The sequence below is a fragment of the Patiria miniata genome, unplaced genomic scaffold (assembly GCF_015706575.1).
Source record: "Patiria miniata isolate m_02_andy unplaced genomic scaffold, ASM1570657v1 HiC_scaffold_3, whole genome shotgun sequence".
Classification (NCBI taxonomy): Eukaryota; Metazoa; Echinodermata; class Asteroidea; order Valvatida; family Asterinidae; genus Patiria; species Patiria miniata.
Window position 1 is genome coordinate 3,054,128 of NW_024037069.1, and position 134,308 is coordinate 3,188,435.

The following is a 134,308-nucleotide window of genomic DNA, read 5'->3' on the forward strand; positions in this document are numbered from 1 at the left end:
AGACGGATTTCAAGACATTTCTTATTTTTTTGAGAGATATATCTAAATGAATTTAACAACATCGTTGGTGTGGATAAGTGTCACATAGGCGCGCCGTCAATCGGTAATAACCAGACCACGATATTGAACTTGGCAACAGATCAAACATCTGGCAGTGACATTGCTGTGCAGATCAATGCACCAAGGGCGGAGCCGAAAACAAGTTCTGGGTTAAACATTCATTTCCTTTTAGCGGATGTGTTTTGGCGCTGGCTTATAGTTACCCTTACGTATGACGAGCTTGCAACTGACATGTTCAAGATGAGAATCCCAAACAGACTTTAACTTGAAATGCTCCTGGCAATACATCAAACATCTGGCAGTGATATTGGGCCTCGTCGGGTCCGCAACCCCCCCCCCCCTTCCTTCGAGTTGTCTCGATCTGCCACTGCAATGCAGTAATATGTATTGTGTAGACCCAATAAATAGACACCTGAACCCAAAATGCGTCTTATTTCACCAATTACATCAAAATAATAATAAATACATATGCCAAATTATGTAATAAATTGTCATTATGATTCGTATTCATGTGCCATGAGATTAAAATTGACAGTCCAACAAGCATCCGTTATTGGGCTGTGCGGACTGTGTAGTGGCGTAACTAAGGAAGGGGGGGGGGGAAGACATGGGGGCAGCTTCCCCTGTTCGAGGCCTGTGCCAGCCCCTTGTGCTCCTCAACTCAGAATTATCCACACTTATGTGACTTTTCGTTCTCCGACCTTTAGTTGCCGGATTTCATTTGAATGCGTTTATATCAGTGGATTCATTATACTGCGAGTTGCTGTCTTTGAAAAATATCCAAATGGATGGGAGCTCAATAATATAACTGATTATCGATTCCATTCCTGTTTTCCGTGTTTTTTAAATATTTTTTTTATCATTTTGTATAATTTTTTAAACAAATAAAGCCACTGTATGTATAGAGTATTCCTCATTTGCAGTATACGTGTTCAAAAACTTTGCACATGCAAATGATCCAATACCAGAATGAGAGACCAGGTGGCGGTGGGCTCGTACTGGTCGACACCCTGGGGACGAAGTTGCCGAAGACTCGATATAGAAAGCGCCCGCTTCGCAAGACTCTACTACCGAGAACTGGGTGGGACCAACTATGGCAAGGCCAACATGGGTGAACATTGGAAGTGACGCGTGTGGTTTGACACTGGATCATAGTAACCCTCATGTATGACGATCCTGTAACGAACATGCATGTTCAAGACGTTCATCCAAAACAGACTTAACCTCTGGGATTGTCTGGGCAATATATCAAAATCTGGTAGTGACATAGTTGTGTGGAGTACCAATGTACCAAATTGCTCACGTAAAGGGAGGCGGAGCCGAAAACAAGTCCTGGTTAAAACATCGGGGCCGTATCATAATTCCGACGCCTCATAGGTCCGACGTCGGAAAAACGAAGCGTACGAGGCGTCGGAGCTATGAGGCGTCGGACTTATGAGGCGTCGGACTTAAGGACCTTTATTTGGTTGGGGGATGCGATTTTGTCGGAGATATGGGGCGTCGGACCTATGAGGCGTCGGACTTATGAGCGGACCCCAAAACATCATTTCCTTCAGTTGTGACGGACATGTTTTCTCACTGGCTTTCTGGCTCTGTTTACCCTCATGTATGACGAGCCTGTAACTAACATTCATGTTGAAGACGTTCATCCAAAAGACTTATCTTTGAAATTGTCGGGACAATATATCAAACATTAATTTGGCAGTGACACTGCATTAATGTTTGGAAGGCAGGTTTAAGGCAACCCTCCTAATAGACGGAAAACTCTTATTCCAAACCCGTGCAGGTGGGGCTCGTCAGCCTTGGTTGGCTTCCCACCTAGGAGAAGGCTACCTCGGAAGTATAAAACCATACCACTATTACTCCATCCACTCCTGGTCGGCCTACCGGGTTGCGCTTTGGGCCAGCGGGCCAGCGACCCACCGTGTAAAAAAAAAAGGCTTGCTACGTATTGCTTAGCTGATTCTAATATGGTATGACCTCGAAACGTCTTGACCTACGATGACGGAAATCCTCTCAACCACTCAAAATTGCGACCTGGAATGTCTTTCTGATTGTCCTCCTGCCCCCCCCGCCTCCCCCTCCCCTTCTCCCAGTTTGACAAGAAATCGCCGCTCCTGCGCTGACAAACATGTTGATGGATATGGCAGTGACGCTAAGTAGAGTTTTTGATGAAATCCGAAAAAGTCTGAGAAGTTCTTTCAAATGCGCCGTTAGGCAACCCTCTGCCCGATTTTGTGCAAAGTTTATCCTGCTGATTTATTTGGACGAATCCTGGCGCACCTGATCACCGTATACACTCTCGAGGCCCCCTTCAATGGAGAAACCATTACGCATGATATTGCACAAAACAACGGCGTGCCTCGTGTCGGATTATCTGAACAATAGCTATAGCACAATGCCTCGCCATTGAAAGGGGCCGTCGTGATAGTTGTTAGCGTGCTCGGATTTTTGTCTGTACCAGGGGGTTGCTTTAATGCAATCCTTGAAAATGCTCATTTGTGTCCCATTTAACCTTATTTTCAATTATCGTAAACATCCCGCGAACGTCGATCGATTTCGACTTGAGATATGTCAAGGCTGCTTTCAAGACATCTCTTATTTGTTGAGAGATATATTTAAATGAATCTAACAACATCGTTGGTGTGGATAAGTGTAACATATGCGCGCTGTCGATCTGTAAATAACCAGACCACGATATTGAACTTGGCAACAAATCAAACATCTGGCAGTGACATTGCTGTGCAGATCAAGGCACCAGGGGCGGAGCCAAAACAAGTTCCGGGTTAAACATTCATTTCCTTGTGACGCATGTGTTTTGGCGCTGGTTCATAGTTACCCTCATGTATGACGAGCCTGCAAATGACATGTTCAAGACGTTCATCCAAAACAGACTTTAACTTGAAATGTTCTTGGCAATACATAAAACATCTGGCAGTGACATTGTGCCTCGTCGGGTCCGCACCCCCCCCCCCCTTCCTGTGAGTTGTCTCAATCTGCCACTGCAATGCAGTAATATGTATCGTGTAGACCCAATAAATAGACACCTGAACCCAAACTGCGTCTTATTACACCAATTACATCAAAATAATAATAAATAAATAAATAAATATGCCAAAACATTTCATAAATTGTTATTATGATTCGTATTCATGTGCCATGAGATTAAAATTGACAGTCCAACAAGCATCCGTTATTGGGCTGTGCGGACTGTGTAGTGGCGTAACTAAGGAAGGGGGGGGGGTATAGGCAACTTCCCCTGTTCGAGGCCTGTGCCAGCCCCTTGTGCTCGTTAACTCAGAATTAGCCACACGTATGTGACTTTTCGTTCTCCGACTTTTCGTTTCCGGATTTCATTTGAATGCGTTTATATCAGTGGATTCATTATACTGCGAGTAGCTGACTTTGAAAAATATCCAAATGGATGGGAGTTCAATAATATAATAATTGGTTATCGATTCCACTCCTGTTTTCTGTTTTTTTTATCATTTTGTATAATTTTTTCAACAAACACTGTATGTATAGAGTATTCCTCATTTGCAGTATACGTACGTGTTCCAAAACTTGCAAATGATCCAATACCAGGGTGAGAGAGCAGGTAGTGGTGGGCTCGTACTGGTCGACACCTTGGGTCAAAGTTGCTGAAGAGTCGATATAGAAAGCGCTCGGTTCGCAAGACTCTACTACCGAGAACTGGGTGGGACCAACTATGGCAAGGCCAACATGGGTGAACATTGGAAGTGACGCGTGTGGTTTGACACTGGATCATAGTTACCCTCATGTAAGACGATCCTGTAACGAACATGCATGTTCAAGACGTTCATCCAAAACAGACTTAACCTTTGACATTTTCTGGGCAATATATTAAACATCTGGTAGTGATCGACATAGCTTTGTGGAGTACCAATGCACCAAATTGCCCACGTAAAGGCGGAGCCGAAAACAAGTCCCGGTTAAACATTGGAATCGTATCATAAGTCTGACGCCTCTTAAGTCCGACGTCGGAAAAACAAGGGGTACGAGGCGTCGGAGCATGGAGGCGTCGGACTCATGGGCCTTTATTTGGTTGGGAGATGCGATTTTGTCGGAGCTATGAGGCGTCAGACCTATGAGGCGTCTGACTTATGAGCAGACCCCAAAACATTATTTCTTGCAGTTGTGACGGAAAGGTTTTCTCACTGGCTTTCGGCTCATATTTACCCTCATGTATGACGAGCATATAACTAACATTCATGTTAGTTAAAAAACCGCTTGCTACGAATTGCTAAGCTGATTCTAATGGTATGACCTCGGAACGTCTTGACCTACGATGACGGAATCCTCGCAACCACTCAAAATTGCAACCTGGAATGTCTTTTAGATTGTCCCCCTCCCCCCCCCCCCCGCCTCCCCCTCCCCTACTCCTAGTTTGACAAGAAATCGCCGCTCCTGTGCTGACAAACATGTTGATGGATATGGCAGTGAGGCTAAGTATGGTTTATGATGAAATCCGAGAAAGACTGAGAAGTTCTTTCAAATGCGCCGTTAGGCAACCCTCTGCCCGATTTTGTGCAAAGTTTATCCTGCTGATTTATTTGGACGAATCCTGGCGCACCTGATCACCGTATACACTCTCGAGGCCCCCTTCAATGGAGAAACCATTACGCAAGCTATTGCACAAAACAACTGCATGCCTCGTGCCGGATTATCTGAACAATAGCTAGCACAATGCCTCGCCATTGAAAGGGGCCGTCGTGATAGTTGTTAGCGTGCTCGTATTTTGTCTGTACCAGGGGGTTGCTTTAATGCAATCCTTGAAAATGCACATTTGAGTCCCATTTAACCTTATTTTCAATTATCGATTTTTAAGGCTATTTTGGTACCATTTTGTTTTTTATGCTCATGCGAATTTCCATATTCATGAGCAAAAGTGTGATGTTAATTCAAGCAAAAACCTCCAGTTAGTCCAGTTACAGCTATGTCAGCATCAACAGTTGTCAGAATTTATCACGATTTGCTTCGAAATTGTTCTTTTCTTTGTCGAAACGTTTTTGTGTCAGTACAACTACATGGCATTAAAGCAAGTAAACGTTTCTCAAACATATTTTTATTGAGCACATTTTTTAGTTCACGATTTGAGCAGGAAACGCCTTAACTGAACAGTGTCTTCCTAAATTAGCATCAAAGTGAAACAACACCCTCGGTTGTCCGGAAAAGCATGGACAATCATAAATGTTTAACGTGCACTTTTCAATAAAAATTCACAAAAAATGGATCGTACAAGTAGTTTCAATACATTGAAGAGGAGTAGAAAGTTACACAAAATATGTGCCTAAGAAAACAAAATATCTCATGAACCCTTTATTACGAGGACCACATTTTGAGTTTCAAGATAAAATTGTTTTTCTTGTCCTTTTTATTTTTGCAGCATGATAATCATGTAGTTCTACAAATTACTACATTAAGTGCTTTCTTGTGTGCTGATTTAAATATATGAGAAATCTAATAAGTATTATCCCAGATAAAATTCAGGGTTTATTCTAATGGCTAACATTATACGCGGCTCAAATGCAAAATTATTATGTTTGATAATGATATAGGTCTCAAATGCTTTCTTGTGTGTAGCTATATGTACATTTATAGGAACAATTTAAGTGTTATCCCAAGCGAAACACGCACGTTTATTTTTAAATAATATTACTGCCGAATATTATGCGTGAAACAAATCAAACAAAATTATTTATTGTTTTAATTCAACGTATTTGACAAAGTTTGTTCACCTTCAAGTAGGCCTATTCTACGCATTATAAGCAACATTGTTAACTTTCCTGAAATAACATAACTACAGTTTATCGGTGTATCAGAGTAAAAGAGAGTCCAACATTTTTACCCTCACTGCTTATCAACTGAACTTTATCTTTTCGTTCTCCAAATTTTTTTGAATGTATTTATATGAATCGACTATCCAAATTGATGGAGTCCAATAATATAATGATTATCGATTCAAATCCTGTTCGCATATTTGGGTTTTTTTTTTTTTTTTGGGGGGGGGGGGTGGTCTTGTGGTGTTTTCTTATTATCATTGTGTATGTTAAACAAATAAAGCCCCCTTGATTGTTGCATGCCATCTTATGTGTATTGCATAATGCTGCACAAAAAAACATACATTGACAAGAAGAACTCTCATTCAAAACTACATCTAACCGAAATGCACTGTTAACATAGACTGGTGCCGTAGATTACCCAGTCAGTAATATACTACAATGCCAAGAGAAGCGAGGTACCACTCTCCATATATTGGCTTTACAGAATGCACGGGTTATAGGCCCAGACCAGTCGCGTGACTTTAGAAGAAGTCGACCAGCAGTTCACGAGGGGCGCTTTGATGGTCCGAAATACCATGGAACAAATATTGTCCATTTACAAGGAGATGAGTGTGTATGATGATGTGTGGTCTCCTATCCTTCCTGGTTGCTGGAGCGGTTTAGCTTTCGTCACTTGTTGGTTGTTACGGTGTTTCCTGCAGTAATACAACAGCGAAGAACAAACAGTTTGCATCTTAGGTTGTTGAAGAAAACTAGAAAAGCAAAACAATGTTCAATGAAAAAAATTCTAGATAAAATCTAAACGGGAACCTTGATCTATAAACATAAGGCGGTCTAAGCACAGAAGTCATTTAAAATTATCTTGCAACGATTTCCAGATGCGCAGGCGTAAATTAAACTGAGAATCGGAACTTTCTCATGAAACCCATACAAAGATTGATTTGGCATCACCCGATTATTGCTAGGCCACCAATAACTTAAACACACATTTGTGCTACTTCATATTTTGATCATTTGAATGAATGCACAATCATAAATTTTACTATCAAATTGGATGGAGTGTTAGTTCTTGCATCACGCTAGAACAGAATCCATCTTTCTAATAATAAGAACACGCGGAGTTCTATGATGATTATATTGAATCCTTGACAAGGTGGTATAGGTTGTGTTACACTGCCCTCATTGTTCGCTTACCGTCACTACAGATCACTCCAGCATCGTGAGAGTGGCTACAATTTGTTTCCTCCCAGCAATAGGAAGGGCAGTCGGTAATTTTCTCTTCGGATCCTTCGCACGCCACGCCGTCCATATGGACGGGTCCGCTACCCTGCCCGAAGTGGGCAGCGGACTTGGCCTCCAGTGCGCCTGAAAAACCAAGCTGGCGGCAGACGATCCCCGCATCCGTCTCGTTCCAATTGGAATCACAGATGGTGCCCCAGCTGCCGCCACGGTATATCTCCACTCGGCCGCTAGTGCGAGATCCGCCGACCAACCGAAGCTCATCTGATCATTTCACAATAAAGACATCATCTCAATTTAGAAAACAAGACGAGTTACAGTCTGACGCCTACACTGTGGAGTGGTATAATAGAAAAGGGACGGATAGGTAGCCCGCCCTCATGGTTAGTAGACCTCCCAATCCCCTCATCAGCTGGAAATACAGGCTGATAACAATATGTCACGTAGCGATCAGAATCAAATTACCTGTCTGTCAGTGACAGTGCCCCAAAGAACCCATAGGCCTACCCAGGACATCAAAAGGGCCTATATTAAAGATTCGTTCCTCGTGCTATTTATGAGTTTTATCTAGAAAAACAGATTCATGTTCTAAGTTATTGCTATGTTTCTATAGCAATACGAAGGTTATTCACTTTTGAATGAAACATTGAGCGAAATATTAGCCCGTTTAGTTGTTGAATAATTATTACTTTACAGTTTCGAACTATTTGCTTCCAGACAATAATTCTATCCTCGCGGGTAGGCTGGTCCCCGTCCCATAATAAGCATCTGTACTAATGACGTCACACTTTGTTTATATGTGTGCTTTCCTATGGTTCTTTAATAGTGGACCGTGGGTCCCCACTGGCTCCATAGGAAAATGCAGAGGCATTAGTACAGAGGCTTATTAGTATCGATAATGTACGGACCGGGAGCCAGTCTGCTCGCAAAGTGGATCCGTTTGCGCCAAAAGTAAAACTTTTTTTTTCATAGGATTTCAGACTTCCGAAAAGTTAAAAGGGAAAGTTTTGGTTGGAATAAAACATACCAGTTGAAAATGTATTAATAGAACAAAATATATAATATGTTAAAGAGCAAGGGGAACTCAACCTTATAAGAATCTATGGTCCAAATAATCATTATAGGAAGGCACAAGTAAGGTTTTGAATTCCTATTTTTGAATGCCTATTTAGTGGGTGTAAGAGATAACAATAATCATTTCAGATTTTTATCATTTAGTCCATCGGTATATTTTTCCTGTACTTAACTTAAGGGATTTTGTTTGAAGTGTTTTGGGGTTGAGTACCTCCTTAAGTGACTGTTATCATCAGAGAACGCTGAATTATCATAAATACATGGAGATGATTTGATAACACAAAATTCACTTGTGTAATAAGCTAAGGTTTAAGACACAAAGTCGGATGTGAATGACATGTCACGGAAACTAAAGAGGGCGGAGTATTTCTTACCAGGTCTTGGTTTACAAACGACTCCTGCTACAGTTGAGCTGCTGCATTGCTGAGAGCCGGTACAGACAAACGGACAGTCAGCCAGCCGTCGTTCAGTTCCAGTACAGGCGACTCGATTCATCACGATCGGCCGGTCACTCTCTCGGCTGGACAACCCTGTTTTAGCCTCCAGAGCCTCGATGAAGCCGAGCTGATGACAAACGGTGGTGGCGTCCTTCATATCCCAACCGCTATCACAGACTGCACCCCAATCATCATGGCGGTAGATTTCCACTTGACCGCTCCATTTGTCCTCACCGCCCACCAATCGAATCATGCCGCTAGTGACTGTTGAGATCGAGAAGTAGTTTTCTTTCAGAATTAGTTATTGAATGACTTGTGTGTTCCGATTTTGAACAACAATTAAACGTAGGTCTAACTCTCGATAACAATAAGTCTTGTAAGTTTCACACTCTTTCATGAGGCTCACTTCTTGACAGAATGTTTGTGAGTGATACGACCAGCTTCTATAAGCTAATCTATGATTTGAACGCAAAAACAAGCACAAGATGCTTGTGCAATTATATATCAGTCCTGTAACTAATTCTTTCACTATTTGAGGTGCCATTTTATGGCTCAAATCACCAATCAACACGTATTCCTCCTTCCATTGATAATTGTTGTTTGACAATTTAATTTCAATTCAATTAAATATATTTATTCTCATCATGTAAAAACATTGTAATGATAATTCCTTTGTCTACATCCAGGCAACTCAACTTAGATCCCCCACTCAATTTGCCATATGAAGGTCATTATCCAATTTGTGATCCAAACCCATCGTTTCATATATGATTTGTACTGGGCATTGTCAGAATGCAACAGAGCTGGACCAACACGAGTTATCAATCAGAAAAGAAACGAATAAACACACCCAGCAAGTGATATCAGCCGACAACACCATCATCCCAACTCCCAACCCTCCAACTTCTATGACCTGAATAGTATCATACTGACACAGGTTTATGAGGATCAAAGCAACCGACACTATGCAAAAGCAACGGTGTTAGATTTAACACCGATGGTATCTTTGTAGGACCACTGGTGTTAAATATTCACACCGTACCTTTTTACAGTGTAGACAACCTGAAATAACTTAAAGAAAACAGTCAAATACCAGCATGATCGTTCGGCCTGCATCTGCATCAATGTTACACTGAATGAGTTCAACATAACTATAGATATGAATTGTATTAATACAACTTCATCCGGGTTCTTTAACTGCTCATCAAAACATGAATCGCAAGTCAGTGCTCGCAATTGGTTATTACTGTGTTAGAATTTCCCAAGACCTTTAAATCTAACCCATTTATTTGCAACATTTGCACCAAATGACAAGTGGTATCATCGCCTTTCTACATGTGACGTCATTTAGCCTTTTTAAATTGGCCCACATTACCTCGACATCCGAGCACTTCAAATCTCAGATAATAATGATCTGTGCTAGTCCATGTGAGTGGAAGTATGCGGAGGAATCTTGCCATCAGTACCACGGGGAACGTCACATTCACAGGTTGGTTATTACCATTGTGCCCATTCAACTGAAAAAAAAAAACAACGAAATGCACATATTTTGTATCGGTAATTCAGAGATTTCGTTACATCTGGCTTCTTTACTATATAAAAACCTGGCCCAATACAATATAGATGCCAAACAATTTTTGGCGGCACTATATCCATATAACATGAATGTCAACAACAAACAATGTATATGGATCTGATACCTTGGATGTACATGGATCTGAGACCTTGGTAGAACGAGGATCTATTTCAGAATGACATTTGATGTTGGAACAAAGTCACTTGATACAATTTTTAAGGAATTGGTCTAATGTCACTTCCTCTTCCAAGTTTGAGTTGTAGGCGTGAAGAAACAGTATTAAACGAGCTTAATAAAGCTGATCCTAGATCAAATTTGGTTTAAGGTGTCTACGTAGTCATCGTATAGTCACAGTCTGTTGCGGGCGTGAGTGAGACTTATGCAAGTGTAATTCACAAGTGACAGTCAGTCAGTCAGTGAGGTAAAAATAGGACTATCGGCTGTTCATTCTGGGACCAGCAAAATAATGAACAATGCAAGGACTTGACAATGAGGGCATGGGTGGGAATCACGAGGCGAGGGACATGTACACTGCAGAAACACTGTTTAGCAATTGAGCACTTTTCTAAACACTTTCTTGCTCTCAGTTTGTAAACGTGTCTAACATGTCTACATACTAAGCATGTTTAAAGCATTCGTCGTCGTTCGTATGATGCTTCCATAGCTAAATCGCACGGGAATTACCAATTCTTCGCGGCAGCCACTTGGCTGTATCTTCCTCTAGCTCAATCAGGCCGGTGGGACCGTGAGGGGCCTTGAAGATTGGGCAGGCTTGCATGATGTGTTCTATGGTCTGTGGTAACCCACAAGGGCAGGTGTCATCGTCACAAGCACCGATCCGGTTTAGGAAGGAGCGGGTCTTTCCCCACCCTGTGCGGAGGCTGTTCAGCCTTACCCAAGGCTCGCGCTTGAGGTGGATCCCTACAGAGCATTGATGGATAGCGTTTATCGCGGATTGAACATAGGTGTCTAAGAATAAGACACGTAATGTTTAGCTTCTAAACATGTTTCGAAAAAGTTTTTAGAGTCTAGTATCCCATTGCTACGGATTTTTACCTGTTATCTATAAGTTCCAATTGTGTGACGTCAAAGATCATCCAATTTTCCCCTGATCGGCTACCGTGACCATTGTAGTAATGGTTGCATTGCAGGCGACAAGCGTTAGACAGCTTGAAAAGCCATACTTTCAGAATCTGCCACTATGGACTTGGCGGCCTCCATGTCGTTACAGTGCTGCAGACGGTGGCGGAAGGTGCGTGCTGCAACCGAAAGCTTCTGAAGGATTGAGGAGGTGTGCAATGACATCAGGGGTGATCCTGCATTCCTTCAGAAGCTTTCGGCCGCAGCACGCGCCTCCTGCCACCGTCTCCAGCGCTGTATCAACATTCTGAAAGTAAATATTTTTGTTCGTATGGTATTTAAATTTTACAAAGCTGATAAAACTCGCTCCATAAAATTGTCACGCCTTGCTTATATGATAACCAGTAGAGTTGAATAAGATCAGAAGTAGGACTTTTTTTGAAATCGTGAAGACATAGCACTAGATATTCGCTCAACGTTTTCTAACGTTGTTTGTTAGGCCAAAAAAAAAAGTCTCCGTTTTCTGGTATGCGCGCGCGTCGCCGTGCGCGTCGGCAACATAAAACAGGTTTTTTTTTCATTAAAAGATAATGTCTCAAAACCGCCAAACTCACTGGTTTTACTGGAATCCTGCTGCTGCACAATTTTAACGTGTTTTAGATGGGGTTATGATTGAGAATAAGCTTATGTGGCCTCTCTGGACTCCCATATATTTGCACTAAGTTTAGTCGGGCACCATTTGCAGTCATCAGCCGACATTAATTTTGAAGCCAAAAAACAAGTAAAAACAAAAAAAAACGCGTCGCCGCACCACTTTTTGGGCAAGCTCCATACCAGAAACCGGAGACTTTTTGGGGCCTCATCAATCGTTTTTTTTTTAAACGGTGACGCAAACGTCTTGGTTCAACTTCCAATCGTCGTGGCATCTTTCAAATGCCTATTTAACTTTTCACAAACCAGCAAAATGCATGCGTTAATTGACGAAACTGTTGCGTCATTTTATAATTTAAACATGCATTTGTTAATCTTGGCACGATGATTGGGCTTCCACATACGATTTGCCTTCTGATTATAGAGAATGCTATTATAACAAGATCCACACGGGATCATAGATTCACCTGTACGGTCTCTCCTCTGTCAGTTAGTTTCTGCCAATCATTGGACTCGCCCGTATTACTGTAGTTTACAGCAAAGGTTCGGATGTAATGGCTTCCCGGATGTCCCTGTACGATGACCCCCGTGATGGCCGTGTACTGACCGAGGTCTACCTGGATCCATTGACCCTCGAGCTTTCCACGCGGGCATACCCACCAACCAGTACCTGTGGGGAATACAACAAAAGACCATGGCATTCAAAATAATATAGAACCAAATCCTACAGGGTTTCCGTAATAAAACTACAACAGTTAGGAAAACTGTGATTATGATAATAATAAACATTTGTATTGTAACTTGCGCCAGTACACGGGCTTTGATTTGATGTCATTCCTGTTCTTAATAACTGAGTAACTCTTTGTTTATCCTGAGGGATCCCAATTGTTAATTGTTACACGTTAAATGAGGAGAATGAGGTTTTGCCGGTGACTGCTCGCAAGACCAACACGATTCTTGAACGCTTCATAGCGACGAGGCAGGATTTTCCATGAATGACGAGGTTAATACCCAGAACGTAAGACAATCTTCTCCACAACCGACGAAATACACAACTGTTTAATTGGAAAGGAACGACAGTCGCACTAAACTTAATGTTTGTATAAGTATGTGTGGTAATGGTCTCATGATTGACCCCTTTTTCACAGAGGAAAACATCAAGTAAATAATCAGGTAGTACCTTGCAGCAAATTTCCATAGTCTGATTAGAGGAACTTTCAGTATCTGCGGTGGGCACAAGATAGTGCTCCAACGCATCGGCGCTTAATCAAGACATCGAGTGGCCCCCATGCATGCTTCCCTTACCTAACACCCTGTGATTTCTTTTTAGGACCGGGTGTTGAAGATGCTGTCTGTTCAGTTTTCGTCAAAATGCGAATGCGCATCGAAGCAGAAACACGCCAAAATTAACAACTTGTAAGTCGCACAGTGGCACATTATCCATAGACGGGCCTGGGAATGCATCATCAGGGATGGAGGACTATGTGGAATGAGTTGATCAATACACACAGTCAAATTATTGTGTGGGCATGAACAATGTGGCTACAAAAAAAGATGCAAAGTAGGTGTTGACATAATGTGAAATATAACTTTATTGTAAATAAGGCCTAAATGTGTGAAATCAAGGGGTTTTTTTTGTTACTACTTTTCATTTCCTTAACATGTAACAATTGACACTTCGGGTCCCTCACTATAAACAAAGATTACTCAGTCATGTGAAACAGAAATGGCTTGCAACAGGCATCAAATTAAGGCCCGTGTACTGGCGCAACTACCAATACCATTTTGTATTCTTGTCATTTAAAGATAATTTACAATCATGGTTTTTATAACTATTCCGTTTTTTGCGAACCCTGGAGAATCAAAGTGTCGGAAATTCGCAGCCGACACTGAGTTAGTGATGTTGATTTTGTTTAAACGACAGTAAACCAGCATCGATTGTTTCTTCCAAGCTAGGGCATGAGGACACTATGTTACAAAACAAGTAAATGCGATGACATAATGGTAACACGGACAGAGTGATTCATTGAATCGATTTATTTATTTAGTTATTTTTTTTATATTTTTTTGGGTGGGGGTCAAGTTTATGGTGAATGCATCCACTATTTTCGGGATAACCCTATCGCCCATCCCAGCCCCCCCCCCCAAAAAAAAAGAGTGAGATAAATCGCCCTAAATCGCTGGGATTTACATAAGCACGTGAATACAGGATACGCGGTCTGACTGTAGCATGATTTCTGCTGCATTAATGTAACGGGAAATTGTCATATACATGCGGCGTGGCGTGCTCACACAGAATCACTTCCATGCATCTTTTTGTTTCAATTTCAAGAACAGTTTCAGATTATTCAAGCTCTCCAGGAGTACATGGTTCAATCAATAGGCCTAGTTCAAATAAATATTGTAAAAAGTGAGCTGTCTTGCGGAGATTATCAGGAATCCATGGAGTTTTTTTTGGCAGACTTCTATATATCTAGAAACTTAGACAAAAGGACATTTTTGGGTTAAAGACATGTAGGATCATTTGCATGTATCTCAGAAGTAACCTACCGAATTATTATCACTTATTTTTGGATTGAAGAGCGTAGGGTACTAACCACCCCGTGATGTTATTTCGTCTGGCTTGCTGTCATTGCGAAGAAATCAAGAAATATAGGTGATTTCCAACGATCAGTCAATTGACTGCATGATTTTTGGAAATACAGAGTACTACGGTCGAAATCGTGTTTCGTGATCAAAAGCTTGCATATGGTTTTTCAATGTTTTCGCGAAAAATTAGCTTAAGCTTCAACAGGCTAGGTTAAACTTTGAACATTCATCTTTAGAATTTGAGAGGTGTTATTATTGGAAACGAACAATGCATGAAAAGCAAATGATCCTAAAGCCTTGAGAAAGAAAAGGGGCTGGTCATATTGACCAAGAATGGAATCCATAATTAAAACATTCGAAAGGCATCGTTAATTAGTATTTATTTTTTTACAAGTTTCTAGTTGTTTTTAGAGTCGGGCTTATACAATTCCAATGTCTTAAATCACAAAAAAGAGGGAAAAACACAAATTAAGCAACAGTTGCAGACTATTGCAATGAGAGACTGAGTAGCAATCAATGAGACTTACTATTCAGTCGGGCCTTGCTTGGGAGATAAGTTGAGCTGTATGAGCCTGACGCCGTCAGGCTGGAATCAGGGATGGCCCCACTGGCCATCCCCAGTGGAGAACTCGTATACGAAAGACCTGAAATGACACAAAATATATCGGATACAAGATATTGTATCTTTCATTCCATGTTTGCTTGACAATGAAAAATGTTTGGGCGATTTTTCAAGGGACCATTGCATGTAATTATAACATTCATTTTGAGCAACTTTTTCTGAACTGCAAGAAAACCACGAAACAAATGTTTTAGTTTAAAATGTGTGTAAAGTGCAGTTAGGGGTTTTTCGTTCAATTTACAAACCCACACATTTGCTGATTGAATTAATGTTTAAAATATTTACGACAACCCCCAAAAATCTGGCAACTTTTCTTTTCTGCAGCAGTTTTAACATCGAAGTTTCTACTTAGAATGGAATCACAGTTTTGCTCATTATGGAAATGCACATAGCATAAAAAACCTTGCAAATAGCAATATACTATGAAACTTGACAAACAAGTTATACAGGACACAAAGGTGCATTCTCAACGATTGCGTTCAACCGTTCCATTAAATTGGCTCTTAGGGTGAAAAGGGATGTAAAAGAATGTCAAACGAGCAGTGGTGACGATCACCGTCGGCGATGAAGGAATGAAGGATTATTCTAAAATAGTTTCAGTCGTTAAATACCTCAATCAAGATTTTTCACCTAAATAAGCCCAGTTTTAACAACTGAAAAAAGTCACCGGAAAAAAACACCCCCATCAAGTCCTGCCGACGAAAAAAATTGGTGTTAGAAGTGTCTAAGTTTGTGCTGGTCCCTCAGGGGCCAGCCTATAGTCCTCTTTGTACCTGACTGACTGACTGACTGACTGACTGCCTCCCCCCCTGACTCCCCGACTGACTGACTGACTGACCGTCTCTCGTGAATTAGACTTGCTTAAGTCTCACCTTAGCCAAAAATGTTGAAGTATGATTACACCGTGTAACGCCAATGAATGGTCTAAATCCGGCCCATTGTGCTCATCACATGAATGAATCAAATTAGGTTTTGCCCTTCACCGACGTTTAAACGCTGTATACTCAGTGTGTTACCTCCCGAGTGTAAGTTGGAAAAAATCACTCGGGTGGGACTCAACCCACGACCTCCTGCTTTCTAGTGCAGATGTCTTACCACTCGACCACCGAGCTAACGGGATCGATTGGCTGGTTCGAATCTGATGTATATAGCAGCGGGTATCGCATAAACTATTATAAGATGGCATTTTTTGCGTCGGGGTTTATAAATCAAATTAGGTTTTGCCCCCTCACCGAGGGTTTAAACACTGTATACTCAGTGTGTTACCTCCCGAGTGAAAGTTGGAAAAATCACTCGGGTGGGACTCGAACCCACGACCTCCTGCTTTCTAGTGCAGATGTCTTACCACTCGACCAACGAGCTAACGGGATCGATTGGCTGAATGAAGGGAATTCCAGTGCATAGCCATTCTGAATCGAATAACGAGAATGTCATGCGTTCTTGGCTCATCTTTACTAGGTTCGCCTTATCTTGTTGGAAATAAGATTTGATGTTTTTTTTAATAAATGCCAGATGGCCTTTATCCTTTGTTCAATTCCTTTTGTCCCCATCCAATTCAGACAGAAAATCAAGACTACATAAAGACATGGAATAGCTTCATATTTTGTAAAGATCGTATGAGTTTGATACAATGTGCCATTTATCATACAGTGTTAATAAATGTTACCGCAGGTGTCCCTTCGTTTAAAGAATTATGACACCCCCCCCCAAACACACCATCGGATCGCCGCACGGCAAACATAGGGGTGCAAACAATACATTACATTTTACAATTAAACATCAGCAGTTTCAAGTGCTTATTTACCTGATATGCTTGAGCTCCTTGCCTGGTCTTGTGACGTCACATCTTGCACTACAGGATGGGCTGAGCATAATTCTAAAATACAAATCCAAAATTGAAATATTCCAATTTTCATTCTTTTTAAATGGAATAAACATTGACAGACAAATGATAGGCGCAACATGCGTCTCGTGATTTCAGGCAACGGTTTGGGCATTCTGATAGCGCTGAATCCAGTAGATTCGTTTATGATGTACGAAAACTATACGGATACAGTAGTAAAAATGATGAGGCATCAACTGACAAAACTATATTCAATACAAATAAACTATGAAATGAAAACTAACATGACGACAATGTTTTTAAAATGTACCGTCCCAGTTATTTTCAATGTTCAACTCAAAAAATAGATGTATTGTTACGTGTGCACACGTTTTGTGCTTGGATGGTGACGCTTGTAACTGTAAACCACAGAAATACAAAGTTTCAGCTATGGAAATCAGTTGCCTGCTTACAGGTTTCCATGTGCTGTGTTTTATTTTTGGTCTACAATAGAAAATAATCTGTAAAATTACAGTTGACAACGAAACATTCAATTCAGTTTCAAACTTACGTGAGGGCGCAGTGATGGTGATTAGCGTGGCCGCCAACACCAGCAGATTTGATGCAGAGTAAGACATTGTTTTCGAATACGGTGAAAGAAAGTTATACAAACGTCTTATTGGGAGAGATCAGCTGGAGCCGAGTATGAACCGACGGAGGTTGGTAATCGGTTTATATATCATGGTGCTGGGCATGATGTGTCGGGGTTAACAGGTGCCGCTAGCTGAGCAGATATATAATCCGTCTGGCTTTCATGGAACAAATCCCCCGAGACGTTGTCTACGTGGGTCTATTTGTGTTGCTGAGAAGCTATATCGGGGACTTCCGACTTGGGTTAAGCGAGGGCGTAGAATCCTGCGGGGGGGGGGGGGGTTACGGTGGCACTTACCATCCCCTTCCCCGATATTTCGCAACAAGTACCTTTTTTTAACATTCTACGAACGTCGAACGATTTCTCAATATTAAAATCTACGATCCTGCATTCTAAGGCTGTTCAGTAACTTTAGCATTCCATTCATTATTTTGACTCCATTTTACTAGTATCAACATTAGTCAGCGGCTAGCGGTTGGGGTGGGGTGGAGGGTGGGGTATTGCAAGCCCCAACCCCCTCTAGATCCGCTAATGGATTACGAATCCAAATGTTTCATCAATTATCACTCAGTTGCACAGAATCGCCATGACAAGTATAAGTCAGTCCTATAGAAACCTGACTATAGGGACGATTTAACTTTAAAAAAAATCTGGTCACACAGTGAAATCTATTCGTTTTGTTATAATCATAATGGTTTTTCAAAGTTGGACACAGAAACTAACTTGAGCAGGGTTGAACCTGCGACCTAATTTCATTAAAACTGAATAAATATACTACAGAACAACCTGATAAGGAAAGTTATCAATGTGTTATACAACATTATGATCCATTGATGTGCGGCAGGACTGGGCGGGACCAATATGGCATGGTCAAATGGGTGAACATTGGAAGTCATTTCTTCATTTTCTTGTGTTCTGGCACTAGATCAAACGCGCACATTAAGACGAGCCAGCAACTAAAAAGTTCAAGGATCTTACGCAAAAGGTACATTCATTTCCTTGTGACGCATGTGTTTTGACACTGGCTCACAGTTACCCTATGTATGACGATCCTGTAACGAACATGCATGTTCAAGACGTTCATCCAAAATAGACTTAACCTCTGACATTGTCTGGGCAATATATCAAACATCTGGTAGTGACATTGCCGTGTAGAGTACCAATGCACCAAATTGCTCACGTAGGGAGCTAGGGCAAAAATCAAATCCCGGCTTCAAACATTCATTTCCTTGTGACGGATATGTTTTGACACTGGCTTTCTGGTTCATAGTTACCCTCATGTATGACGAGCCTGTAACTAACATGCATGTTCAAGACGTTCGATCATCCAAAACAAACTTAACCTCTGACATTGTCTGGGCAATATATCAAACATCGGGTAGTGACATTGCTGCGTAGAGTACCAATGCACCAAATTGCTCACGTAGGGAGCTAGGGCGGAGCCGAAAACAAGTCCCGGCCTTGACATTCATTTCCTTATGACGGATATGTTTTGACACTGGCTTTCAGGTTCATAGTTTCCCTCATTTATGACGAGCCTGTAACTAACATCCATGTTCAAGACGTTCATCCAAAACAGACTTAACCTTGAAATGTTCTGGGCAATATATCAAACATATCTGGCAGTGAATGCAGCAACATGTGGTTGAGTAAGATTTGAGGCTTTGCATGGTGAAGATACTAAATAATGAAAGGTTTGCGGAAACACCATGTGCGAATAATTTCTCAACTAAGAGAATGGTTCTGAAAAGAACCAGAGGTATAAACTCCATGTGGTTGCAGAGCAGTAAGTAGGCCCCAGATCAGTTGCCCCCTTTATTCAATTCAATTCAAACACATTTATGTTCTGTTCATGACAGAAATGGAAAATAATATAAGTATTGAACAGGATATAAAGGCCACTAGAGGTGGCAAAACATTGAAAGCATAGCTTGTATCAGGCACATACGAAAGCCCTGTAGTGCCATCAAGTATATATTTTGTCCAAGTTCGTTTTTACGAGATATATTTTTCCCAAAGTTCGTTTTTACGAGATACATTTTGTCGAAATTCGTTTTTATGAGATACATTTTTCCCAAAGTTCGTTTTTACGAGATACATTTTGTCGAAGTTCGTTTTTATGAGATACATTTTGTCGAAGTTCGTTTTTATGAGATACATTTTTCCCAAAGTTCGTTTTTACGAGATACATTTTGTCGAAGTTCGTTTTTATGAGATACATTTTTCCCAAAGTTCGTTTTTACGAGATACATTTTGTCGAAGTTCGTTTTTATGAGATATATTTTTTCGAAGTTCGTTTTTACGAGATACATTTTGTCGAAGTTCGTTTTTATGAGATTCATTTTTCCCAAAGTTCGTTTTTACGAGATACATTTTGTCGGACATGAAATTGGGTGACTTTTCATGTAACGTTTATCTGGGGTCAATGAATATGGTATCAAAAGCAATTCTGTGCGATGGTCATGGTTGGGATGGCAACCGATTTAAAAACATTGGTAATCAATGAATTTTGGTCCTTTTTGTAGTCCCCGAGGGGCCAACCTACAATCTTCTGTGTGCTTGACTCACTGTCTCTCACATGTGAAAAAGACTTGCATAAGTCTCACCTTGGTCCCACAACTTACTCTGCTGGTCCCAGAGGGCCTGACTACGGTCTTCTTTGTACCTAACCCACTGACTGACCCACTGACTGACCCAAATAGTTCAATAGTTCATAGAGACCCCAAAGTCAAAATTTGTATACTGTATTCACGTACGTTTATTGCATTAAAAGGAAGTAAATAATCAATATTATAAAACAAGACAAGCATTTCAACTAATGAATCGTAAAAAAAAACATTATAAGAATCCACCTGGGGGCCCGACTATGACAAGGCAAGGAGGCCTCTTAATTGTGTCCAGTTAATTATTTTTCTTTTTATTTTTGGTAATATGATAATCAAGTACTAGGTCTATAACAAGTGCAGTTATAAAGTAAATGAAAATCTAATAAATATTACTTCTAGATAAAAAGACAGGTTTATTCTAATATAAGATTATGGCAAATATTATACATGGCACAATAACACAACAATTATTAAGTTTATCAACCATAGTATTTGACAAAGTTTCTTCACCATCACGTATTCTACCTCGTACGCAACATCGTAGCTTTTTCCTGAAATAACACTTAAAGTTTATCGGTGTATCAGAGTATAAGAAAGTCCACAATTTTCACCCTCACTGCTTATCCTCTGTGCTTTAACTTTTCGTTCCCCAATTTCATTTGAACGTATTTATATCAATGGACTCATTCTTCTATGAGTAGCTGACTTTGAAATTGTCCAAAATGGATGCAATATAATTGATTATCGATTCCACTCCTGTTCCGTTTTTGGGGTGGTCTTTTGTGTAGTCTTTTGGTGTTTTCTTATGATCATTTTGTATATATATATATATATTTAAAACAAACAAAGCCACTATGATTGTTGCATGCTTTTTATGCGCATTGTATATGCTGCACACAAACATACATTGACAACAAGAAAGCTTCTGCCTCTGACTCAAAACATCTAGCCAGTATGCACTGTTAACAAAGACTGGTGTCATAGATTGCGCAGTCGCTAATATACTGTACAATGCCAAGAGAAGCGAGTTACCACTCTCCATATATTTTTTTTTACAGCATGCACGGGTTATAGGCCCAGGCCAGTCACGTGACTATAGAAGAAGTCGACCAGCAGTTCACGAGGGGCGCTTTGATGGTCCGAAATACCATGAAACAAATATTATTCCTTTAAAAAAAGGAGATAAGTGTGTATGAGAATATGGTTGGTCTCCTATCCTTCTTGGTTGCCTGAAGGGTTTAGCTTTCGTCACTTGTTGGTTGCTACGGTGTTTCCTGCAGTAATACAAAAGCGAAGAACAACAAGTTTGCATCTTAGGTTGTTGAAGAAAACTGAAAACAAAACAGCTTTCATTTAAAAAAAATGTGTTCTAGATAAAATCTAATCAGGAATATACGAAATTAAGAATCGTGAGATATTTTCAAGAAACCCTTGCAAATATTGATTAAGGTATCAACCGATTATTGCTAGGCAACTAATAGTTTCAACACATTGTACTATTTCAGCTTTTTATCATTTGAGTCAAGGTATACGGTTGCACAATACAAATCGTTACTATCAAATTGAATGGAGCACTCGTTCTTGCATGACGCTAAAACAATTCCATCTTTCTAATAATAGGAATACGCGGAGTATTTTCTATGATGATTTGAATCCTTGACAAGGTGGTGTAGATTTCGTTACACTGCCCTCATTGCTCGCTTACCATCACTACAGATCACTCCAGCATCGTGAGAGTGGCTACAACTTGTCTCCTCCCAGCAGTAGGAAGGGCAGTCGGTAATTTTCTCTTCGGATCCTTCGCACGCCACGCCGTCCATATGGACGGGTCCGCTACCCTGCCCGAAGTGAGCAGCGGACTTGGCCTCCAGTGCGCCTGAAAAACCGAGCTGTCGGCAGACGATCCCCGCATCGGTGACGTTCCAATTGCTATCGCAGATGGTTCCCCAGCTGCCGCCACGGTATATCTCCACTCGGCCGCTGGTGCGAGATCCGCCGACCAACCGAACCACATCTGATCATAATAAGACGGTTGTCTTAATTCAAGAGAAAAATATTCGAATAAACAACGAAGGCCGAAGCTGACTAGGTTTGCAGAATTGCTAATGTTGTTAGTATCGTGACATTGGGCGATGGCTTCTGACTATAGCGCCCCTGAACAAAATAAATGACAAAATGGAGAGCTGCCAACACAGGGCTGGAAAGCTCAGTCGGTAGAGCACAGGAACGGCAACCCGGAGGTCGCATGTTCAAACTCCGTTCCAGTCAATTTCATTGTTCAATTAAATAAATTAAAAAAAAAAAAAAAAAAAAAAAACACGACGAGTCACAGTCTGCCACCTTCACTTTGGAGTGGTGTAATGAAGAAGGGACGGATAGGTAACCCAACCTCACAACTCTATTTGTGAAAAGAATTAGTCGTATGCTATACTGAGCAACTCAAGTTGGCCATTCATTTAAAGAATCTATGGTCCAAATAATCAGCATTGGGAGGCGATTCCTATGCTTTGTCGGGAAAAGCTATATTGTGGGGGTGTAAATGATAACAATTCTCTCAGATGTTTCATTGGAGTTCAGAGATTTCTTTGCTCAGTTAATGTCTTCACTTTTTGGGAAGGACCTTTGTTTGAAGTATGTATTTTGGGGATGAGTACCGGTATTTAATTGACTTTAATTGTATATCGGCGAACGGCGCCATATTACAAATACGCTGGAGATAGATGATAATGATACGGGAGTTACTTAGTGTGCAATAAGTCGGATGTGAATGACATGGAAACTAAAGAGGGCGGAGTATTTCTTACCAGGTCTTGGTTTACAAACGACTCCTGCTACAGTTGAGCTGTTGCATTGCTGAGAGCCGGTACAGACAAACGGACAGTCAGCCAGCCGTCGTTCAGTTCCAGTACAGGCGACTCGATTCATCACGATCGGCCGGTCACTCTCTCGGCTGGACAACCCCGTTTTAGCCTCCAGAGCCTCGATGAAGCCGAGCTGATGACAAACGGTGGTGGCGTCCTTCATATCCCAACTGCTATCGCAGACTGCACCCCAAGCATCATGGCGGTAGATTTCCACCTGGCCGCTCCATTTGTCATCACCGCCCACCAATCGAATGGCGCCGCTGCTGGGAACTGTTGAGATTGGGAATTAGTTTCTATCAGACTTAGTACTGGAATCACAAGTGTTTGCTGATTTTGAACATCAATCAGACGTAGGCATAATCTCTCGATAATAATGATTGTCTTGTAAGTTTCAATTTCTTTTTGAGGTTAATAACCAAATCTTTGTGAGTGATACGACCAACTTCTATATAATGTTATCTTATAATGTAATCTATAATTGGAACGCTAAAACAGGCACAAGATGCTTGTGTAAATACATATCATTCCTTTTAACTTCTTTCCCTATCTGAGGTGCCGTTTCATGGCTCAAATCGCCTGGCAAGACGTATTCCCCGTTCCATTGATGACTGTTGTCTGACAAAAATGATAATTCCTTTGTCTTTGTTTATTAAAGGCAACTCAACTCAGATCCCCCACTCAATTTGCAATATGAAGGATATCCAATTTGTGATCCAAACCCATCGTTTCATATATGATTTGTACTGGGCATTGTCAGAATGCAACAGAGCTCGACCAACACGTGTCATCAATCGAAAAAAAACCGAACAAACACACCCATCAAGTGATATCAGCCGACAATACCATCATCCCAACTCCCAACCCTCCAACTTCCATAACCTTGATACTGACACAGTTTTTATGAGGGTCAAAGCAACCCACATTGCAAAAACAGCGGTGTTAGATTACTATCACCATGATAAAATATCATGTTTTATATTTACTGTTTAAGTTGTATACGTTGACCTTCAAGGAACAGGACCACTTTCCTGGTAATGAGACACATCTAAGGAATGGCCAGTTTAGCCACAAGGTCCGCGTGGGTGGATGCTGGGCTGCACCGGAAGGCCACAGTGATTCAGCCCACAGACTTATAAGGAAATCCGATTGTTCTATTAATTTGCCTAGCCCTGCCCCCAGATACAAGTTGACCAAACACCTTCAATTCTGTATTATTAATATTCAATAGTTACTGAACGACTCCTAATAAGGCAAGAAACCTGTAAGATAGCTGTAAGATTGGAATGTTCATTTACTGAATAAAAACCCAGTAGAATCTAGGAATCAGACAGAGAGCGTCACAGCCAACCGAATAAACCACATCATCCCAAGTACCACTTCGTCTCTTACTGTCTTACTTTGTCTATATAACCTCACGGGTTATATTTGGTGGAGAATCCGGGTACCTCTCTCAACATCGAGTTTTTCATGCTCACGCGATCGAAGTCAAAACAACAATCTGCATCAGCCATGGCCTGTACAGCGCACATCGAGTCTATCCTACCAAAGTTCACCGGGTACGACTCGGAGGACCCCGAGTTATGGATCGACCGGTACGAGAGGTATGCTCTCCAAAAAGCATGGACGGCTGTGCAACAAGCCAGCAATTTCCCCCTCTACCTTGCCAGTTCTGCCAGTTACTGGTACAGGGACTTGCCGAATGCAACAACGGGCACCTTTGCGGCACTAAAACAGGCTTTCCTCAAGAAATACGAGCCTCACGAAGGCATGCGATGGGTTCGTTTGTCGGAGCTGGCCGACAGGAAGCAACAGCCCAACGAAGCGGTCGAAAAATACCTGAGCGACATTGAGAAACTGTGCTGTCAGCTGAAGCGCTCCCAAGAAGAGAGAATGGAGGCATTCATAAGAGGACTGCTGCCCAACCTCAGAGCCCATGTCATCAAATCTCACCCAAAAACCATGGATGAGGCGGTAACGCAAGCAAGAATCGCTCAGTCCACAGCTGCAGCGCAAGAACCAACCTCATCCACTGACGTGAACGTGAACTCAGCAATCAAGCAGCTGTCTGAACAGATCGCTTCCCTCAAAGACCAGATGACGACAGTTTCGGCGGCCACACAGCCATCTCCTCGACAGCCACCAAGCAGGGGATACGAGTTAGGACAGCGTCACTTCCGCCCCCAGCAAACCCAAGTTTTCCGACAGCAGCAAGGCCCAGGACAGCAGCGAGCCCAAGCAGCGGTGCCGCCCATGATGTACCCATGCCGTGGATGTGGAGGTGAGTGTATAAGTAGGCAAACATGTCCGGCCTGGGGTATTGAATGTAACTTTTGTCATAAGATAGGTCATTTTGCTAGGGTGTGCTTCCAACGTAACCGACCAAACAATATCAATGATATTCATCCTTCTAATCAATGACTAGAGACGAGACCCAAAGTTCCACACCTGAGTAATGTTTCTGCCATGTCAGGCGGGAGCAATCTAGTTCAAGTCAGAATTGGCTCAGACTCCCGATTTGCGTTAGTTGACACTGGGGCATTGATTTCGTGCATGACAAGAAAAACATACACGCAGTGTTTCCCCCAAGATCAGTTCCCATTGGGTCAGTCAGATGTTCCCCTAATTTCCGGTGTCGCTGGCCACATAACAAAAGTTGTGGGCAAAGTTGCCCTGCCGATTTTTATCGGGGAGCAAAGTTTGGAACACCCTTTCTACATCCTCGAAACCATGAACCATGAAATTATTCTTGGAGTAGACTTCTTGAAAGAGCAAAAGGCCAAGATATCTTTTGAGGAAAATCACGTAGTGTTCCCCAATGCACCTTCGATTCCTTTAGTAGGTAAAGAGGCAAAGAAAGTGACTGTCAGAGCAGTGTGTAATGTATCGTTGCCAGCTAGAACGCAGACTGTTCTTCCTGTTCAGTGTAATAACATTAAAGCCCAGTACGGTATCATTGAGCCAGTTCCATCTCTGTATGATGATGAGCAATTAGTAGGAGCAAAGTGTGTTGTTAAATCTGTTCAGGGTAAATCAGTATACCAGCTTATGAATCCCACTGACAGTGATGTAGAGATTAAGCGTAACCAAGTAGTTGGCTTTTGGGAACCGTTGTCCACGGACATGTGTATTGAAAGTTTTGAGGTAGACGGAAATGAGACATCTAGGCCTACACAGACAGGCAATGTGTTGCACAAAAATACCGTACCTGTAACTGAAGGTGTTGACCCCCCTGATATCCTTAGTGAGCTTGGTATCACTATGACAGATTCAGATATAACAGCAGATCAAAAGCAAAAACTTGTCACATTTTTGGCTCAGCACAAAGAAGTATTCGCGAAAGACTCAACTGATTTGGGTACAACTGATGCACACTTTCACCGAATAGACACTGGTGATGCAAAACCTGTCCACCAGCGTTTCTATCGCACTTCACCTGTTCATAAGGCAGAAATCGACAAACAAATCCAAGACATGCTAAAAGCTGACATAATCGAACCATCTACGTCGCCCTGGGCTAGCCCAGTAGTGCTTGTGAAAAAGAAGAATGGTGATTTTCGCTTTGCAGTAGATTATCGTCGTCTTAACCAAGTCACAAAACCCATGTCCTTCCCTCTACCTCGACCTGATGATGTATATGATACCATAGGTGAATCCCATGCTACGATATTCACAGTACTTGATCTTGCGTCAGGATTTTGGCAAATACCTCTAGATCAGGGGAGCCGCGCGAAAACTGCGTTCGCATCACATAGTGGCAATTACCAGTTCAAGAAACTTCCGTTTGGTCTCATGAATGCGCCAGTTTCATTTCAAATGGTCATGACTCAGGTGCTGCGGGGTCTAACTTGGAAATTTGCACTTGTATATGTGGATGACATCATCATTTTCTCTCCTGATTTTGACACGCATTTGACGCACCTGCATGCCGTCTTTGACCGCCTTCGTCGTGCGAATCTCAAGTTGAAACCACAGAAGTGTCACTTTGCTGCGAAAGAAGTAACCTATCTGGGGCATGTCATATCGAAGCAAGGGATCAAGGCTGATCCAGCCAAAACGTCAGTAATGACCTCCTTCCCCGTTCCTAAGGACCCGTCTGAAGTTCGAGCATTTCTAGGGATATGTAACTATTACCGTAGATTTGTGAAAGGTTATGCCACCATAGCAGCCCCCCTAAACAAACTCCTGCAGAAAGACGTGCCATTTGTGTGGACAGAAGATTGCAACAATGCTTTCCTCCAGTTAAAGCAAGCGCTCGTCTCTCCACCGATCTTAGGCTATCCTAATTTTGATCGCGAGTTTATTCTGGCTACAGATGCTAGTGGGTTTGCCATCAGTTACATCCTCTCACAAACCGACGAAAACGGTAAAGAGGTTGTCATTCAATACGGTGGGAGAGCGCTCACAAAGGCCGAGCAAAAATGGTCCATAACCGAAAGAGAAGGTCTAGCTGTTGTACAAGGAATTCAGTTTTACCGGGTGTATCTTGCTAACAGAAAGTTTCGCGTCCACACAGATCACGTTTCTTTGCAATGGCTCAGATCTATACGCAATGCTGTAGGTCGATTGGGACGATGGTCTATCTTACTTCAGGGGTATGATTTTGATATTGTTCATAAGTCTGGCACGTCCCATGGTAATGCTGATGCCCTTTCACGTCGACAATATGACGACATTGCCTCTCAAGTTCAAGCCGCGAATAAGGACCCAATTCCAGTTGAGACTGTGCACCAGCCTCAGGAAAACAGTCACTCCGTAACGCTGGGTGAAACGTACGAGTACAAATTGACTTATGCCACGGATAAAGAAACAGTCTGTTCTATCGATAACCCTGACAGTTTGACAGATCAATCCGTTGATATCCAAGCTCGCCAGCGACGCGATAGTTCCCTGAATCAGTACATTCAGTACTTAGAAAATGGTAGTTTGCCATCCGATGGGAACGCTGCTAGACGCATAGTCGCCCAAATTCAAGATTATGTCATACAGGACGGTATATTGTACCATTACTATTATCCACGCGGCAAAGGCCACCAAGTTGATCGACAAATCAAACAGTTGGTTGTTCCTACTTGCTCACACAATGATATTCTCCTTGCATATCATGACTCTGTCCTGGGTGGACACCAGGGTATTGATCGTACATACAACAGTATTCGCCAGAAGTATTTTTGGCCCCGAATGTTTTCACACATTGAAGCCTATGTTAAGTCATGTACAACCTGTCAACGCGTTAAGGTTAACCGCCATGCTCAGCGAGCACCCCGTGCAAAGACTAATCGAACGCTTGAGCGTATCATGCAGAACTTTGACACCACGCGCAAAATTGCAGCAGACAACATCAAGGCGGCCCAAGTCAAATACAAAGAACAGTTTGATAAGAAATCCAAAACCCCAAGTTATCAAGAAGGACAGAAAGTATGGCTTTACTGTGCCAAACGTCAAGTTGGCTTGTCACCCAAAATGTGCCACAAATGGCTAGGTCCGTACTATATCTGTGAGGCTCGCGATAACTTCACCTACAAACTTCGGCGATGTAGTGATAACAAACTTATGTTGTCCCCAGTCCACGCGAATCGGCTGAAGCAATACCATGACCCTCAAGACAGACCAGTGCACATTCCTGATAGCTTAGACATCCACACTGAGGCCGGTCCAGACCAATTTGAGGACAGTGACACTATCAGTGACACTGTCGGGGATACACCCCACTCTAAAGATAATCAATCTGCCAACGAACACGTGCCACAACCCCCACCTGTTGTTTTGGGCAGTCCCAAACGTCCCTCTGATACTAAATCACCGGACACTGATGACCAAGGTCGTGGCGATTGGTTTATCGTACACAGTCTCAGACGCTCTGCCATAATAGATGGTAAGCGGCATTATCAAGTCAAGTGGAAAGGATATACCAAAACAACCTGGGAGCCCGAAGACAATATTCCTGATGAGTTAATCCAAGACTTTCACATCCGTAAGACCAAACGGTCCAAAACATATCAGAATAAGCGCAGACGATAGGCATATGTCCGAATTATTTAGCTCTCTCTCAGTGCAAATTGCTATTATCCGCTTTCTGTAGTTAAAGTGTTTTAACTTCTAGTATGTATCATTTAGTGTAAAGTTTTCCTGTACTTACAATTATTCCATTTGTACTCTGTAGTTCGTATTATTTTTATTGTTTGCCTCAATTCCCTTTCTTTGCCTCATGCTTTTAATGCCGGCCATGGACATGATTGCATTACCTGTACACTCATTCTCATTTATTGACTTGTTTGTTATACAATTTTGTTTTCCTGTATTCATTTCGATACATTTCCATTTAATACTTGTCTTTTTCTTTTTCTCATCTTCAGGTCATGTATAAGTGTTATCGTTGATTTCTAATATGCCTTATTTTTAAAGTTCCGAACGTTCCATTTTAAGTCCGGAGACTTAAGCTTCGAGGGGAGGGCACATATCACCATGATAAAATATCATGTTTTATATTTACTGTTTAAGTTGTATACGTTGACCTTCAAGGAACAGGACCACTTTCCTGGTAATGAGACACATCTAAGGAATGGCCAGTTTAGCCACAAGGTCCGCGTGGGTGGATGCTGGGCTGCACCGGAAGGCCACAGTGATTCAGCCCACAGACTTATAAGGAAATCCGATTGTTCTATTAATTTGCCTAGCCCTGCCCCCAGATACAAGTTGACCAAACACCTTCAATTCTGTATTATTAATATTCAATAGTTACTGAACGACTCCTAATAAGGCAAGAAACCTGTAAGATAGCTGTAAGATTGGAATGTTCATTTACTGAATAAAAACCCAGTAGAATCTAGGAATCAGACAGAGAGCGTCACAGCCAACCGAATAAACCACATCATCCCAAGTACCACTTCGTCTCTTACTGTCTTACTTTGTCTATATAACCTCACGGGTTATATTACACACCGGTGGTATCTTTAAAGGTCCACCGGTGTTCAATTTTTGTAGTGCAGACGTAAAATAAAATCAAACCAGTCAAATACTAGCATGATCATTCGGCCTGCATCGGACTCACTGTGACATCAGTATGAGTTCAGCATAATTATAGATATGACTTGTATTAATACAACTTCCTCAGGGTTCTAATAATTTTTCATCACAATATGAAACTCAAGTCAGTGCCCGCATTTGGTTCTTATAGCGTTGGAAGAAGCCTAGACCTCTAAACTGATCTAACCATAAAAAAAAAACATTTACACCAAAATGACTAGCGGAATCATTGCCTTTCTACGGCGATTTAAATTGTTTAGATGGGCACATTTGTATTACCTCGACATCCGAGCACTTCGAACCTTAGCCAATAATAAGAAGAGCTACTCCATGTGAGTGGAAGTATGCGGAGGAATCTTGCCATCAGTACCACGGGGAACGTCACATTCACAGGTTTTCCTCTACCATTGTCCCCATTCAACTGGAAAAAAATATAACGATTTACAATCACCACCAACGCAAAATCAGGTAGCTCATATATTCGTTATACGTACGTCGGGCTTCTTTGCTATCTGACGAGCTGCGCCGATATAAGAAGATGCTAAACGTGTTTTGGCGCTATCTCCTTTTTACATGAAAGTCCAATTGATGTGAATGATGATCTGATTCAGAGTTGCTTGTGACAATTAAAAAATATCACATGATATAAGTTTCACTCTAGAAAGGTTCACTCTTGAAATTATGTTCAAATTTCCATAATTCTTATGTCACTTCCGTTTCTCAGTCTGAGATGTACGCGACGTGAAGAAAACATAATGAACAATGTATTCGCCTTGATACCATTGGCGTCGATCCGGGGGAGGGAGAGGCGCTGGGGGTGGGGTTGATCCAAATAATGTTTGCGCTGCAGGGGAAGACGGTGATGGCGATGCCCCCCATAGTTTATCACAGTGCATATAGATTATTACCAGTTACATATTATATCCTTCCAATATTATTCGGTACGTGTAATAGCGCTAAGATATTGGTCTTCCACACCCATTTCGTGTAAATGAAAACACACTGGCAGAATTTGGTGTAAAACGCGAATACGTGTACCATTAAATACGTGTTTGAAAAGCTCCCCATAGAGTTAGGTGGCGTCGAGCCCCCCCCCCCCCCCCCTCGCTTTACGAATGTGTATGCTACTTGCCCCCTCAATGTTGACAAGAAATCACCGCCGGTGCTTGAGTGTAAACGGATATCGCGACCCGAGCTTAAGTCAAAGGAAGTGCAGATCAAAGGTTTGTTTAAATTTACAACGACACTTAATTTGACATCAAACCAGTACGAGACCCAATCGGTTCAGGTTTAACAGATAAAAATAATGTGTTCTTTTTTAATTGCGATTTAACATAATACTTTATAGGCTTACCTTTGCAAATTAACGCAATTAGGGCCTAAACGTTTGCGAAATGACGCACTAGCATAAACGCGATAGTTTTGCGAATTGACGCAATATTTTGTAACAGTTAACGAAATAGGCGTGATGGAATAGTTTCGCGAAATTTATTAAAAGCAATAAAACTTTTACAGATTAACGCAATAGCTTTGCAAATTAACTCGATAGTTTTTTTTTTCAACGCAAAAATATTGCGTTAAAGCATATAAATACATTGAGTTCTTTCGCAAAACTTTTGCTATGATAATATCACCAAAAAAGCAATACTTCACTTATTTAAACCTGGAGCGATCGAAATTCCGTACGATTAGCCTTGTGTTTTTTCACTGTCCATATGGAATGTGAAAACTAGAGAATCGATCTTGACGGGATCCTAGGCTCACCTGTACGGTCTGTCCTCTGTCAGTTAGTTTCTGCCAATCATCCGACTCGCCCGTATTACTGTAGTTTACAGCAAAGGTTCGGATATGACTCGAACTGTCTCCCTGTACGATGACCCCCGTGATGGCCGTGTACTGACCGAGGTCTACCTGGATCCATTGACCCTCGGGCTTTCCACGCGGGCATATCCACCAACGAGTACCTGTAGGGAATAAAACAAAAGACCATGGCATTCAAAATAATATAGAACCAAACTCTACAGGGTTTCCTTAAGGAAAGTACAACCGTTACGGAGTGATTATGACAATAATACAGTGGCGGTTCTACGGGGGTAATCCCCCCCCCCACTTTTGTCTAGCCCCCCACCCCCCTCCCCCCCCCAAAAAAAAAATCCATTAAAAAAAACCAAATTGCCTCAACAAAATGTAAGAATGTGACGTACATTCGAACGGTCTCCCCCCAAATAAATAGTCGTGTGAAGGGTGCATTTGTACACTAAATTAATATAGTGTGCCTGATTGTAGCATTTTATCAGCGCTCCGCATTGGAAATATGGCACGAGCAGCCCCCCCCTCCCCCCCCCCCCCCCCCCCCCCCCCCCCCCCCCCCCCCCATTTATTGATTTTCGGAGGCCTAAGTGACCGGAGAAAATAACCGGTCTACATTTCAGCACGCCTCCCTGAAAAAAAAAGAAAGAAAAAAAACTCTGGATCCACCCTGCTAGCCCCCCAAAAAATATTGGCTCTAGAACCGCGCCTGCAATAATACATATTTTGTATTGGAATTTGTAAATTGGTTTTTATTTTAAGTCATTCCTGTTCTGGAGGACTGAGTACAACTCTTTGTTTATCCTGAGGGACCCGGACCCCCAGGGTTAGTTGTTAGATGGTTAAATGAGGAAAATGAGGTTTTGCCAGAGGCTGCTCGCAAGGCCAACACGATTCTTGAACGCTTCATAATTAGCAATGAGGCAGGATTTTCCATGAATGACGAGTTTAATACCCAGAACGTAAGACAATATTCTTTACAACCGACGAAATACACAACCATTTAATTTTGAAAGGAACGACAGTCGCACTTAACTCACTGTTTGTTTCGGAATTTGAGGTAATGTTCTCATGATTGGCCCTTTTTTCATTGAGGAAAACATACTAACTAACATTTACTTCGATATGATAAATAATCGGGTCGCACCTGTGCTTGCAGTAAATTTTCATCGCCTGATTGGAGGAACTTGTCAATATCTGTGATGGGCACAATCATAAAGCGTTTCCTGTACAGTCTTCGCCAAAATGCGAATGCGCATCGAAGCAGAGACACGCCAAACTTATTAGGCGCGCAGTGGCACATTTATGCATAGACGGGACTGGGAATGCATCATCAGGGACGGAGGACTATGTGGAATGAGTTATTATTATTAGTATTATTATTATTCATTCGGCCAACAAATGAACAAAAGTACAATGTCAAAGCAAATAAAAATCAGAAAGTAAACAAAAAATGATAATTGAAAAGAATGACCTGACAAGACTGAAGACTGATGCGAGTAGGAATGGGTTGGTGGGAGGGGGGGGGGGGGGGGGAATGGAGGGTGGACAGTTCGACAGGGGAGAGGAGATAGAGGGACAGAAAACAAGAACAATATAATATTTCAAACCGGCCAGGGTAAACAAAAGTGTACTTAAACACTGTAGCCCTAAGGCCTGCCTACCCATGCTCGAAATGTCTACACAAAAAATAAATAGAATACAATGCAAATAAAAATATATAAATGAAAATAAAAATATATAAATGAAAATAAAAATATATAAATGAAATGAAAATGAAGGGGAAAAAAAAACGAAAAAAAGAAGAAAAAAGAGAAAAAAAAGAATAAAAAAGAAAAAAAAACAAAAAAACAAAAATACAAACACCCCCCAACACCCCCCCCCCCAACAAACAAACCAAAACAACCCAACAAACAAACACCCCCAAAAACATACAAATGAAATGCTGCTGAAAAACAAACACACAAGCAGAAACTAGAGATTTACACATAAATATACATATCAGGTGAGCACTATAGAAAAGTTATCCGAGATCTTGGAAGTGATCAGACAGACTTCTGTTGAATGAACTTAAAGAGTCAAGTATAACCAAGTCTTAAATATGAGATGGAAGGTTGCTCCAGATGCGTGGAAATGAATGGGTGATGGAGTTCTTGAGGGCAAGAGTTCTGGCATACTGTTGGCTGAATATCACATGATCTAGGTGGCGAGTGTTTACTGTTATATTACTACAAACAGAATGGCAGTCAATAAGTCCATACAGACACTTCACTACATATGTGACGGACTGCTTGGCTCGTCTGTTCTCCAAAGACATCCAGTTCAGGGCTTGATGAAGTCTGTCCTCGTACGTTACGGTTCCCCTGGCAACCTTCAGACACATCCTGCTGGCCCGCCTCTGGACTCGTTCCAATTTACAAATGTCAGCGGCAGTGTAAGGGGATCAGGCAGGCACTCCGTATTCAAGCACCGGTAGTACGAGGGATTTATAAAGAGATGAAAGGGCCTGCGTTGAAGTTCCTGCTACTTTCCAGATAAACCCTAGTGTCCTATTGGCTTTGGAAACGACTGCATTGATGTGATTAGACCAGGTCAAAGTGTTGTTGAGGGTGAGTCCAAGGTATTTGTAGGTTGAAGTGATGCTTACAGGAGTGTCGTTGAGGATATAAGTGGGGGATCAATTTGTTTCTTTGCTCGCGACATGTGGAGAACCTTAGTTTTCCTTAGGTTGAGCTGCATGCCGTTCATTTCACTCCATCGGCCAAGTTCAGTGAGGTCTGTTTGAAGGGCATGTTCGTCATCAGGAGACTGGATGGGTTGGTAAATAAGTGTGTCGTCGGCAAGCAGCAGGAATTTTGTTGACAGGTTGTGGGAAATGTCAGTGATGAACAGGTTAAAAAGCAAAGGGCCAAGGACGCTTCCTTGTGGGACTCCAGATGTGACAGGTGCCCAGTCTGAAAAGCAACCACGATACATGACACGTTGCTTTCGGCCAATCAAGAAGGATTTGATCCATGCCCAGGTTTGTCCACTGATGTTGTAATTGCTTGCCAGTTTTTTTAGCAGGGTGTCGTGCGGCATGACATCAAAGGCCTTGCTGAAGTCAAGGAAAATGATGTCAATGCGAGGAGGTCGTGGTCTATCGAGTATGGTCGCCCAGTCATGAATTGCATTGGTTAGTTAAGTGACACCGGATCGTTGTGCAGTGAAGCTATGCTGCTTGGTGTTGCCAAGGCAAAGTGAAGAAATGTGATCGTTGATGTGTTCAGCCACTGCCCTTTCCAAGACTTTGCAAATGACTGAGGTTAATGCAACAGGACAGTAGTTTGTGATGTCAGTGCGTTTACCAGCCTTGAACACTGGTGAATGAAATCTGCGAAAGTTTCCAGTCCAAAGGGAGAGTACCAGATGCAAGTGACTAACAGTAGGAACAGTTTATCAATACGAACAGTCAAATTGTTGTATGAGCATGAAAAATGCGGCTGCCAAGGAGACAACCAAGACGTTGACGACACAATGTGAAATTTAAGTTTAATCTAAATTAAATGTTTGTGAAATCAAGGTTTTTGTCATTACTTAACATGTATGAATTCACAATTGAGATCACACTAAATAAACAAAGATTACTCATCCCGAACAGAAATGACTTGCAACAGGCATAACCTGTGTACTGACGCAACTTCAAATAGTAATTTGGTATTTAATACCAAATTTGTATTATTGTCATTTGAAGGTCGTTTGTAATCACAATTTTCGTACCTTTTTCGTTATTGCGGAGCCAAAAGGATCAGTGACAGGAATTCACGCTACAGACTTGAGTTAGTGATGTTGATTTTGTTTTAATGACAGTAAACCAGTGACGATTTTTTTTTTTGTACCCAGCTTCGGCAGAACGCTAATGTTACAAAACAAGTTAATGCAATGACAAATCAATCGTAACACGGACAGAGTGATATTCTGATATCATATGATGATATACTATTCCGGGGATAGCCTTATTGCTCATCCCTGGCCCCCCCCCCCAAAAAAGTGTGCGATAAATCGCTGTGATTTACATAAGCACTTGAATACAGGATATACTCGGTCTGACTGTAGCATGAGTATTGCTGCTTTCATGTAACGGGAAATTGTCATATACATGCGGCGTGGCGTGCTCACACAGAATCACTTCCATGCATCTTTCTTTCAATTTCAAGAACAGTTTCAGATTATTCAAGCTTTCCAGGAGTACAGGGTTCAAGCAATAGTTCAAATAAAATATTGAATAAAGTAAGCTGAATTGCGGATATTATCCGGAATCCACGGAGGCTTTTTTTGTGGTTGGTTGACCTCTTTTTATATTTAGAAACTTAGACAAAACGACATTTTTGGGTTAAAGACAGGTAGGATCATTTGCATGTATCTCAGAAGTAACCAACCGAATAATTATTATTTTTTTGATTAAATTTAGTAGGGTACTAACCACCCCGTGATGTTATTTCGTCTGGCTTGCTGCCATTGCGAAGAAATCAAGAAATGGTGGTGATTTCCAACGATCAGTCAATTGCCTTTTTAAAATACAGAGTACCATGGGCGAAATCGTGTTTTGTGAGCAAAAGGTAGTGCATGGTTTTTCAATGTTTTCGCGAAAAAAAATAGCTGAAGTTTAAACTGGTTAGGTTTAACGTTTAAACATTCATCTTTAAAATTTGAGAGGTGTTATTATTGGAAACGAACAATGCATGAAAAGCAAATGAGCCTAAAGCCTTGAGAAAGAAAGGGGCTGGTCATATTGACCAAGAATGGAATCAATAATTAAAACAATCAAAATGCATCGTTAATTAGTATTTCTTTTACAATTAAGTTTCTAGTTGTTTTCAGAGTCGGGCTAATACATTTCCTATGTATTTCCTTAACTCACAAGAAGGCAACATACACAAAGTAAGCAACAGTTGCAGACTATTGCAATGAGAGTAGCAATCAATGACTTACCATTCAGTCGGGCCTTGCTTGGGCGATAAGACCCGCTGTATGAGCCTGACGCCGTCAGGCTGGAATCAGGGATGGCCCCACTGGCCATCCCCAGTGGAGAACTCGTACACGAAAGACCTGAAATGACACAAAATATATCGGATATAAGGTATCGTTTTTTTCATTCTCATTTTGCCTGCCAAATAAATATGTTTAGGGGACCACAGCATTAATTTTACACCGGAACATATTTTGTTCGCAACCTTCCGTTTCTCTCAAATGCAAGAAAACCATGAAACATCATTTTTAGTTCAACAGTTTTTGCATTAAACGTTCAAGTATTCAATGCTTTTCCTGACAACTGATTGCGATGTTGCAAACCGTTTCAGCCCGAGTTTAGGGAATTTCTGTCCAAATCGAGATAGGAACCAACAAATTTGCTCATTGTATGATGAGTGCAGAACGTTTGCTCATTGACTTACTGTTATTTACTGAAACAATCACGAATTGCACCAAACACCCAGAAGTTTACTTTTGCAAAAAGTCCCAAATTCTGACATCTTGTCGTGCTGAAGCAGCTTTATAGGGAACGGACACCATTCATTTTTGCAAAATTCAAGAAGAAAAATAAAAGAAATTATTAAATATCATACTTGATTGTAATAGGATCATGCAATGAGTGAAATCAGTGCGCCTAGTTTGCTATCATTTTCGAGAAAAGAGTCATTATCATCATTTAATCGGAATGGTTACGACAAAACCATTGCACTTTTACCGGGAACCTATGCGTCGAGAAAAATGAAGTTACATTTTCAAGTATATTTACTTTGCTTGGTTTTTAATGACCTGCTTCAGATTGATTGTATCGGTATTTCTTGAATGTGATAGGGCCTATATCCCCGCTCCATTCCCTTTCTTGTTTTCTATTCCGATCAAATCCAGAGAATTGGGACTGCATAAAGCCACGGTATAGCTTCATATTTGTAGATATGGTTTAAATTACAGGGGTGGGTGATAAAATGGGTCATTATATTTGTTCTTGCACAGATAATAACTATTATCGCATGTGTTCCCTTATTCAAAGGAATACGAGGAGTGGAAATTCCCCCCCCCCCCGCCCCACCATCAGAACGCCACACGGCAAACATAGGGGTACAAACATTAGCAGTTACAATTAAATATCAGCAGTTTCATGTGCTTACCTGATATGCTTGAGCTGCTTGCCTGGTCTTGTGACGTCACATCTTGCACTACAGGATGGGCCGAGCATAATTCTAAAATACAAAGTCGAAATTGGGATACTTTAATTTTCATTCTTTTTAACTGGAATAAACATTGACAGACAAAATGATAGGCGCAAAATGCGTCTCTTGTTTTCAGGCAACGGTTTGGGCATTCTGACAGCGCCGAATCCAATGGATTCACTTATATTGTACGAAAACTATACGGATACAGTAGTAAAAGTGATGAGGCATCAACTAGCGAAACTATGTTCAATACAAATAAACTATGAAATGAAAACTAACATGACGAAAATGTTTTCAAAATGTACCGTCCCAGTTATTTTCAATTTTCAGCCCAAAAATAGATTTATTGTTACGTGTGCACACGTTTTGTGCTGGGATCGTGATGCTTGTAACTGTAAACCGCAGACATAGCCTACAAAGTTTCAGCTATAGAAATCAGTTGCCTGCTTACAGATTTCCATGTGTTGGTTTTTGTTTTGTTTGCAACAGAAAATAATCTGTAAAATTACAGTTGACAACGACAAAGTCAATTCAGTTTCACACTTACGTGAGGGCGCAGTGATGGTGATCAGCGTGGCAGCCAACACCAGCAGATTTGATGCAGAGAAAGACATTGTTTAGGAATACGATGAGAGAATGTAAAACAAACGTCTTCAAGAGAGATCAGCTGGAGCCGAGTATGAACCGACGGAGGTTGGTTGATCTGTTTATATATCATGGTGCTGGGCATGATGTGTCGGGGTTAACAGGTGCCGTTAGCTGAGCAGATATATAATCCGTCTGGCTTCCATGGAACGAATCCCCCGAGACGTTCTCTACGTGGGTCTATTTGTGTTGCTGAGAAGCTATATCGGGGACTTCCGACTTGGGTTAAACGAGGGCGTAGAATCCGGGGGGGGGGGGGGGTTACGGTGGCATTAACTATCCCCTTCCCCAACATTTCGCAACGAGTGCCCTTTTTTAACATTCTGCGAACGTCGAACGATTTATCAATATTAAAATCTACGATCCTGCATTCTAAGGCAGTTCAGTAACTTTAGCATTCCATTCATTATTTTGGACCCCATTTTACTAGTATCAACATTAGTCAGCGGCTAGCGGTTGGGGTGGGGTGGAGGGAGGAATATTGCAAGCCCCAACCCCCTCTAGATCCGCTACTAGATTACGAATATATAGTTTCATCTATTACTATTCAGTTGCACAAAATCGCCATGACATGTCTGTCATATAGATACCTGACTATAGGGACGACTTAACTTGTTTTTAAAAATCTGGTCACACAGTGAAATTTCACGTGAAAAGTATGTCTATACTCTAGATCTATGCGTTTTATTATTATGATAATGGTTTTTCAAAGTTGAACATAGAAACTGACTTGAGCAGGGTTGCACCTGCGACCTTATTTCATTAAAACTGAATAAATATGCTACAGAAAAACCTAATAAGGAAAGTTATCAATGTGTTATACAACATTATAATCCATTGATGTGCGGCAGAACGGGGCGGGACCAATATGGCGAGGTCAAATGGGTGAACATTGGAAGTCATTTCTTCATATTCTTGTGACGCACGTGTTCTGGCACTAGATCAAACGCGCAAATTAAGATGAGCCAGTAACTAAAAAGTTCAAGGATGTTTATGACGCGCAAAAGTTTTAAACATTCATTTCCTTGTGACGCATGTGTTTTGACACTGGCTCACAGTTACCCTTATGTATGACGATCCTGTAATGAACATGCATGTTCAAGACGTTCATCCAAAACAGACTTAACCTCTGACATTGTCTGGGCAAAATATCAAACATCTGGTAGTGACATTGCTGTGTAGAGTACCAATGCACCAAATTGCTCACGTAGGGAGCTAGGGCAAAAAAAAAAAAAGTCCCGGGTTCAAACATTCATTTCCTTATGACGGATATGTTTTGACACTGGCTTTCTGGTTCATAGTTACCCTCATGTATGACGAACCTGTAACTAACATGCATGCTCAAGACGTTCATCCAAAACAGACTTAACCTTCAAATGTTCTGGGCAATATAGCAAAAATATCTGGCAGTGACAATGTAGCAACATGTGGTTGCAGAGCAGTAAGTAGGCCCCAGATCAGTTGCTTCCTTTATTCAATTCAATTCAAACACATTTATGTCCTGTTCATGACAGAAATGGAAAATAATATAAGTATTGAACAGGATATAAAGGCGGCTAGAGGTGGCAAAACATTGAAAGAATAGCTTGTATCAGGCACGCCATTACACATCACGATTTGTTATATACTGCCAATGGGGTGGGGGGGGGGGGGTTCATCAGCAAATCAATGCTAAAATGTAAACAGGTTTTTTCCTCCGGACACATTGTTGGCCTCCGTAAATTTTCAATGGAGGCGCTGTTTAAATCCGATGATACCCCCGTATCTCAGCTGGCTCAGTCCGAATGTTGTGCACAAGCGGACATTATTACCGGTATATAGTCACAGAGTAGGGGGGGGGGGGTTACATTATTTATAATATATTTCTATGCAAAACATAAAATGTGAGTCAGAGCTGGGGGTTCCCCCCCCCCCCCCACCATCGGCAAGAAATTGGGTGACTTTTCATGTAACGTTTATCAGGGGTCAATGAATATGGTATCAAAAGCAATTATGTGGGATGGTCATGGTTGGGATGGCAACCGATTTTAAAAAAAAATGGTAATCAATTAATTTTGGTCCTTTTTGTAGTCCACGAGGGGCCAACCTACAATCTTCTTTGTGCTTGACTCACTGTCTCTCACTTGTGAAATAGACTTGCATAAGTCTCACCTTGGTCCCAAAAATTACTCTGCTGGTCCCAGAGGGCCAGACTACGGTCTTCTTTGTACTTAACACACTGACTGACCCACTGACTGACCCAAATTGTTCAACTAGTAGTTCACAGAGACACCAAAGTCACAATTTGTATGCTGTATTCACGTACGGTTATTGCATTAAAAGGAAGTAAATAATCAATATTATAAAACAAGACAAGCATTTCAACGTAATAAATCGTTAAAAAAAAACAATCATAAGAATCCACCTGGGGGTCCTACTATGACAAGGCAAGGAGGCCTCTTAAGTGTGTCCAGTTAATTATTTTTCTTTTTATTTTGGTAATATGATAATCAAGTACTAGGTCTATAACAAGTGCAGTTATAAAGTAATTGGAAATCGAATAAATATTACTCCTACTCCTAGTTAAAAAGATGTGTTTATTCTAACAAACGATAATGGCAAATATTATACATGGCACAATAACACAACAATTATTAAGTTTATCAACCATCGTATTTGACAAGGTTTCTTCACCGTCACGTATTCTACCTCAAACGCAACATCGTAGCTTTTCCTGAAATAAAAATTAAAGTTGATCGGTGAATCAGAGTATAAGAGAGTCCACAATTTTCACCCTCACTGCTTATCCGCTGTGCTTTAACTTTTCGTTCCCCGATTTCATTTGAACGTATTGATATCAATGGACTCATTCTACTATGAGTAGCTGACTTTGAAAATGTCCAAAATGGAAGCAAGTTCAATAATATAATTGATTATCGATTCCACTCCTGTTCCGTTTTTCGGGTGGTCTTTTGTGTAGTTTTTTGGTGTTTTCTTATTATCATTTTGTATATATATATTTTTCAAACAAACAAAGAGACTATGATTGTTGCATGCTTTTTATGCGTATTGTATATGCTGCACACGAACATACATTGACAACAAGAAAGCTTCTGCCTCTGACTCAAAACTACATCTAGCCAGTACGCACTGTTAACATTGACTGGTGTCATAGATTACGCAGTCATTAATATACTGTACAATGCCAAGAGAAGCGAGGTACCACTCTCCATATAATGTATTTACAGCATGTACGGGTTATAGGCCCAGGCCAGTCACGTGACTATAGAAGAAGTCGACCAGCAGTTCACGAGGGGCGCTTTGATGGTCCGAAATACCATGAAACAAATAGTGTCCCTTTGCAAGGAGATGAGTGTGAATGATGATGTATGGTGTCCTATCCTTCCCGGTTGCTTGAGCGGTTTAGCTTTCGTCACTTGTTGGTTGTTACGGTGTTTCCTGCAATAATACAAAAGCGAAGAACAAACAGTTTGCATCTAAGGTTGTTGAAGAAAACTGAAAAAAACCAACAATTTTCAATAAAAGAACTTGCGTCCTTCATAAAATCTAAATAGAAACCTTGATCTACAATCATGAGGCCGTCTAAGCACAGAAGTCAATAAAATAATCTCTCTAAACAATTTCCAGATGCGCAGACGTAAATGAAATTAACAATCTGGACTTGTTCAAGAAACCCATGCAAATATTGATTAAGGCATCAACCGATTATTGCTAGGCCACCAATAACTTGAACACACATTTGTACTATTCGAGCTTTTGTTCATTCGGATGAATGCACAATGATAATTTTTACTGTCAAATTGGATGGATTGTTAGTTCTTGAATGACGCAAGAACAAATCCATCTTTCTAATAATAGGAATACGCAGAGTATTTTCTATGATGATTTGAATCCTTGACAAGGTGGTGTAGGTTTCGTTACACTGCCCTCATTGTTCGCTTACCATCACTACAGATCACTCCAGCATCGTGTGAGTGGCTACAACTTGTCTCTTCCCAGCAGTGGGAAGGGCAGTCGGTAATTTTCTCTTCGGAGCCTTCGCACGCCACACCGTCCATATGGACGGGTCCGCTACCCTGCCCGAAGTGGGCAGCGGACTTGGCCTCCAGTACGCCTGAAAAACCGAGCTGTCGGCAGACGATCCCCGCATCAGTCTGGTTCCAAGTTGTATCGCAGATGGTGCCCCAGCTGCCGCCACGGTATATCTCCACTCGGCCGCTGGTGCGAGATCCGCCGACCAACCGAAGCTCATCTGATCATTTCACAATAAAGACATCATCTCAATTTAGAAAACAAGGCGAGTTACAGTCTGACGCCTACACTGTGGAGTGGTGTTATGAAAAAGGGACGGATAGGTAGCCCGCCCTCATGGTTAGTAGACCTCCCAATCCCCTCTTCAGCTGGAAATACAGGCTGATAAAAATATGTCACGTAGCGATCAGAATCAAATTACCTGTCTGTCAGTGACAGTGCCCCAAAGAACCCATAGGCCTACTGAGGACATCAAGTGGGTCTATATTAAGGATTCGTTTCCCGTGCTATTTACGAGTTTTTTTCCAGAAAAACAGATTCATTTTCTAAGTTATTGCTTTTTTTCTATAGCAATACGAAAGTTATTCACTTTTGAATGAGACATTGAGCGAAAAATCAGCCCGTTTAGTTGTTGAATCATTATTACTTTTCAGTTTCGAATTATTTGCTTCCAGACAATAATTCTATTCTCGCGGGTAGGCTGGTCCCCGCCCCACAATAAGCCTCTGTACTAATGACGTCACACTTTGTTTACATGTGTGCTTTCCTATGGTGCTCAGTGGACCGTGGGACCCCACTGGCTCCATAGGAAATTGCACATGTAAACAAAGTGTGACGTCATTAGTAGCACAGAGGCTTATTAGTATCGATAATGTACAGACCGGGAGCCAGTCTGTTCGCAAGGTGGGTCTGTTTGTGCCCAAATCATTTTTTTCTTCTTCAGAGGGTTGCAGACGTCCAAAATGGACGTAGTTGTAAATTTATAAATAAGAAAAAAAATGATATGTTGAAGAGCAAGGGGAACTCAACCTTAAAAGAATAATGGTCCAAATAATCAGTATTGGGAGGCACAAGTAAGGTTTTGAATTCCTATTTTTGAATGCCTATTTAGTGGGTGTAAGAGATAACAATAATTGTTTCAGATTTTTCATTGAGTTCATCAGTATATTTTTCCTATACTCATTAGGGAAGTGCTTTTGTTTGAAGAATGTGTTTCAGGGTTGAGTACCTCCTTATGTGACTTTTATCATCAGAGAACGCTGAAATATCATTAATACCTGGAGATGATTTGATAACACAAAATTCACTTGTGTAATAAGCTGAGGTTTAAGACACAAAGTCGGATGTGAATGACATGTCATGGAAACTAAAGAGGGCGGAGTATTTCTTACCAGGTCTTGGTTTACAAACGACTCCTGCTACAGTTGAGCTGCTGCATTGCTGAGAGCCGGTACAGACAAACGGACAGTCAGCCAGCCGTCGTTCAGTTCCAGTACAGGCGACTCGATTCATCACGATCGGCCGGTCACTCTCTCGGCTGGACAACCCCGTTTTAGTCTCCAGAGCCTCGATGAAGCCGAGCTGATGACAAACGGTGGTGGCGTCCTTCATATCCCAACTGCTATCGCAGACTGCACCCCAAGCATCATGGCGGTAGATTTCCACTTGGCCGCTCCATTTGTCGTCACCGCTCACCAATCGAATCATGCCGCTAGTGACTGTTGGGATCGAGAATTAGTTTCTTTCAGAATTAGTTCGCGAATGACATGTGTGTTCCGATTTTCAACAACAATAAAACGTAGGTCTAACTCTCGATAAAAATAAGTCTTGTAAGTTTCAAACTCTTTCATTAGGTTCACTTCTTGGCCGACTGTTTGTGAACAACAGCCTCTATAATCGTACTATAATTTAAACCCAAAAACGCGCAAAAGATGCTTGTGCAAATACATATCGTTCGTTTAACTTTTTTTCCAAACTCGAGGTGCCATTTCATGGCCCAAATCGTGTAATCAGACGTATTCACCCTTCCAATGATGACTGTTGTCTGGCAATAATGACCATTCCTTTGTCTTTGTCTACATGCATCCAGGCAACTCAACTCAGATCCCCGACTCAATTTGCAATATGAAGGTCATTTTCCAATTTGTGATCCAACCCCATTGTTTCATATGATTTGTACTGGGCATTGTCAGAATGCAACAGAGCTGGACCAACACGTGTCATCAATCAGAAAAGAAACGAATAAACACACCCAGCAAGTGATATCAGCCGACAACACCATCATCCCAACTCCCAACCCTCCAACTTCCATGACCTGGATACCGACACAGGTTTATGAGGATCAAAGCAACCGACACTATGCAAAAGCAACGGTGTTAGATTTAACACCGATGGTATCTTTATGGGACCACCGGTGTTCAATTTACACCGCCCTTTTTGTAGTGTAGACCTAAAATAAATGTAACACAGTCAGATACTAGCATGATCATTCGGCCTGCATCGGAATCACTGTTACATCAATATGAGTTCAACATAATTATAGATATGACTTGTATTAATACAACTTCCTCCGGGTTCTTATCACGGTTCATCCAAACATGAAACTCAAGTCAGTGCCCGCAATTAATTCTTACAGTGTTGAAATAAGGCTAGACCTCAACAACTAACCATTTTATTTTTTACAATTAATAACCTTTACACCAAATGACTAGCGGTATCATTGCCTTTCTATGGCGACTTATATTGTCTAGATGGGCACATTTGTATTACCTCGACATCCGAGCACTTCGAACCTCAGGTAATAATAAGAAGAGTGACTCCATGTGAGTGGAAGTATACGGAGGAATCTTGCCATCAGTACCACGGGGAACGTCACATTCACAGGTTGGCTATCACCATTGTGCCCATTCAACTGAAAAATATAACGATTTACTATATGACCACCAACACAACATCCGGTAGTTCAAATATTTGTTATACGTCAGACGTCTGTGCTATTGGAAGAGCTAGCTGCGCCGATATAGGGAGATACTAAACAACTTTGATGGCGCTATTACCTTGAATATGAAAGTCCATTGCGTGCATGTATATACCTCGGGTGAGCGAGGATCCAATTCAGAGTGGCTTTTGACAAATTAACAATCGTCACTCATTTTGATGGTGCATGCCGATGGCGATGCCCCTTCCCCCCAATAATTTCTCTCAGTGTATATAGATTGTTTTACCATGCAGTTACATATCTTTATAATATTATTCTGTACGTGATATAGCGCTATAAGATATTGGTCTTCCAACATCCATTTTATGTAAATGCACACACTGGGAGGAATTGGCGCGCAACACGAATGCGTACATACAGTTTGTATAGCCCCCCCCCCCCCCCCCCCCTAGAGTCAGGTGGCTTAAAACACCCCGCTTACGAATTTTTATATTCTGCTTTCCCCCCTCAATGGCGACATGAAATCGTCGTCGGTGCTTGAGACTAAAACGAATACTGCGACCCAAGCTGGAGTCGAAGGAAATAAGGTTTGTTTTTAATTTAAAAAAAACACATGTTATTTGACATCAATCCATTATAAGGAAGCCAAATCGATTCAGGTTTGCCTGAAATAGTTATTTGCTTTTAGCTGGGGTTAGCAGCTAAAATCATCATGTCGCTCCGTTAATCCGTCCGCTGTTAGTTAGTTATGGTATAATTAACGTTGACATGTATATTGCCCTGACCGATTTCGACCATTAAACTTTGTCAAAAGTATCAGTAGCCACGCCCCAACATGTCACATGCTCAAACTAGGGTCAAAGGTCATCATGGGGTCAAGGTCAAAATAACGTCAAATTTCTAATAAGCGGAAAAGACAAAAGTAACGCTGTCAACATGTTGGCCTTGGTCAAACATTAAAAAGTGTCCATGTTGTCGATCGTCTGACCTACAGATAATGAGTCAAAGGTCAAAATAAGGTGAACACGCCTTGGTTGGCCGGCCGCATTGAGCTTCCGATATCCGATCGAGCTTGTTAAATACGGGCTTACACAATACCATGTCAAATTAACACAATTAATTGCTTGCCAAACAGTGCTTGACTACATAGCATACTACTATTAGCGCAAATAACTTCTACGAATAAACGCAATATTTTGCGATTCAACGTAACGGTTTGCGGGGAAAAGGCCTAACAATCCAACAGTTTAGCGATGAATCTAAATCAATACAACTTTTACAAATGAGCACAATAGTTTTACAAACTAACTATAATAGGTTTTTTTCTTTATGTCGCAAAAGGCTATTTCACAATCGTCTTGGGTTAATTAATCAAAGCATTGCGTCATTTCGCCAATATGTAATGCGTTTATTTCACAACTTATGACCAAATTCACTTGTTTAAACCTGGAACGATCGGCTTCCGTATAGGATTGGCTTTCTGTAATCGACTGTCCGTATGGAATGTAAAAACTACAGAATCAATCTTAACGGGATCCTAGGCTCACCTGTACGGTCTGTCCTCTGTCAGTTAGCTTCTGCCAATCATTGGACTCGCCCGTATTACTGGAGTTTACAGCAAATGTTAGGATATGATGGGTTGAATGTCCCTCTACGATGACCCCCGTGATGGCCGTGTACTGACCGAGGTCTACCTGGATCCATTGACCCTCTGGTTTCCATCCGGGCATACCCACCAACCAGTACCTGTGGGGAATACAACAAAAGACCATGGCATTCAACTGTTACAGTGATAATGATAATATTACAAATTTTGCATTGTAAGTTGCACGAGTACACAGGCTTTGATTTTATGTGATTCCTGTTCTGAATAACTGAGTAACTCTTTGTTTATCATGAAGGATCACAAGCGTCAATTTTTACACGGTAAATAAGGAGAATGAGGTTTTGCCAGAGGCTTCTCGCAAGGCCAACACGATTCTTGAACGCTTCATAATTAGCGACGAGGCAGGATTTTCCATGAATGACGAGGTTAATACCCAGAACGTAAGACAATATTCTCCACAACCGACGAAATCCACCACCGTTTAATTTTTAAAGGAACGACAGTCGCACTTAACTCACTGTTCGTTTAGGAATTTGTGGCTATGTTCTCATGATTGGCCCTTTTTTTATTGATGACTAAAAACATACAAACTAACATTTACTTCGATATGATAAATAATCGGATCATTCCTGTCCTTGCAGCAAATTGTCATCGTCTGATTGGAGGAACTTGTCAATATCTGTGATGGGCACAATCATAAAGCGTTTCCTGTACAGTCTTCGCCAAAATGCGAATGCGCATCGAAGCAGAGACACGCCAAACTTATTAGGTGCGCAGTGGCACATTTATGCATAGACGGGCCTGGGAATGCATCATCAGGGACGGAGGACTATGTGGAATGAGTTGGTCAATACGAACAGTCAAATTGTTGTATGAGCATGAACAATGCGGCTGCCAAGAAGACTACCAAGAAGTTGACGACACAATGTGAAATTTAAATTTATTCTAAATTAAATGTTTGTGAAATCAAGGGTTTTGTCATTACTTAATATGTATCAATTCATAATTGAGATCCCACAGAATAAACAAAGATTACTCATCCCGAACAGAAATGACTTGCAACAGGCATGACCAGTGTACTGACGCTACTTCAAATACCAAATTTGTGTTATTGTCATTTGAAGGTCGTTTGTAAGCACAAATTTCGTAACTGTTTCGTTGTTGCGGAGCCTAAAGGATCAGTGACAGGAATTCGCGCTACAGACTTGAGTTAGTGATGTTGATTGTGTTTTAATGACAGTAACTAGTGACGATTTTTGTTTTGTACCCAGCTAGGGCATGAGAACACTAATGTTACAAAACAAGTTAATGCAATGACAAATAAATCGTAACACGGACAGAGTGATGCATAGAATCGGTTTTCATTTTGGTCAAGTTTATGGTGAATGCATGGACTATTCTGGGGATATCCTTATCGCCCATTCCTGCCCAAAAAAATTGGGCGATAAATCGCTGGGATGTACATAAGCACGTGAATACAGGATATACGCGGTCTGACTGTAGCATGAGTATTGCTGCTTTCATGTAACGGGAAATTGTCATATACATGCGGCGTGGTGTGCTCACACAGAATCACTTCCATGCATCTTTCACTCAATTTCAAAAACAGTTTCAGACTTTTAAAGCTTTCCAGGAGTACAGGGTTCAAGCAATAGTTCAAATAAAATATTGAAAAAAGTAAGCTGTCTTGCGGAGATTATCCGGAATCCATTGAGTTTTTTTGGGGGCTGACCTATTTTTATATTTAGAAACTTAGACAAAACGACCTTTCTGGGTTAAAGACATGTAGGATCATTTGCATGTATCTCAGAAGTAACCAACCGAATTGTTATAATTTTTTTTGGATTAAAGATCGTAGGGTACTAACCACCCCGTGATGTTATTTCGTTTGGCTTGCTGTCATTGCGAAGAAATCAAGAAATGGTGGTGATTGCCAACGATCAGTCAATTGCCTTTTTAAATACAGAGTACCATGAGCGAAATCGTGTTTCGTGATCAAAAGATAGTGCATGGTTTTTCAATGTTTTCGCGAAAACATTAGCTGAAGTTTCAACTGGTTAGGTTTAACGTTTAAACATTCATCTTTAAAATGAAACGAACAATGCATGAAAAGCAAATGAGCCTAAAGCCTTGAGAAAGAAAAGGGCTGGTCACATTGACCAAGAATGAAACGAATAATTAAAATAATCAAAGTACATTGTTAATTAGTAATTTTAACAAGCTCTAGCTGTTTTTAGAGTCGGGCTATACATTTCCGATGTCTTAACTCACAAAAAAGGGAAAAACACAAAGTAAGCAACAGCTGCAGACTATTGCAATGAGAGTAGCAATCAACGAGACTTACCATTCAGTCGGGCCGTGCTTGGGAGCCAAGATGAGCTGTATGAGTCTGACGCCGTCAGGCTGGAATCAGGGATGGCCCCACTGGCCATCCCCAGTGGAGAACTCGTACACGAAAGACCTGAAATAACACAAAATATATCGAATACGAGGTATAATTTTTTCATTCCCATCTTGCCTGCCAAATAAATTTGTTTAGGGGACCACAGCATGAATTTTACACTGGAACATATGTTTTCGCAACCTTCCGTTTCTCTAAAATGCAAGAAAACTATAAAACATCATTTTTAGTTGAACAGTTTTTGCATTAAACGTTCAAGTATTCAATGCTTTTCCTGACAACTGATTGCGATGTTGCAAACCGCTTCAGCCCGAGTTTAGGGAATTTCTGTCCAAATTTAGATAGGAACCAACGAATTTGCTCATTGAATGATGAATGCAGAACGTTTGCTCATTGAATTACTGTTATTTACTGAAACAATCACGAATTGCACCAAACACCCAAAATTTACTTCTGCAAAAAGTCCCAAATTCTGACATCTTGTCGTGCTGAAGCAGCTTTATAGGGAACGGACACCATTAATTTTTGCAAAATTCAAGAAGAAAAATAAAAGAAATTATTAAATATCATACTTGATTGTAAGTAAATAATAGGATCATGCACCGAGTGAAATCAGTGCGCCTAGTTTGCTATCATTTTCGAGAAAAGAGTCATTATCATCATTTAATCGGAATGGTTACGACAAAACCATTGCACTTTTACCGGGAACCTATGCGTCGAGAAAAATGAAGTTACATTTTCAAGTATATTTACTTTGCTTGGTTTTTAATGACCTGCTTCAGATTGATTGTATCGGTATTTCTTGAATGTGATAGGGCCTATATGCCCGCTCCATTCCCTTTCTTGTTTTCTATTCGTATCAAATTCAGAGAATTGGGACTGCATAAAGCCACGGTATAGCTTCATATTTGTAGATATGGTTTACATTACAGGGGTGGGGATAAAATGGGTCATTATATTTTGTTCTTGCACAGATAATAACTATTACAGCATGTGTCCACTCATTCAAAGGAATACGAGGAGTTGAAACCCCCCCCCACCATCATCGGAACGCCACACGGCAAACACAAAGGGGTACAGACAAAACATTAATGTTACAATTAAATAATTATCAGCAGTTTCATGTGCTTACCTGATATGCTTGAGCTGCTTGCCTGGTCTTGTGACGTCACATCTTGCACTACAGGATGGGCCGAGCATAATTCTAAAATACAAAGTCGAAATTGGGATACTTTAATTTTCATTCTTTTTAACTGGAATAAACATTGACAGACAAAAAGGTAGGCGCAAAATGCGTCTCTTGTTTTCAGGCAACGGTTTGGGCATTCTGATAGCGCTGAATCCAGTGGATTCGTTTATATTGTATAAGAAAACTATACGGATACAGCAGTAAAATTGATGAGGCATCAACTAGCAAAAAAATATTCAATACAAATAAACTATGAAATGAAAACTAACATGCCGACAATATTTTTTAAAATGTACCGTCCCAGTTATTTTCAATTTTCAGCCCAAAAATGGATTTATTGTTACGTGTGCACACGTTTTGTGCCGGGATCGTGATGCTTGTAACTGTAAACCGCAGACATAGCCTACACAGTTTCAGCTATAGAAATCAGTTGCCTGCTTACAGGTTTCCATGTGTTGGTTTTTGTTTTGTTTGCAACAGAAAATAATCTGTAAAATTACAGTTGACAATGAAAAATTCAATTCAGTTTCACACTTACGTGAGGGCGCAGTGATGGTGATCAGCATGGCAGCCAACACCAGCAGATTTGATGCAGAGTAAGACATTGTTTAGGAATACGATGAGAGAAAGTAGTACAAACGTCTTCAAGAGAGATCAGCTGGAGCCGAGTATGAACCGACGGAGGTTGGTTGATCTGTTTATATATCATGGTGCTGGGCATGATGTGTCGGGGTTAACAGGTGCCGTTAGCTGAGCAGATATCCATAATTGTCCGTCTGGCTTTCATGGAACGAATCCCCCGAGACGTTGTCTACGTGGGTCTATTTGTGTTGCTGGGAATCTGTATCGGGGACTTCCGACTTGAGTAAACGAGTGCGTAGCATCCGAAGGGGGGTTAAGGGTGGCACTAACTACATCCCTCTTTCCCAACATTTCTCAACAAGTGCCCTTTTTTAACATTCCGCGAACGTCGAACGATTTCACAATATTAAAATCTACGATCTTGCATTCTAAGGCTGTTCAGTAACTTTAGTATTCCATTCATTAGTTTGGACCCCATTTTACAAGTATCAACATTACTCAGCGGCTAGCGGTTGGGGTGGGGTGGAGGGAGGGGTATTGCAAGCCCCAACCCCCTCTAGATCCGCTAATGGATTACGAATCCAAATGTTTCATCAATTAACACTCAGTTGCACAAAATCGCCATGACAAGTCAGTCATATAGAAACCTGACTATAGGGACGATTTAACTTTTAAAAAAATCTGGTCACACAGTGAAATCTATTCGTCTTGTTATAATCATAATGGTTTTTCAAAGTTGGACACAGAAACTGACTTGAGCAGGGTTGAACCTGCGACCTAATTTCATTAAAACTGAATAAATATACTACAGAACAACCTGATAAGGTAAGTTATCAATGTGTTATACAACATTATGATCAATTGATGTGCGGCAGAACTGGGCGGGACCAATATGGCATGGTCAAATGGGTGAACATTGGAAGTCATTTCTTCATTTTCTTGTGACGCATGTGTTCTGGCACTAGATCAAACGCGCACATTAAGACGAGCCAGCAACTAAAAAGTTCAAGGATCTTACGCAAAAGGTTAACATTCATTTCCTTGTGACGCATGTGTTTTGACACTGGCTCACAGTTACCCTATGTATGACGATCCTGTAACGAACATTCATGTTCAAGATCGACGTTCATCCAAAATAGACTTAACCTCTGACATTGTCTGGGCAATATATCAAACATCTGGTAGTGACATTGCCGTGTAGAGTACCAATGCACCAAATTGCTCACGTAGGGAGCTAGGGCAAAAATCAAATCCCGGCTTCAAACATTCATTTCCTTGTGACGGATATGTTTTGACACTGGCTTTCTGGTTCATAGTTACCCTCATGTATGACGAGCCTGTAACTAACATGCATGTTCAAGACGTTCGATCATCCAAAACAAACTTAACCTCTGACATTGTCTGGGCAATATATCAAACATCGGGTAGTGACATTGCTGCGTAGAGTACTAATGCACCAAATTGCTCACGTAGGGAGCTAGGGCGGAGCCGAAAACAAGTCCCGGCCTAGACATTCATTTCCTTATGACGGATATGTTTTGACACTGGCTTTCAGGTTCATAGTTTCCCTCATTTATGACGAGCCTGTAACTAACATCCATGTTCAAGACGTTCCTCCAAAACAGACTTAACCTTGAAATGTTCTGGGCAATATATCAAACATATCTGGCAGTGAATGCAGCAACATGTGGTTGCAGAGCAGTAAGTAGGCCCCAGATCAGTTGCCCTCTTTATTCAATTCAATTTAAACCCATTTATGTCCTGTTCATGACAGAAATGAAAAATAATATAAGTATTGAACAAGATATAAAGGCCACTAGAGGTGGTAAAACCTTGAAAGAATAGCTTGTGTCAGGCACGCCATTACACATCACAATTTGTTATATACTGCCTATGGGGGGGGGGGGGGGGGTTCATCAGCAAATCAATGCTAAACTAATGTAGACAGGTTTTTTTCCTCCGGACACATCATTGGCCTCCGTAAACTTTCAATGGAGGCGCTGTTTAAATCCGATGATAACCCCGTATCCCAGCTGGCTCAGTCCGAATGTTGTGCACAAGCGGACATTATTACCGGTATATAGTCACAGAGTAGGGGGGTTTACATTATTTATAATATATTTCTATGCAAAACATAACAATTTGAGTCAGAGCTGCGGGTTCCCCCCCCCCCCCCATCGGCATGAAATTGGGTGACTTTTCATGTAACGTTTATCAGGGGTCAATGAATATGGTATCAAAAGCAATTCTGCGCGATGGTCATGGTTGGGAGGGCAAGCGATTAAAAAAAAAATGGTAATCAATTAATTTTGGTCCTTTTTGTAGTCCACGAGGGGCCAACCTACAATCTTCTTTGTGCTTGACTCACCGTCTCTCACCTGTGAAATAGACTTGCATAAGTCTCACCTTGGTCCCAAAAAATTACTCTGCTGGTCCCAGAGGGCCTGACTACGGTCTTCTTTGTACCTAACACACTGACTGACCCACTCACTGACCCAAATAGTTCAATAGTTCATAGAGACCCCAAAGTCACAATTTGTATGCTGTATTCACGTACGGTTATTGCATTAGAAAGAAAGTAAATAATCAATATTATAAAACAGATAAAACCATAAGAATCCACCTGGGGGTCCGACTATGACAAGGCAAGGAGGCCTCTTAATTGTGTCCAGTTAATTATTTTTCTTTTTATTTCGGTATTATGATAATCAAGCACTAGGTCTATAACAAGTGCAGTTATAAAGTAAATGAAAATCTAATAAATGTTACTTCTAGATAAAAAGACGATTATGGCAAATATTATACATGGCACAAATAAAACGACAATTATTAAGTTTATCAACCATAGTATCAGTGACAAAGTTTCTTCACCGTCACGTATTCTACCTCAAACGCAACATCGTAGCTTTTCCTGAAATAACACTTAAAGTTGATCGGTGTATCAGAGCATAAGAGAGTCCACAATTTTCACCCTCACTGCTTATCCTCTGTGCTTTAACTTTTCGTTCCCCAATTTCATTTGAACGTATTTATATCAATGGACTCATTCTACTATGAGTAGCTGACTTTGAAAATGTCCAAAATGGATGCAATATAATTGATTATCGATTCCACTCCTGTTCCGTTTTTGGGGTGGTCTTTTGTGTAGTCTTTTGGTGTTTTCTTATTATCATTTTGTATATATATATATATATTTAAAACAAACAAAGCCAATATATGATTGTTGCATGTTTATTATGCGTATTGTATAAGCTGCACACAAACATACATTGACATCTAGCCAGTATGCACTGTTAACAAAGACTGGTGTCATAGATTGCAAAGTCATTAATATACTGTACAATGCCAAGAGAAGCGAGGTACCACTCTCCATATAATTTTTTGTACAGCATGCACGGGTTATAGGCCGAGGCCAGTCACGTGACTATAGAAGAAGTCGACCAGCTGCAGTTCACGAGGGGCGCTTTGATGGTCCGAAATACCATGAAACAAAATAGTGTCCCTTTGCAAGGACATGAGTGTGTATGATGATGTATTGTGCCCTATCCCTCCTGATTGCTTAGCTTTCGTCACTTGTTGGTATTTCTGCAGTAATACAAAATCGAGAAACAAAAACTTTGCATCTAAGGTTGTTGAAGAATACTGGAAAAAACAAAACAATTTTCAATAAAAAAAACTTGAGTCCTAAACAGAAACCTTGATCTACAATCATGAGGCCGTCTAAGCACAGAAGTCAATAAAATAATCTCTCTAAACAATTTCCAGATGCGCAGACGTAAATGAAATTAACAATCTGGACTTGTTCAAGAAACCCATGCAAATATTGATTAAGGCATCAACCGATTATTGCTAGGCCACCAATAACTTGAACACACATTTGTACTATTCGAGCTTTTGTTCATTCGGATGAATGCACAATGATAATTTTTACTGTCAAATTGGATGGATTGTTAGTTCTTGAATGACGCAAGAACAAATCCATCTTTCTAATAATAGGAATACGCAGAGTATTTTCTATGATGATTTGAATCCTTGACAAGGTGGTGTAGGTTTCGTTACACTGCCCTCATTGTTCGCTTACCATCACTACAGATCACTCCAGCATCGTGTGAGTGGCTACAACTTGTCTCTTCCCAGCAGTGGGAAGGGCAGTCGGTAATTTTCTCTTCGGAGCCTTCGCACGCCACACCGTCCATATGGACGGGTCCGCTACCCTGCCCGAAGTGGGCAGCGGACTTGGCCTCCAGTACGCCTGAAAAAACCGAGCTGTCGGCAGACGATCCCCGCATCAGTCTGGTTCCAAGTTGTATCACAGATGGTGCCCCAGCTGCCGCCACGGTATATCTCCACTCGGCCGCTGGTGCGAGATCCGCCGACCAACCGAAGCTCATCTGATCATTTCACAATAAAGACATCATCTCAATTTAGAAAACAAGGCGAGTTACAGTCTGACGCCTACACTGTGGAGTGGTGTTATGAAAAAGGGACGGATAGGTAGCCCGCCCTCATGGTTAGGTAGACCTCCCAATCCCCTCTTCAGCTGGAAATACAGGCTGATAAAAATATGTCAAGTAGCGATCAGAATCAAATTACCTGTCTGTCAGTGACAGTGTCCCAAAGAACCCATAGGCCTACTGAGGACATCAAGTTGGCCTATATTCAAGAATCGTTCCCCGTGCTATTAACAAGTTTTATCCCCCAAAAAATAGATTCATTTTCTAAGTTATTGCTATTTTTTTGTACAGCAATACGAAAGTTATTCACTTTTGAATGAAACATTGAGCGAAATATTAGCCCGTTTAGTTGTTGAATAATTATTACTTCACAGTTTCGAATTATTTGCTTCCAGACAATAATTCTATTCTCGCGGGTAGGCTGGTTTACATGACATCCTATGGTTTTTAGTGGACCGTGGGCTCCCACTGGCTCCATAGGAAAGTGCACATGTAAACAAAGTGTGACGTCATTAGTAGCACAGAGGCTTATTAGTATCGATAATGTACGGACCGGGAGTCAGTCTGCTCGCAAAGTAGATCCGTTTGTGCCCAAAGCAAAACCTGTTTTCTTCTTCAGAGGGTTGCAGACGTCCGAAAAGTTAAAAGAAACATATTTGGTTGGAATAAAACATACAAGTTGTAAATTTATTAATAGAAAAAAAATAATATGTTGAAGACCATGGGGAACTCTATGGTCCACATCATTATTAAAGGGAGGCACAAGGAAAGTTTTGAATTCCTATTTTCGACGGGAATGTCTATTTTGTAGGTGTAAGAGATAATAAGTTTTTTCAGATTGTTTTCATTGAGTTCATCAGTATATTTTTCCTGCACTTAAGGGTCTTTGTTTGAAGAATGTGTTTCAGGGTGGAGTACCTCCTTAAGTGATTTTTATCATCAGAGAACGCTGAAATATCGTAAAGACCTGGGGATGATTTGATAACACACGAGTTATTTCTTACCGGGTCTTGGTTTACAAACGACTCCTGCTACGGTTGAGCTGCTGCATTGCTGAGAGCCGGTACAGACAAACGGACAGTCAGCCAGCCGTCGTTCAGTTCCAGTACAGGCGACTCGATTCATCACGATCGGCCGGTCACTCTCTCGGCTGGACAACCCCGTTTTAGCCTCCAGAGCCTCGATGTAGCCGAGCTGATGACACACGGTGGTGGCGTCCTTCATATCCCAACTGCTATCGCACACTGCACCCCAAGCATCATGGCGGTAGATTTCCACTTGACCGCTCCATTTGTCATCTCCACCCACTAATCGGATTATGCCGCTTAAGTCTGTTAAGAGTTCAAACATAAATTAAGACCAGTTCAAACGTAAATTTAGCTCAGTTCAAACGTACATTTAGATTACGCTAACGCTGAGCCGATGTTGGAAGAAGAAGACGTAACGTTCGATAATACAACGAGTCTTGTGGCAAGAGGGTTCTCTTTTAAAAAAAAAATATTTGTGGTACATCAGACCAGTACAATAATGTAAAAATCGTTTTCAAACTAAAATCTAAAAGGCATAAGATGCTGTTGTGCAAATAACGTTAACTTCTTTCCCTATCGCGAGGTGCCGTTTCATGGCTCAATTCGCCTAATCACACGTATCCCCCCTTCCAGTGATGGCTGTTGTCTGACAATAATGATCATTCCTTTGTCTTTGTTTACATCCAGGGAACTCAACTCAGATCCCCCACTCAATTTGCCATATGAAGGTCATTATCCAATTTGTGATCCAAACCCATCGTTTTATTTGATTTATATTGGGCATTGTTAGAATGCAATAGAGCTGGACCAACACGAGTCATCGATCAGGAAAGAAACGAATAAACACACCCAGCAAGTGATATCAGCCGACAAAATACCATCATCCTAACTCCCGACCCTCCAACGTTCATGACTTGGATACTGACACAGGTTTTATGAGGGTCAAAGCAACCCACATTGCAAAACATCGGTGTTAGATTTAACACCAGTGGTATCTTTGTTGGACCATGGGTGTTAAATATTCACACCGTACCTTTGATTTTTTACAGGGTAGACGACCTGAAATAACTTGATGAAAACAGTCAAATATGATCGTTCGGCCTGCATCCGAGTCGCACTGTCACAACGAATGAGTTCAAAATAATTGTAATATGACTTGAATTAATACACCTTCCCCTGGGTTCTAATGACGGTTCATCCCAACATGAAACTCAAGTCAGTGCTCGAATTTGGTTCTTACAGAGTTGGAAGAAGCCTAGACCTTCTAAACCTAACAATTTCCCAACATTTACACCAAATAACAAGTGGTATCATTGCCTTTATATTCATGACGGCGATGTAGATAATTTAGATGGACATATTTTTATTACCTCGACATCCGAGCACTTCGAACCTCAGGTTGTAATAAGGATTGTTACTCCATGTGAGTGGAAGTATGCGGAGGAATCTTGCCATCAGTACCACGGGGAACGTCACATTCATAGGTTGTCCACTACCATCGTTCCCATTCAACTGGACAAAAAAATATTCAAAATATAACCCCAACACAACATCAGATAGTTCAAATATTCGTTATACGTCGAGCGTCTTTGCTATTTAAATAACTGCGCCGATATAGGGAGATGCTATAAACATTTTGGCGCTCATCTACTTTGAAATTCGATTACATGCATATAAACACCCGGATGAGAGAGGATCTAATTCAGAGTGGCTTTTGAGGAATTAAAAAAAATCGCTTGATATAAGCTTCGCTCAAAAAAAAATTACTCTCACTCAGGTATTCGTTATTCTTATATCACTTTCGTTTCCAAGTCCGAGATGTAAGCGCGAAGGAAAGTAACGAATGTCTTGACCCTGAGACCATAGATCCAGGGAGGGGGGGGGGGGGCAGTGGATGACATGTTTTCAACTACTTTTTGGGCGGAGTACGCTGATGGCGATGCCGCCAAATAATTTATCACAGTGCATGTATATTTTTACCAGTGATACATATAATATCGTTACAATATTATTCTGTACGTGTAATAGCGCTAAGAGATGGGTCTTCCAACACCCATTTTATGTAATGCGGGGGTAAACATTGGCAGGAACTGATGACGTAAAACGCGAATACGTATAATGTGCCATGCATGCACACATATACATGTTTGAATAGCTCCCCCAGAGCCAGGTGGCGTCTACCGCCCCCCTCCCCCCCCCCTCCCCACCCCCACCGGATTTTCAAGTTTTCCATGATGCTTGTCATCCTCAATGTTGACAAGAAATCGTAGTTGGTGATTGAGTCTAAACGGACATCGCGACACAAGCTCAAGTAAAACAGAAGATCAGCTCAAAAGTATCTGCTTTTATTTAAAACTTTTAAATGTTTTAAATAAAAATAAACTTTCCGTAGTGGGTTGATGTTAAAACATCAATCCACTTCGGCAACCCTGAAGTTTCAGCTTGAACATAATTTTGTTTTATCGTGTGTTAACGCCTTGTAAAATTATCGCATTTAAACTTTTAAGAAATAACGCAATATAGCGTATAACGCAATAGTTTCGCGAATAAACGCAATATAGTTTTGCAAACAATTGTACGCAATACGTTTGTAATTTAACGCAAACGTTTGCGATAAAGGCCCAATGCAATAGTTTTGCGAAATGTTATAAAGTATGAAACTGTTTGTGAATTAACGCAATAATTTTGCGAACTAAATCAATAATTGTTATTTTTGTTTCGCAAAAGCATTGTGCAATCTTACACTCGTATTGCGTTAATTAAAAGCATTACGTACGGTTGCAATACTTTTGCGTTAATTAAACCTGGAATTATCGGGCTTCCGTGCGATTGGCCTTCTGTAATGTGAAAACTAGAGAATCGATCTTGACGGGATCCTAGGCTCACCTGTACGGTCTGTCCTCTGTCAGTTAGTTTCTGCCAATCATTGGACTCGCCCGTATTACTGTAGTTTACAGCAAAGGTTCGGATTTGCCATGCACTGAGTCCCTGTACGATGACCCCCGTGATGGCCGTGTACTGACCGAGGTCTACCTGGATCCATTGACCCTCGGGCTTTCCATTCGGGCATATCCACCAACCAGTACCTGTAAAGAATAAAACAAAACACCATGACATTCAAAATAATATAGAACCAAATCCTGCAGGGTTTCCGTAAGGAAACTACAACAGTTACGAAAACTGTGATTATGAGAATAATACACATTTTGTATTGGAATTTGCGCCGGTACATTGGTTTTAATTTGAAGTCATTCCTGTTCTGGAGGACTGAGTATAACCGACGAAATACACAACCGCTTAATTTTGAAAGGAACGACAGTTGCACTTAACTCTCTGTTCGTTTAGGAATTTGAGGTAATGTTCTCATGATTGGCCCTTTTTCATTGAGGAAAACATACAAACTAACATCAACTTCGATATGATAAATAATCGTGTCGTTCCTGTCCTTGCAGCAAATGTTCAGCGTCTGATTGAAGGAACTTGTCAATATCTGTGATGGGCATAATCATTATAAAGCGTTTCCTGTACAATCTTCGCCAAAATGAGAATGCGCATCGAAGGGGAAACGCGCCAAACCTATTAGGCGCGCAGTGGCACATTTATGCATAGACGGGCCTGGGAATGCATCATCAGGGACGGAGGACTATGTGGAATGAGTTGGTCAATACGAACAGTCAAATTGTTGTATGAGCATGAACAATGCGGCTGCCAAGAAGACAACCAGGAAGTTGACGACACAATGTGAAATTTAGGTCTATTCTAAATTAAATGTTTGTGAAATCAAGGGTTTGTCATTACTTAACATGTATCAATTCACAATTGAGATCCCACAGAATAAACAAAGATTACTCATCCCGAACAGAAATGACTTGCAACAGGCATGACCTGTGTACTGACGCAACTTCAAATACCACATTTGTATTATTGTCATTTGAAGGTCGTTTGTAATCACAATTTTCGTAACTTGTTCGTTGTTGCAGAGCCTAAAGGATCAGCGACAGTAATTCGCGCTAGAGACTTGAGTTAGTGATGTTGATTTTGTTGTAATGACAGTAAACTAGTGACGAATTTTTGTTTTGTACCCAGCTAGGGCATGAGAACGATAATGTTACAAAACAAGTTAATGCAATGACATATAAATCGTAACATGGACAGAGTGATGCATAGAATCAGTTTTTATTTGGTCAAGTTTATGGTGAATGCATTGACTATTCTGGGGATATAGCCTTATTGCCCATCCCTGGCCAAAAAAAAGTGTGCAATAAATTGCTGGGATTTACATAAGCCATTGAATACGGGATATACGCGGTCTGACTGTAGCATGAGTATTGCTGCTTTCATGTAACGGGAAATTGTCATATACATGCGGCGTGGTGTGCTCACACAGAATCACTTCCATGCATCTTTCTCTCAATTTCAAGAACAGTTTCAGATTATTCAAGCTTTCTAAGAATACAGGGTTCAAGCAATAGTTCAAATAAAAAATTGAAAAAGTAAGCTGACTTGCGGAGATTATCCGGAATCCACGGAGGCTTTTTTTTGGTTGACCTCTTTTTATATTTAGAAACTTAGACAAAACGACCATTTTGGGTTAAAGACAGGTAGGATCATGTGCATGTATCTTAGAAGTAAACAACCGAATGATTATTATTATTATTATTTTTTTATCAAAGATCGTAGGGTACTAACCACCCCGTGATGTTATTTCGTCTGTCTTGCTGCCATTGCGAAGAAATCAAGAAATGGTGGTGATTGCCAACGATCAGTCAATTGCTTTTTTTTTTTAAATACAGAGTACCATGGGCGAAATCGTGTTTCGTGGTCACAAGGCAGTGCATGGTTTTTCAATGTTTTTGCGAAAAAAATAGCTAAAGTTTCAACTGGCTAGGTTTAACGTTTAAACATTCATCTTTGAAATTTCAGAGGTGTTATTATTGGGAACGAACAATGAAAAGCCAATGAGCCTAAAGCCTTGAGAAAGAAGGGGCTGGTCATATTGACCAAGAATGGAACCCATAATTAAAACATTCAAAATGCATCGTTAATAAGTATATTTTTACAAGTTTCTAGTTTTTTTTTAGTGTCGGGATTATACAATTCCTATGTCTTTACTCACAAAAAAGGGGAAAACACAAATTAAGCAACAGTTGCAGACTATTGCAATGAGAGACTGAGTAGCAATCGATGAGACTTACCATTCAGTCGGGCCTTGCTTGGGAGATAACCTGAGCTGTATGAGCCTGACGCCGTCAGGCTGGAATCAGGGATGGCCCCACTGGCCATCCCCAGTGGAGAACTCGTACACGAAAGACCTGAAATGGCACAAAATATATCGGATACAAGGTGTCGTTTCTTTCATTACTATTTGGCTTGACAAAGAAAATTGTTTGGGTGATTTTAAGAACTATGTCATGACTTTTACACTGAAACATTTATCTTGAGCAACTTTCTCTAACATGCAAGAAAACCACAGATGAAAAAAATGTTTTAGTTTAAGACGTGTGTAAAGTGCAGTTCGGGGTTTTTCGTTCGATTTACGAACCCACACATTTGCTGATTGAATTAATATTTAAAATATTGACCATTGCCAAAAGAAACAGGAATTTCTGGCAAATGTTCTTGCTGCAGCAGTTTTAACATCAAAGTTTCTGCCTTGAATGGCATCACAGCTTTGCTCATTATGGAAATGCACATAGCATAACAAAACTTTGCAAATAGCAAAAAACTATGAAAATTGAAAATAAAGTTAAACGGGATACAAAGGTGCATTCTCAACGATTGCATTCAAACGTTCCATTATATAGGCTCTTAGAGTGTCATGAGATGTAAGAGAATGTCAAACGAGCAGCGGGGACGATTACCTTCGTTGATGAAGGATTGAAGGATTATTCTAAGGTATAGGTATTTCCCCCTAATAACCCCGGCTAAAAAAAATCACCCCCATCAAGTCCTCTGCAGACGACAAAGTGTTTTAATAATAGATGTGTGTGAGTTTGTTTCTGCATTCAATAGGGATCGTTGAACATTAGAGGACAATAGGGTCCCCCATTCCCGATAGGTCCCCAATTTGGATTCGTATACAAAACATATGGGAGGTCTTCCTAAAAAGTTATACATTGTAGTACAAACATAATGGGGACAAGGGGTCCCGGATTGCAGGCAAATACACGCTTGGTTGAGTTTGTGCTGGTCCTTGAGGGGCCAGCCTATAGTCCTCTTTGCACAAGACCGACCGACCGACCGACCGACCGACCGCCTGACCTCTCGACTGACCTCCCGACTGACTGACCGACTGACCGACCGACCGACCGACCGACCAACCGACCGACCGACCGACCAACCGACTGTCACTCGTACATTAGACTTGCTTAAGTCTCAACTTTGCCTAAAAATATTGCACTAGGATTAGATCGTAACGCATAAAATTGTCTAAATCAGGCCAAATGATTTGAAGCCGGCTTGCCTTGTTTTGTTTGTAATTAGATTTTATGTGATTTAATGCAATCGGGCCCATATCCCTTATTCCATTCCTTATTTTGAACATCAAATTTAGAAAACCAAAACTGCATAAAGACATGAAATAGCTTCATAATTATTTGTAGAGATCGTTTGAATGTTGTTTTAGAGAGTTTGATACAACCTGCCATTTATCACATACAGTTAACAAATGTTAACGAAGGTGTCCACTCATTTAAAGATATATGAGGTGTGGACCCCCCCCCCCCCCCCCCCCCACCCACCCACCATCGGATCGCCACATGGCAAACACAGGGGTGAAAAAAATACATTAAATTTTACAATTAAACATCAGCAGTTTCATTTGCTTATTTACCTGATATGCTTGAGCTCCTTGCCTGGTCCTGTGACGTCACATCTTGCACTACAGGATGGGCCGAGCATAACTCTAAAATACAACGTCAAAATTGCGATTTGTTAATTTTCAGCCTTTGTAACTGGAATCAACATAACCAACAAAATGATAGGCACAGAATCGTCTCATGTTTTCAGGCAAAGATAGTTTGGGCATAGCGAGTCCAGTGTGTTCGTTTATATTGCACGTACGGATATAGCAGTAAAACGGAAGAGGCATCAACAAGAAAATTAAAATGTGGCCAATAAAAAATATGAAATTGTAAGTAACATGACGAAAATGTTTCAAGATGTATTGTGCCAAAAATTTTCAATTTTCAACCCCCAAAATAGATTTCTTGTTAAATTCAAATTGCTATTTTTGTAGAAATGAAAAAGCTATTCACTTTTGAACGAAAAAACGATCGATATGCAGTAGTTACTTTTAAAAAGTTCGAATTTGTTTCGGACAACAATTAATAATTCAGTTCTCGAAGGCTAAACAGGTCCATTAGGACGGGAATCAGTATAATCACAGGGATTTGTTGGTGGGCAAAAAAAGCTTGCCTTTCAGAGGATTGCTGACGCTCAAGGGAGGAAGAACAAAGTAGTTTTTTTTTATTAAAATAAACAAAATGAGTTTTACAGTTCGTCAGTAGAAAAACAATCTAATTCTTTGAAAAGTACAGACAGCATTATCAAAAAAAGTTGATTAATAAAAGATTCACACCATAACTTTTGTCAAATTCTTTATCTAAAAGAGACGTTTATATATCTTATAACGTAACAATAATTTGAGCCTTCTGTTTTTCGGTAGTCTCTCGGAAAGCACTGAACACATATATCCAAGTAAAATCGCTTGGGTACACTGTTGAAATATTGAAGCCAGACATTCAAGTTACTCACTGTAGAAATGTTTAAGGCCAGGTCAGACCCTGGATGACATTGTTAATATTTAGTGCTATAGATAGTGCGGCGCTATACATACCCATGCCAAGCGCCAATGCCAATGCCTCATGCATGCATGCGTAGCCTTGACCAATGCTGTCAAGCCAAGCTTTTTCCCTGAACTGTCCGTCAGCCGTTGCTGTCAAGCCAAGCTTTCAGTTTCAGTTCCCTGAACTGTCCGGCAGCCGTTTTACCCTACTTGTCACGGCAACGTACGCCGCTCGCAGCCCCCGGCCCCTGGCGAGCTAGCTCCGCTTGCGAATTGCCTGTACTGCGCGCGCGATGTGCTCCTAACACAACACGTACACGTACATGTACAGAACCTGTACATGTACATGTACATGTACAGTATACAGTAACACTGCCGTGGGAGTCACACGGAAGACAGCCTTGATGCAACCGTTTCTGCTCATTATGATAATAAGTATGCGCTATGGTAAATAGTCTTCTCTCATTGGATAATGGCTGACGATAAAATAAATATTCATCACTACTGCGTGAAGTCGAAGGGTCAATACACTTTGTACACGTGCGTGTGGTTTGTGTTGTTTGCGCAGTAAAAGCTAGCTCAGTAGCTGTCAAACTTGTACATTTAGTTGCAGGTCGTGTCACATCTGCAGTATATTTATGTTCGATGGCGTTTCAATTAATTTGGATTACAATATTAGTCCAACTGATCTTTCATTAAGGCGGTGAGGGGTGAAATTACGAGGGCTATGCAAAAACTACTCTCGTCCACGTTCGCTCCTCCTTGTCGTGCTTGTTGCAGGCCGAGCTGCCGAAGAAATTCACAGCAGTACGGCGCTGCTTGAAAAATCGCTGATTTACCGAACCCGGTCGGCAAATTGACGACGACATCGTGTCCTTGAAGAAAGTATTGAAGTGCAGTCTGTTGTTCAGGACGAAAATCGTCAATTTGTAGCTTATCGGCCGCAGAATTGAGACATCCATTTAGGCTTACTTCTGAAACCTCCATTTTGTTCGGTTACTGCAGCACGACAATGTGTACACACGTACACATGTATATGTACATGTACAAGTACATAATACAACGCATCACACACACATCGTTCGTTCAACACGCGTGTTTGGGTCAAAGTGCACGGGCTGTGATTGGCTATCGTGTAAAATATGTGCATCAGAAATTTTCGGCCGATATTGGCCGAAAACGTAAAGAAACACATAAGAAATTGGCGACGGTTGCGTCAAGGCTGTCTTTCGCCTCGACTGCGACTGCGTATTGGTTACTGCATGGGGTGCACGTAGTACGTACGTACGTAGGTACTGTATACGTACCGGCAAAGCGCGCGGCGTACGTGTGCCGTGACAAGTACAGTACAGGCAAGCGGAGCTAGCCAGGGGGCTGCTAGCGGCGTACGTTGCCGTGACAAGTAGGGTAAAACGGCTGCCGGACAGTTCAGGGAAAAAGCTTGGCTTGACAGCATTGGTCAAGGCTAATGCATGCGCTGAATGCCCAGGGCAGTATGTCATCAATAACAACTACAAACGCACGTGTGATATGAATCAAATAGCCACTTAAAATGATATGCGGGGACTTTGACGTCAACTCAAAATGATTCTCTGCAATTTACATCAACAATAACATTTGATAAAAACGCGCAAAATCCATCACTAACATTGTGAGAATAACTATCATGTTTTGTTTGTAAATAGTAAATACGAAGTATTAGGCTATATACACATTCTTGACAAATTAAAGGGTAATGCCGAACTGGAACGCATTTCTGTAGCGAAATAATACCGGTAACAGTTGTGAGAAGATTTTTCCAAAAGTTTAAAACTTCCATACAGCTTGAAAAATTGTTGTTTTCATGAAATCATCACACGAAGGAATTTTGATCTTCAGAAAATCGAGCCATTGCAGCGCTATTTGTCATTCCAGTTACACATGAGTCACAAACAAGGCACGTGTGCACAAGATTTGAGCTAAGTTGTTTGTAACCTGTAAATCTTAGACATTCAAAGTTTCAGCTGTAAAAATCAGTTGCGTGCCTACAGGTTTCACGAGTTGTGTGCAAAATAAGTTAATCGCAGTTGATTCAGTTTCAACTTACGTGAGGGCGCTGTGATGGTGATCAGCGTGGCCGCAAACACCAGCAGATTTGATGCAGAGCAAGACATTGTTTTCGAATACCGTGAGAGAAAGTAATACAAACGTCTTCAAGAGAGATCAGCTGGAGCCGAGTGTGAACCGATGGAGGTTGGTAGATCGGTTTATATATCATGGTGCTGGGCTTCCCGATAAGTGTCTTTCGGGGTTATTGATGGTGTTAAGTGTCTGAGCAGATATCCGTCTGGTTTTGATGCAACAAATCCTCCGAGAGTTGTTTCCTGGTCTGTTTGTGTTGATAGGAAGCCAACAATCTGTATCATACAGGGACCCGGGGTGCAAGGGCGCGATAGCATGCGTGGGGGTGGGTGGGTGTTAGGAAGGTATTGACACCCCCCCCCCCCCCCCCCAATATTTACCTTTATTTTTAAACATCCCGAGAACGTTGATCGATTTCGACTCGAGATATCTCAAGACGGATTTCAAGACATTTCTTATTTTTTTGAAAGATATATCTAAATGAATTTAACAACATCGTTGGTGTGGATAATTAAGTGTCACATATGCGCGCCGTCGATCTGTAAATAACCAGACCACGATATTGAACTTGGCAAGACATCAAACATCTGGCAGTGACATTGCTGTGCAGATCAATGCACCAAGGTCGGAGCCGAAAACAAGTTCTGGGTTAAACATTCATTTCCTTTTGGCGGATGTGTTTTTGGGCTGGCTTATAGTTACCCTCACGTATGACGAGCCTGCAACTGACATGATCAAGATGATAATCCCAGACAGACTTTAACTTGAAATGTTCTTGGCAATACATCGAACATCTGGCAGTGACATTGGGCCTCGTCGGGTCCGCACCCCCCCCCCCCCCCCCCCACTTACTGTGAGTTGTCTCGATCTGACACTGCAATGCAGTAATATGTATCGTGTAGACCCAATAAATAGACACCTGAACCCAAACTGCGTCTTATTTCACCAATTACATCAAAATAATAATAAATACATATAACATATAAATTGTCATTATGATTCGTATTCATGTGCCATGAGATTAAAATTGACAGTCCAACAAGCATCCGTTATTGGGCTGTGCGGACTGTGTAGTGGCGTAACTAAGGAAGGGGGGGGGGACATGGGGGCAGCTTCCCCTGTTCGAGGCCTGTGCCAGTCCCTTGTGCTCCTTAACTCAGAATTATCCACACTTATGTGACTTTTCGTTCTCCGACTTTTCGTTTCCGGATTTCATTTGAATGCGTTTATATCAGTGGATTCATTATACTGCGAGTTGCTGTCTTTGAAAAATATCCAAATGGATGGGAGTTCAATAATATAATAATTGGTTATCGATTCCACTCCTGTTTTCTGGTTTTTTTTATCATTTTGTATAATTTTTTCAACAAACACTGTTTGTATAGAGTATTCCTCATTTGCAGTATACGCGTACGTGTTCAAAAACTTGCAAGTGATCCAATACCAGGGTGAGAGAGCAGGTAGTGGTGGGCTCGTACTGGTCGACACCCTGGGGTCGAAGTTGCCGAAGACCCGATATAGAAAGCGCCCGCTTCACAAGACTCGACTATACTGAGAACTGGGTGGGACCAACTATGGCAAGGCCAACATGGGTGAACATTGGAAGTGACGCGTGTGGTTTGACACAGGCTCATATTTACCCTCATGTATGACGATCCTGTAACGAACACGCATGTTCAAGACGTTCATCCAAAAAAGACTTAACCTTTGACATTTTCTGGGCAATATATTAAACATTTGGTAGTGATCGACATAGCTGTGTGGAGTACCTATGCACCAAATTGCCCACGTAAAGGCGGAGCCGAAAACAAGTCCCGGTTAAAACATTGGAACCGTATCATAAGTCTGACGCCTCTTAAGTCCGACGTCGGAAAAACAAGGGGTACGAGGCGTCGTAGCATGGAGGCGTCGGACTCATGGGCCTTTTATTGGTTGGGAGATGCGATTTTGTCGGAGCTATGAGGCGTCAGACCTATGAGGCGTCAGACCTATGCAGTTGTTACCCTCATGTATGACGAGCATATAACTAACATTCATGTTGAAGACGTTGATCCAAAAGACTTATCTTTGAAATTGTCGGGACAATATATCAAACATTAATTTGGCAGTGACACTGCAGTAATGTTTGGAAGGCAGGTTTAAAGCAACCCTCCTAATAGACGGAAAACTCTGATTCCAAACCCGTGCAGGTGGGGCTCGTCAGCCTTGGTTGGCTACCCACCTAGGAGAAGGCTACCTCGGAAGTATAAAACCATACCACTATTACTCCACTCCTGGTCGGCTTACCGGATGGGGTTGCGCGTTGGGCCAACGACCCACTGTGTCAAAAAAAACCGCTTGCTACGAATTGCTAAGCTGATTCTAATATGGTATGACCTTGAAACGTCTTGACCTACGATGACGGAAATCCTCTCAACGGACTCAACCACTCAAAATTGCGACCTGGAATGTCTTTCTGATTGTCCTCCTGCCCCCCCCCCCCCGCCTCCCTCTCCCCTACTCCCAGTTTGACAAGAAATCGCCGCTCCTGCGCTGACAAACATGTTGATGGATATGGCAGTGACGCTAAGTATGTTTTTTGATGAAATCCGAGAAAGTCTGAGAAGTTCTTTCAAATGCGCCGTTAGGCAACCCTCTGCCCGATTTTGTGCACAGTTTATCCTGCTGATTTATTTGGACGAATCCTGGCGCACCTGATCACCGTATACACTCTCGAGGCCCCCTTCAATGGAGAAACCATTACGCAAGCTATTGCACAAAACAACTGCATGCCTCGTGCCGGATTATCTGAACAATAGCTAGCACAATGCCTCGCCATTGAAAGGGGCCGTCGTGATAGTTGTTAGCGTGCTCGGATTTTGTCTGTACCAGGGGGTTGCTTTAATGCAATCCTTGAAAACGCACATTTGTGTCCCATTTAACCTTATTTTCAATTATCGATTTTTAAGGCTATTTTGGTACCATTTTGTTTTTTATGCTCATGCGAATTTCCATATTCATGAGCAAAAGTGTGATGTTAATTCAAGCAAAAACCTCCATGTTACAGCTATGTCAGCATCAACAGTTGTCAGAATTTATCACGATTTGCTTCGAAATTGTTCTTTTCTTTGTCGAAACGTTTTTGTGTCAGTACCACTACATGGCATTAAAGCAAGTAAACGTTTCTCAAACATATTTTTAATGAGCACATTTTTTAGTTCACGATTTGACCAGAAAACGCCTTAACTGAACAGTGTCTTCTTAAATTAACATTACAGTGAAACAACGTCCTCGGTTGTCCGGAAAAGTATGGACAATCATAAATGTTTAAAGTGCACTTTTCAATAACAATTTAACCAAAAAGGGATCGTACAAGTAGTTTCCATACATTGAAGAGGCGTAGAAAGTTACTCAAAATGTGTGCCTAAGAAAAATTCATCTCATGAACCCTTTATTACCAGGACCACATTTTGAGTTTCAAGATAAATTGTTTTTCTTTTCTTTTTTATTTTGCAGCATGATAATCATGTAGGTCTACAAAATGCTACAATAAGTGCTTTCTTGTGTGCTGATTTAAATATATGAAAAATCTAATAAGTATTATCCCCAGATAAAATTCACGGTTTATTCTTATGGCTAACATTATACGAGGCCCAAATGCAAAATTATTATGTTTGATAATGATATAGGTCTCAAGTGCTTTCTTGTGTGCAGCTATATTAATGTGCATTTATAGGAACAATTTAAGTTTTATCCCAAGCGAAACACGCACGTTTATTTTTAAATAATATTCCGCCGAATATTTTGCATGACACAAATCATGAAATTAATTCAACGTATTTGGCAAAGTTTGTTCACCTTCAAGTAGGCCTATTCTACGCATTATACGCAACATTGTTAACTTTCCTGAAATAACATAATTACAGTTTATCGGTGTATCAGAGTAAAAGAGAGTCCAACATTTTTACTCTCACTGCTTATCAACTGAACTTTATCTTTTCGCTCTCCAAATGTATTTGAATGTATTGATGAATCGACTATCCAAATTGATGGAGTCCAATAATATAATGATTATCGATTCAACTCCTGTTCGCATATTTGGGGTTTTTTTTTTGTTGGGGGGGGGGTCTTGTGGTGTTTTCTTATTTTCATTTTGTATATGAAACAAATAAAGCCACCATGATTGTTGCATGCCATCTTATGTGTATTACATAATGCTGCACAAAAAAACATACATTGACGAGAAGAACTCTCATTCAAAACTACTTCTAACCGAAATGCACTGTTAACATAGACTGGTGCCGTAGATTACCCAGTCAGTAATATACTACAATGCAAAGAGAAGCGAGGTACCACTCTCCATATATTGGCTTTACAGCATGCACGGGTTATAGGCCCAGACCAGTCGCGTGAGTATAGAAGAATTCGACCATCAATTACGATGGGCGCTTTGAATGGTCCAAAAAACCATGAAACAAATATTAATTGTCCCTTTAAAAAAAGGAGATGAGTGTGTATAATAATATAGTTGGTGTCCTATTCTTCCTGGTTGCTTGAGCGGTTTAGCTTTCGTCACTTGTTGGTTGTTACGGTGTCTCCTGCAGTAATACAAAAGCGCAGAACAAAAAGTTTGCATCTTAGGCTGTTGAAGAAAACTCAAAACAAAACAGTTTTCATTTTTAAAAAAATGTGTTCTGAATAAAATCTTAACAGCAACCTGGCTCTATACAATCATAAGACCGTCTTTACACCGAAGTCAATACAATATTCTCTCCGAACGATCATCAGGTTCGCAGACATATGCGAAATTAAGAATCGGGACATACTTTCATGCAAGAAACCCTTGCAAATATTGATTAAGGTATCAACCGATTATTGCTAGGCAACTAATAGTTTCAACACATTGTACTATTTCAGCTTTTTATCATTTAAATCAAGGTATACGGTTGCACAATAAAAATCGTTACTATCTAATTGAATGGAGCACTCGTTCTTGCATGACGCTAGAACAAATCCATCTTTCTAATGATAGGAATACGCGGAGTATTTCTATGACGATTTGAATCCTTGACGATGTGGTATAGGATTCGTTGCACTGCCCTCATTATATGCTTACCGTCACTGCAGATCACTCCAGCATCGTGTGAGTGGCTACAACTTGTCTCCTCCCAGCAGTAGGAAGGGCAGTCGGTAATTTTCTCTTCGGAGCCTTCGCACGCTATGCCGTCCATATGGACGGGTCCGCTACCCTGCCCGAAGTGGGCAGCGGACTTGGCCTCCAGTGCGTCTGAGAAACCGAGCTGGCGGCAGACAATCCCCGCATCAGTCTCGTTCCAATTGGAATCACAGATGGTGCTCCAGCTGCCGCCACGGTATATCTCCACTCGGCCGCTGGTGCGAGATCCGCCGACCAACCGAAGCTCATCTGATCATTTCACAATAAAGACACCATCTGACTCAAGTTAGAAAACAAGACGAGTTACAGTCTGACGCCTACACTGTGGAGTGGTGTAATGAAAAAGGGGCGGATAGGTAGCCCGCCCTCATGGTTAGTAGACCTCCCAATCCCCTCTTCAGCTGGAAATACAGGCTGATAAAAATATGTCACGTAGTGATCAGAATCAAATTACCTGTCTGTCAGTGACAGTGCCCCAAAGAACCCATAGGCCTACCGAGGACATCAAGTGAGCCTATATTCAAGAATCGTTCCCCGTGCTATTAACAAATTTTATCCCCAAAAAATAGATTCATTTTCTAAGTTATTGCTATTTTTTTTCTATAGCAATACGAAAGTTATTCACTTTTGAATGAGACATTGAGCGAAAAATCAGCCCGTTTAGTTGTTGAATCATAAGTACTTTACAGTTCCGAATTATTTGCTTCCAGACAATGATGTTATTCTCGCGGGTAGGCTGGTCCCCGCCCCACAATAAGCCTCTGTACTAATGACGTCACACTTTGTTTATATGTGTGCTTTCCTATGGTTCTTAGTGGACCGTGGGCCCCCACTGGCTCCATAGGAAAGTGCATATGTAAACAAAGTGTGACGTAATAAGAAGCACAGAGGCTTATTAGTATCGATAATGTACGGACCGAGAGCCAGTCTGCTTGTAAATTGGGTCTGTTTGTGCCCAAAGCAAACACTTTTTTTTTTCTTCAGAGGGTTGCAGACGATCAAAAAATTAAAAGGAAAATTGTCGGTTAGAATGAAACATACAAGTTGTAAATTTATTAATAGAAAAACAAGATAATATGTTGAAGAGCAAGGGGAACTTAACCTTAAAAGAATCTATGGGTCCAAATAATCAGTATTGAGAGGCACCGGTAAGGTTTTGAATTCCTATTTGTGTCTATTTTGTGGGTGTAAGAGATAACAATCATTATTTCAGATTTTCCATTGAGTTCATGAGTATGTTTTTAGTATATCTGTACTTATTAGGAAGTGCTTTTGTTTGAAGAGTGAGTTTCGGGGTTGAGTACCCCCTTAATTTAGTTGACTTTTATCATCAGAGAATGCTGAAATATCATAAATACAAGGAGATGATTTGATAACACAAAAGTTACTTGTGTAATAGTAAGATGAACTTTAGGACACAAAGTCGGATGTGAATGACATGGAAACTAAAGAGGGCGGAGTATTTCTTACCAGGTCTTGGTTTACAAACGGCTCCTGCTACAGTTGAGCTGCTGCATTGCTGAGAGCCGGTACAGACAAACGGACAGTCAGCCAGCCGCCGTTCAGTTCCAGTACAGGCGACTCGATTCATCACGATCGGCCGGTCACTCTCTCGGCTGGACAACCCCGTTTTAGCCTCCAGAGCCTCGATGAAGCCGAGCTGATGACACACGGTGGTGGCGTCCTTCATATCCCAACTGCTATCACAGACTGCACCCCAAGCATCATGGCGGTAGATTTCCACTTGACCGCTCCATTTGTCGTCACCGCCCACTAATCGGATCATGCCGCTAGCGACTGTTGAGATCGAGAATTAGTTTCTTTTAAAATTAGTTCTTGAATGACATGTGCGGTCCGATTTTAAACAACAATCAGACGCAGGCCTAACTCTCAATAATAATGAGTCTTGTAAGATTCACACTCTTTCATGAGGTTCACTTCTTGGCCGAATGTTTGTGAGTGATACGACCAGCCTCAATAATCGTATCTATAATTTGAACACAAAACACGCAAAAGATGAGTGTGCAAATGCATATCATTCCTTTAAATTCTTTCTTTATTATGAGGTGCCGTTTCATGGCTCAAATCGCCTAACCAGATGTATTCCCCCTTCCATTGATGACTGTTGTCTGACAATGATGATAATTCCTTTGTCTTTGTTTACATCCAGGCAACTCAACTCAGATCCCAACTTATTTTGCAATATGAAAGTTATTATCCAATCTGTGATCCAAGCCCATCGTTTCCTGTGATTTGTACTTTGCATTGTCAGAATGCGACTAGAGCTGGACCAGCAGGAAAGAAACGATTAAACACACCCAGCAAGTGACATCAGCCGACAACAATACCATCATCCCAACTCCCAACCCTCCAACGTTCATTACCTGGATACTGACATAGGTTTATGAGGATCAAAGCAACCGACACTGTGCAAAAGCAACGGTGTTAGATTTAACACCGATGGTATCTTTGTAGGACCACTGGTGTTAAATATTCACACCGTACCTTTTTACAGTGTAGACGACCTGAAATAACTTAAAGAAAACAGTCAAATACCAGCATGATCGTTTGGCCTGCATCTGCATTAATGTGACACTAAATGAGTTCAACATAATTATAGATATGAATTGTATTAATACAACTTCCCCCGGGTTCTAATCACTGCTCATCAACATATGAAACGCAAGTCAGTGCTCGCAATTGGTTATTACAGTGTTACAATTTCCCAAGACCTTTAAATCTAACCCATTTATTTGCAACATTTACACCAAATGACAAGTGGTATCATCGCCTTTCTACATGTGACGTCATTTAGCATTTTTAAATTGGCCCACATTACCTCGACATCCGAGCACTTCAAATCTCAGATAATAATGATCATAGCTAGTCCATGTGAGTGGAAGTATGCGGAGGAATCTTGCCATCAGTACCACGGGGAACGTCACATTCACAGGTTGGCTATTACCATTGTGCCCATTCAACTGGAAACACAACAACAAAATGCACACAATTATCGGTAATTCAGAGATTTCGTTGCGAACCAATTTTTGGCGGCACTATCTCCGTATAACATGTCCATAAAACTACATTATACATGGATCTGATACCTTGGGAGAACGAGGATCTTTTTCAGAAAGACTTTTGATGTGGGAACAAAGTCACTTGATATAATTCTTAAGGAATAAGTCTAATGTCACTCCTCTTCCAAGTCTGAGCTGTAGGCGTGAAGAAACAGTATTAAACGAGGCTAATAAAGCTAGTCCTGGATCAATTTTGGTTTAAGGTGTCTACGTAGTCATCGTATAGTCACAGTTGCGGGCGTGAGTGAGACTTATGCAAGTGTAATTCACAAGTGACAGTTAGTCAGTTAGTGAGGTAAAAATAGGGCTATCGGCTGTTCATTCTGGGACCAGCAAAAATAATGAACAATGCAAGGACTTGACAATGAGGGCATGGGTGGGAATCACGAGGCGGGGGACATGTACACTGCAAAAACTATGTTTAGCAATTGAACACTTTTCTAAACACTTTCTTGCTCTCAGTTTGTAAACGTGTCTAACATGTCTACATACTAAACATGTTTAGAGCATTCGTCGTCGTTCGTATATGATGCTTCCATAGCTAACTCACACGGGAATGTCCAATTCTTGCAGCCACTTGGCTGTATCTTCCTCTAGCTCAATCAGGCCGGTGGGACCGTGAGGGGGCTTGAAGATTGGGCAGGCGTGCATGATGTGTTCTATGGTCTGTGGTAACCCACAAGGGCAGGTGTCATCGTCACAATTTAAGCACTAATCCGGTTAAGGAAGGAGCGGGTCTTTCCCCACCCTGCGCGGAGGCGGTTCAGCCTTACCCAAGGCTCGCGCTCGAGGTGGATCCCTACAGAGCATTGATGGATTTAGTGTTTATCGCGGATTGAACATTGGTGTTTCGGAATGAGACACGTAATGTTTAGCTTCTAAATATGTTTCGAAACAGTTTTTAGAGTCTAGTATCCCATTGCTACGGATGTTTACCTGTTATATATGAGTTCCGATTGTGTGACGTCAAAGATCATCCGATTTTGCCCTGAACAACTACCATTGTAGTAATGGTTGCATTGCAGGCGACAAGCGTTAGATAACTTTAAACGCCATACTTTCAGAATCTGCCACTATGGACTTGGCGTCCTCCATGTCGTTACAGTGCTGCAGACGGTGGCGGAAGGCGCGTGCTGCAACCGAAGGCTTCTGGAGTATTGAGGATGTGTGCAATGACATCAGGGGTGATCTTTCATTCCTTCAGAAGCATTCGGCCGCAGCACGTGCCTCCCGCCACCGTCTCCAGCGCTGTATCGACATTCTGAAAGTAAATATTTTTGTTCGTATCGCATTTAAATTTTACAAAGCTGATGAAACTCGCTCCATAAAATTGTCACGCGCCTTGCTTACATGATCTGAAAGTTTGGTTTAATTCCACAGGTAAACAGTAAAGTTGAATACGATCAAAAGTTCGACTTTTTTGACACGTAGGAGTACCTGTACCGTGTACATTTGCCAAATCGTGAAGACATAGCACTAGGTATTCGTTCAACATTTTCTAACGTTGTTTGTTTAATATCAGTCGTTAAGCATATTTTAAAACGGTGACGCAAATGTCATGGTTTAACTTCCAATCGTCGCGACGACGCGTCGTTGCATCTTTCAAACGCCTACTTAACTTTTCAAAAACCAGCAGAATGTATGCGTTAATTGACGAAACTGTTGCGTCATTTTTTAATTAAAAAAATCATTTGTTAATCTTGGTACGATCGGGCTTCCACATACGATTTGGCTTCTGATTATAGAGAATGCTATTATAACAAGATCCACACGGGATCATAGACTCGCCTGTACGGTCTGTCCTCTGTCAGTTAGTTTCTGCCAATCATTGGACTCGCCAGTATTACTGTAGTTTACAGCAAAGGTTAGGATATGATTGGTTCTTGGATATCCCTGTACGATGACCCCCGTGATGGCCGTGTACCGACCGAGGTCTACCTGGATCCATTGACCCTCGAGCTTTCCAATCGGGCATACCCACCAACCAGTACCTGTGGGGAATACAACAAAAGACCATGGCATTCAAAATAATATAGAACCAAATCCTACAGGGTTTCCATAATAAAACTACAACAGTTAGGAAAACTGTGATTATGATAATAATAATCATTTGTATTGTAACTTGCGCCAGTACACGGGCTTTGATTTGATGTCATTCCTGTTCTTAATAACTGAGTAACTCTTTGTTTATCCTGAGGGATCCCAATTGTTATTTGTTACACGTTAAATGAGGAAAATGAGATTTTGCCGGAGACTGCTCGCAAGACCAACACGATTCTTGAACGCTTCATAGCGACGAGGCAGGATTTTCCATGAATGACGAGGTTAATACCCAGAACGTATTTAGACAATATTATCCACAAGCGACGAAAAAAAACAACCGTTTAATTTGAAAGGAACGACAGTCGCACTAAACTTAATATTTGTATAAGTATGTGTGGTAATGGTCTCATGATTGACCCCTTTTTCACAGAGGAAAGCATCAAGTAAATAATCAGGTAGTACCTTGCAGCAAATTTCCATAGTCTGATTAGAGGAACTTTCAGTATCTGTGGTGGGCACAAGGTAGTGCTCCAACGCATCGGCGCTTAATCAAGACATCGAGTGGCCCCCATGCATGCTTCCCTTACCTAACACCCTGCGATTTCTTTTTAGGACTGGGTGTTGAAGACGCCGTCTGTTCAGTTTTCTTAAAAATTTGAATGCGCATCGAAGCAGAAACACGCCAAAATTAACAACTTGTAAGTCGCGCAGTGGCACATTTTATGCATAGACGGGCCTAGGAATGCGTCATTAGGGACGGAGGACAATGTGGAATGAGTTTATCAATACACACAGTCAAATTATTGTGTGGGCATGATCAATGTGGCTACAAAAAAGATGCAAAGTAGGTGGTGACATAATGTGAAATATAACTTTATTGTAACAAGGCCTAAATGTGTGAAATCAAGGGGTTTTTTTTTGTTACTACTTTTCATTTCTTTAACATGTAACAATTGACACTTCGGGTCCCTTAGTATAAACAAAGATTACTCAGTCATGTGAAACAGAAATGGCTTGCAACAGGCATCAAATTAAGGCCCGTGTACTGGCGCAACTACCAATACTATTTTGTATTCTTGTCATTTGAAGATAATTTACAATCACGGTTTTTATAACTATTCCGGTTTTTGCGAACCCTGGAGAATCACAGTGACGGAAATTCGCAGCCGACACTGAGTTAGTGATGTTGATTTTGTTTAAACGACAGTAAACCAGCATCGATTGTTTCTTCCAAGCTAGGGCATGAGGACACTATGTTACAAAACAAGTAAATGCGATGACATAATGGTAACACGGACAGAGTGATTCATTGAATCGATTTATTTATTTAGTTATTTTTTTATATTTTTTTTGGGTGGGGGTCAAGTTTATGGTGAATGCATCCACTATTTTCGGGATAACCCAATCGCCCATCCCAGCCCCCCCCCCCCCCAAAAAAAAAGTTTGAGATATATCGCCCTAAATCGCTGGGATTTACATAAGCACGTGAATACAGGATACGCGGTCTGACTGTAGCATGAGTATTGCTGCTTTCATGTAACGGGAAATTGTCATATACATGCGGCGTGGTGTGCTCACACAGAATCACTTCCGTGCATCTTTCTCTCAATTTCAAGAGCAGTTTCAGATTATTCAAGCTTTCCAGGAGTACAGGGTTCGAGCAATAGGTCAAATAAAATATTGAAAAAAGTAAGCTGTCTTGCGGAGATTATCCGGAATCCATAGAGTTTTTTTGAGGGGCCGACCTATTTTTATATTTAGAACTTAGACAAAGGGACATTTATGGGTTAAAGATATGTAGGATCATTTGCATGTATCTCAGAAATAACCAACCGAATGATTAGTTGTTTTTTGGGGGATTAAAGATCGTAGGGTACTAACCATCCCGTGATGTTATTTCGTCTGGCTTGAGGCCATTGCAAAGAAATCAAGAAATGGTGGTGATTTCCAACGATCAGTCAATTGCCTTTTTTTTAAATACTGAGTACCATGGGCGAAATCGTATTTCGTGATCACAAGATAGTGCATGGTTTTTCAATGTTTTTGCGAAAAAAATTAGCTGAAGTTTCAACTGGTTAGGTTTAAGGTTTAAACATTCATCTTTAAAATTTGAGAGGTGTTATTATTGGAAACGAACAATGCATGAAAAGCAAATGTCCCTAAAGCCTTGAGAAAGAAAGGGGCTGGTCATATTGACCAAGAATGGAATCATAATTAAAACATTCAAAATGCTCCGTTAATTAGAATGTTTTTTTTTTAAAAGTTTCTAGTTGTTTTTAGGGTCGGGCTTATACAATTCCTATGTCTTAACTCACAAAAAAGGGGAAAAAACACAAAGTAATCAACAGTTGCAGACTATTGCAATGAGAGTAGCGAACAATGAGACTTACCACTCAGTCGGGCCTTCCTTGGGGGATATGAGCCGTGTGAGTCTGACGCCGTCAGGCTGGAATCAGGGATGGCCCCACTGGCCATCCCCAGTGGGGAACTCGTACACGAAGGACCTGAAATGACACAAAATATATCGGATACAAGGTATCATTTTTTTATTCCCATTTTGCCTGCCAAATAAATTTGTTTAGTGGACCACAGCATGACTTTTACACTGGAACATATTTTTTTCGCAACCTTCCGTTCCTCTAAAATGCAAGAAAACCATAAAACATCATTTTTAGTTTAACAGTTTTTTGCATTAAACATTCAAGTATTCAATGTTTTTCCTGACAACAGATTGCGATGTTGCAAACCGCTTCAGCCCGAGGAGCCAACGAATTTGCTCATTGAATGATGAGTGCACAACGTTTGCTCATTGGCTTACTGTTATTTACTGAAACAATCACGAACCGCACCAAAAACCCAAACAATTTACTTCTGCAAAAAGTCCAAAATTCTGACATCTTTTCGTGCTGAAGCAGCTTTAAAGGGAACGGACACCATTAATTTTTGCAAAATTCCAGAAGAAAAATAAAAGAAATCATTAAATATCATACTTGATTGTAAGTAAATAATAGGATCATGCAATGAGTGAAATCAGTGCGCCTTGCATGCTATCATTTTCGAGAAAAGAGTCATTATCATCATTTAATCGGAATGGTTAGGACAAAACCATTGCACTTTTACCGGGAACCCATATACTTTGCGTCGAGAAAAATGAAGTTACATTTTCATGTATATCTACTTTACTTAGTTTTTAATAACCTTTTTCAGATTGATTGTATCGGTATTTCTTGATTGTGATAGGGCCTATATCCCTGCTCCATTCCCTTTCTTGTTTTCTATTCCGATCAAATTCAGAGAATTGGAACTGCATAAAGCCACGGTATAGCTTCATATTTGTAGATATGGTTTAAATTACAGGGCTAGGGGTGGGTGATAAAATGGGTCATTATATTTGTTCTTGCACAGATAATAACTATAACCGCATGTGTCCCCTCATTCAAAGGAATACGAGGAGTGGAACACCTCCCCCCCCCCCCCCATCGGAACGCCACACGGCAAACACATAGGGGTACAAACAATACATTACATGTTACAATTAAACATCAGCAATTACATGTGGTTTTTTTTACCTGAAATGATTGAGCTGCTTGCCTGGTCCTGTGACGTCACATCTTGCACTACAGGATGGGCCGAGCATAATTCTAAAATACAAAGCCAAAATTGTGATATTTTAATTTTCATTCTTTTTTTAAACTGGAATAAACATAACCGACAGATGATATAGGCACAAAATGCGCCTCGTGTTTTCACACAGAAAAAAATTGGGCATTCTGAAAGCTGAATCCAGTGGATTCGTTTAAATTGTATAGTATATACGGATACAGCACTGAGTAAAACTGATGAGGCATCAAAAAAATATGATCAATATAAAAAAAAATGAAATTGAAACTAACAAGGCGAAAATGTATAAAATTGTACCATACATATTTTTCTATTTTCAACTCCCCAAAAATAAATGTCTTGTTTAAGTTGCTATTTTCCTTATAAGAGAGTTATTCAATTTAACTCTACAAAGTTCGAATTGATTAAAGCCGACAATAGGTCGTTCAGTTCTCGCAGGGTAGACTGGTTCCCGCCCAATTAGGATTCATTGTGTAGGGACGGGAACCAGTTTACTCACAGGGATTTGTGTGAGCATAATATAAGCCTGCTTTTCAAACTACTGAAGGAAGAAAGTCGGTTTTCATTCGAATTAACGAAACAAGTTTTAATGTTCGTCAGTAGAAAAAGAATATAATTTGTTGGAGAACACAGACGGTATATCTTCATTAAAAGGTGCACGCAATAACTATTATTAAATTCTTTATTAAAAAGAGACGTTTATATATCTTAGGACGCAACAATTAGACATTGGAGCCTTCTGGCTTTGGTAGTTTCTCGGAAAGCACCTTAAAAAGTTTACTGAACGTCCATACAATCACAACTTGAAAAATTGTAGTTTTCATAAAATCATCACGCGAAGGAATTTAGGCCACACCATTTTTTATCTTCAAAAGTAGAGCTGTTGTAACGCTAGTTGTCATTTTAATAACAAATGATTCGTAAACAAAGTGCGTGTGCACACGCTTTGTGCTCGGAAGTTGTAACTGTGAACCTCGGAAGTTTCAGCTATAAAAATCAGTTGCCTACTTACAGGGTTTTACGAGTTCTTTGCAATAGAAAATCATTTATGATAAGTACGATTGAAAATCAAAAAATCAATTCAGTTTCACACTTACGTAAGGGCGCAGATATGATGGCAAGGGTGGCCGCCAGCACCATCAGATTTGATATCGGAGAGTTAGACATTGTGTACGAAAATGAAAGTAATTCAAGACGTCTTAAGGAGAGATCAGCTGGAGCCGAGTATGAACCGATGGAGGTTGGTAGTCGGTTTATATATCATGGTGCTGGACATCCAGGGAAGGGTGTGTCTGCGATAAAATGCCTGAGCAGATATCTGACTTCGCTGCAATAATCAATCCCTCCGAGACGTTGTTTACGTGGGCCTGTTTGTGTTGGTACGAAGCCATCACACAACTTCAGAAATCGTGGCACTATTTTTTTTCTTTGCTACTCCATCCCTTTCTAGGCTTTAGTCAGCAAATTTTAAATGTAATTATATAAAACGGGAAGTCGATTTTTCTTCATTTCCTTGTGACGCATGTGTTCTGGCACTGGATCAACCGCGCAAACTGTGACGAACCAGCAACTATAATGTTCAAGGATCTTTATGGCGCGCAAAAGTGACATTCAATCAGGTTGAAGCGGTAGCTTTTGGTCATTTTAAGATATCTCCAGTTATTTCCAGTTATGTCCAATAGTTCTAACCATTTCCTTTTGCTATTTAAAAAACCTTGGAAGATACAAATCAAATTCAAGGTAGGCCTATCTCGAAATCCACAACGAACAATCTCGAAATCCTTTTCAGGTTATTTCGAGATATCTTAAAATCGATTGCAAGTATTCTCAAATATTTTCACATTATGTTTGAAATGATTTCAAGACATCTCGAATCAAACTCAAGGTAGGCCTATCTCAAAATCCACTACGAACAATTTTGAAATCCTTTTCAGGTTATTTCGAGATATCTTGAAATCGATTTCAAGATATTTCCAAATAGTTTTAAGATATTTCTGTATTGATTTCAAGACATCTTGAAATCAATTTCAAGGAAGGCCCATCTCGAAATCCATAACAAACTGTCTTGAAATCCATTTCAAGTAGGCCCTGAATTCCTTTCAAGACATCCCGAAATCCCTTTCAAGTTAGCTCGAAGTCGTTTCCGCTTCCGTGTGAATAGTCATTAATCATTCCGTTTTCATCCAATGTCCGACAGTGCTTGCGACCGTGGAATGGCGGAAGCGGAAACGATTTTAGGATATCTTGATATGCATGCATAGTGACATCTTAAAATCGATTTCGACTAGAGATATCTCAAGACAGATTTCAAGATGATCTTGAAATGGATTTTGAGATATTTGAAATGATATTAAATATAAATTTAAATTTAAGTGCTGTGTATTTACATGTAACCACATCGTCAAAGTGCATAATGCCACTTGTGCGCGCCGTACTTGACTTTGGCTTGGCAGTACATCCAACATCCGGCAGTGACATTGCTGTGCAGACCGTATACCAATGCCCCACGCAGGGACCTAGGCGGAGCTGAAAACAATTTCCGGGTTAAACATTCATTTCCTTGTGACGCATGTTTTTTTGGCGCTGGTTCATAGTTACCCTCATGTATGACGAGCCTGCAACTAACATGATCAAGATGGTAATCACAGTCAGAGTTTAACTTGAAATGTTCTTGGAAATACATCATACATCTGGCAGTGACATTGCAGCAAGCACGAATAAGGAAGTGGGGGAGTCACCCCCCTGCCCCCCCCCCCCGCCTTCCTGTGTGTTGGGAAAAAGCCAAAGCGAACATGTTTCGTTGTAAACGTACCCGTAAATTGGTATCAATTTGCCAACACTGACCAAATAACTTATCTTATTATTCCTATAATTCAATATAATAATAAATATACCGACGTTAAACTTAATCAATCTACATGTACATCCAATCTCAAGGAAGTAAAAATGTTCAATCCAACAAGCACCCGTAATTGGTCTGTGTAGACTATGTAGTGTGGCATATAACTAGGGGGAGGGGGGAAATGGGGGAAACTTCCCCAGCTCGACGTCTGTGCCAGCCCCTTGTGCTCCCCATCAACTCAGAATAATCCACGCAAATTCGAGTGTCCGGTTAATTATTTCTCATTTTAATTTGACATTATGATATTCAAGTAGGTCTATAACAAGTTCAGATAATAATTGCAAATTTAATAAGTATTACTCCTAGCTAAATATACATGTTTATACTAACATCAGATTATGGCAAATGCTATACATGGCGCAAATAACAAAAAATGCGCTTAAGTTTATCAACCACAGTATTTGACAATGTTTGTTTATCGTCACGTATTCTACCTCAAACGCAACATCGTATCAGATTTCCTGAAATAACAATTAAAGTTGATCGGCGAATCAGAATATAACAAAGTCCAGCATTTCCACCCTCACTGCTTATCCACTGTACTTTAACTTTTCGCTCCCCGATATTCTTTGAATGAATTTATATAAATGGACTCATTATATTGTGAGCAGCTGACTTTGAAATACATGTATATCCAAATGTATGCAAGGTCCCGTTCCGGGTTTTTTTTTTGGAGGGGGGGGGCGGTGGGCGGTCTTTTGGTGTTTTTATATTATTATTTTGTATATTTTTTTAACAAATAAAGCCACTATGATTGTTGCATGCTTATTGCATATGCGGCTCGAAATCATAAATTGACAACAAGAAAGCTTCTGCCTCTAACTCCAAACTACATCTAACCAAAATGCACTATTAACATAGACTGGTGTCAAAGATTATACAGTACCTATAAACACTACAACGCCAAGAGAAGCTAGGTACCACTCTCCATATAATGGCTTTACAGCATGCACGGGTTATAGGTCGATGCTAGTCACGTGACTATAGAACAATTCGACCAGCAATTTGACGATTGTCCCTTTAAAAGGAGATGAGTGTGTATGATGATGTATGGTGTCCTATCCTTCCCGGTTGCTTGAGCGGTTTAGCTTTCGTCACTTGTTGGTTGTTACGGTGTTTCCTGCAGTAATACAAAAGCGAAGAACAAACAGTTTGCATCTTAGGTTGTTGAAGAAAACTGGAAAAGCAAAACAATGTTCAATGAAAAAAAACTTGCATAATTCTAAATAAAATCTAAACGGGAACCTTGATATATAAACATAAGGCGGTCTAAGCACAGAAGTCGGTTAAAATTATCTTGCAACGATTTCCAGATGCGCAGACGTAAATTAAACTGAGAATCAGAACTTTCTCATGAAACCCATACAAATATTGATTAGGCATCACCCGATTATTGCTAGGCCACCAATAACTTAAACACACATTTGTACTACTTCATATTTTGATTATTTGAATGAATGCACAATCATAAATTTTACTATCAAATTGGATGGAGTGTTAGTTCTTGCATGACGCTAGAACAGATTCCATCTTTCTAATAATAGGAATACGCGGAGTTCTATTATGATTATTTTGAATCCTTGACAAGGTATAGGTTTTGTTACACTGCCCTCATTGTTCGCTTACCATCACTACAGATCACTCCAGCATCGTGTGAGTGGCTACAACTTGTCTCTTCCCAGCAGTGGGAAGGACAGTCGGTAATTTTCTCTTCGGATCCTTCGCACGCTACGCCGTCCATATGGACGGGTCCGCTACCCTGCCCGAAGTGGGCAGCGGACTTGGCCTCCAGTGCGTCTGAGAAACCGAGCTGGCGGCAGACAATCCCCGCATCAGTCTCGTTCCAATTGGAATCACAGATGGTGCCCCAGCTGCCACCACGGTATATCTCCACTCGGCCGCTGGTGCGAGATCCGCCGACCAACCGAAGCTCATCTGATCATTTCACAATAAAGACATCATCTCAATTTAGAAAACAAGACGAGTTACAGTCTGACGCCTACACTGTGGAGTGGTGTAATGAAAAAGGGGCGGATAGGTAGCCCGCCCTCATGGTTAGTAGACCTCCCAATCCCCTCTTCAGCTGGAAATACAGGCTGATAAAAATATGTCACGTAGCGATCAGAGTCAAATTACCTGTCTGTCAGTGACAGTGTCCCAAAGAACCCATAGGCCTACTGAGGACATCAAGTTGGCCTATATTCAAGAATCGTTCCCCGTGCTATTAACAAATTTTATCCCCAAAAAACAGATTCATTTTCTAAGTTATTGCTATTTTTTTCTATAGCAATACGAAAGTTATTCACTTTTGAATGAGACATTGAGCGAAAAATCATCCCGTTTAGTTGTTGAATCATTAGTACTTTACAGTTCCGAATTATTTGCTTCCAGACAATGATGTTATTCTCGCGGGTAGGCTGGTCCCCGCCCCACAATAAGCCTCTGTACTAATGACGTCACACTTTGTTTATATGTGCGCTTTCCTATGGTTCTTAGTGGACCGTGGGCCCCCACTGGCTCCATAGGAAAGTGCATATGTAAACAAAGTGTGACGTAATAAGTAGTACAGAGGCTTATTAGTATCGATAATGTACGGACCGAGAGCCAGTCTGCTTGCAAATTGGGTCTGTTTGTGCCCAAAGCAAACACAGGGTTGCAGACGATCAAAAAATTAAAAAGAAAATTGTCGGTTAGAATGAAACATACAAGTTGTAAATTTATTAATAGAGAAACAAGATAATATGTTGAAGAGCAAGGGGAACTTAACCTTAAAAGAATCTATGGTTCCAAATAATCAGTTTTGAGAGGCACCGGTAAGGTTTTGAATTCCTATTTTGTCTATTTTGTGGGTGTAAGAGATAACAATCATTATTTCAGATTTTCCATTGAGTTCATCAGTATGTTTTTAGTATATCTGTACTTATTAGGAAGTGCTTTTGTTTGAAGAGTGAGTTTCGGGGTTGAGTACCCCCTTAATTTAGTTGACTTTTATCATCAGAGAATGCTGAAATATCATTAATACATGGAGATGATTTGATAACACAAAAGTTACTTGTGTAATAGTAAGATGAACTTTAGGACACAAAGTCGGATGTGAATGACATGGAAACTAAAGAGGGCGGAGTATTTCTTACCAGATCTTGGTTTACAAACGACTCCTGCTACAGTTGAGCTGTTGCATTGCTGAGAGCCGGTACAGACAAACGGACAGTCAGCCAGCCGTCGTTCAGTTCCAGTACAGGCGACTCGATTCATCACGATCGGCCGGTCACTCTCTCGGCTGGACAACCCCGTTTTAGCCTCCAGAGCCTCGATGAAGCCGAGCTGATGACAAACGGTGGTGGCGTCCTTCATATCCCAACTGTTATCACAGACTGCACCCCAAGCATCATTGCGGAAGATTTCCACTTGGCCGCTCCATTTGTCATCACCGCCCACTAATCGGATCATGCCGCTAGTGACTGTTGAGATCGAGAATTAGTTCCTTTCAAAATTAGTTCTTGGATGACCTGTGCGTTCCGATTTTAAACAACAATCAAACGTAGGCCTAACTCTCAATAGTAATGAGTCTTGTAAGATTCACACTCTTTCATGAGGTTCACTTCTTGGCCGAATGTTTGTGAGTGATACGACCAGCCTCAATAATCGTATCTATAATTTGAACGCAAAACACGCAAAAGATGAGTGTGCAAATGCATATCATTCCTTTAAATTCTTTCCCTATTACAAGGTGCCGTTTCATGGCTCAAATCGCCTAACCAGACGTATTCCCCCTTCCATTGATGACTGTTGTCTGACAATAATGATAATTCTTTTGTCTTTGTTTATTAAAGGCAACTCAACTCAGATCCCCCACTCCATTTGCAATATGAAGGTCATTATCCAATTTGTGATCCAAACCCATCGTTTCATATATGATTTATACTGGGCATTGTCAGAATGCAACAGAGCTCGACCAACACGAGTCATCAATCGGAAAAGAAACGAATGAACACACACAGCAAGTGATATCAGCCGACAACACCATCATCCCAACTCCCGACCCTCTAACTTCCATAACCTTGATACTGACACAGTTTTTATGAGGGTCAAATCAACCCACATTGCAAAAACAGCGGTGTTAGATTTAACACCGTTGTATCTTTACAGGACCTCCGGTTTTCAATTTACAGAGCACTTTTTGTAGTGTAGACCTAAAATAAAATTAAAACAGTCAGATACTAGCATGATCATTCGGCCTGCATCGGAATTACTGTTACATCAGTATGAGTTCAACGTAATTATAGATATGACTTGTATTAATACAACTTCCTCCGGGTTCTATTCATTTTTCATCACAATATGAACATCAAGTCAGTGCCCGCATTTGGTTCTAACAGCGTTGGAATATAAGCCTAGACCTCTAAACTGATCTAACCATTAAAAAGAAATCATTTACACCAAAATGACTAGTGGTATCATTGCCTTTCTACGGCGACTTAGATTGTTTAAATGAGCCCATTTGTATTACCTCGACATCCGAGCACTTCGAACCTCAGGTAATAATAAGTAGAGTGACTCCATGTGAGTGGAAGTATGCGGAAGAATCTTGCCATCAGTACCACGGGGAACGTCACATTCACAGGTTGCCCAGTACCATTGTTCCCATTCAACTGGAAAAAAATATAACGATTTACAATATCACCACCAACGCAACATCAGGCAGCTCAAATATTTGTTCTACGTACGTCGGGCTTCTTTGCTATCTGAAGAGCTGCGCCGATATAGAGAGGCGCTAAGCATGTTTTTGGCGCTATCTCCTTTTAACATGAATGTCCAATTACATGCCTGTAAACACCTTGGGTGATGTGAATGATGCTTGTGACAATTAAAAATGTTACTTGATATAAGTTTCACTCTAGAAATTTTCATTCTAGAAATTATGTTCAAATTTCCATAATTCTTATGTCACTTCCGTTTCTAAGTCTGAGATGTACGCGACGTGAAGAAAACATAATGAACAATGTACTCGCCTTGATACCATTGGCGTCGATCCGGGGGAGGGGGGAGGCGCCGGGGGGGGGGGAGGGGGTTGATCCAAATAATGTTTGCGCTGCAGGGGAAGACGGCGATGGCGCTGCCCCCAATAGTTTATCACAGTGCATAATAGATTATTACCAGTTACATATTGTATCTTACCAATATTATTCGGTACGTGTAATAGCGCTAAGATATTGGTCTTCCACACCCATTTCATGTAAATAAAAACACACTGGAAGGATTTGGGTTAAAACCCGAATACGTGACCATTAAATACATGTTTGAAAAGCTCCCCATAGAGTCAGGTGGCGTGGACGCCCCCCCCCCCCCCCCCCCCCCCCCCCCGCTTTACGAATGCCCATGCTACTTGCCCCCTCAATGTTGACAAGACATCACCGCCGGTGCTTGAGTGTAAACGGATATCGCGACCCGAGCTTAAGTCAAAGGAAGTGCAGATCAAAGGTTTGTTTTAATTCACAAAGACACGTAATTTGACATCAAACCAGTACGAGACCCAATCGTTTCAGGTTTAACAGAAAAAAATGTGTCCCTTTTTAATTGCGAGTTAACGTAATACTTTATAGGCCTACCTCTGCAAATTAATGCAACTAGGGCCGAAACGTTTGCGAAATGACGCACTAGCATAAATAAAACGCGACAGTTTTGCGAATTAACGCAACATTTTGTAACAGGCAACGAAATAGGCGTGATGGAATAGTTTAGCGAAATTTATTAAAAGCAATAAAACTTTTACAGATTAACCCAAAAGCTTTGCAAACTAACTCGATAGTTTTTTTTCCAACACAAAAATATTGCATTAAACGCATAGCGTATAAATACATCAAGTTCTTTCGCAAAACTTTTGCTATAATAATATCACAATAAAAGCAATACTTTACTTATTTAAACCTGGAACGATCGAAATTCCGTACGATTGGCCTTGTGTTTATTCACTGTCCATTTGGAATGTGAAAACTAGAAAATCGATCTTGACAGGATCCTAGGCTCACCTGTACGGTCTGCCCTCTGTCAGTTAGTTTCTGCCAATCATTGGACTCGCCCGTATTACTGTAGTTTACAGCAAAGGTTCGGATATGACGCGAACTGGCTCCATGCACGATGACCCCCGTGATGGCCGTGTACTGACCGAGGTCTACCTGGATCCATTGACCCTCGGGCTTTCCACTCGGGCATATCCACCAACCAGTACCTGTAGGGAATAAAACAAAAGACCATGGCATTCAAAATAATATAGAACCAAATACTACAGGGTTTCCTTAAGAAAAGTACAACCAGTACGGAGTGATTATGACAATGATACAGCAGCGGTTCTACGGGGGCGGGGGAGGGGAGCTAGGGGGTATGGGGTAAGCCCCCCCCCCAAAAAAAAAAAACAACAACAACAACAACAACAACAACAACAACAACAACAACAACAACATTCCATAAAAAAAAAAATTGACTAGCAAAATGTAACAATGTGACGTCCATGCGAACGGTCTCCCCAAAAATAAAAAACGTAAGAAGGGTGCATTTGTACACTGTTAGTTAATATAGTGTGCCTGATTGTAGCATTTTATTAGCGTTTCCATTGAAAATATGGCACGAGCCGCCCCCCTCCCCCCCCCCCCCCACCCCCACCCCCACCACCACCTATTGATTTTCGGAGGCCTAAGTGTCCGGAGAAAATAACCGGTCTACATTTCAGCACGCCTCCCTGAAAAAAAAATTGTGGATCCACTTTATATAGCCCCCCAAGAAAATTGGCTCTAGAACCGCGCCTGCAATAATACCTATTTTGAATTGGAATTTGTAAATTAGTTTTAATTTGAAGTCATTCCTGTTCTGGAGGACTGAGTAACTCTTTGTTTATCCTGAGGGACCCGGACCCCCAGCTTCAGTTGTTAGATGTTAAATGAGGAGAATGAGGTTTTGCCAGAGGCTGCTCGCAAGACCAACACGATTCTTGAACACCTCATAATTAGCGATGAGGTAGGATTTTCCATGAATGACGAGGTTAATACCCAGAACGTAAGACAATATTCTCCACAAGCGACGAAATACACAACCGTTTAATTTGAAAGGAACGACAGTCGCACTAAACTCACTGTTTGTTTCGGAATTTGAGGTAAAGTTCTCATGATTGGCCCTTTTATTCATTGAGGAAAACATTTACTTCGATATGATAAATATTCGGGTCGTTCCTGTACTTGCAGCAAATTTTCATCGTCTGATTGGAGGAACTTGTCAATATCTGTGATGGGCACAATCATAAAGCGTTTCCTGTACAGTCTTCGCCAAAATGCGAATGCGCATCGAAGCAGAGACACGCCAAACTTATTAGGCGCGCAGTGGCACATTTATGCATAGACGGGCCTGGGAATGCATCATCAGGGAAGGAGGACTATGTGGAATGAGTTGATCAATACGATCAGTCAAATTGTTGTGTGAGCATGAACAATGCGGCTGCCAAGAAGATAGCCAAGAAGTTGACGACACAATGTGAAATTTAAGTCTACTCTAAATTAAATGTTTGTGAACTCAAGGGTTTTGTCATTACTTAACATGTATCAATTCACAATTGAGATCCCACAGAATCAACAAAGATTACTCATCCCGAACAGAAATGACTTGCAACAGGCATGACCTGTGTACTGACACAACTTCAAATACCAAATTTGTATTATTGTCATTTGAAGGTCGTTTGTAATCACAATTTTCGTAACTTTTTCGTTGTTGCGGAGCCTATACAAGATCAGTGCCAGGAATTCGCGCTACAGACTTGAGTTAGTGATGTTGATTTTGTTTTAATGACAGTAAACTAGTGACGATTTTTTGTTTTGTACCCAGCTAGGACATGAGAACACTAATGTTACAAAACAAGTCAATAAAATGACAAATAAATCGTAACACGGACAGAGTGATACATAAAATCGGTTTTTATTGGGTCAAGTTTATGGTAAATGCATGGACTATTCTGGGGATAGCCTTATCGCCCATCCCTGGCCAAAAAAAGTGTGCGATAAATCGCTGGGATTGACATAAGCCCTTGAATACAGGATATACGCGGTCTGACTGTAGCATGAGTATTGTTGCTTTCATGTAACGGGAAATTGTCATATACATGCGGCGTGGTGTGCTGGGGCCGTATCATAAGTCCGACGCCTCATAGGTCCGACGCCTCATAAGTCCGAAATTTCGGACTTATGAGGCGTCGGACTTATGAGGCATAAAATTTATTTATTCCGCCTTATTGGTCGAACGCCTCATAAGTCCAACGCCTCTTAAGTCCGACAACGGAAAAACAAGGCATTTAATTTGTCGGACTTACGAAGCGTCGGAGCTATGAGGCGTCGGACCTATGAGGCGTCGGACTTATGAGGCGTCGGACCTATGAGACGTCGGACTTATGAGCCTTTATTTGGTTAGGGGATGCGATTCTGTCGGACCTATGAGGCGTCGGACTTATGAGTGGACCCCGGTGTGCTCACACAGAATCACTTCCTTGCATCTTTCTCTCAATTTCAAGAACAGTTTCAGATTATTCAAGTTCTCCAGGAGTACAGGGTTCAAGCAATAGTTCAAATAAAATATTGAATACAGTAAGCTGACTTGCGGAGATTATCCGGAATCCACGGAGGCTTTTTGTTGTTGTTGTTGGTTGACCTCTATTATATTTAGAAACTTTGACAAAACGACATTTTTGGGTTAAAGACACGTAGGATCATTTGCATGTATCTCAGAAGTAACCAACCGAATTATTATATATATTTTTTTGGATTAAAGATCGTAGGGTACTAACCACCCCGTGGATGTTATTTCGTTTGGCTTGCTGTCATTGCGGAGAAATCAAGAAATGGTGGTGATTTCCAACGATCAGTCAATTGCCTTTTTTTTTTTTTAAATACAGAGTACCATGGGCGAAATCGTGTTTCGTGGTGAAAAGTGCATGGTGTTTCAACGTTTTTGCGAAAAAAATTAGCTGAAGTTTCAACTGGTTAGGTTTAACGTTTAAACATTCATCTTTAAAATTTGAGAGGTGTTATTATTGGAAACGAACAATGCATGAAAAGCAAATGAGCCTAAAGCCTTGAGAAAGAAAGGGGCTGGTCATATTGACCAAGAATGGAATCCATAATTAAAACAATCAAAATGCATCGTTAATTAGTATTTCTTTTACAATTAAGTTTCTAGTTGCATTTCAGAGTCGGGCTAATACATTTCCTATGTCTTAACTCACAAGAAGGCAACATACACAGAGTAAGCAACAGTTGCAGACTGTTGCAATGAGAGACTGGGTAGCAATCAATGAGACTTACTATTCAGTCGGGCCTTGCTTGGGAGATAAGATGAGCTGTGTGAGCCTGACGCCGTCAGGCTGGAATCAGGGATGGCCCCACTGGCCATCCCCAGTGGAGAACTCGTACACGAAAGACCTGAAATGACACAAAATATATCGGATACAAGGTATCATTTTTTTCATTCCCATTTTGCCGACCAAATAAATTTGTTTAGGGGACCACAGCATGAATTTTACACTGGAACATATTTTTTCGCAACCTTCCGTTTCTCTACCATAAAAGAAAACCATAAAACATCATTTCTAGTTTAACAGTTTTCCATTAAACGTTCAAGTATTCAATGCTTTTCCTGACAACAGATTGCGATGTTGCAAACCGCTTCAGCCCGAGTTTAGGGAATTTCTGTCCAAATTGAGATAGGAACCAACGAATTTGCTCATTGAATGATGAGTGCAGAACGTTTGCTCATTGACTTTCTGTTATCTACTGAAACAATCACGAATTGCACCAAACACCCAGAAGTTTACTTCTGCAAAAAGTCCCAAATTCTGACATCTTGTCGTGCTGAAGCAGCTTTATAGGGAATGGACACCATTAATTTTTGCAAAATTCCAGAAGAAAAATGAAAGAAATCATTAAATATCACACTTGATTGTAAGTAAATAATAGGATCATGCAATGAGTGAAATCAGTGCGCCTAGTATGCTATCATTTTCGAGAAAAGAGTCATTATCATCATTTAATCGGAATGGTTAGGACAAAACCATTGCACTTTTATTGGGAACCCATATACTTTGCGTCGAGAAAAATGAAGTTACATTTTCAAGGATATTTACTTTGCTTGGTTTTTAATAACCTTCTTCAGATTGATTGTATCGGTATTTCTTGAATGTGATAGGGCCTATATCCCCGCTCCATTCCCTTTCTAGTTGTTTTCTATTCCGATTAAATTCAGAGAATTGGGACTGCATAAAGCTGCGGTATAGCTTCATATTTGTAAAGATGGTTTAAAATTGTTCGTTTTTTCCGGTCAGTGGTTTCGTTACCGTATAATTCCAGTATATATTTGCTTTTTCTTTTCTTTGTATCAATATGGTGATTTTTGGTAAGGCGGCAGAACGCTATGTCCCAATCTATAACAATTTAGCTCAAGTGTCCACTGACACTTATTCAAATGGGCCATATTTTGTCGACCGTAAACTTGAAAAGTTGACTCTCCATGGCAAACTCTTGGTGGCGCACTGCATTGCGAATCGCCCGAATTACAGGGGTGGGTGATAAAATGGGTCATTATATTTGTTCTTGCACAGATAATAACTATTACCGCATGTGTCCCCTCATTCAAAGGAATACGAGGTCTGGAGTGGAACACCCCCCCCCCCCCCCACACACACACACACACACACACCACCACCACCACCACCCGCCACCACCACCACCACCACCATCGGAACGCAACACGGCAAACACATAGGGGTACAAACAATACATTAAATGTTACTATTAAACATCAGCAATTTCATGTGCTTTTTTTACCTGAAATGCTTGAGCTCCTTGCCTGGTCCTGTGACGTCACATCTTGCACCACAGGATGGGCCGAGCATATTTCTAAAATACAAAGTCGAAATTATGATATTTTGATTTTCATTCTTTTTTTATACTGGAATAAACATAACCGACAGATGATAGGCACAAAATGCGTCTCGCGTTTTCACACAAAGAAAGTTTGGGCATTCTGAAAACTGAATACAGTGGATTCGTTTAAATTGTATAGTAAATACGGATACAGCACTGAGTAAAACTGATGAGGCATCAAAACAAATATCACATGGTCAATATACTAAAAAAAACTATGAAATTGAAACTAACAAGGCGAAACTGTATAAAAATGTACCGTACCAGATATTTTCCATTTTCAACTCCCCAAAATAGATTTCTTGCTTAAGCTGCTTTTTTCCTAATAAGAGAGTTATTCAATTTAACTCTACAAAGTTCGAATTGATTTAAGCCGACAATAAGTCGTTCTCGCAGGGTAGACTGGTTCCCGCCCCATTAGGATTCATTGTGTAGGGACGGGAACCAGTTTACTCACAGGGATTTGTGTGTGGGCATAATATAAGCCTGCGCCTTTCAAACTACTGAAGGAAGAAAGTAGGTTTTCATTCAAATTAACGAAACAAGTTTTAAAATTCGTCAGAAGAAAAAGAATATAATTCGTTGGAGAACACAGACGGTATATCTTTATCAAAAGGTGCACGCAATAAATGTTATTAAATTCTTTATTAAAAAGAGAAGTTTATATATCTTAGGACGCAACAATAAGACAATGGAGCCTTCTGATTTTGGTAGTTTCTCGGAAAGCACTGTCAAATGTTTAATAAACGTCCATTCAATTACAGCTTGAAAAATGGTAGTTTTCATGAAATCATCACGCGAAGGAATTTTGGCCATACAAATTTTGATCTTCGAAAGTAGAGCTATTGTTACGCTAGTTGTCATTTTAATAACAAATGATTCGTAAACAGAGTGCGTTTGCACACTCTTTGTGCTCGGATTGTAACTTTGAACCTCGGAAACACAAAATGTCAGCTATAAAAATCAGTTGCCTACTTACAGGGTTTTACGTGTTCTTTGCAATGGAAAATAATGTATGATAAGTACGATTGAAAATCAAACAATCAATTCAGTTTCACACTTACGTAAGGGCGCAGATATGATGGCAAGTGTGGCCGCCAAGAGCATCAGATTTGATATCGGAGAGTAAGACATTGTGTACGAAAATGAAAGTAATTCAAGACGTCTTAAGGAGAGATCAGCTGGAGCCGAGTATGAACCGATGGAGGTTGGTAGTCGGTTTATATATCATGGTGCTGGACATCCAGGGAAGGGTGTGTCGGCGATAAAATGCCTGAGCAGATATCTGACTTTGCTGCAACAATCAATCCCCTGAGACGTTGTCCACGTGAGCCTGTTTGTGTTAGTAGGAAGCCAACAATCTGTATGGGGGAGGGGATGATCCAATGTGACATCATCCTAGTCAGGAGGGGGTGGTGCATAAGCCCCCTCGCCAATCTCCCACCACCTAAGCCCGTGGAAGGGACATCAACGATTATTCCATATACTCAATCACACAAGAATCTTTCCCGCATTTCCAAATCGTTCCCACACGTTCGTACGATTTTCCTAAATCGATCACACAACTTCAGAAATCGTGGCACTATTTTTTTTTCTTTGCTACTACATCCCTTTCTAGGCTTTAGTCAGCAAATTTTAAATGTAATTATATAAAACGGGAAGTCGATTTTTCTTCATTTCCTTGTGACGCATGTGTTCTGGCACTGGATTAACCGCGCAAACTGTGACGAGCCAGCAACTAAAATGTTCAAGGATCTTTATGGTGCGCAAAAGTGACATTCAGTCAGGTTGAAGCGGTATCTTTTGGTCATTTTACGATATCTCCAGTTATTTCCAGTTATGTCCAATAGTTCTAACCATTTCCTTTTGCTATTTAAACACCCTTGGTGATTACTTCGAGATATCTTGAAATCGATTGCAAGTATTTTCAAATAGTTTCAAATTATGTTTGTAATGATTTCAAGACATCTCGAAATTAAGTTCAAGGTAGGCCTATCTCGAAATCTATAACAAATTTTCTTGAAATCCATTTCAAGCGGACCCTGAATTCATTTCAAGACCTCCCGAAATCCTTTTCAAGTTAGTTCGAAGTCGTTTTCCGCTTCCGTGTGAATAGTCATTAATCATTCCGTTTTCATCAAATGTCCGACAGTGCTTGCGCCCGTGGAATGGCGGAAGCGGAAACGTTTTTAGGATATCTTGATATGCACGTATAGTGACATCTTAAAATCGATTTCGACTAGAGATATCTCAAGACAGATTTCAAGATGCCCTTGAAATGGATTTTAAGATGTTTGAAGTGATATTAAATATGAATTTAAATTTAAGTGCTGTATATTTACATGCATGTAACCACATCGTCAAAGTGAATAATGCCACTTGTGCGCGCCGTATTTGACTTTGGCTTGGCAGTACATCCAACATCTGGCAGTGACATTGCTGTGCAGACCGTATACCAATGCCCCACGCAGGGACCTAGGCGGAGCTGAAAACAATGTCCGGGTTAAACATTCATTTCCTTGTGACGCATGTGTTTTGGCGCAGTGGTTCATAGTTACCCTCATTGTATGACGAGCCTGCAACTAACATGATCAAGATGGTAATCACAGTCAGAGTTAACTTGAAATGTTCTTGGAAATACATCATACATCTGGCAGTGACATTACAGCAAGCACGAATAAGGAAGTGGGGGAGTCATCCCCTGCCCCCCCCCCCCCCGCCTTCCTGTATGTTGGGGAAAAAGCCAAAGCGAACATGTTTTGTTGTATACGTACCCGTAAATTGGTATCAATTTGTCAACACTGACCAAATAACTTATTATGCCTATAATTCAATATAATAATAAATATACCGACGTTCAACTTCATCAATCTACATGTACATTCAATCTCAAGGAAGTAAAAATGTTCAATCCAACAAGCATCCGTAATTGGTCTGTGCAGACTATGTAGTGTGGCGTATAACTACGGGGAGGGGGGAGGGGGGCAACTTCCCCCACTCGAGACCTGTGCCAGCCCCTTGTGCTCCCCAACTCAGAATAATCCACGCAAATTCGAGTGGCCAGTTAATTATTATTCATTTTAATTTGACATTATGATAATCAAATAGGTCTATAACAAGTGCAGATAATAATTGCAAATTTAATAAGTATTACCCCTAGCTAAAAATACATGTTTATACTAACATCAGATTATGGCAAATATTATACATGGCGCTAATGAAAAAAAAAATGCTTATGTTTATAAACCACAGTATTTGACAATGTTTGTTTACCGTCACGTATTCTACCTCCAACGCAACATCGTAGCTTTCCTGAAATAACAATTAAAGTTGATCGGTGAATCAGAATATAACAAAGTCCAGCATTTCCACCCTCACTGCTTATCCACTGTACTTTAACTTTTCGCTCCCCGATATTCTTTGAATGAATTTATAACAATGGACTCATTATATTGTGAGTAGCTGACTTTGAAATACATGAATATCCAAATGCATGCAAGTTCCTGTTCCGGGGTGTTTTTTTTTTTTTTTTGGGGGGGGGGCTGGGAGGTCTGTTGGTGTGTTTATGTTATCATTTTGTATATTTTTAAAAACAAATAAAGCCACTATGATTGTTGCATGCTTATTGCATATGCGGCTCGAAATCATAAATTGACAACAAGAAAGCTTCTGCCTCTAACTCCAAAATACAACTAACCAAAATGCACTATTAACATAGACTGGTGTCAAAGATTATACGGTACCTATAAACACTACAACGCCAAGAGAAGCTAGGTACCACTCTCCATATAATGGCATTACAGCATGCCGAGGATAGTCACGTGACTATAGAATAACTCGACCAGCAATTTGATGGCCCGAAATACCATGAAACAAATATTGTCCCTTTAAACGGAGATGAGTGTGTATGATGATGTATGGTGTCCTATCCTTCCTGGTTGGCTGAGCGGTTTAGCTTTCGTCACTTGTTGGTTGTTACGGTGTTTCCTGCAGTAATACAAAAGCGAAGAACAAAAACTTTGCATCTTAGGTTGTTGAAGAAAACTAGGAAAAAGGGGGTAAATTCAATTGAAAATAACTTCTAAATAAAAACTAAACAGGGTTCTTGATCTACAAACATGAGGCCGTCTAAGCACAGAAGTCAGTTAAATTTTCTTTCTCAACGATTCCAGATGCGCAGACTTAATATAATTAAGAATTGAGACTTGCTCAAGAAACCCATGCAACTATTGATGAAGGCATCCACCGATTATTGCTAGGCCACCAATAACTTGATCACACATTTGTACTTTTTGAGCTTTTGTTCATTTGAAAGAATGTACAATATTGATCTTTACTAAATTGGATGGAGTATTGGTTCTTGCATCACGCTAGAACAATTCCATCTTTTTGATAACCTCATAACAGGAATACGTGGAGTATTTTCTAAGATGATTTGAATCCTTGACGAGATGGTTTAGGATTCGTTACACTGCCCTCATTGTTCGCTTACCATCACTGCAAATCACTCCAGCATCGTGAGAGTGGCTACAACTTGTTTCCTCCCAGCAGTAGGAAGGGCAGTCGGTAATTTTCTCTTCGGATCCTTGACACGCCACGCCGTCCATATGGACGGGTCCGCTACCCTGCCCGAAGTGGGCAGCGGATTTGGCCTCCAGTGCGTCTGAAAAACCGAGCTGCCGGCAGACGATTCCCGCATCCGTCTCGTTCCAATTTGTGTCACAGATGGTTCCCCAGCTGCCGCCACGGTATATCTCCACTCGGCCGCTGGTGCGAGATCCGCCGACCAACCGAAGCTCATCTGATCATTTCATAATAAAGATATCATCTCAATTTAGAAAACAAGACGAGTTACAGTCTGACGCCTACACTGTGGAGTGGTGTAATGGAAAAGGGACGGATAGGTAGCCCGCCCTCATGGTCAGCAGACCTCCAAATCCCCTCTTCAGCTGGAAATACAGGCTGAAACAATATGTGACGTACCTACCAAAATCAAATTACTTGACCGTCAGTGACAGTGCCCCGTGGAACCCATAGGCCTACTCATGACATCCAGTGGGCCTGTATTCAAGATTCGTTCATCGTGCTATTTATGAGTTTTATCCAGAAAAAAATAGATTCATTTTCTATGTTATTGCTATTTTTCTATAGCAATACGAAAGTTATTCACTTTTGAATGAAACATTGAGCGAAATATCAGCCCGTTTAGTTGTTGAATAATTATTACTTCACAGTTTCGAATTATTTGCTTCCAGACAATAATTCTATTCTCGCTGGTCCCCGCCCCACAATAAGCCTCTGTACTAATGACGTCACACTTTGTTTACATGACATCCTATGTTGCTTAGTGGACCGTGGGCCCCCACTGCCTCCATAGGAAAGTGCACATGTAAACAAAGTGTGACGTCATTAGTATCGATAATGTACGGACCGGGAGCCAGTCTGCTCGCAAAGTGGGTCTGTTGTGCCCAATTTTTTTCTTCTTCAGAGGGTTGCAGACGTCCAAAATGGAAAATTTTAGGTTGGAAGAAAACATACAAGTTGTACATTTATAAATAGGAAAAAAAAAATATATGTTGAAGAGCAAGGGAAAATCAACCTTAAAAGAATAATGGTTCAAATAATCAGTATTGGGAGGCACAAGTAAGGTTTTGAATTCCTATTTTTGAATGCCTATTTAGTGGGTGTAAGAGATAACAATAATTGTTTCAGATTTTTCATTGAGTTCATCTGTATATTTTTCCTATACTCATTAGGGAAGTGCTTTTGTTTGAAGAATGTGTTTCAGGGTTGAGTACCTCCTTATGTGACGCTGAAATATCATAAATACCTGGAGATGATTTGATAACACAAAATTCACTTGTGTAATAAGCTGAGGTTAAAGACACAAAGTCGGATGTGAATGACATGTCATAAAAACTAAAGAGGGCGGAGTATTTCTTACCAGGTCTTGGTTTACAAACGACTCCTGCTACAGTTGAGCTGCTGCATTGCTGAGAGCCGGTACAGACAAACGGACAGTCAGCCAGCCGTCGTTCAGTTCCAGTACAGGCGACTCGATTCATCACGATCGGCCGGTCACTCTCTCGGCTGGACAACCCCGTTTTAGCCTCCAGAGCCTCGATGAAGCCGAGCTGATGACAAACGGTGGTGGCGTCCTTCATATCCCAACTGCTATCACAGACTGCACCCCAAGCATCATGACGGTAGATTTCCACTTGGCCGCTCCATTTGTCTTCACCACCCACCAATCGAATCATGCCGCTAGTGACTGTTGAGATCGAGAATTAGTTTCAATCAGAATGAGTTCGCGTATGACATGTGTGTTCCGATTTTGAACAACAATCAGACGTAGGCCTAACTCTTGATAATAATGAGTCTTGTAAGTTTCAAACTCTTTCATAAGGTTCACTTCTTGGCAGAATGTTTGTGAACGACCAGCCTCTATAATCGTACTATAATTTGAACACAAAAACGCGCAAAAGATGCTTGTGCAAATACATATCATTCGTTTAACTTTTTTTTCCTAACTTGAGGTGCCATTTCATGGCTCAATTCGTCTAATCAGACGTATTCACCCTTCCAATGATGACTGTTGTCTGACAATGATAATTCCTTCATGTTTACATCCAGGGAACTCAACTCAGATCTCCTACTCAAATTGCAATATGAAGGTCATTATCCAATTTGTGATCCAAACCCATCGTTTCACAAATGATTTGTACTGGGCATGCAAACAGAGAATGCAACAGAATGCAACAGAGCTGGACCAACACGAGTCACCAATCAGAAGAGAAACGAATAAACACACCCAGCAAGTGATATCAGCCGACAACACCATCATCCCAACTCTCAACCCCCCCCCCCCTCCAACTTTTATGACCTGGATACCGACACAGGTTTTATGAGGGCCAAAGCACCAGCGTTTTTCACACTGGAAAAACGGTTACACGGTTACACCTCTATATATTCCGACACCCCTATGTTCCCACACCCATTATGTTCCGACAACTCAACCTATGTTCCGACATCCCTACGTTCCGACACCCCTATGTTCCGACATCCCTATGTTCCGACTACTCAACTATGTTCCGACACCCTATATGTTCCGACTGCACATATTCCTATCCCTAACCCTAAACCTAACCCTAACCCTCACCTGGAGTAACACAATCTTATGTGCAGGTTATCAGAACATAGGGTGTCGGAACATAGGGGTGTCGGAACATAGGGTGTCGGAATATAGGGTGTCGGAACATAGAGCAGTCACCGTTGTGATTAACACCAATTGTATCTTTGTAGTATCACTAGTGTTAACTATATTCACACCGCACTTTTTACAGAGTATAGACGACCTGATGAAATAACTTAATGAAAACAGTCAAATACTAGCATGATCGTTCGGCCTGCATCTGTATGACTGTTACAGTGAGTGATTTCACTTGTATAATTATAGATATGACTTGTATTAATGCAACTTCCTCCGGGTTCGCTTTTCACGGTTCATCCAAACATGAAACTCGTATATACTCGCAAAGGGTTCTTACAGCCTTGGAATAAGCCTACCTCTTAAATCTTTTTCAGAACATTTACACCAAATTATTTATTAACTATTGCTTTATATTTTATAACGGCGACTTGGATATTTTAGGTTTTTGTATTACCTTGACATCCGAGCACTTCGAACCTCAGGGTATAATGAGCAGAGTGACTCCATGTGAGAGGAAGTATGCGGAGGAATCTTGCCATCAGTACCACGGGGAACGTCACATTCACAGGTTGTCCACTACCATTGTTCCCATTCAACTGGGAAAAAATATATAACGATTTACAATATCACCACCAACGCAACATCAGGCAGCTCCAATATTCGTTCTACGTACGTCGGGCGTCTCTGCTATCTGAAGAGCTGCGCCGATATAGGAAGATGCTAAACATGTTTTTGGCACTATCTCCTTTTAAAACATGAAAGTCAAATTACCTGCCTGTAAACACCTTGGGTGAATGATGATCTAATTTAGTTTTGCTCTAGTAATTATTTTCAATTGTTTCCAAGTCTGAGATGTACGCGTGAAGAAAAATAATGAACAATGTCTTGACCTTGAGACCATGGGCGTCGATCGGGAAAGGGGAGGGGCGGGCCGGTCGGGAGACAGCCTACAGCCTACATGTCTCCAAAAAAAATGTGGGTGGAGGACGCCGATGGCGATGCCGCCCTATAATTTATCTTAGTGCATATAGATTTTTACCAGTTACATATATCTTTACAATATTATTGTGTACGTGGGATAAGATATTGATCTTCCAACACCCGTAATATGTAAATGTGAGGGTACACGCTGGGAGGAATTGGCGTAAAACACGAATGCGTATTATGATCGTACTGCCTACATACATGTTTCAAAAGCTCCCCCTAGACTCAGGTGGTGTCGAACACCCTTTCCGGTCCCTGTTTGTCGAGTTTCCATGCTGCTCCCCCCATGTTGACATGAAAGTATCGTCGGTGCTTGAGTCTAAACGGATATTCGCGACCCGAGATCAAGTCAAAGGAAGTGCAACTCAAAAGTTTGTTTTAACAGAAAAAGTTGTTTTTTGTTTTAGTTGCGAGTCAATTAATTAGTTAATTAATTAATCACACCTTTTCAAATTCACGAAATTATACTAATGCGAATTAACGCAATATTTTGCTCTTTAACGCGAAGTTTGCGAAATAGGCATAATGCAATAAATTTGCACTTATTTTTTAAAGTAACGGGTCTGGTTTGAGAACTATCTCACTTGTGTTTTTTTTTTGTATTTCTCAAAATTATTGCGCTATTTTACAATCGTATTGCGTTAGTTAATAAAAGCATTGTGTTATTTCGCCAAACTAATTCATATTGATTTCACAAAAAAACAAACACTTCACTTTTAAACTTGGAACGATCAGGATTCCGTGCGATTGGCCTTCTGTAATCCACTGTTGTTCGTATGGAATGTGAAAACTAGATAATCGATCTTGACGGGATCCTAGGCTCACCTGTACGGTCTGTCCTCTGTCAGTTAGTTTCTGCCAATCATTGGACTCGCCCGTATTACTGTAGTTTACAGCAAAGGTTCGGATCTGCTGCCCACTGCTTCCCTGTACGATGACCCCCGTGATGGCCGTGTACTGACCGAGGTCTACCTGGATCCATTGACCCTCGAGCTCTCCTTGGGGATTTGCCCACCAACTAGAACCTGTGGGAAATAAATCAAATGACGACAATGTTCATTTTGCCCCCAAAAGTGCATGGGTATAAAAAAAAATAATACGGGATGGATATTGACCAAAATAATATTTTTACGAAATCTGAATGCATTTGAATGAAAAAAGCAGAAATTTTGCCACAAATCAAAAATTTGGGGAAATTATTATAGAAAAGCGCCGGGTGTCCTCCTCCGCCGGGCAACCAAAATACGTCATATTGTCCGAAAAGAGAGGGCATTTTGTGCTTTGCCCATTTTTGTCAAGGATTTTTGGCACTATTTATACATTTGTCGTTTAAATGCCTTGAAATATGGTATGAACATTCTTTGTGTTAATATCCATCCCACTAATTAACAACCTGTGACATCCACAATCACCGCGCTGCTGCACTATTGGAGGGCAACAATGTTATTCTCATTTTAATTTGTCCAAAAATCTGAATATTTCAACCACAAACGGCACTAATGGAGTACTTATTTCAATTTTATAGAAGCTCTGCATTTTTCATTCGAAAGAAATGTAAACAAATACCTCAAGAGAAATTTTTTTTGTAAAATTGTTGTAAAAATAATTTTAAAATTAATAGCGGCTTTTTGCGCGATGACCATGAGTTCGAGTCTTACGTGGATTCTTGATACGGAAAAGAAAATATGGGTTTGACTGATAAAAAATAAAAACATATATTTTTCATTTGTGTTTTTTTACAAAATGATTTTTTTTTACTATTACCGGCGTTTTTAAATCAGTATCAATGGTAAACACATCAACTGATAACTGAAAATAATATTTGGCATTTTATAACAAATAAAATGTAATTCTGAGGAAGCCCTATAGCCAAAAATCTTGATAAAGGTATATTCCAACAACGTCTAACAGTATTTTTTTTTTTTATACCCATGCACTTTTGGGGGCAAAATGAACATTGTCGTCATTTGATTTATTTCCCACAGGTTCTAGTTGGTGGGCAAATCCCCAAGGAGAGCTCGAGGGGCAATGGATCCAGGTGGATCCAGATCCAACATGCTTCTATCATCAAAGCAGTGGCGTAGCCAGGAATTGTTCAGCGTTGGGGGGGGGGGGCGTTGGGGGGCGTTGGGGGGCTGGAACATTTCATGGGGGGGGGGCGTCATGTAGATCATTGATAATTTTTTTAGAAACTCAAAATCTCAGTGGGGGGCGACTGGGGGGGGGGGGGCGACAAGGTTTCATGGGGGGCTGTCGCCCCCCCCCCCCGTGGCTACGCCACTGCATCAAAGGTATAATTCCTCTAAGATTTTACATATCTGCAGTAATAACGTATAGAGAAAAAAAACATAAGATCTTTTTTTTACAAGTTTATGGTGAACGCATCGACTATTTGGGGGATAACAATTATCGCCCATCCAAAAACGCGTGAGATATATCTCCTTGGATTTACATAGGCACGTGAATATCGAATACGGATACGCGGTCTGACTGTAGCATGAGTATTGCTGCGTTCATGTAACGGGAAATTGCCATATACATGCGGCGTGGTGTGCTCACACAGAATCACTTCCATGCATCTTTCTTTCCATTCAGAACAGTTTAAGATTATTGAAGCTCTCCAGGAGTAAAGTGTAGTAATAGTTACAATGAAATGTTGAAAAAAAGAAAGAAGTGAATTTACTTGATGAGGAGATAATCCAGAATCCACGGAGGTTTTTTTGTGTGTTTTTGGCTGACCTCTTTTTATATTTTAAAGACGTAAAGGATCAATTGCATTTATCCCAAAAGTAACTGACCGAATTATTATCAAAAGCTTATTTTGACAAAAGATCGTAGGGACGGTAACTACCCTGTGAAATTGTTTCGTCTGGCTTGCTGACATTGCGAAGTAATCAAATGTCTAGTGGTAGGTGATTTCCAACGATCAGTCAATTGACTGGGTGGGTTTTTTTTAGTAGTAGAAATCGGCGAAATCGTGTTTCGTTATCAAAGGGTAGTGCATGGTTCTTCAATGTTTTCGCGAAAAATGAGCTGAAGTTTCAACAAGTTAGATTAACTTTTGTACATTATCCTTTAGAATTTGAGTGTTATTGTCGGAAACGATCGAAATGCATGAAAAGCAAATGATTTTATATGCCTTAAACCAAGAGTGTAATCCATAATTAAAACAACAGTTAAAGGGAATATACATCATTTGCTTTTACTGTAATTTTCAGAAATGGATGGAATTGGGGGGTTGGAAATATATAGCAAATATAGTTACACTGACTTTTTTGAGGTTTTGGGTTCGAAAATGCTATAAAAACCAAGAAAAACAATCATTTTCCTGTAGTCTGGTTCCCTGACTCCATATAAGGAGAAACAGAGCAGTTTACATACATTTGGGAATTGTAAGGTCGGGGAACCAGTCTAGCTGGCTCGTACCCGTTCATAGGTTTGTAATCGATTGCAAACAAGTGCGATGGTCAATTGGGGCCAGTATTTGAAAAAAAGCCAGTTTTTTCCAACGCTGATCGGCCGTTCAGCGTTGGAAATTGATACAAAAATTCCACTTTTTTTGAAAATGACAGTATACCAGGTGCCATGATTTTACAGGATGCTTTACACTGTCATTCACTAACAGTCCAGCAAGGTATTTCAAAATGATTTGGTAGTTTTTTTTTTTTGATGTTTGCAAATGTTGTATTTTCCCTTTAACATATGGTTGACATGATTAATTTGTAATTTAAACAATTTTCTAGTTGTACTTTTTTCGGGGGAAATACATTTCCTATGTCTTAACTCACCAAAAGGAAAACAAAGTAAGCAACAGTTGCAGACCAATCCAATGAGAGTAGCAATCAATGAGACTTACCATTCAGTCGGGCCTTGCTTGGGAGATATGAGCCGTATGAGCCTGACGCCGTCAGGCTGGAATCAGGGATGGCCCCACTGGCCATCCCCAGTGGAGAACTCGTACACGAAAGTCCTGAAATGACACAAACTATATCTTATAATATCATATACTAGATCGTTTCTTTCATTGCTATTTTGCCTGCCAAAGAATTGTGTAAGTGACCATGGCATGAAATGTTCACTGAAACAAATATCTTGAGCAAATTTCTCTGAAATGCAAGAAAAACCATGAAGCATAAATACATGATAGTTTAGTTTAATATGTGTGAAAAGTGCGCTTTATAGGGTTTCCGTGAAAATTACAAACCCCCAAATTTGCTCATTGATATAATATTTAAAATATTTACCACAGCCAAAAAAAAAAAAACAATCTGGCAACTTTTCTTGCTGAAACATTTTTAACATCAAAGTTTCTGCCTTGAATGGCATCACAGTTTCGCTAATTATGGAAATGCACATAGCATTAAAAAAAAAAAACCTTGCAAATATCATAAACTATGAAAATTGAAAATAAAGCTAAACGGGAGACAAAAGTGTATTCTCAAGGATTGCATTCAAACGTTCCATTAGAGTGTAAATAGGATGTAAGAGAATGTCAAACGAGCACAGTGGTGACGATTACCTTCGGCGATGAAGGAATGAATTAGACTTGCTGAAGTCTCGCCTTAGCCAAAAATGTTAAAATAGGATTACACCGTGTAACGCCATGCAACGAATGGTCTAAATCCGGCCCATTGTGCTCATCACATGAATGAAGGGAATTCCAGTGCATAGCCATTCTGAATCGATTGAACAGAATGTTATGTGTTCTGGGCTCATCTTTACTAGGTTTGCCTTTTCTTATAAATTGTTACCTCCCGTCCAGCAAGGAGGTTATGTTCTCATCGGATTTTGTTGGTTTGTTGGTTTGTCTGTTAACAAGATAAATCAAAAAGTTATGGACGGATTTCCATGATTTGTTTAGGGGTGGTCCTTGGTACAAGTACAAATCAATTAGATTTTATAAGTGACCGGATCTGGGTCTGGATCCGCGATTTTTTTTGAGGATTCTTCACCATTTATGCGAGCATTTCTTTTGGGTGTACTGACAATATGGTGGGGAATTGTTTAGCCTTGGCGGAGGTTTGCGCTCTCTGAGTGCTTTCTAGTTGGCAAGAATCCCTGGGTATCACAACTATCGTGCTAATTTATCGCAAAATGCATTTTTGATGTTTTTGGTGAAATAAATGTACTAATCATAATTTCCAAAATGTATATTTTATAACATTTTACATTTTATTTTCTAATTTGGTTACTAAATGGCAACAACTGCACGCACTTACAAATTGACTGCTTTCTCTTTCATAAAGTTATAAGGCTATATGTATGTACAGTTCATAAAAAAAAGAGGCGAACATGGGCCTTTAAAACGCCTCTTACATGCAGTATAGCGAATTCTAGCACCAAAAAAAAAAGGCATCAACGTAAACCCGAGGCTTGGGTGGAAACGTTGAAATTAAAATCATGGCGGGAATCGGAGGCAATCCTAACTATCGCAGCAATGTTATCAAAAAATGCACTTTGTTGTGTTTTTCGGTCAAATTTACTGATCGTGATTTCCAAAATGTATTTCTTTTTTTACATTTTGAATTTTATTTTCTAATTTGGCTACTAATGGGTAAGAACTGCACGCAGTAACAAGTTGACTTCTTTCTCCTCCATATAAATCAAAACACGGTTTTCCAAGTTGCCACTTTTATCATTTTAAGAGCAGATTTCGCACTTTTTATGTTCACAAGGGTATGGGACACTACCAAAACATGGTAAAATATGGATGGAAAAATATTCTTTAGGATGTTGTCTGCCTCAAAAAAAGTTCACCATTTTTGAATGTTGGCATACTTTGAGGCGATTCTGGCCCACTGTACGTCGGATCGCCGCATGGCAAACATAAGGGTGCAAACAATACATTACATTTTACAATTAAACATCAGCAGTTTCAGGTGCTTATTTACCTGATATGCTTGAGCTCCTTGCCTGGTCTTGTGACGTCACATCTTGCACCACAGGATGGGCCGAGCATAATTCTAAAATACAAAGTCAAAATTGTGATATATGAATTTTCATTCTGTTTAACTGGAATAAACACAACCGACAAAATGATAGGCACAGAATGCGTCTGGTGTTTTCAGGCAAAGACAATTTTGGCTATGATAGCGCGGAATCCAGTGGATCCGTAAAATACGCCTATACGGATTCGCCTATACGTATGCTTATACGAATACAGCAGTGAACCTAATGAGGCATCAATAAGCGAAAATAATGCCAGTATAAAAGCATGAAATTGAAACTAACATTACAAAATTGTTTTTAAAATGTACCGTCCCAATTACTTTCAATTTCAGTCCCAAAATAGATTTCTGGTTGAAATTGTTATTTTTCTTGTTATTTTTCTAGCAATGAAACTTAGTCCCACGTTTTGAATATGGAATCATTACTTAACAAAGTTCGAATTATTTTCGGCCGACAATTAATAATTAAGTTCTCGAAGGGTAGACTGATTCCTGCCCCCATTAGGATTGATAATCTATGGACTGGGAACCAGTTCACTCACAGGTTTTTTTTTGTGGGCAAAATATAAGCCTGCCTTTGAAACGATTGCGGACGCTCAAAAAGGAAGAAACTAATTTTTCATCAAAATAAACGAAACAAGTTTTAAAATTCGTCAGCAGCAAAACCATTAAATTTAAGAGCATAAACGGGATATCTTTTAGTAACAGAGGCACATAATAAGTTTGGTTAAATTCTTTATAATAAAACATTGAATCTTTCCGGTTTTGGTGTAATTTCTCGGAAAGCACTGAACACAAGTCCAATTGAAACGCTTGGATACAAAATCCTTGGCAAATTAAAGGGCTGCTTTTGTCGGGAATGCGCCCTTACTCGGGGCTCTGAAACGTATTTCTGCAACGAGATAATAACAGTTCCAAAGATCTTTCAAAAACTTTCATAAACGTCCATACAAGTATAACTTGAAAAAAATGCGTTTTTCATAAAGTCATCACGCGAAGGAATTCCGGCCATACAAATTTTGATCTTCAAAAGTACAGCCCTTGCAGCGCTAGGACACTGAACAATTGCCTGCGCTAATTTTACCCAAAGGGTGACAACTGCAACTACCCAAAATTGGGTTGTTCTATAAATAACCAATTGTTTGGGTTGGAATTTCTGTTAAATTCAACCAAAACTTGTGATCATACCAGACCAAATTTAATTTGGTATTGTATGACTACAACTTTTGGTTGAATTTAACAGAAATTCGAACCCAAACAATTGGCTATAGAACAACCCAATTTGGGGTAGCTGCAGTTTGCACCCTTTCTGTGGTAAAATAATCCAGTCAATTTTTCAGTGTAGTTGTCATTCCAGTAACATATGATTGATATACAAAGTACATATGCACACGTTTTGTGTTAGGATCGTGATGTTTATAACTGTTAACCTTAGAAATACACTTTCAGCTACACACGGGTTTCCATGTGTTGTTTACACTAAAAAATAATTCCTAAAAAGTTGAAAATGAAAGATTCAAATCAGTTTCACGCTTATAGGCCTACGTAAGCGCGCAGCTATGATGGCAAGTGTTGCCACCAACAGGTTTTCATGAAGTCATCGGGCGAAGGAATTTTGGCCGTATGATATTTTGAAATGTTGATCTTCACAAATCAAACTGTTGGAGCGCTATATATAATCATTTCAGTTTTAAAACATATTCTAAAACAAACGTGTACGCACGTTCCGGGCTACTTTATCGTAATGTTTGTAACTCTAAATACTATAGAAATTCAAAATTTCAGGTTTCAAAATCGGTTGCCTGCTTACAGGTTTTCCTGAGATGATTGCAATTGAAAATATTTTCTAAAACTACAATTAACATCGAAGAATTCAATTCAGTTTTACACTTACGCGAGGTTGCAGTTATGATGGCAAATGTTGCCGCCAACACCAGTGGATAAGATATGGTGAAAGTCATTGTTACGATGAGAGAAAGTAATTCAAACGTCTTCCGGAGAGATCAGCTGGAGTCGAGTATGAGCCGACGGAGGTTGGTAATCGGTTTATATATCCGTCCTGGGCTACCATATAAGGATGTGTCGGTGATAAAATGTTTGAGCAGATGTCTTACTTCGCTGCAACAATCAATCCCTCCAAGAGGTTGTTTACGTGGGTCTGTTTTTGTTGGTAGGAAGCCAACAATCTGTATGGGGAGTGCTATCCATTGTGCCGTCATTCTAGTTGAAGGGGGGGGGGGGATATGCCCCTTCCCTGTCCACCGGCATCTACAAGGGTGAATCTATGGGGCGGGCCCCCCCCCCCCCCCCCAAAAAAAAAACCACACAATTTTCTGTTCTTCTTGCGTACACCACTATCTGTTCCTTAAAAAAATGATTAAAGTGGTCAGAAATTGCCTCAGATCGCACCACAGAGCATCTAGAATCCAAAAACAAATGTTGGGGCCCTTAAGCAGCCCCCAAACCCCTTGCCGTCATTTTTGAGACCCACTTTTTGGGGGGAACAACAAGTTTTTTGGCCCCCCCCCCAAAAAAAAATTGTGTTCTGGATGCGCCCTTGGGCACCTATCCCAATGGAAGGGGCATACAAGAATATTCCTGTTTTGTTTAGTACTCAATCTCGCAGGCATCTTTCACACGTTTTCCCATCGTTTCCACCGTCCGTACGATTATCCTAAATCGTTCACACGACTTCAAAAATGATATTGTGGGACTGAAAAGTTGTTCTTGTCACCACGTAGCTTTCAGTTCTTGGTTTATATAAGTATGGAATTGCAAATACAGACGTTTCATCTCCAACAATGACAGTTGCACAATGTTTCCATGACAAGTCAGTCATAGAATCCTGATTGGGGACGATTTAACCTATTTTTATCTGGTCATACAGTGGAATTTCACTTGAAAACTAGACCCATTGAATGAATTCCACTCTTAATAATGCTTTCCCAAGTTTCAGTTTAATGAAACCAATTGAAACTGAAAAAAAAACCTTCTAAAGAAAATGTTTGATGAATTAGTAATGAATCGTATCAATGTGTTTATACAATTACAAATAAGTGCAATAGAATCCAAAAATGTTCGGCGGGGAAGTAAGCGGTACCAAATATGGCAAAGCCAAAATGGGTGAACATTGGAATTCAACTTCTCTTCCCAAGGCCTTGTGACGCATGTGTTCTTGTCATTTGGATAAACCTCGCAAATTAAGGCGAGCTAGCGGCTAAAATGTTCAAGGAACTTTATGGCGCGCAAAAGTGACATTAAATCAGGTTTAAGCGGTGGCTTATGAGAATTTGGTTATTTCAAGATACTCTCCGATCATTTCAAGATATCCCCAGTTATTTCAAGACATCTCCAATAACGTATCATGTCTAAACATTGTGTGGCAATTTCAAAAATTTCTTGGTGAATATTTCGAGATATCTTGTAATCGATTTCAAGATATTTTCAAACGGTTTCAATATATTTCTTGATTCATTTCAAGATATCTCGAAATCAATTTCAATCCATTTCAAGTTATGTTGAAATCCATTTCAAGTAGGTCCTGAATTCATTCAAGACATCCCGATTTGTTTTTATGTTCACCAAATGCCCGACAGTACTTGCAATATCACCGTGGCGGAAGCAGAAACCATTTTGAGATACATGTATCTCTATATGCATTTAAGTTGGGTGCATACGTGCTTTTTGGGTGTAGCACCTTGAAATATAGTTTTGTCAAATAATTTTGGCATTACATTTGTCATGAGCTTTCCAATGAGATATCGCACAAAAAAATCAGCCCACGACAAGTAATCAATCAATTAATTTCAACTTTTAATTAAGAGTGGGACGCTCCTAATTCGTTCTAAAGCCAGGACCTAGTGTGCAGTTTATAGATAGTAATTTCAACAGCTGCACAGAGTGAAAATAATGTGAATGTAAATGTACATTGTACATCTACATGTACATTGTACATGTAAATGTACTTGTACGTACATGTAAAGGTAACATGTATACACGACACGTATACGCACCCATTTGTTTATGGTATAAATCGAGGATTTTCTTTTGTTCCTCTTCCCTTTTCCTTTGTTTATACACTAACCTTTTCGCAACAGCTCTCATTGGTTTTGTACACGTTTTCCAAGGAGTCCTCGATTCAGTTTTTTTACCTGGATTCACCGATGCACGTGTGTGTGTCTTCGATTAACACCATAAACAAACGCACCAACACACACACAGTCATGTGCACACCACTTTTTATATACTGTATAAATGCCTGCAAAAACAAATTTATTTATTTAAAAGCAAATTTATTCGTTACAGGACATTTATATTCCTTTAAATTTCGTTCGGAAAAGGAAATCAAAATTTTGAAAAAGCACGTATATACCAACTCTAAAGGAATACATTGAAATTGATTTTAAAATATCCTGAAATTGATTTCGAGATATCATAACGCATTTTACGATATCTTGCAATGATTTCGAGGTATCTTTAAATGATTTCTTAATTATTTAGAGATATATCTGAATGAATTTAGGTAAGATTTGAGGTTTTGCATGGTGCATAATAATGAATGAAAGGTTTGTGGAAACATCATGTGGGAATAATTTCTCAACTAAGAGAATAGTTCTGAAAAGAACCAGAGGTATAAATTCGACGTTCCTGTCAATAGATACTCTAAGTGACCATCTTCAATAGAGTGCCTAAACTCTAAGAAAGTAAACACATTATGCGAAGTCGATGAAGTATCAAGTTTCATCCTGTGGGGATGCAATGTATTTAACGACATTTTTTATGTGAATAAATGTCATTTATGCGTGCCGTATATATCTTTAATGCCCAGACCATGACATTAGCTTGGCAACACATCAGACATCTGGAAGTGACATTGCTGTGCAGACCAATGTCCCAAATTTCTCACGCAGGGACCTAGGCCGGAGCCGATAACAACTTTCCCCTTAAACATTCATTTCCTTTTGACGCATGTGTTTTGGCAGACATTACCCTCAGTCATGACGAGCCTGCAAGCCTGTTCAAGATGTTGATCCCAAACATACCTTAATTTGAAATGCTCTTGGCAATACATTAAACATCTGGCAGTGGTTGCAGTCATACCCCCCCCCCCCCTTCCCTTGAGAAGCGATTCGCTCACATGCCATATTAACCACTGTATATACCGAGATAGTCCAACCGGGCGTTGTGTACAGTATACAGTCAAGAAGATTAAGCAGAAGCAGAAATTGACGCCGTTGGTGACAGCAGGCTTTTAGAGCTAGGACCTATACCAGTTTACCCTAGCTTGATTTGTACAGTGTTTTGTACTTTAATAGCATCGACACGAATTTGGTGCCGATGCCTCGGACGGAGCCGTTGACTTTACTAAATCGTGACGTTATTTCAGTTCGAAGTCTGGACTAAAAGTTTGATTGGTCAGTTCGAATGAAGTGTTTTTGTAATACAACAACGGCCGGCCGAGCATGTATATAAAAACCAAGACAAGCTTGGCGCGGCGTACGCTTATCACTTATAGCGTATTATTGTAGTGTCTGAGGTTTTATCGATGTCTCAAACGCGACAACGGGTGAATGACCGAAGACCCGATATAGAGAGCGCCCGCTTCGCAAGACTCGACTACCGAGAACTGGGTGGGACCAACTATGGCAAGGCCAACATGGGTGAACATTGGAAGTGACGCGTGTGTTTTGACACTGGATCATATTTACCCTCATGTATGACGATCCTGTAACGAACATGCATGTTCAAGACGTTCATCCAAAACAGACTTAACCTCTGACATTGTCTGGGCAAAATATCAAACATCTGGTATATAGTGACATAGTTGTGTGGAGTACCAATGCACCAAATTGCTCACGTAGTCCCTGTTAAAACATTATTTCATTCAGTTGTGACGGAAATGTTTTGTCACTGGCTTTCGGCTCATATTTATTCTTATGTATGATGAGCCGGTAACTAAGATCCATGTTCAAGACGTTCATCCAAAACAGACTTATATTTGAAATTGTCTGGGCAATATATCAAACATTTGGCTGTGACTGCAGTAATATTTGGATGCAGAGCATTAAGGCCGAAAAAAACCTTCTGCCTCCGATTACATGCCTTTCAAAAATAGGGTCGGTCGGTCGGAACCTTTTTTGGGGGGAGTCATTTTTTTATGCAGATTGAATGGGGTATTCAAGTATATGGGAAGTTTTAGCCTGAACTATTTCCATTGCACTACGAAAGCTATACCCAAAAAGGCCGCAAAATGTGATTAAAACCTACTTTAATTATTGTCAACAAATTTACGTTGGATTATTCTTTAAAAAAAAAGGAAAATTCAGGTTGTTCGCACCATATGCAGAACGCTTGTCAAGACGGGAAGCTATTTGTAAAAATAACGGAAGTTTCTTTGAAAAAAAATAGCGAATATAAGTAAGAAAACAAATAAATACCAATATTCTTTTGACGCAAAAGGGTTGTTGAGAGGTGTTTTGTGAAGACAGAAACGACAAGATATTATTTTTATTTATTCTTTTTTTTTTTTTTTTGGAATTGCCGATAATTGTTTAGGGTCGCAGCCTAAGAATAGGGTCGGTCGGGTAATCGGCAGCAGAAGTATATTTGTTTGGCCTAAACAGGTCCAAATTGCCCACGCTTTCTTGTGATAGATCTGAAACGCTTCGGTCGATCGTCACGAAATTGGGTAACTTTTCCTGTAACGTTAATCAGTGGTCAATATGGTATCAAAAGCAATTTTGTAGATGGCCATGGTTGGGATGGTAACCGATTAAAAAACATGGGTAATCATAATTATAATAAGAGTAGAATTGAGCCACTCCTCTCCCTTGAAATATTCCATAAAGTCAGCGTCTCGAATAGCCTCTCCTAACCAAACTCCTGCTGCTTGGCTTCATGTGCCTTTCGCTGTTCATAACTGATGGCAACAGTGGCGCACCCAGGATTTTGCTGGGGAGGGCTCACAATTTTTTTTTTTTTTTATGAAATTTTTTAGAAGCTATTTTTTTTCCAACAAATTTTGCACAAAATGTTTGGCCGCAGAAAAATATTGGGTATTTTTTTAGGGGGCGGACTTTTTTGACATTGGTGGCGCCACTTACACCCCTATTTTACTACTTGAAAATAGGCCACATACATGTGAACAAGGTCCAAGTGTGGGACTAAAAAAAAATTCAAAAAAAAAAAAAAGAAATTAAATTGACAACCTCGGGTGTGCTCAGACCCCCCGAGCCCCCCCCCCCCCCCTTGGGTGCGCCACTGGATGGCAGAGATGTGAAGGCAGGTTTCTGACAACCTTCCTAATAGACGGAAAACTCTGATTCCAAACCCGTGCAGGTGGGGCTCGTCAGTCTTGGTTGGCTACCCACCTAGGAGAAGGCTACCTCGGAAGTATAAAACCATGCAGCTTTTTAATCCACTCCTGGGCGGCCTAGACAACGGAATGGGGTTGCGCGTTGGGCCAGCGACACACCGTGTAAAAAAAAAACGCTTGCTACGAATTGCTAAGCTGATTCTAATGGTATGACCTCGGAACGTCTAACCTACGATGACGGAAATCCTCTCAACCACTCAAAATCATTGCCACCTGGAATGTCTTAGATTGTACAACTGCCCCCCCCCCCGCCTCCCCCTCCCCTACTCCCAATTTGACAAGAAATTACCGCTCCTGCGCTGACAAAAATGTTGATGGATATGGCAGTGAGGCTAAGTATGGTTTTTGATGAAATCCGAGAAAGTCTGAGAAGTTCTTTCAAATGCGCCGTTAGGCAACCCTCTGCCCGATTTTGTGCAAAGTTTATCCTGCTGATTTATTTGGACGAATCCTGGCGCACCTGATCACTGCATACACTCACGAGGCCCCCTTCAATGGAGAAACCATTACGCAAGCTATTGCACAAAACAACTGCACGCCTCGTGCCGGGTTATCTGAACAATAGCTAGCACAATGCCTCGCCATTGAAAGGGGCCTTCGTGATAGAATTGTTATCGTGCTCGGACTTGTCTGTACACAACCGCGGGCGTACGTAGGGAATGCTTTTTAATGCAATCCTTGAAAATGCCCTTTTATTTTCAATTATAGTTTCGCAATTTGTAAGGCTATTTTGGTATCATTTTGCTCATGCAAATTTTCATATTCATTAGCAAACGTGTGATTTCAGGCAGAAAGCTCAATGTTATACAACTATGTCAGCATCAAAAGTTGTTAGAATTTGTGATGATTTGCTTTCGAAATTGATCTTTCTTTGTCGATCTGTTATTGTGTCAGTACATGGCAGTAAGGCGAGTCAACTTTTCTCACAAATGTTTTCAATGAGCACATTTTTGAGTTCACGATTTTGAGCAGAAAACCCCTAAACTGAGCAGTGTCTTCCTGTTATGACATCACAGCAAAAAGGCCGTCGGTTGTCCGGAAAAGTATGGAAACATTATAAATGTTTAAAGAAGTGCACTTTTCGATAAAAATTAACCAAAAAGGGATCATACAAGTAGTTTTCATGCATTTAAGAGGAGTAGAAAGTTTCACATAATGTGTAAAAATTCAATATCATGAACCCTTTAAACGAGGAGATTTTGAGTTTCAAGATATTTTTGTTTTTCTTTTTACTTTTATTTGGGCAGAATGATAATCATGAAGGTCTACAAATTGCTACAATAAGACCTTTCTTGTGTGCTGATATAAAGCTATAAGAAATCTAATAAGTATTATCCCTAGTTAAAAATACAGGTTTGCTCTAACATAATATTATGGCAAGCATTATACATGGCTCAAACACACAATTATTCAGTTTGGCAGCATGATAATGATATAAGTCTTTCACCAGTGCTTTCTTGTGTGTAGTCATACATTTTATTAAGTGTTATCCCCAGCTAAAAATGCAGGTTTATTTTTAAATACTATTACGCCGAATATTATGCGTGACAAAAGTCATACACAATTATTTCTTTTTCATTCAACGTATTTGGCAAAGTTTGTTCACCTTAAAGTAGGCCTATTCTACGCCGTATATACGCAACATCCTTAGCTTTTCCTAAAATAACAATTAAAGTTTATCGGTGTATCAGAAGTATAAGAGAGTCCAACATTCTCCCCCTCGGTATGTATCCACTGCACTTTACCTTTTTGTTTCCCAATTTCATTTGAATATATTTATATCAATGGACTCATTCTACTGTGAGTAACTGACGTTGAAAAATATCTAAATTGATGCGAGTCCAATAATATAATTGATTATCGATTCCACTCCTGTTCGCATATTTTTGGGGTCTTTTTTGGGTGGTCTTGTGGTGTTTTCTTATTATCATTGTGTATATTATACAAATAAAGCCCCCATGATTGTTGCATGACTTCTATATAGTGCTGCACAAAAAACAAACATTGACAAGAAGAACTCAAAACTACATCTAACCAAAATGCACTGTTAAAATAGATTGGTGCCGTAGATTACACAGTCAGTAATATACTACAATGGCAAGAGAAGCAAGGTACCACTCTCCATAATTATAATGGCTTTACAGCATGCACGGGTTATAGGCCGAGACCAGTCACGAGACTACAGAAGAATTTGACCAGCAATTACGAGGGACACTTTGATGAAACAAACATTGTCCCTTTACAAGGAGATGAGTGTGTATGATGATGTGTGGTGTCCTATCCTTCCTGGTTGCTTGAGCGGTTTAGTTTTCGTCACTTGTTGGTTGTTACGGTGTTTCCTGCAGTAATACAAAAGCGAAGAACAAACAGTTTGCATCTAAGGTTGTTGAAGAAAACTGGAAAAGCAAACAGTTTTCATTTTTAAAAAAATGTGTTCTAAATAAAATTTTAACAGGAACCTGGCTCTATACAATCATAAGACCGTCTTGACACCGAAGTCAATAAAATATTCTCTCCGAACGATTATCAGATTCGCAGACATATGCGAAATTAAATATCGGGACATACTTTCATGCAAGAAACCCTTGCAAATATTGATTAAAGTATCAACCGATTATTGCTGGGCAACTAATAGTTTCAACACATTGTAATATTTCAGCTTTTTACCATTTAATTAAATCAAGGTATACGGTTGCACAATAAAAATCGTTACTATCCAATTGAATGGAGCACTCGTTCTTGCATGACGCTAGAACCAATCCATCTTTCTAATGATAGGAATACGCGGAGTATTTCTATGATGATTTGAATCCTTGACGATGTGGTATAGGATTCGTTGCACTGCCCTCATTATATGCTTACCGTCACTACAGATCACTCCAGCATCGTGAGAGTGGCTACAACTTGTCTCCTCCCAGCAGTAGGAAGGGCAGTCGGTAATTTTCTCTTCGGATCCTTCGCACGCTACGCCGTCCATATGGACGGGTCCGCTACCCTGCCCGAAGTGGGCAGCGGACTTGGCCTCCAGTGCGTCTGAGAAACCGAGCTGGCGGCAGACAATCCCTGCATCAGTCTCGTTCCAATTGGAATCACAGATGGTGCCCCAGCTGCCGCCACGGTATATCTCCACTCGGCCGCTGGTGCGAGATCCGCCGACCAACCGAAGATCATCTGATCATTTCACAATAAAGACATTATCTCAATTTGGAAAACAAGACGAGTTACAGTCTGACGCTTACACTGTGGAGTGGTGTAATGAAATAGGGACGGATAGGTAGCCCGCCCTCATGGTTAGTAGACCTCCCAATCCCCTCTTCAGCTGGAAATACAGGCTGATAAAAATATGTCACGTAGCGATCAGAATCAAATTACCTGGCTGTCAGTGACAGTGTCCCAAAGAAACCCATAGGCCTACCGAGGACATCAAGTGAGCCTATAATCAAGAATCGTTCCCCGTGCTATTAACAAGTTTCATCCAAAAAAATAGATTCATTTTCTAAGTTATTGCTATTTTTTTTTTATAGCAATACGAAAGTTATTCACTTTTGAATGTGAAGTCGAGCAAAAAAATCAGCCCGCTTAGTTGTTGAATAATTATTACTTTACAGTTTCGAATTATTCGCTTCCAGACAATAATTCTATTCTCGCGGGTAGGCTGGTCCCCGCCCCACAATAAGCCTCTGTACTAATGACGTCACACTTTGTTTACATGTGTGCTTTCCTATGGTGCTCAGTGGACCATGGGACCCCACTGGCTCCATAGGAAAGTGCACATGTAAACAAATGTGACGTCATTAGTACAGAGGCTTAGTAGTATCGATAATGCACAGACCGGGAGCCAGTCTGTTCGCAAAGTGAATATGTTTGTGTCCAAAGCAAAACCTGTTTTTTTTTTCTTTAGAGGGTTGCAAAAAGTCCAAAAAGTTAAAATGGAAACTTTGGTTGGAATTAAACATGTAAGTTGCAAATTTATTTATAGAAACAATTTATCATATGTCGGAGAGCAAGGGGAATGCAACCTTAAAAGAATGTTTGGTCCAAATAACCAGCATTGGGAGGCACCAGTAAGATTTTGAATTCCTATTTTTTGTCTATTTTGTGGGTGTAAGATCTAACAATAAATATTTCAGATTTTTCATTGAGTTCATCAGTATATTTTTCCTGTATTTATAAGAAAGTGCTTTTGTTTGAAGAATGGGGTTGAGTACCTCCTTAATTTAGTGGACTTTTATCATCAGAGAACGCTGAAATGTCGTAAATATCTGGAGATGATTTGATAACACAAAATTTACTTGTGTAATAAGCTGACGTTTAGGACACAAAGTCGGATGTGAATGACAGAAAACTAAAGAGGGCCGAATTTCTTACCAGGTCTCGGTTTACAAACGACTCCTGCTACAGTTGAGCTGCTGCATTGCTGAGAGCCGGTACAGACAAACGGACAGTCAGCCAGCCGCCGTTCAGTTCCAGTACAGGCGACTCGATTCATCACGATCGGCCGGTCACTCTCTCGGCTGGACAACCCCGTTTTAGCCTCCAGAGCCTCGATGAAGCCGAGCTGATGACAAACGGTGGTGGCGTCCTTCATATCCCAACTGCTATCGCAGACTGCACCCCAAGCATCATGACGGTAGATTTCCACTTGGCCGCTCCATTTGTCATCACCACCCACTAATCGGATCATGCCGCTTTTAAAGTCTGCTAACAGTTCAAACATAAATTAAGATTAGTTCAAACGTAAATTTAGATCAGTTCAAACGTAAATTTAGATTACACGTACGCTGGGCCGATGTTGAAAGAAGAAGACGTAACGTTCGATAATACAACGAGTCTTGTGGCAAGATTGGTCTCTTCTTAATAAAATATTTGTGGTACATCAGACCAGAACAATAATGTAAAAATCGTTTTTAAACTAAAATCTAAAAGGCATAAGATGCCGTTGTGCACATAACTTTAACTTCATTCCCTGTCGTGAGGTGCCGTTTCATGGCTCAAATCGCCTAACCACATGTATTCCCCCTTCCAGTGATGGCTGTTGTCTGACATTAATGATCATTCCTTTGTCTACATGCATCTAGGGAACTCAACTCAGATCCCCCACTCAATTTGCCATATGAAGGTCATCATCCACTAATTTGTGATGCAAACTACCGTTTCATATGATTTGTACTGGGCATTGTCAGAATGCAACAGAGCTGGACCAACACGAGTCATCGATCAGAAAAGAAACGAATAAACACACCCAGCAAGTGATATCAGCCGACAATACCATCATCCCAACTCCCAACCCTCCAACTTCCATGACCTGGATACTGACACATGTTTTATGAGGGTCAAAGACAGCAGGGTTAGATTTAACACCGATGACATCTTTATAGGACCACCGGTGTTAAATATTTACACCGCACTTTTTGTGTGTGTAAAGTGTAGACGACCTTAAATAACCACCCCGTCCTTCAAAATTGAACTGCATGTTTTATTGGAATCTGTTGGAGTGAGTACTGCACAAGTAAAGTGATTATGCTTTACATGGGGGTCAGCCATATCACCATAATCAGAGTCCAACAGCTTGGATGTAGAGTTTACGGTTTGCAAGATTAAGAGTGAGGAAGGTTCCTAGTAAATCACTAAAGGTGGCTATGGTTTTCAATTAAAACAGTCAAATACATGTACTAGCATGATCGTTCGGCCTGCACCAGAATTACTGTTACACTAAATTAGTTTAACATAACAATAGATATGACTTGTTCAGTATTAATACACCTTCCGCTGGTTCTAATCACGGTTCATCCAAACACGATACTCAAGTCAGCGCTTGCAGTTGGTTCTTACAGCCTTGGAATAAGCCTAGATCTCAAAAACAAACAATTTTCCAACATTTACACCAAATAACACGTGGTATCATTGCCTTTCTATTTATGAAGGCGACTTAGATTTTTTTAGAAGGGCACATTACCTCGACATCCGAGCACTTCGAACCGCAGATAATAATTATAATTTCCAGCCCACGCGAGTGGAAGTATGCGGAGGAATCTTGCCATCAGTACCACGGGGAACGTCACATTCACAGGTTGTCCACTACCATTGCTCCCATTCAACTGGAAAAATATAACGATTTACAATATCACCACCACAAAAACATCCGGTAGTTTAAATATTCGTTATACGCCGGGCGTCTTTGCTATCTGAAGAGCTGTGCCGATATACAGGGAGATATGCTAAAACATTTTGTTGGACATGAAAGTTAATTACATGCGGGTATGGCTGTAAGCACCTCGGTTGAACGAGGATATAATTCAGAGTTGCCTTTGACTAACTGACAATCATCACTTGATATAAGTTCCGCTCTAGAAAATATTCGTCAAATTTATATTATTTAGTCTTATGTCACTTCCGTTTCCAAATCCGGGATGAACGCGTGAAGAAAACATAATGAACAATGAACAATGTTTTGACCTTGAGACATTGATGTGCCTCCCCATAGCTATGCATAGAGTCAGGTGGCGTCGACCCCCCCCCCCCTTACGAATTTCCATGCTGCTTGCGCCCTCAATAACACTATCACCGATGGTGCTTGTCCTTTGTCTATGTTGAGTCTAAACGGACATCGCAACCCAAGCTAAAGTCAAAGGAAGTGCAGCTCAAAGGTTTGTTTAAATTTGCAACAAAATGTTATTTGACATCACTATGAGACCACTATGAGACCCAGTCGTGTTAGGTTAAACAGAAAAAAAGTTGATTTTTTTTGTTGCGAGTTAACGTAATAGGCATACCTTTGCAATTTAAAGTAATTACCTAAACGCAATAGTTTTGCAAATTAACGCATTTTTTTTGCGATTTAACATAACAGTTAACAAAATAGGCGTAATGAAATAGTTTTGCAACATTTTTTTTAAACGATTATACTTTTATGAATTAACACAAAAGCTTTGTGAACTAACTCAATATTATTGTTTTTCACTCGCAAAACATTGCGCTAGTTACAAACGCATAGTATTCCGTGCGATTACTATTACTGTCCGTATGGAATGTGAAACTAGAGAATCGATCCTGACGGGATCCTAGGCTCACCTGTACGGTCTGTCCTCTGTCAGTTAGTTTCTGCCAATCATTGGACTCGCCCGTATTACTGTAGTTTACAGCGAAGGTTCGGATATAATAACTTCTGTGTCCCTGTACGATGACCCCCGTGATGGCCGTGTACTGACCAAGGTCTACCTGGATCCATTGACCCTCGGGCTTTCCATTCGGGCATGCCCACCAACCAGTACCTGTGGGGAATAAAACAAAATGTTGACATTCAAAAATAATACAGAACCAAATCCTGCAGGGTTTCTGTAAGGAAACTACAACAGTTACGAAAACTGTGATTATGACAATAATACACCTTGAGTGCGTTCGATTACTTCCCCCAGCTTACCCGCGCCTATAGCCTATATGTGAGAACAAACATGGGCGTCGCCAGGATTTTTTTGGCTATGGGGGGCAAAACATATTTGCAACAAAAATCCTGTTTTTCTCAACATATTCTCGATTTACCAGTTTTAAGGGGGGGGGGGTGGTAGGTACATTTTGCCCCCCCCCCAACCCATTGAATTTACACCAATATGACTTCTCGCCTCTTTTTTTTCTCTCTCTTTTTTTTTTTTTTTTTTTTGCTTTTCCACGGGGGGATGTTGCAACCTGAAGCCATTTTTCTTCATATATCATCTCAATGAAAGTCATTCATGGCAAAATGACGATAAGACATGAATCTGGAAGTGAGAAACATTTCCATTTCCTTAGAATTTGTACACAATCGTGGAGTGGCGTCAGAATGCAACATTTTTCGGAATTCTCGGCCCAGGCTGCATCCGAATCAATTACGTCTATAGAGCACGTCCACGCCCGGTGAAACTACGCGGGGACAGGCTACTTCGTAGCTCCGTGCATAGGGTAGCAGACCAGTAAATAAACTTCCATAGACCCCAATGCTAAATGCTCCCACTTCAAAAATTCGGGAAAAATACTCACAACTCTCCAAGGTGTTCGAGACACACATCAAATTAAAGCTTATTTCATCATCTTTCATTTTCTTTTCAATTTTTGGGGGGTCAACTGATGACTTTTAGGAGAAATTTCCATCTGAAGATGATCACCCCTGAAAATAGTCCTGAAGCCCATCGCCATTTTGAAAAACGATGCCTACACTCCATTGCAAAATAGAGCGCTTTTAGGGTCCAAATTACATCAAAATTACACAGAACTGCAAGCTCCCAGTCCTGTGCACGGCTTCCACCCATATTTTTTACAATCCCTCAAGTTCATGGCCCACAGCATGCTCAAATACCGAAGATTTTGAGGGCATGCAAATCGTGATTTGGCCGGCGCAGGCAATTTCGGACCGATTTACTGGTATGCACCCTATAGAGAAGCGAAGTTTTGACAATTTTCCCCAAACCACTTGTACGGCACGAGGAAGGATGGATGACTCATATTTCATCAAAAAATTGCGAGAAAAAAATCTCCGACTGCGATTTCTGGCCTGAAAACAAGCCCTCTGTTTGCGGCTACCTTACTGTAGGGCGCCCCCAACGGGCGTTAATTGAGTTTTGGCTCCTTCCGACCCCAAATTACCCCCCCCCCCCCTTGTTCGCTCGAAATTGCTGTGATCGGAGGACGGTCCATCGGCCCTATTCAGATTTTGGGCGCATTTGTTGCGGAACCGCCATTGGTGACCCCTTTTGAAACGCTGCCCCCCCCCCCCCCCAGGTTCCGCCCCCCTGAAAAAAAACCTCCGCAAACATTTGACAACAAACGGTGGAAGGCGCCATTTTGAAACTATAGAGAAGCGAGGTTTTGAAAATTTTCCACAAACCACTTGTACGGCACGAGGAAGGATGGATGACTCATATTTCATCAAAAAATTGCGAGAAAAAAATCTCCGACTGCGATTTCTGGCCTGAAAACAAGCCCTCTGTTTGCGGCTACCTTACTGTAGGGCGCCCCCAACGGGCGTTAATTGAGTTTTGGCTCCTTCCGACCCCAAATTACCCCCCCCCCCCCCTTGTTCGCTCGAAATTGCTGTGATCGGAGGACGGTCCATCGGCCCTATTCAGATTTTGGGCGCATTTGTTGCGGAACCGCCATTGGTGACCCCTTTTGAAACGCTGCCCCCCCCCCCCCCAGGTTCCGCCCCCCTGAAAAAAAACACTCCGCAAACATTTGACAACAAACGGTGGAAGGCGCCATTTTGAAACTATAATAGGTAGCAGACCAGTAAATAAACTTCCATAGACCCCAATGCTAAATGCTCCCACTTCAAAAATTCGGGAAAAATACTCACAACTCTCCAAGGTGTTCGAGACACACATCAAATTAAAGCTTATTTCATCATCTTTCATTTTCTTTTCACTTTTTGGGGGGTCAACTGATGACTTTTAGGAGAAATTTCCATCTGAAGATGATCACCCCTGAAAATAGTCCTGAAGCCCATCGCCATTTTGAAAAACGATGCCTACACTCCATTGCAAAATAGAGCGCTTTTAGGGTCCAAATTACATCAAAATTACACAGAACTGCAAGCTCCCAGTCCTGTGCACGGCTTCCACCTATATTTTTTACAATCCCTCAAGTTCATGGCCCACAGCATGCTCAAATACCGAAGATTTTGAGGGCATGCAAATCGTGATTTGGCCGGCGCAGGCAATTTCGGACCGATTTACTGGTCTGCACCCATAGAGCTACATAGGGTTTGTAGCTCTATGCTCTGTGGAAGCCCATTTCGGACACGGCCTGAGGCGCCCGCCGGACGTTGCATGGCCTTATGGGATACTTAAAGTAACCGGCTCGGCGAGTCGGTCACTTGGGCCAGGCTCGAAAAAGCGCGAGAAGTCACGTGAGAGGTAAATCATTTGTATGTACAGCGGCCACCACTTATTGTCTGGCGGCCGCAAGATAATAAGTGGCGGCCGCTGAACAAAAAAAATATTTTTACACGTACAAAAAATATATTCAGACTTATTGAATGGCACTCTCCGTCTTCCGTAACAAACAGACTATGACAGTCAAATATATAGAACTAAATCCTACAAGGTTTCCATAAGAAAAATACAACAGTTACAAAAGCTGTGATCATGACAAGAATACATATTTTGTATTGGAAGTTGAAAAATACACAGGCTTGGATTTGATGTCATTCCTGTTCTGAATAACTGAGTAACACTTTGTTTACTTTTTCGTACCTTTTTCGTTGTTGCGGAGCCTAAAGGATCAGTGACAGGAATTCGCGCTACAGACTTGAGTTAGTGATGTTGATTTTGTTGTAATGACAGTAAACTAGTGACGATTTTTTGTTTTGTACCCAGCTAGGACATGAGAACACTAATGTTACAAAACAAGTTAATGCAATGACAAATAAATCGTAACACGGACAGAGTGATGCATAGAATCGGTTTTCATTTTGGTCAAGTTTATGGTGAATGCATGGACTATTCTGGGGATAGCCTTCTCGCCCATCCCTGGCCAAAAAAATTGTGCGATAAATCGCTGGGATTTACATAAGCACTTGAATACAGGTTATACGCGGTCTGACTGTTGCATGAGTATTGCATAAATATTGATGTAACGGGAAATTGTCATATACATGCGGCGTGGTGTGCTCACACAGAATCACTTCCATTCATCTTCTCAATTTCAGGAACAGTTTCAGATTATTCAATCTTTTCAGGAGTACAGGGTGCAAGCAATAGTTCAAATAAAATATTGAAAAAAAGTAAGCTGACTTGCGGAGATTATCCGGAATCCACGGAGTCTTTTTTGTTGTTGTTGGTTGACCTCTTTTTATATTTAGAAACTTAGACAAAACGACCTTTTTGGGTTAAAGACATGTAGGATCATTTGCATGTATCTCAGAAGTAACCAACCGAATTATTATTATTTTGGAGGGTATTAAAGATCGTAGGGTACTAACCACCCCGTGATGTTATTTCGTCTGGCTTGCTGCCATTGCGAAGAAATCAAGAAATGGTGGTGATTTCCCAACGATCAGTCAATTGCCTTTTTTTTTTTTAAATACAGAGTACCATGGGCGAAATCGTGTTTCTTTATCAAAAGATAGTGCATGGTTTTTCAATGTTTTCGCGAAAAAAATAGCTGAAATTTCAACTGGTTAGGTTTAACGTTTACACATTTATCTTTAAAATTTGAGAGGTGTCATTATTGGAAACGAACAACGCATGAAAAGCAAATGAGCCTAAAGCCTTGAGAAAGAAAGGGGCTGGTCATATTGACCAAGAATGGAATCCATAATTAATACAATCAAAATGCATCGTTAATAAGTTTTTTTTTTCAAGTTTCCAGTTGTTTTTAGTGTCGGGCTTATACAATTCCTATGTCTAAACTCACAAGAAGGCAACAAACACAAAGTAAGCAACAGTTGCAGACTATTGCAATTAGAGTAGTATGAAGCCCGGGAAGGGACAGGGTGGAAATGTTTTTTGGCATTTGCTAATTCGTTCGCACGCATTACTAATTCGTTCCCACGAATTGCTAATTCGTTCGCACGAATTACTATTTCGTTCCCACGAATTACTAATTCGTTCGCACGAATTACTAATTCGTTCGCACGAATTACTAATTCGTTCGCACGAATTACTAATTCGTTCCCACGAAATCCTAATTCGTTCGCACGAATTACTAATTCGTTCGCACGAATTACTAATTCGTTCGCACGAATTACTAATTCGTTCCCACGAAATCCTAATTCATTCGCACGAATTACTAATTCGTTCGCACGAATTACTAATTCGTTCGAACGAATTACTAATTCGTTCCCACGAAATCCTAATTCGTTCGCACGAATTACTAATTCGTTCCCACGAAATCCTAATTCGTTCGCACGAATTACTAATTCGTTCCCACGAAATCCTAATTCGTTCGCAGGAATTACTAATTCGTTCCCACGAATTACTAATTCGTTCCCACGAATTACCAACTTGTTCCTACGAATAACTGGCACGGCACGTTCCCGGATCCATGAGATATAGATGTATGGGGGACCCCCGTGCACCCCCAGAACTAATTTTCACCAATTTTTGGGGTGCCTTTTAGCGTCCTGAAACACATTTTGGATGTTAACAGTAAAACAAATCCGATGAGAAGGAGATATCCAAGATGGCGGCCAATATGGCCCCCAAAGTTGGTAAAAACTTGGGGGAAAAAGACATAATCAGCCAAATAATGTGATAAAAGCATAAATAAAATGGTTAGTTATATGTTTTAGACTCTCAAAAACTCATTTCTGGTATTTTTTTTCCTATAATGCTTCAAATTAAAGATGGCGGCCAATTTGGTAGCTAATAAGGCCGCCATATTGGTAAAAATGAAAAAAAAAGTCAGCCTAAAAACATGATAAAATCACAAGTGAAATTGTTAGTTATATGTTTTGTACCCTCCCAAATTCATTTCTGGTATCGTGTTTTTGATATCATGCTTCAATTGCATGAAAGCGGCCAATATGGCCGCCAAAATTGAAAAAAAATTGAAAAAAAAATCATATATAGGTTTCCCCTTGTTTCATTATCAGCCATTCAATTTCGCGTGAGTTTTGCACATTATGATCAAATTTCTTTTTGATTTGGGGGGCATAAGCAGCCAGGATTTTTGACTGAATGTCAACCTTTTGACGGTTGACGCATTCAAATTAGCAAACGTCGGTGCGCTTATAACTTATTACCATGTTTTTCGTTTCTTATTCGTTTATGGGCAATCACTTTCATTTTGAGGTCATTCAAATTAATAAGATTTTTTTAAGTGATATATTTTCCCATTTTCCTCCGAGGTTGAGTTTCCCCAAAACATCTTAGCGACTGTAAAATTTACAATATGGCAATGGTTGTACGATGGGGAACCCTTTTCTTGGGTAATTTCTTAAATGTTTTCTTGCGTATGTCTGACCGAACACTTAATTAAAGGGCCCATGCAAAGTAATTGTTCAATGCAAACCTGGAAAACACATCTTTGTGTCACATTTTAACCTTATCATCAATGTTTTTTCCATTTTGAAGGGTGTTTGTGGTGCTTTCTCCGTTTTTATGATGATGCAAAGTTCCATATTCACGCATCAACAAGATTTTGATGTCATTCTGTGCAGATGAATGTTACTGGGCTATTTCAGCACAAAAAAAGTTGCTACGATTTCTTTTCTTTGGTGATCCTTTGTTGTGTCAGTACTTGGCAGTAAGCCAATGAGCAATCCTTTCTCAAAAGTATTTTCTTAGCAAATTTTGGGTGAATAATTTGAAAGAAACCCCCTAAACTGAACAGTGTCTTCCTGAAATCACATCACAGCAACAGAAAAGCATGGAACTTTTAAATGTTAAAGACGTGCACTTGCAATATGACTAACCAAAAAAGGGATGTCAAAATATCTTTCATACATTTTAGAGTAGTAGTAAGTTGCATAAAATGTATTCATGAGAAAAAAATCATTCACGGACCCTTTAATTAAGAAAGAGAGGTGTCCATTTACGGATTGAAGACATCAGATATGATTTACGCCGAGATAATTCAGAATTTTACATGCAGGAAGTCTTAAAACATTTTGACAAAAAGTGAAATAAGTTTGCCCATTAATGAAAAGGAATGCCCGGTCAACCACTTACTACTGGTTCAGACCAAACTGATTGAACAACGCAATACTTTTAATGCACCTTTTACAGGGATGAGTGAGGCTAAAAGGCGATAGATTGCTTGGATAGTGAAATCGAATGATTCTTTTTGATTGTCGAATGACGATCTGCGTGATTTTTCAATTTCAAATCAAACTGAACGAGCCAGGCGTTAAATTGAATGAAAAATTGGTGAAGTTGGCCGGGAAAATCTACATAAGCCAAATAGTGTGATAAAAGCATCAATAAAATTGTTAATTTATTATGTTTTTGACTCTCACAGATTTTATTTCGGGTATCCTGGTTTTTTTTTTTTGCTTTCATGCTTCGAATTCAAGATGGCGGCCAGGATGGGCGCAAATTTGGTCTAAAAGGCACCCCCACAAAATCAAGACCCTTGAAGCACCCCAAAAAGTTGGTGAAAATTAGTTCGGGGGGGGGGTGCACGGGGTCCGCCAGACATCAAACTCGTGGATCCGGGAATGCGTTAGTAATTCGTGGGAACGAGTTGGTAATTCGTGGGAACGAATTAGCAATTCGTGGGAAAGAATTAGCAATTCGTGGGAACGAAATAATAATTCGTGCGAACGAATTAGTAATTCGTGCGAACGAATTAGGATTTCGTGGGAACGAATTAGTAATTCGTGCGAACGAATTAGTAATTCGTGCGAACGAATTAGGATTTCGTGCGAACGAATTAGTAATTCGTGCGAACGAATTAGTAATTCGTGCGAACGAATTAGCAAACGCCAAAAAAAATTTCCACCCTGTCCCTTCCCGGGCTTCATAGTGTAGCAATCAATGAGACTTACCATTCAGTCGGGCCTTGCTTGGGAGATAACGCCAGTCGTATGAGTCTGACGCCGTCAGGCTGGAATCAGGGATGGCCCCACTGGCCATCCCCAGTGGAGAACTCGTACACGAAAGACCTGAAATAACACAAAATATATCGGATACAAGGTATTCCCATTTTGCCTGCCAAATAAATTTGTTTAGGGGACCACAGCATGAATTTTACACTGGAACATATTTTTTTCGCAACGTTCCGTTTCTCTAAAAATCAAGAAAACCATAAAACATCATTTCTAGTTAAACAGTTTTTGCATGAAACGTTCAAGTATTCAATGTTTTTCCTGACAACTGATTGCGATGTTGCAAACCGCTTCAGCCTGAGTTTAGGGAATTTCTGTCCAAATTTAGATAGAAACCAACGAATTTGCTCATTGAATGATGAATGCAGAACGTTTGCTCATTGAACTACTGTTATTTACTGAAATAATCACGAATCGCACCAAAAAAACAGAAATTTACTTCTGCAAAAAGTCGAAAATGCAGACATCTTTTCGTGCTGAAGCAGCTTCATGGACACCATTCATTTTTGCAAAATTCCAGGAGAAAAATAAAAGAAATCAATATCATACTTGATTGTAAGTAAATAATAGGATCATGCAATGAGTGAAATCAGTGCGCCTAGTATGCTATCTTTTTCGAAAAAAAGAGTCATTATCATCATTTAATCGGAATGGTTAGGACAAAACCATTGCACTTTTACCGGGAACCCATATACTTTGCGTCGAGAAAAATGAAGTTACATTTTCAAGTATATCTACTTTACTTAGTTTTTAATAACCTGCTTCAGATTGATTGTATCGGTATTTCTTGAATGTGATAGGGCCTATATGCCCGCTCCATTCCCTTTCTTGTTTTCTATTCCGATCAAATTCAGAGAATTGGGACTGCATAAAGCCACGGTATAGCTTCATATTTGTAGATATGGTTTACATTACAGGGGTGGGTGATAAAATGGGTCATTATATTTGTTCTTGCACAGATAATAACTATTACAGCATGTGTCCCCTCACTCAAAGGAATACGAGGAGTTGAAACCCCCCCCCCCCCCCACCACCATCATCGGAACGCCACACAGCAAACACATAGGGGTACAAACAAAATATTAATGTTACAATTAAATATCAGCAGTTTCATGTGCTTACCTGATATGCTTGAGCTGCTTGCCTGGTCTTGTGACGTCACATCTTGCACTACAGGATGGGCCGAGCATAATTCTAAAATACAAAGTCGAAATTGGGATACTTTAATTTTCATTCTTTTTAACTGGAATAAACATTGACAGACAAAAAGGTAGGCGCAAAATGCGTCTCTTGTTTTCAGGCAACGGTTTGGGCATTCTTACAGCGCCGAATCCAATGGATTCACTTATATTGTACGAAAACTATACGGATACAGTAGTAAAAGTGATGAGGCATCAACTAGCGAAACTATGTTCAATACAAATAAACTATGAAATGAAAACTAACATGACGAAAATGTTTTCAAAATGTACCGTCCCAGTTATTTTCAATTTTCAGCCCATAATAGATGTATTGTTACGTGTGCACACGTTTTGTGCTGGGATCGTGATGCTTGTAACTGTAAACCGCAGACATAGCCTACACAGTTTCAGCTATAGAAATCAGTTGCCTGCTTACAGGTTTCCATGTGTTGGTTTTTGTTTTGTTTGCAACAGAAAATAATCTGTAAAATTACAGTTGACAACGACAAATTCAATTCAGTTTCACACTTACGTGAGGGCGCAGTGATGGTGATCAGCGTGGCAGCCAACACCAGCAGATTTGATGCAGAGTAAGACATTGTTTAGGAATACGATGAGAGAAAGTAATACAAACGTCTTCAAGAGAGATCAGCTGGAGCCGAGTATGAACCGACGGAGGTTGGTTGATCTGTTTATATATCATGGTGCTGGGCATGATGTGTCGGGGTTAAAAGGTGCCGTTAGCTGAGCAGATATATAATCCGTCTGGCTTCCATGGAACGAATCCCCCGAGACGTTGTGTACGTGTGTCTATTTGTGTTGCTGAGAAGCTATATCGGGGACTTCCGACTTGGGTTAAACGAGGGCATAGCATCCGAAGGGGGGTTAAGGGTAGCATTTACATCTCTCTTTCCCAACATTTCGCAACGAGTGCCCTTTTTTAACATTCTGCAAACGTCGAACGATTTTTCAATATTGAAATCTACGATCCTGCATTCTAAGGCAGTTCAGTTACTTTAGCATTCCATTCATTATTTTGGACCCCATTTTACTAGTATCAACATTAGTCAGCGGCTAGCGGTTGCGGTTGGGTGGAGGGAGGGGTATTGCAAGCCCCAACCCCCTCTAGATCCGCTACTGGATTACGAATCCAAATGTTTCATCAATTATCACTCAGTTGCACAAAATCGCCATGACAAGTCAGTCATATAGAAACCTGACTATAGGGACGATTTAACTTTTAAAAAAATCTGGTCACACAGTGAAATTTATTCGTGTTGTTATAATCATAATGGTTTTTCAAAGTTGGACACAGAAACTGACTTGAGTTTGGTTGAACCTGCGACCTAATTTCATGAAAACTGAATAAATATACTACAGAAAAACCTAATAAGGAAAGTTATCAATGTGTTATACAACATTATAATCCATTGATGTGCGGCAGAACTGGGCGGGATGGTCCCGCCCAGTTCTGCCGCACATCAATGGATTATAATGTTGTATAACACATTGATAACTTTCCTTATTAGGTTTTTCTGTAGTATATTTATTCAGTTTTCATGAAATTAGGTCGCAGGTTCAACCAAACTCAAGTCAGTTTCTGTGTCCAACTTTGAAAAACCATTATGATTATAACAACACGAATAAATTTCACTGTGTGACCAGATTTTTTTAAAAGTTAAATCGTCCCTATAGTCAGGTTTCTATATGACTGACTTGTCATGGCGATTTTGTGCAACTGAGTGATAATTGATGAAACATTTGGATTCGTAATCCAGTAGCGGATCTAGAGGGGGTTGGGGCTTGCAATACCCCTCCCTCCACATATCTACGTTGATTCAACGTCGTGCTCTCCACGTTGGTTTAACGTCAGCATAATGACGTCAGATCAACTTGCAAATTCAATCATTAATCAACGTTGAATCAACGTAGAATGTCCGACATTAAATCAACGTTTTAATATCTACGTTGATTCAACGTTGTGCTTTCCACGTTGGTTAAACGTCAGCAAAACAACGTCAGATCACCTTGCAAATTCAATCATTAATCAACGTTGAATCAACGTAAAATTTTCAACATTAAATCAACGTTGAACTGTTGACGTTGATTCAACGTCAGCATTTCAACGTCAGATCAACTTTCAAATTCAATCATTATTCAACGTTAGTTCAACGTCGGAATCTGACGTTGTTTCAACGTTATTTCAACGTATTTTGCCCACTGGGCAATATGGCAAGGTCAAATGGGTGAACATTGGAAGTCATTTCTTCATTTTCTTGTGACGCACGTGTTCTGGCACTAGATCAAACACGCACATTAAGACGAGCCAGCAACTAAAAAGTTCAAGGATCTTTCGCAAAAGGTTAACATTCATTTCCTAGTGACGCATGTGTTTTGACACTGGCTCACAGTTACCCTATGTATGACGATCCTGTAACGAACATGC

At 40.6% G+C, this 134,308-nt stretch overlaps 6 protein-coding genes, 2 long non-coding RNA genes and 1 pseudogene across 9 annotated transcripts; all 9 read right to left on the reverse strand.

Annotated features, from left to right (window-relative positions):
• Nucleotides 1-6,452: 6,452 nt before the first annotated feature.
• LOC119738185 (scavenger receptor cysteine-rich domain-containing group B protein-like) lies at nt 6,453-34,291 on the reverse strand. Its single transcript, XM_038212933.1, has 6 exons — nt 34,174-34,291; nt 31,864-32,063; nt 30,379-30,520; nt 23,017-23,346; nt 21,918-22,226; nt 6,453-6,559 (listed from the first exon to the last, which is right to left on the reverse strand). Exons 1-6 carry the CDS (start codon nt 34,289-34,291, stop codon nt 6,534-6,536), a joined length of 1,125 nt encoding a protein of 374 aa, XP_038068861.1. The 3' UTR covers nt 6,453-6,533.
• A 2,631-nt stretch (nt 34,292-36,922) lies between these two features.
• LOC119737584 lies at nt 36,923-38,709 on the reverse strand. Its single transcript, XR_005272394.1, has 3 exons — nt 38,653-38,709; nt 38,061-38,132; nt 36,923-36,996 (listed from the first exon to the last, which is right to left on the reverse strand). It is a non-coding gene; the product is annotated as an uncharacterized LOC119737584 (long non-coding RNA).
• Nucleotides 38,710-41,551: 2,842 nt separating this feature from the next.
• On the reverse strand, nt 41,552-44,489 carry LOC119737583 (scavenger receptor cysteine-rich type 1 protein M130-like). Its single transcript, XM_038212037.1, has 3 exons — nt 44,174-44,489; nt 42,694-43,002; nt 41,552-42,188 (listed from the first exon to the last, which is right to left on the reverse strand). The coding sequence occupies exons 1-3, from the start codon at nt 44,487-44,489 to the stop codon at nt 42,163-42,165; spliced, it is 651 nt and encodes a 216-aa protein (XP_038067965.1). The 3' UTR covers nt 41,552-42,162.
• Nucleotides 44,490-49,721: 5,232 nt separating this feature from the next.
• LOC119737585 lies at nt 49,722-51,487 on the reverse strand. Its single transcript, XR_005272395.1, has 3 exons — nt 51,455-51,487; nt 50,860-50,931; nt 49,722-49,787 (listed from the first exon to the last, which is right to left on the reverse strand). It is a non-coding gene; the product is annotated as an uncharacterized LOC119737585 (long non-coding RNA).
• A 2,669-nt stretch (nt 51,488-54,156) lies between these two features.
• LOC119737582 lies at nt 54,157-66,976 on the reverse strand (annotated as a pseudogene).
• Nucleotides 66,977-70,980: 4,004 nt separating this feature from the next.
• LOC119738189 (scavenger receptor cysteine-rich domain-containing group B protein-like) lies at nt 70,981-75,773 on the reverse strand. The gene is made up of 5 exons (XM_038212944.1): nt 75,675-75,773; nt 74,882-75,023; nt 73,513-73,839; nt 71,983-72,291; nt 70,981-71,464 (listed from the first exon to the last, which is right to left on the reverse strand). Exons 1-5 carry the CDS (start codon nt 75,771-75,773, stop codon nt 71,439-71,441), a joined length of 903 nt encoding a protein of 300 aa, XP_038068872.1. The 3' UTR covers nt 70,981-71,438.
• A 541-nt stretch (nt 75,774-76,314) lies between these two features.
• LOC119738193 (venom prothrombin activator oscutarin-C non-catalytic subunit-like) lies at nt 76,315-82,237 on the reverse strand. The gene is made up of 5 exons (XM_038212948.1): nt 81,884-82,237; nt 80,735-80,806; nt 79,556-79,669; nt 76,911-77,113; nt 76,315-76,383 (listed from the first exon to the last, which is right to left on the reverse strand). The coding sequence occupies exons 1-5, from the start codon at nt 81,951-81,953 to the stop codon at nt 76,315-76,317; spliced, it is 528 nt and encodes a 175-aa protein (XP_038068876.1). The 5' UTR covers nt 81,954-82,237.
• A 2,133-nt stretch (nt 82,238-84,370) lies between these two features.
• On the reverse strand, nt 84,371-110,786 carry LOC119736397 (soluble scavenger receptor cysteine-rich domain-containing protein SSC5D-like). Of its 2 annotated transcripts, none has more exons than XM_038210415.1 (8): nt 110,680-110,786; nt 108,729-108,800; nt 93,027-93,143; nt 89,718-89,917; nt 88,199-88,340; nt 86,823-87,149; nt 85,315-85,623; nt 84,371-84,808 (listed from the first exon to the last, which is right to left on the reverse strand). In XM_038210415.1, the coding sequence occupies exons 1-8, from the start codon at nt 110,744-110,746 to the stop codon at nt 84,783-84,785; spliced, it is 1,260 nt and encodes a 419-aa protein (XP_038066343.1). In that variant the 5' UTR covers nt 110,747-110,786; the 3' UTR covers nt 84,371-84,782. The 2 variants fall into 2 exon arrangements, with proteins under 2 accessions (XP_038066343.1, XP_038066342.1); XM_038210414.1 differs by lacking the exons at nt 108,729-108,800; nt 110,680-110,786 and adding exons at nt 94,545-94,616; nt 95,708-95,980.
• A 7,628-nt stretch (nt 110,787-118,414) lies between these two features.
• On the reverse strand, nt 118,415-132,539 carry LOC119738197 (deleted in malignant brain tumors 1 protein-like). The gene is made up of 8 exons (XM_038212956.1): nt 132,395-132,539; nt 131,804-131,875; nt 130,622-130,738; nt 123,232-123,431; nt 122,117-122,258; nt 120,529-120,858; nt 119,023-119,331; nt 118,415-118,499 (listed from the first exon to the last, which is right to left on the reverse strand). The coding sequence occupies exons 1-8, from the start codon at nt 132,459-132,461 to the stop codon at nt 118,474-118,476; spliced, it is 1,263 nt and encodes a 420-aa protein (XP_038068884.1). The 5' UTR covers nt 132,462-132,539; the 3' UTR covers nt 118,415-118,473.
• Between the last annotated feature and the right edge of the window lie 1,769 nt (nt 132,540-134,308).

Coding starts and splice junctions, on each gene's coding strand:
- LOC119738185 (XM_038212933.1), bottom strand. CDS start 34,291: ATGTGTCTGAAGGTTGCCAGGGGAACCGTAACGTACGAGGACAGACTT. Junction 32,064..34,173: donor CGTCACATATGTAGTGAAGT/GTCTGTATGGAC, acceptor TATTCCCTACAG/GTACTCGTTGGTGGATATGC. Junction 22,227..23,016: donor CGTTTGTAAACCAAGACCTG/GTAAGAAATACT, acceptor TATTATGATCAG/ATGTGGTTCGGTTGGTCGGC.
- LOC119737583 (XM_038212037.1), bottom strand. CDS start 44,489: ATGATTCGATTGGTGAGCGGTGACGACAAATGGAGCGGCCAAGTGGAA. Junction 43,003..44,173: donor CGTTTGTAAACCAAGACCTG/GTAAGAAATACT, acceptor TGAAATGATCAG/ATGAGCTTCGGTTGGTCGGC. Junction 42,189..42,693: donor TGGAGTGATCTGTAGTGATG/GTAAGCGAACAA, acceptor GTATTATTGCAG/GAAACACCGTAACAACCAAC.
- LOC119738189 (XM_038212944.1), bottom strand. CDS start 75,773: ATGCACGCCTGCCCAATCTTCAAGCCCCCTCACGGTCCCACCGGCCTG. Junction 72,292..73,512: donor CGTTTGTAAACCAAGACCTG/GTAAGAAATACT, acceptor TGAAATGATCAG/ATGAGCTTCGGTTGGTCGGC. Junction 71,465..71,982: donor TGGAGTGATCTGCAGTGACG/GTAAGCATATAA, acceptor GTATTACTGCAG/GAGACACCGTAACAACCAAC.
- LOC119738193 (XM_038212948.1), bottom strand. CDS start 81,953: ATGTCTAACTCTCCGATATCAAATCTGATGGTGCTGGCGGCCACCCTT. Junction 80,807..81,883: donor CATCATATCTGCGCCCTTAC/GTAAGTGTGAAA, acceptor TTTGTATTTTAG/AATTATGCTCGGCCCATCCT. Junction 77,114..79,555: donor AAGGAAGGCCCGACTGAGTG/GTAAGTCTCATT, acceptor TATTCCCCACAG/GTACTGGTTGGTGGGTATGC.
- LOC119736397 (XM_038210414.1), bottom strand. CDS start 95,777: ATGTCTTACTCTCCGATATCAAATCTGATGCTCTTGGCGGCCACACTT. Junction 87,150..88,198: donor CGAAGTGCTCGGATGTCGAG/GTAATACAAATG, acceptor CGATCTCAACAG/TCACTAGCGGCATGATCCGA. Junction 84,809..85,314: donor TGGAGTGATCTGTAGTGATG/GTAAGCGAACAA, acceptor GTATTACTGCAG/GAAACACCGTAACAACCAAC.
- LOC119738197 (XM_038212956.1), bottom strand. CDS start 132,461: ATGTCTTACTCTGCATCAAATCTGCTGGTGTTGGCTGCCACGCTGATC. Junction 131,876..132,394: donor CACCATCACTGCGCCCTCAC/GTAAGTGTGAAA, acceptor TTTGTATTTTAG/AATTATGCTCGGCCCATCCT. Junction 118,500..119,022: donor TGGAGTGATCTGTAGTGACG/GTAAGCATATAA, acceptor GTATTACTGCAG/GAAACACCGTAACAACCAAC.